At 30.7% G+C, this 142749-nt stretch overlaps 10 protein-coding genes and 1 non-coding gene across 13 annotated transcripts; 6 read left to right on the top strand and 5 right to left on the bottom strand.

Moving 5' to 3' along the window:
- The first annotated feature begins 19450 nt into the window (after positions 1–19450).
- Positions 19451–21166, top strand: LOC107605618 (alpha/beta-Hydrolases superfamily protein). The gene is made up of 2 exons (XM_016307554.3): positions 19451–19952; positions 20395–21166. The coding sequence occupies exons 1-2, from the start codon at positions 19582–19584 to the stop codon at positions 20825–20827; spliced, it is 804 nt and encodes a 267-aa protein (XP_016163040.1). The 5' UTR covers positions 19451–19581; the 3' UTR covers positions 20828–21166.
- Positions 21167–35694: 14528 nt separating this feature from the next.
- LOC107605617 (U-box domain-containing protein 4) lies at positions 35695–38511 on the top strand. Its single transcript, XM_016307553.3, has 3 exons — positions 35695–36567; positions 36803–37129; positions 38239–38511. The coding sequence occupies exons 1-3, from the start codon at positions 35908–35910 to the stop codon at positions 38314–38316; spliced, it is 1065 nt and encodes a 354-aa protein (XP_016163039.1). The 5' UTR covers positions 35695–35907; the 3' UTR covers positions 38317–38511.
- A 14233-nt stretch (positions 38512–52744) lies between these two features.
- TRNAT-AGU (transfer RNA threonine (anticodon AGU)) lies at positions 52745–52818 on the top strand. Its single transcript has one exon. It is a non-coding gene; the product is annotated as a tRNA-Thr (tRNA).
- A 26-nt stretch (positions 52819–52844) lies between these two features.
- On the top strand, positions 52845–55572 carry LOC107605616 (mitochondrial outer membrane protein porin 2). 2 transcript variants are annotated; one of them, XM_016307551.3, is made up of 6 exons: positions 52845–53025; positions 53117–53184; positions 53752–53865; positions 54130–54216; positions 54298–54506; positions 55037–55572. In XM_016307551.3, the coding sequence occupies exons 1-6, from the start codon at positions 52971–52973 to the stop codon at positions 55341–55343; spliced, it is 840 nt and encodes a 279-aa protein (XP_016163037.1). In that variant the 5' UTR covers positions 52845–52970; the 3' UTR covers positions 55344–55572. The 2 variants fall into 2 exon arrangements, with proteins under 2 accessions (XP_016163037.1, XP_016163038.1); XM_016307552.3 differs by lacking the exon at positions 53117–53184.
- A 3113-nt stretch (positions 55573–58685) lies between these two features.
- LOC107605615 (Galactose oxidase/kelch repeat superfamily protein) lies at positions 58686–60183 on the bottom strand. The gene has a single exon (XM_016307549.3). The coding sequence runs from the start codon at positions 60087–60089 to the stop codon at positions 58881–58883; it is 1209 nt and encodes a 402-aa protein (XP_016163035.1). The 5' UTR covers positions 60090–60183; the 3' UTR covers positions 58686–58880.
- Positions 60184–65233: 5050 nt separating this feature from the next.
- LOC110264190 (uncharacterized) lies at positions 65234–67684 on the bottom strand. The gene is made up of 3 exons (XM_021105850.2): positions 67360–67684; positions 66120–66557; positions 65234–65379 (listed from the first exon to the last, which is right to left on the bottom strand). Exons 1-3 carry the CDS (start codon positions 67667–67669, stop codon positions 65258–65260), a joined length of 870 nt encoding a protein of 289 aa, XP_020961509.1. The 5' UTR covers positions 67670–67684; the 3' UTR covers positions 65234–65257.
- Positions 67685–72549: 4865 nt separating this feature from the next.
- Positions 72550–82670, bottom strand: LOC107605613 (nucleic acid binding protein). Of its 2 annotated transcripts, none has more exons than XM_016307545.3 (10): positions 82209–82670; positions 78149–78891; positions 77499–77760; positions 76936–77133; positions 75707–76805; positions 74824–75047; positions 74097–74697; positions 73930–74011; positions 73228–73275; positions 72550–72982 (listed from the first exon to the last, which is right to left on the bottom strand). In XM_016307545.3, the coding sequence occupies exons 1-10, from the start codon at positions 82537–82539 to the stop codon at positions 72779–72781; spliced, it is 3792 nt and encodes a 1263-aa protein (XP_016163031.1). In that variant the 5' UTR covers positions 82540–82670; the 3' UTR covers positions 72550–72778. The 2 variants fall into 2 exon arrangements, with proteins under 2 accessions (XP_016163031.1, XP_016163034.1); XM_016307548.3 differs by having other exon boundaries at positions 74097–74664; positions 82209–82666.
- Positions 82671–85391: 2721 nt separating this feature from the next.
- On the bottom strand, positions 85392–87567 carry LOC107648570 (uncharacterized). The gene is made up of 5 exons (XM_016352384.3): positions 86911–87567; positions 86485–86730; positions 85953–86018; positions 85609–85674; positions 85392–85496 (listed from the first exon to the last, which is right to left on the bottom strand). The coding sequence occupies exons 1-5, from the start codon at positions 87565–87567 to the stop codon at positions 85392–85394; spliced, it is 1140 nt and encodes a 379-aa protein (XP_016207870.2).
- A 27291-nt stretch (positions 87568–114858) lies between these two features.
- On the top strand, positions 114859–116093 carry LOC107605612 (zinc finger protein ZAT10). Its single transcript, XM_016307544.3, has one exon. It carries the CDS (start codon positions 115056–115058, stop codon positions 115800–115802), a length of 747 nt encoding a protein of 248 aa, XP_016163030.1. The 5' UTR covers positions 114859–115055; the 3' UTR covers positions 115803–116093.
- A 13991-nt stretch (positions 116094–130084) lies between these two features.
- LOC107647749 (uncharacterized) lies at positions 130085–130967 on the top strand. The gene is made up of 3 exons (XM_088491190.1): positions 130085–130582; positions 130667–130811; positions 130861–130967. The coding sequence occupies exons 1-3, from the start codon at positions 130085–130087 to the stop codon at positions 130965–130967; spliced, it is 750 nt and encodes a 249-aa protein (XP_088347316.1).
- Positions 130968–135821: 4854 nt separating this feature from the next.
- On the bottom strand, positions 135822–141676 carry LOC107605610 (QWRF motif-containing protein 9). The gene is made up of 6 exons (XM_016307542.3): positions 139968–141676; positions 139380–139499; positions 138770–138886; positions 138576–138665; positions 136636–136743; positions 135822–136330 (listed from the first exon to the last, which is right to left on the bottom strand). Exons 1-6 carry the CDS (start codon positions 141297–141299, stop codon positions 136247–136249), a joined length of 1851 nt encoding a protein of 616 aa, XP_016163028.1. The 5' UTR covers positions 141300–141676; the 3' UTR covers positions 135822–136246.
- Positions 141677–142749: the final 1073 nt, after the last annotated feature.

Here is a 142749-nt window from a genome sequence, read left to right as displayed (position 1 = left end):
TATTTAACACGTTTTTTACGTATTTCAATACGTTCTTTGCGTGTTGGCTGGGATGTTGTTACGTGTTCAATACATTTTCAGGTGTTGATTTTTTACCTATAAAATTCAGCTATCTTTTTTTGGTAACTATAAAATTCAGCTATCTGTAATTACACAAAATAATTCTATTTCTAAAAAAAATACCAATATTTTTTCTATGTAAAAAAAATTAGCCGTGTTTGTTTTGTTTTTTTATTTTCTGTTTTTATTTTTAGTGTTTTTATTTTTTATATTTTATGAAAAAAATAAAAATAATAGGTAAAAATAAAAAATAAAATTTTATTGTTCCTTATTTTTTTTAATAAATTAAAAATAAAATTTTTTAAAAATTATAAAAAAAAAGAGTGTATATTTTATAAATAAAAGAGAAGAGAATGTCATTTTAGTATTTTTTAAAAGAAAAAGAGAGTAAATTTTTTTTAAAGTTTATTTAAGTCTTGCATATATTTTTTTCCTTTTATTTTCAGTTATCCGTAATTAAAATTTTTCGTTTTCAATCTTAAAATTATTAGACTGACTTATTTAAAATAATTTAATCTTATAATATAACTGTATATTATTAATAATTATTATAATATATCATAAAAAAAAAAAAAACACAAGTCAAAATATGCTTCACGAAAGTCACATCTATATCCTATTTCTTACGTAAGAAATTCTAACCCACAATGAAGTGGAAGCTTGGTGGCTACACGCGTGCGAAGAAAAAAGGGAAAATTATTACAAACTTTTCTTTATCTTGATTCACGTCAGAGGATCTAGATGCCTAGATACCTGGCTTGTATTATGTATAGGATGAATTTAAAGATAATGAAACATGAAAAATAGGAGTTTAGTTTAGTGGATTTTAATGATTATGTCTAAAGTCTCTCTTCAACTAATAAGTCTCTTCCACAATAATAATACATTGGATCGGAAAGATTTTCTCATCATTAATTATTTATCTTGTGGATTGATTCTTGTTAGGTATAGTTTTCGTTGACCACTATATAAATTATAAAATAGTAAAATGGTAATAAGAATAATAAGACCATAGACAGCCTTATATATTCTGCTTTTGTGGGCTAGGGATGCACATGGTCGGGTAAAGTTGGGTTTGATGTGATTCAGTTCGGCTCGAACTATATACTGGGTTTATTTATTAGACTCGAATCCGACTCTACACCTGATGAAACTAACACACTTTCGAGCCATAATTATATCGGGTGAAAATCGGGCTGTTAACATTATATTACATTGATACATTTTTGTATGCTAGCATGTAAAAATATCCAAATTTTTAAGACTCCAATCATTATTTGACATGGTAAAATTCACTTAGAAAAATATAACAAGAATCAACCATTCTTCAAAATTAAAGCATAACCACAATCAATACTAAAGCATATACTAATATTGTCTAATAACACCAAATATTTAAATCAATAAAAATAACACAATATTATGCATTAGTCTAAAGTCTTATGCATTCTAAACATAAAATATTAACTTATAGTCTTATAATGACTAATAATACAAAATATTAAGGTTTACAATACTTAAATTCCACATAAAAATAGTCATGATTCATCACTAATAACACAAAATATTAATTGTGTATGACGACCAGGTCACCGGGCCGAGTTCGAGTGATCCGAGCTATGGCCCGGACCCGACCCGAAATAATGACCAAATCTATTTTTGAGATCCTTATCCAACCCTAAACCGAATAAAATCATACCAAATTAACCCCTAAAGTGTTCAAAATCAGACCGAATCTTCGGGTAGAGCCGGGCGCACCCTATTGTGGGCTACAATTATTCACTCATTATCTTTGGGTATAGCGATCCTATTTATTGAACTTTATCAAGTTAAAACCAAAGCTTTATCCTATTGGATAAAAAATAAAAGTGTAAATGAGAAAATTCTACTTCCTTCTCCTACGAAATATTAAAATGATACTCCTCTTTTTTCTATTTTATAAATGTATATTTTTCTCTCTTCTAACTTTTGAAAAACCTCATCTTTTAATCCATTTTAAATTTTTTGTTTTAACTAATGTTAAATTTATCCATTTTTTAAGAAAAAATAAATTATTTTTTGAAAAAATCTCCATTAACAAAAATTTTATTTTTTATCATTAAATTTTGCTTACCAAAATATCTTTTAATAAATTATTCTTTTATTAATTAAATTGTATTTTTATCAAAATATTTTTTTTAAATTAATAATTAAATTATTTTTTTCTAAGATACCTACCCTTCAATAATTTTTTAATTATTAAATTATGATTTTACTAAAATTTTTGTTAACAATTATTTTTATATTTACTATTAATTTTTTGATATCAATATATATTATTTTAACATTAAATAAAAAATCTTACCACTGTTAATATGTATAACAATTAATATATATTGATATTGAAAAATAATCTTACTAAAACTTTTTATTTAATGTTAAAATAATATATATAGATATCGAAAAATTAATAGTAAAATATAAAAAAAATTGTTAACTAAAATTTTGGTAAAATTATAATTTAATAATTAAAAAATTATTGAAGGGTATTTTAGAAAAAATAATATAATTATTAAATTTTTTTAAAATATAATTTAATCAATAAAAGAATAATTTATTAAAGAATATTTTGGTAAGCAAAAAATTTAATAATAAAAAATAAAACTTTTGTTAATGGGTATTTTTTTTTATAAATTTTTTTCTTAAAAAATGGATAAAGTTAACATTAGTTAATACAAAAGTTTAAAATGGACTAAAGACGAAGTTTTTTAAAAGTTAGAAAAGAGAAAAATGTACATTTATAAAATAAAGGAGATGGAAGTGTAATTTTAGCATCTCATAAAAAAAAGTAAAATTTTCTCATATAAAGAATATGACGATTATATGCTACGTATATATTAAAATTAATTATTAAAATTAGCCATTAATATAAAATATATATTAAAATATAAAATATATATTAAAAATAAATTAAATAACATATATATTTATACATAAATATATAATAATTAATTTTAATAACTAATTTTAATATATAAATAACATTTTTAATATTACGAACTTTAGTATAAATGTTATTTGCAGTAAGTTTTATTTGATAAAAATAAATACATTTTGTCCCTAGTAAAACTTAAGTATATCAATAGACATACATACAGTCACCGATAAATAAATAAATAAATAAATAAATGATCATCAATGGATAAGATCAGTAGAAATTCAAAATTCTGAAAATTGGTTTGAATTGATTGGTCGAACTGTAAATTAGTAAAATAGCGGATTGATCAGAAAACATAATTGTTGAATTTAAAAATTGTATTTGGACCGTTGAATCGATTAGAAATTCTCTAATCGAATCAAACCGAAATTTAACCGGATTTTAAATTTTTGTCCAAATAGTAACATTATCACTGTAAATAGTCTCGCCTTGTGCCTTTATCGCACTGCCATTGTCTCACCGCACTCCAGTTCTGTTCAACTGTATTCTAGCCTTCTAGTTGCGTCAACCCTTTCGCCGTACTCTCTGTTTCCCTCGTGTTCTGTTTGCTCTTTCTAGAAGGTATTTTTTATTTTTTAAATTGTAATTGTTGATTTTTGTTTGTTAGTTAATCTGTAATTTTTTATTACTGTGATTTAGAATTGTGGATGATCTTAAATATTGATTATGATATGTTGTGATTCTATTAATTGATTGGTTTGATTCTGATATACTTGATTTGAATCTTGTTGTTGTTAATCTTTTTATTGTATATTACTGTATTTAATTATCTATGTTGAAATTACTGAGTTGTTGTAAGCCTGTAATATTGTTATTGGATTGTTGGTAATTTTAGATATGGATGAGAGTATCAACCAAAAAGCACATAGGAATAATAATGCAGAGAATAATTCGATTTCGAATCATGTTGCTTTGAATGAAGCTTATTTTTCTACTGAATCTAACGATAGTCATTCACAAACTTCTAATATTTGGGAAAAAAATTGATCCAGCTTGAAGATATGTTATTTTACCAGTAATAAATGGAAAGTCGCAATAGCAATGCTTGTCTTGTCTGGGTATTTTTGAAGGAGAAAAAATTAATAGAATGAAGAAGCATTTGGCAAAGATAGGTGGAGATATTAAAAAGTGTCTTAAAGTCCCTTATGACATAGAAAAACAAATGGAAGATTTATTGAAAGAAATTCAGAAAATATAACTAGTAAAAGAAAAGTAAGTTTTAATGAAGAGGGTGGCGATAAGATTGAGGATGCAATTGATGAAGTAATAGTGCAAGAAGAACAACAAACTCCGAATCAGTTACCATCTAAACAAGTGGTTAGAAGCGATCCAAAAAAGAAAGCAAAAGAACTTTAACCTGGTAAGAATATCTCTTTGATAGTAACTTATTTTATGTTTTCATTTTCTTAATTTGATAACTAATAGCATAGTTATGGGATTGTCACTTGTAGACGAACGGTGGAGATTGTTTGGTAGTTCTGCTCCATGTTTACAAAACATGGCAGTTTGCATTCTTAGCTAAGCATCTACTTTTTCGGAGTGTGAAAGAAATTGGAATCTTTTTTATCAGATTCATACGAAAAAAAGGAATAGAGTAGAGTATGATAGGCCCAATGATATTGTGTATGTTACATCTAATTTGAGTTTTAAATCCAGGTAATATATATTTCATACTTTCATTTTATATCTTAGATTTTGTGTAATTAATATGTTATACTATTTTTTGTATATTGTATTTAATTTATTAGGAAAGAAAGATAGAAAAAAAAAGTAAAAGGTGCAATATAATTAATTGATTATGAAAGTATCAATTTAGTTAACTTTTGAATGATAAAAGAGGTTGTTGAGAAAGAGTATGATATTTCTAGTAATGTTAAAGACTTACTTCGTGAATATTATAGTTTATTTTTTTATCATTCATTACAATAATTTTAATTTTTAATTTATTGATAATATGTTATATATTTCGTTAGATGATATTGATGTTGATAATGCATAGCCATTACTGATCTAGCTGTTAGCTAATTTTATTTGTTATTTGTCTTTGGTCATTAGATTTTTATTTTTGTTTTAAGTTTTCCATAACTCTGAATTTAGTGATGCGTGTCTTGTGTTTTTTTGTGGTTGTGTTTTGGGCTTTGAGTTGTATCTTATCTTTGGTAATTAAATTTAATTAATTCAAAGTTATATTCTGTGCAAGACATATCACTGCTAATTTCATACTAAACTTTAAATCTAAGGATGCCCGAAAAATCCTCGTGAATGCCGCATATGCGAAGACTAAATAAAAGCATCAATATTACATGAATATCCTTAGGCAAAAAGACCCAATAATGGTTGATTGGTGCAACAGGATCGGGTTAGAGTTGTGGATTCTGTATTGGGATGGCGACCGCCGATACGGGCAGATGACTATAAACATCTCTGAGTGTATTAACGTCGTGCTAGAGAGAACACATAACTTACCAGTGGGTTCACTTGATAAGTCAACATATGGGCGTTTGGCTAAGGACCCTTCTTGTTTGACGATGGCAGGTACCTACCTCACATGGGAAGATTCATAATGATAAGTATTAAACTTACAAAAAAGATTTATGAACTACTGCACAGTAAATATCATCAATGAAAAGTACTCACCTTGATGTAAGCGGGCAAAGTATGGTGTCAAAACCTCTGGGTAGGGGTGCAAAAAGGTCAGACGGCCTGCCAGGGGCCTACAACATGGCCTGTATTTGGCCTGACCTGACCTGACCTGTTATAAAATAGGCACATGTTCAGACTCTTTTAAAAGCCTAAATATGTTAATAGGTCAGGCCCAAGCTCACTAATTAGCCTTATTGGCCTGTCAGGCCTGCCAGGGCCTGTTAAAACATAATTAAATATATAAGGATAAAGTATACTTTTTGTCCCTGAAGTTTGACAAAAGTTTCAAAAATACCCCTAAGTTTTATTTTGTTTCAATTTTGTTCCAAAAATTTTTTATTTGCATCAAATATACCCCTGACAGCTAATTTTTCAAAAAGTTTAAGATCAATTCAACAACAATATCATAAGAACAACCCTCAATACAAGCAAATCAAGCATAATTTTTATGTATTATTGTTAGATTAGTTTTAAATTTTTTGAAAATTTATCCGTTTAGGGTATATTTGATACAAATCGAAAACTTTTGGGACAAAATTGAAACAAAATAAAACTTAGGAATATTTTTGAAACTCTTGCCAAACTTCAGGGACAAAAAAATACTTTACCCAATATATAAATAATTTTTTATTATTAATAAAATTATGAGATATTTTAAATTTATTATATTTTATTATAAATATTTTTGTATATTTTAAATACTTTAAAAGATTAAAAATTCTTATAAATATTAAATATCACATATTACATATAAATATTTTTATTAAAAAATAATTTTATTAAATAATATTTTTATTTTTGTAAAAAAAATTATCAGACTTCTTAACAGGCTTCAAGTCAGGCCAAGTCTAATACTTTATAAAGAGTTTATAACAGGCTGCAAGCCAAGTCATGCCAATTAATTACATAACAGGCCAGGTCTGTTATGAGTAAAGCTTGGCCTGGCCTGAACTGTTTCCACCCCTACTTAGAGGCTTAAACGTCGAAAAACGCCAAAAAAATCCAAGACTGCAGCAATGTCAGTGGCCTAACTAGGTTCTTAACATATCGGTTAGCAATTCTGCAAAGACACCTGTACAACCACGACAAAGTAGCTGAACTTCAACTATACTTGCCAAGCCCGTCGAGGTCCGCAACACACGGAAGCCACCGTAAGTGAACCCTAGCACCAGACTTGTCTCCGAATAGCGTCGGGGGCAACAACATCATAATGTAACCATGCGCATAAATCTAAATCGTTGTCTCCGATGCATTGGCAGGCAAGATTTTGAATTTGTTTTGGAACCACAAAAAGAAACTTTGAACTCATCAATACAATCACTTGATAGAAGTTTACCGAATAATTCTCCAAACCACACCCAAGCAGGCTTCTCCTCTCCATCAACTGCTCGAAGTCACTTAGACATCCATTAACTGCATGTCCATCAATAGAGAGACCAAACTGGTATGCTACATCCTGTGGAGTTATTGTTCACTTCCCAAATGGCATATGAAACATATGGGTCTTAGGACGTCATCGCTCCACAAATACATTAATCAGCGGCTCATCAAGCTTAAACCAATAATCATTCAGCCTTGCAACATATAGTAAATTGGCACGATCTAAGTAGGGCAATATCCATTCATATATTATCATCTTCTGTTGTCTACAGATGCTCTTAACACATTGAGTTGACTGATAAAACATAAATATTAACAACATAATTTACGAGAATATTATACACAAAAAAAAATATAATTCAAAGTAAAAAAGAATATGGTATGAGTGACCTAAAATAGGCCAGATTATAGGTATTCATAATAATATCACAAGTCTAATGTTACATACATAGATACATTATGAACGAAATTTGACTTTAAGTTTTTAAGTTCACCGAAGTCTAATATCCTTTATAATCATCCAACAACCTGAAAATTCACTAAACAATGAAACACTAAATTTCATCATCACCAATGTTCTAACAGTCAATCACACCAATCATCCTTTAAACTAGTCATGATCTCATTAGATATTTATATTGAAATTTAGACTAACTTCATCATCAGGATATAAATGTCATCAACAAATCAATTGCATGAATTAAATACGGATTCTGATAACTAACATCATCGATAAATCCAGCAACATGTGCAATGCCGTTCAAGCAGTACATATCTCTCTGATTGGCGGCCGCCATCCTTGCTTCAATGCTGATTCTTCCCACTCCAACGCACTAATCGCCGCTCTGTGCCACACTCCGCCGGCCGTTGCCGCAACCTCGCCGTTGTACGCCACCTGCAACCACTCACTGCCCCTTCTTCCACCACTGCGGGCTCTCTTCCTCCCTAACCTTGTCTCCGAAAGCTTTAATACGGTGAAAATGGAAGTCTCGTGTGCAACGGTAATCACTACTAGGTCTTCGGCTTCTAACTTGAGGGTAAATTGTGGTAGGGTGTTGAGGGTGTGCTAACTTGAACATAAATTGCGGTTGGGTCTTGTGGGTTAGGAGTTACACATAAATCGCGCCAGCCTCTTGTAATTTATATTAACCTTAAAACACGTAAATCCTCCTACTCTGAGACAATTTATTCCCAAATTGATAAATTTAGCCACTTTAAACGATTTACATATTATTATTCAAAAGTCATTCATGCATAAATCATAGTAGGGTGTAGTGATTAATATATTATATAAACCACAAGACCCTAAAACGATTTATATAATATTTAGAATAGGGTATTCACGTTTTGAAAATTGCTTTAGAGAAATTAAATAATTTTAAAAATAGTTTATTTTATTTAAATAAAAAAAGCCTAAGTTTAATTTTCATATGTACGATTATCAGAAAAAGTTTTACACAAACAACTATTTGTTATTTCTATATTAATAAAAGATTAATTTTTAGATTTATTATTTAAAAATTATCTAAATATATCAGCCTAATTAAACGTTCGTATAAACATTTTTATACCGTGAAAATCATATATATATATATTATCATGCAGATAAAATTAGAATCCTTTAGTTGAACGGAACTTCCACGCAAATTAAAGGGATCAGCTTTTCTTTTTGCCACGCTTGCTGTGCCCTAAAGAACCATAATTTGGTCGTATTTGAATTGGGAAAAAAATCACAAATGGAAAACATGAGATTAGATTCGAATCCAATGTAAGACCACTAATTTATAGATGAAAATTATCATGTGTATTCTTATGTTTTAAGTTGCCATATATTTTCTAATATTCAGATCAAACTTTAAATATTTAACAGAAGTTTTAATATTTTATTATAGAATTATTTATCTCAATATTTTCAGTTATTATTAAGAAAAATTATATAAAATAATATATTAACACAATTACGCATGTGTCTAGAAACTATCGGAAAAAAATCGCATATTATATGAAGTTTTTATTTTTATTTATTTATTTTTTACTATATGTTTACAGAATATAATGAAGCAATTATTTGTAATAAAAAGGAGTTAGTATTATGTTGGAGCTAAACATTTAGTTACACTATAATGATGTTGATAAAGATTTTGAATTGGATTTAAAGAAGCAACATTTTTTTTCAGCAAGTTTTTTTGTTTATAGTTTATACATTAACAAATGAATTTTACTTTTTAAGTTAGGAGGAAATTCAGGTGCAGTTGATTTCACGTGAAGTTGATATATGAGGGCCGTTAAATAATTTAACTAATTTGACTATATTTTCATCTAACGGCTCTCAAGTATCAACTTCACGTGAAGTCAACTGCACTTGAGTTTTCCTCTATTTTTTTTGACTAAAAGCTTTAGCTCCTAATTATTAGTAGATTATCTTAATATTTGTGATGTTGACATTTTTTTTCCATGGTAAATGGGGAATTAGGTTATTTTTGGGTGCTTAAATTATATTGATCTGACTTTTATATTCCGAATTCAACTAGCATGACCCTATGTATTAAGCATAAGAAATTATCTTAGAATTTTTCATGCAGGAGTGGAGTTAAATTACCTTTTAGGGAGGGGCCAAAAAATTTTTATAATTAACAAAGAATAAAATAAAAATTTATGCATAACTACTTATAGAAAAGGAAGAAGTAATTGTCCTTCTTATCTTGTATGAGGCTCTGCCTCTCCAACTATGAATATTTAGGTAGGGTTTGTTTTGAGGTATTGAGACAGAGACTGAGAGATTGAGATTTAGTATCGTGTTTGTTAGTTCAGAGACTGGTACTAAAATTTCTGTCTCTATCTCTAAAATTTCAGTATTTCAGTACCTCCAAAAAGTAAGAACACAGGGGACTAAAATTTTTAGAGATGGAGACTGAAACTTTAATAACATTTTATACCTAAAATACTTTCATTTCAATTAATTAATTCCAATTTTACCCTTTGTGCAAATTAAATTAGAGTTTCATTCTTGTTTCAATTCCTGTCTCCCATTTTGCACCAAACAGAATACTGAGATTTATTTCAATCCCTGTCTCTTAGTCTCTGTCTCTCAGTCTCAGTCTTTCCGTCTCTGTCTTTCCACCAAACGCTACCTTAAGGAATATAGAAACAACATGGTAGTTTTAGTTTCACCATTAGTTCAATGATTTTATTAATAATTATATGTTAAGATTATAAAAAAAATGACATATTTCATGGTATAAATAAAATTTTAATATATGTATTTGTTACATTAAGAATTTAAAATTCTATATATATATATATATTGTTACTATATTGTAACTTTAATAAGTATGCATGCCTAAGATACTCACTAACAAAAATAAACCTTTAATTAAATGCGGATTAGTTATACATTTCTCTCACCGTTGTAACTTTACAATTTCCACTCCCTCAAGAATATCAGAAGATGCTAAACCACAAATTAAAGCATTATTAGCTTTTTAAAGAGTGGGGGAAAAAAGTCAAGGTTTAAAGAAGAATTAGTGAATGATGAGAGGGCCATGACTCGATTCAATGTTTGAATGACTTAAAATGAAAGAAGAAATAAAGTATTTTTTTTTAAAAACAAATTTTAACTCTTATAATAAAAAGGAAAAAACTTGTTGAAGCAACTTTCCTTTAATTTTGATATACATTTGTGACTACTATATATATATATATATATATATATATATATATATATATATTCAAGTGTCTCACTAGTAGCTAGTAATTCATTTCTAATTATTTTTTATTTTGTTGAAAAAATTTTACTTCTAGACCTAATTAACGAACTAAGGATAAATAAGAGTCTAGTAGGCTTTAAATATGGATCCTGCTACTTATGCATCCAGAATTTATTTATACCCACTAAAAAAATGTGGCAACTTACAAAATTATACTAATTTTTTAAAAGAAAAATGGTAACTTAATAAAAATTTTGTAAACTTCTAAACATTGTTGATAAATATATTTTAAAAAAAAGACAAAAGAGAACAATATATAATAGAAACAAATGATGAGAAACACTTCTAAAAAAAGGTAAAGAGAAAGAATAAAAATGGAGGAAAAAAAAACAAAAGAGCACAATAATAGAAACAAATGATGAGAAGCATTTCTAAAAAAAAAAAAAGACAAAGAGAAAGAATATATTTGGAAAAGAAAAAATCTAAAAGAGAACAAAACGAGTGTAACATTTTGGTCACACAAACTTCTTTAAACATAAATATTTTAGATTAAAAAAATTAAAGTCACAACTTTCAACAATATATTAGTAGTTATAATCATAATTTTTTTAAGGGTCTTCAAAGTATAATTCGAAAATTTTTTTTATCCTCAATCTTTTTTTGTATACAAAATCATCTCTAAGGTTTAAAATTAAGTTTTAAATTCGTCCTTTTTACTTAAATCTTAAAATTTTGGACTAAATTACCTATAACAAAAAAATTATAAAATAAAAAAAGAAAAAAAATAAGAGAAGAAGAATGTTTTTGCTTCTGCAAAGGAAAAAGGGAAGAACAAGAAGAAGCTATCACGATCCACTTCTACCTCCGTTTCCGCCGCAAAAAATTTAAAACCAAGTTAAACCTTAAGGATAATTTTAAAACCAAGTTAAACCTTAGGGACTATTTTGTATACAAAAAAAATGTTGAGGACGAAAAAATTTTCGACCTATACCTTAGGAACTAGTATCGTACTTAACTCTTTTTTTAATTAACCACAAGATGCTTGACAGATGGTGATAAAAATTTAGTGACGGTTTTCAAAACCGACGCTAAATAGTGGTGTAGTTGCTAATAATTAATAACAACCACCACAACAACAATAATGTTCATGACTCAGCAGAACAAATGAGAAGGAACGAAGAAACTTTGTCCCAATCCGAATTCTTTGAATTTGTGGGTAAATTAAACCATATATATAGAACTTTTTCACAACTTTACAAGAACTTCCATTTCCCTCAGTGTAGTTGGGGTCACAATGAATGAATATGCCAGTTTTGTTGAGGGTCCCAAATAATGCATGCTCCAAAAACTTATCTACTTTTCTTTTTGGATGGTTGCTTGACTTCATATGCTCTTATCTTGGATTTGCTAACCTGAGGTGGAAATCTATTGGCTTTTTATGCACACAACCTTTTTTTAATATAACGATCTTGTACATAGCATGAACCATTTGTTTATTCCATCCATGTAATATGTTTGCTTTATTATGAAGCACGGACACTTCGCTGAGTTGCTGTGTCCACGTGTAGGACACATTTTGGACATGACACTCAACGACACTCGTCCGACATGCGTGTCTGCTGTGTCCAAACCGTGTCTTAATAAAAAATAAAAAATTCTTCATCGGATACACTTAGATATACCTAAATACCATCACGTGTCAACGTATCCAATTTTATTCTTAACATATATTTTTAAAATAAATTTAGATATAATATATATTATTATTTATTAAAACAAAAAATATTTTAAATGTTTGATATAATTAAAATAAGATATTAAAAATAATTAAAAAATTAATTTATATTTAATATCAATAAAATATCAAAAGACCATTATAACTTATCTAAAAAATACTTTATATTTTATATGTATCCGTATTTCCGTGTCTTAAAATTTGCGTGTCGAAATATCCCTTGTCGTGTCGTGTCCCCTGTCGATGTCAGTATCTATACATCATAATTACTTTATCTTACAAAATTTTACCTTTATTATTTTTGTATTAATATATTTGTGTATAAATACATATATAATTTAATTTATTTTTAATATATATTTATATTTTAATATGTATTTTATATTAATGAATAATTTTAATAATTAATTTTAGTATATATCTAACATAGTTGGTCAAAGTTATTTTACACACATATATCATCATGTGCATGAATTATGTAAAGAACAAGTGAAGCATATTATAATATAAATGCATTTTTTATTAATACTTGTAGTAATATAATTAAGGATAAGGTGCCGCCCTTTTCTAGTTAAACATGATAAATTGACAAGTTATTTCTGAATAATATTATAGAATCAATATTATAATGGTCAATTTCACAATCAATTCTATAATAAGTTGTTAAACAAATTTTGTACGAAATTAATTAAAAATAAATTTGGGTTGAGTTTAAATTTTAAATATTTTTTTAATTTAAATTTTGAATATTCTTATTCTTAAGAGTTTTAATTTTTTTTTATTCTTTGTATCGAGTATTATTAGTTGTAATATTGACGTATAATAATATTAGTTCTCAATATTTTCTTATATATATATATATATATATATATATATATATAATTAGAAGTGAGTCTCAAATCCAAAACTTTTAAGTAAAAATGAAAAGATTATATCATTTAAACTATAATTCATTGCCTCTCATAATTTTTTTAATTTATGCCTTCTAACTATAAAATAATAATTTCAAGCATCATATAGTCAAGGTAAGAGAGCAATGGTGGATATCAGAGGATGGGAAAGTAATTAAGGCACACATCTATCTTTGTCAAATTAATTAAAGATAGTGAACTACTCCGAATAAATAGACCATAACTTAGATGCGGAAAAAAGAGAAGAAAAATGGACCATGCATTAATGTATTATTTGATTCAAATATAGATAATTAAATTTAAGGCTTAGCTACCATCTATCTTAAAATCACTATTAATAAAAAAATTTAAATATCTTGTTTTAATAAATACATAATAATTACATTTAAAAAATAATTCTGCACAAATTTTTATAATAAATTTTTTAATTAGTACTTTTTGCATTTGTTTTAAAACACATGTTAACTAAATTCTTATATATATATATATATATATATATGATAAATTATATTTTTTATTCATGAAGTTTGACAAAAGTTTTAAAAATACCTCTAAGTTTTATTTTGTTTCAATTTTGTCCTAAAAGTTTTCAATTTGCATTAAATATACCCCGAACGGCTAATTTTTAAAAAAATTTAAGACCAATTCAACAACAATTTCATAAGAATAACCCTCAACACAAGCAAATCAAGCATGGTTTTCATGCATTATTGTTAGATTGGTCTTAATTTTTTTGAAAATTTAGCCGTTAAGGGTATATTTGATACAAATCGAAAACTTCTAAGACAAAATTGAAACAAAATAAAACTTAAGGATATTTTTAAAATTTTTACTAAACTTCAGGGACAAAAAATATACTTATATATATATAAGTTTAAATTAAATTAGAATATTAAAGATGAAATTAAAAACTATAAAATGTGATAGATAGAGACCTCCTTTTACTTGTGAAATTAAACCCTAGCTTAGGTATGTAGGGGTGAAGGAGAGAGTGGTGTTTGAAGGCAACTTGCATTGAATCAGATTCCACTCTCTGACCCCCCATCATCCCTGTTCTAATCTTGAAGAGAAGTGCATGCAGATTCTAATATTCTATATCTGAAATGTCCACACCCAACTACAGAAAACTTATAGAAATTTTGTGAGATATTGTTTGTTTTCTAGTTTCTAGTGCCATCAATACTTTGATTAATGCGAGGATGGCCATCATTTATAAATTATAATAAATAATAATGCCATTCAATTGGCGTTATCACCAATGTCAACATTTAATTTATTATGTGTCCATGTGTTTCAATAGTCACATTCCATGTGTTATGAAATTCATTGTATGCTTTCATATCCTATGTGGATGATTGTCTTCCTCCAATTTTTTAATTTAGATTAATTAATGACCATAGCTTTTCTAAATCCTAGACAATCATTCGCATCAATATTTTGACAAATCATTAAGTTTATTTAAAAAATTTAAATGAATTTAAATTAGGTTTTGCTATCCTAATATGTCCTAAAAAATAAGTTAAATATACTATAAAATGAAATCTTTTAATGCTATTTATTGTTTTTATACATTAAAAACATAAAAAATTTAAATAATCTTAAAATATATGATTAGCTATTATTATGCACCTCTTCATTTACAAATTAATTGTGTTTATATATACTAACTTCGCCTAGTGACTCTAATCAGATTTAGGCTATATAGCATTTTTGTATTTTATAAAATATAATATTAATGATGTTCTTTATAAATTAGTGGGTACTATATGTGTAATATTGTTGTCACCTAATAAATTGATGAGAAGGTTATTAATGTAATTTATCCTAATAAATTTCCTTAATCTTCTTAGAACAACTATAATTTTTTAAATGAATATATTACGTGCATATTAAAATCAACTATCGATATAAAATATATGTTAAAATATAAATATATATTAAAAATAAATTAAATTATATATGTATTTATATATAAATATATTGATAAATAATTTTAGTGACTAATTTTAGTGTGTAAATAATATTTTTATTTTTTAATTTAACTTCCAAAATATACATTGGAATAATTCGAATAACATTGTATTTTTATATTATTAAAATTTAAAATTAAAGATTTAGAATTCAATATTTTATCAATTCGTATTTTTTTAGATATTATATATGAAAATATGTTTGTTAGCTAAGTAGTAAGTATTAGTTTAAAATAATAAAATTTAATTTATTGACTATATAATGTCGTTCTAAATGGATTAAAATTTTTTAAAGTAAAAAAATTAATAAAATAATAAAATAAAAAATTAATCACTCTTTAATCAAAATAATAAAATATATATTCCATAAAAATTATAAAATTAATAATAATTAATTTTTTATTTTATCACTTTATCGACTTTTTTTTATTCTAGAGAATCTTTATTCACTCTTAATATATTTAACAAACCAAGTTTATCTTGCCCAACACGTAAAGATATCGATTTATATAACAAAATTAATTAAGTCAGTGGACCAAATGGACCGCCGTCGGCCTAAATCGTTTAGAGTTTTTAAATTATAAACTTAGGTATTTTTGGTAGGAAATTAGGTTTGTATAATTAATATTTATGAATGTATCATCGACAGTTAAGGTTAAATTTTTAATCTTATATATTTATCTAAATCTCTCGCCAATAAAATATTACATTTCATCAAATGTGCTTTTTTTTTTTTAGTTTTGAGTGTGTATATAATATACGTCAGATCAATTAATCTTTTATTCATAATAGATTACTAAATGAGTTTGTTCTATCAAGATACATGCAACATTATTATTAAGCAATTTTGTATCTAAAAATTTTAATGCAAATTAATTATAAAATTAAATATAATAGCATAATTAAATTAAATTTTATTACAATATAAATAAATATTCGGATAATTATATGACAAATAAACTTAGGTTTTTTAATTAAAAAAAAACTAATATTTACATTTTTGTTTAAAATCTGAGATATTTATGTTTTTTTATCATTAGGGTATCTGATTGACTATATGCAAATGTTTTCGGCATATTTCGCTGATATAAATCAACTATATATATATTTGTACAATTTTTGTTCTTCAACAATTTCTGTGCAATTACTTTAATAGATAAAAATAATACTTATTTAAATTCAAATAAAATATAAAAAAATCAAAATTAATAAGAATAAAAATATATATTTTGTGTTCTAATTGAAAACAAAAAAAAAATATATGTTTATACAAATTTATAAATTTAAAATAGAACAATTAATTATTTTTCAAAATTTATTAAAAAAAAATTTAATTCATTGCAATCTAATATATAATTACTGAAACTTTTAATGTTGAAAACTGATTCTAATTTATAGTCCTCTCTAAGATGGCATAAAAATTTAAACTCGAATCTACTTTTTAAGTTATTGATTTATTTATTCACTGTTAGTTTTAAAACATAAATATCAATAAAAGATTAAAGACTAAAAATTGTATAATTTAACTATTTTATTGGCATTGCAAAATATGATTTTCCACCTTAATTTTACAATATATGTCTATAAAATAACACTACTTGGGAAATTAATAAATGATACGCATAAACATAATTCTTATGTTTTTTTTTTTTACAATATCTCTCAACTCGACAGGTTAAAGATTAATCCGTCGCAATATTGAACTTTATTTAAGGGTTTGTAGCTGACCAATAGATTATTGTATGCACAAAGTGAGATTCGATCATTCGACACTTGTTTAAGCGAGCTAATAAACTAATTACAGACCAACCCAATTTGGTTGAAAAAAATTTTTATTTAAATAAAAATTCCTCCAAAAAATTTAGCCCAAAGTTAAGAAAAACCCTAGCTAGTAACAATATGTTGAAAGTCAAAAGAAAAAAGAATAGAATGCAAATGGTGGGTGTACAAAGTCAAAAGTAATTTTGCCGTTGAACTTGCCTGCCCGTACAGATAATTAGGTGTGTCGACGTGTCGTCATCATCGTTATTGTCATACCCCCTTCAACTTTCTCTAAAATCTAACATTGCTTTCGAGATTAGCTTAATCTTTCCGTTAATCATATGAAATTCATTAGTCCGAAGGTAAATTAAAAGGAGTTTTATGATCTAGTACTAGTATTATACTATCTAAAGTTACTTGTTAATTTTTTTATACAAACTACTTACGTATTTAATTTTCGCAATGAATGAGACCATGAATTTTTTTTTATATGTGAAACATATAGCAAGTGGAACTATTTTGAAGATATATGACATTAGAAATTATTTAATTATAATTATATTATTAATATGTATTAAAACATATTATGTAAGAGTAGATTCATGTGTAACTATAAAGTTTTATTCTTTTTAAAAGGAAAGTTAAACCAAACATATTATTTTGACTTCTTTTAACCAAGCCAATATGTCGTCATCTCTCCTACTAATTTGCCATGTGAGAGTGTTTGGCAACTCTTGAACAGGAATGGAGTCATGGAGCCATTTTTCTTTCATGTCGCTCTCTAAGATTAAATTATAGAAAAAATTCAAGTGTATCGAGAACACTGGTATTCTAGTTGTTTTAATTTCAATTAATATATATTATATATATTTTTTATAATTCAGCTCAACGGTTAAAACAACTGGAACACCGGTGTTTCCGGTACACTTGAAACCCTTCCTAAATTATATATATATATATAAAATAAAAAATTATTTATAAAATTTTAAATTTAAATAACCAGTTGAGAATCAAGAGAAAGTAGATCTGACCACAAAGTACAATTACATGGAATACATGTAAAAAAAATATTTTCTAGGATTTAACAAAGGCACCAAAGGCACTGTCATATTATTAAATAAAAAATTAATCATAACATAATAATAAAATTATAAGTAATAAAAAATTATAATTTAAAATAGTATTAAATAAAAAAATACTAAAAAAATTATAAAAAATATAGATTTTACTTTTGTAATTCTATTTTAGTTTGGTTTTATAAAATTTGTTATTATAATGTTTGTGTACGCTTCATTATTATAATTTTTTAAAATAGTACTAAAAACAAGAATAGGAAGCGTACTATAAAAAGACCTTGCAAAAAGTATTAAAAAAAATAAACAAAACTAACGTTGTTATGTATATACCTAAAAAAAGATAGGATAATACAAAAAAAAATCATTTTTACAAGCATAATATAAATGGTTAATTCTATTAGATAAAACAAATTAAATAAAAAATTAACCACAAATAATAATAATAATAAAAAAATTGTAGTATATTAAAAAAAGAATACAAAAAATATTAAAAAAATATTATATAAAAATATATTAAAAATATAAAAAATTAAACATACTTAAAAAATAGTATTATAATTTAATATTATGTCTTTGTTAATAATTATTTATCTAAATATAATTTTAACTACTATTATCTAAATAATATTCATTTTATCAAAATCAATTTATATAGAGTTAACAAATATAAATTATATTACTACAAACTTACTTTTATTTGAAATTAATTTTGTAAAACTAAATTTATTTAAATTTTAATTTAGCAAATGTCAATCCAAACCTACATCTAATTCGGTGATCTAGTAAAAAGAATAAAAAAAAAAAAAAAAATATGAATGAACATTTTCAAGTTTAAAAGAAGTGTTAAGATAAACTTATTGAAAACATTTTAAGTGCACCAAGAGTACCAATATTTCAATTATTTTAAACGTTAATTTGAATTATAAAAAATATATATAATATAAAAAATATTTTAAGTGCACCGAGAGTACCGGTGCACCAGTTGTTTTAATAGTTGATTTCAATTAATATATATTATATATATTTTTTATAATTCAGGTCAACAGTTAAAACAACTGGTGCACCGGTACTCCCGGTGCACTTAAAATATTTCCTATAATATATATTAACTAAAATAAACTATTAACTATTGGTTGATTGACTCTTTTAAACCAAAAACAGCAGAAGAAGCATAGAGATGGATCTGATGGTAACACTCATTGTGGCAGCCAGTTATAAATACTACCTAACCAGATCACAGTCTCTTTGAGAACCAAGCAAAAAGTCCAAAAGCAAGGGGTAACTAAAAATTCACTGTTCCTAATATTTAGTTCACATATAACTCCAAACCTTCAAAACCAAATCACTCTCTCTCTCTCAAGATGGGAACCTCAATCTTAGACGCGCTGAATGTGCGCGTAGAAGGTTCCGGCGACAAGTACCTTGTCTTGGCCCACGGTTTCGGCACCGACCAATCCGCCTGGCAGCGCGTCCTCCCTTACTTCACCCGCCGCTACAGCGTCATCCTCTACGACCTCGTGTGCGCCGGCAGCGTCAATCCGGACTACTTCGATTACCGCCGTTACACCTCCCTTGACGCCTACGTCGATGACCTCATCGGAATCCTTGACGCTCTCCGCGTTACTCGCTGTGCCTATGTCGGTCACTCCATCTCCGCCATGATCGGAATGCTTGCTTCCATCCGCCGCCCCGAACTCTTCTCCAAGCTCATCCTCATCGGCGCCTCCCCTCGGTAACCCTCAATCAATCTCTCAATTATATTTTAGTATCCAGCTGGCAACTGCAAGTTATAAATTCTTTTTTCTTTAATTGATTATTAGTTTCCCTCTTTCAACAAATTCATTTCTCAAAATTACTTATTTAAAAAATTTAATCATTATCAGATAATGGTACATGGTGGTTATAATAATGTTTCTAGAAGTCATCATTGAAATGTTAATGTAATTAGTTAAACTTAAATTCTTACATTATGAATTTATGCTGGGTAATTTTAATGCCATTGTACAACATTATTATGAATAGAAATAAGTTTAAGTTTTGAAAAAATAAGTTTTTGACATTTATAATCTAATAATCTGGAATGAGAGATATAATTATTGAGATGTTGTCGAACGGATTTTGATTTTCTGATAATCTATTTGACTGAATTTTATTTTATTTTATATTTTGCGAAGGTTCTTGAACGACAAGGATTACCATGGAGGATTTGAGCAAGGTGAAATTGAGCAGGTGTTTTCGGCAATGGAGGCCAACTACGAGGCGTGGGTGTGTGGTTTCGCGCCGCTGGCAGTGGGGGCGGATGTGCCGGAGGCAGTTAGGGAATTTTCTAGAACACTCTTCAACATGAGGCCGGACATAACGCTTTTCGTATCGAGGACGGTGTTCAACAGCGACCTTCGGGGTATCCTAGGTTTGGTGAAGGTCCCCTGTTGCATCATGCAGACGGCGAGGGACCACTCGGTTCCGGCGACGGTGGCCACGTACATGGAGGAGCACCTTGGTGGACCTAGCATGGTGGTTTGGCTCGACACCGAGGGGCACCTCCCTCACCTCAGTGCTCCTTCCTACCTTGCTCGACAGCTGGATATAGCTCTCAATTCTCCTTAGCGGCGGCGCGTGAAGTACAAGTACGCGCGTGAAGGTTGTTGGTTTAGTTTTGATTTAACAGTGTAGAGTGAGGAAAACGCTGATGTGGTAGTTAAAAGACGTAGGTACTAGCTAGGCAGAAAAAGAAGAAAAGACAAGAGGTTTGGGTGTGGACACGTGGCAAATAACGTATGGATCTTTGTTTGGGAGGGTCTTATTGTGGGGATTAATTAAGGGTGAAAATTACGTGTAGTTCTGTTAATATACCGTTTATAGTAGAAAATATAGTGGACTAAAAATATTATTTGACAATTTTTAATTACATGAAGATAATAAATTTAGACCATAATTGATTTTTTTGTTCTTGTGACTTTTAGTTGAAAGGATAAGAATCTAATATATGCACGTGATTGGCATGTGATGCACAGTCTCCTTTTTTTTTAGTAAAAGATTAGGATAATTTATATCAATAAATTTAGTAGAAATTAATTTCATGTAAACTGGAGAAACATTGGATCATTTTTATATCCGAGTTAAATCTCTTGATAAATCTAATCATTACTTGTATAAGATATAGATATTGAATCGAATAAGTTTAATTTAATTTACTACAGTAACAAAATATATAAAAAAAATAAAAAATAATATAAACATTTTTTTTTTAAATATATTCATTCTCTTTTTACAATAAAATATTCTTTTTTTCATAATCAAATTATGCATAATAAACGTTTGAACTCTTTTTTATTTTTTTTAAATTGCGCTTACCTGATTCGATTTGGATAAATCTATTTAAGACAAATGCGTAATCAACTTTTATTCATATTTGTATAAAATTAATCTTCAATTAATTTATTAATATAAATTACCCAAAAAATTATATATTAATACATTAATGTTTTTTTCTTTTTCGTTAAGTCAGTTATTATATCTTATTTTTTATATAAGTTTAATACATATTTTATATTTTAATATGTTTTATTTAAATAATATATATGAATATAGTTTTTTTTTTAACTTCCTCAATATTTGTGTTTGGTTCACTATGCTCCAGGGTCATGGGATTGTCTTTGTTGATGAATTTGTCTTAATTTTGTAAGAATATTGCTTAGCATAGGAAATGGATAATTTTGATCTATAAAAATTGAATTCAATTAAAAAAATAATAGTGAAATGATATTCAATTTTGCATTTGTAAATGAATTGATTTGAGATCACGTACGTTAACAATAAAATAATATGAATTAAGTCTTATATTTCATCTAAACAAATTATAAGAAGTGAGTTACTTTCATATGACATTTTATATTTGAACTCTCAGTTAAATTATTAGTATTTCTATCCCATAATAAAAAAATAAATTATATAATTTCAATACATGAATAATGAAGCCAAAATAAAAAACGAGTTAATTTAATGATAATAAGATTAATTTTAGACAAATTCTATTTATGATGTCAAAAGTTTAAATCTTGAAAAACTACTTTTAAATTTTTGTGCTTATCCTTAGTACAATTAAATTTGTCAACCCCTACTTGAATATCTATTTAAATTCTTAAATTTTATTGCTGGCTAGTTAGATGAAGGAAAATGCATCATTTTATGAGAAATTATAAATAATTAATTTTTAATTGATTAATATTAATTAATTTTAGAGTTCAAAATTTATAAATTAAAATGTAAAATTAAAAACTTATGATTTAAAATTTAAAATTTAATATAAATAAAATAACTTTCAAGAAGTTGACTAATATTAATTGAAAAGATTGGTTCTCTAACATTATTCTTATTGTATACTTTCCATAAGTCATACTAATAAAATTCCGTTATAAAACGCACAGGTTTTTATTCATTACATCTCAAATTGAAAATCTACAATTAAAAGAAAATATGATGAGCTTGAAAGGGCGAGGCAAGAAAAAGAATAGAAAGAGAAGTGGGTTTTAGTTCAATTATTTGATGGGACTGATGTACGGAATTTCCAAATGGCTTATCCACTTGGGCATCACTCATTTTGTTGCTCGGCTATTGCCACAAATAAGTATTTTGTTCTTCAATTTCTCCTCAATAGGATCTTGTAATATCATTGGCCCACATAATTATTCGTGGGCCTGGTCCACTTTTATGTCTTCAATTTTTAATTCTCACCAACATTTTTTTTTCAAGTAGAGCATTACAAAGGAATATGACTCCATTAATTGGTTCATTTGTTGGCTTCAATAAGTGTCCGGTTGGAATTTCGGTTTGTACATACAATAATTTATTATTTAGTGATAAATCGTAACAATTAATTATTAATCTGTCGAGTTAGAAAATATCGACATATTATGGACAAAAAAAAGAGTTAATTAATTAAGTTTTTATTAACCAAGTTGAGTTGGTCTAATGGTTAGCTGATTAGTCCGCTTAAATAAACATCGTCATCGAGAGTTTAAATTCTGCCTTGTGTATACAGTAATCAATTGGTCAATGGCATACCCTTAAACGAAGTTCCGATTCGCAACGGATTAGTATTTAGCTTGCCGTATTGAAGGATACGGTTAAAAAAAAAAAAAAGATTTCTATTTTCTAATAAGACTAAAATACCAAAATTTTAAATGATCTTTTATCGGTACAACTTAATTTTAAATTTTTTATAGTCAATTTTAACAACATTTAATTTTTTTATGGTTAATTTTAGTATTTTAATCTTTCTAATAATAATTAAGATATTTTTTTTATCAGATTTTATCCAGGTTGAGTTCTTGATAATCAGATTAGAATGCTAATGGTTCAATTAGCACAAAAAGAAAAGCAATTTAAAACCTAAAATATATATGAAATTAGTTCACCCTTGGTGTTAAAAAGTTGTGGAACATTAATTTAATATTTTATGTTGATTCAAATTTATTTTAAGCTAGTTTAGAAGATGAATATAAGAGCAGAATACTTTGAAATGAATTTTAGTTTTTTATATATAAAACAGCAAGTGTCGTCATAAATTCAATAAAATCAAATGTCAATATTTTTATAGCAAAATAGTTCCATAGAAGTTTCAATCACCAAATTTATGTTTCATAACTCTTTTGAAGACTTGTGTGGGACTTTTTAGAAAGTGGGAAAATGAGTGCAATTTGACTGAAAAGTTGTTAAGTTCACTGCATTATAATAATCCTTTTCTAAATATCCAAATCTATTCAATGTCACTATTCATTTGGGTTCAGCATCTTTTTTGTGGAATTATTTTTTTTTTAAGGATACATATTAAAGTTATTACTTAAATTTTTTTAAAAATATGTAAAATTTTAATTCCTAATGTATTTATTAAAATAAATTTTTTTTAAATCAGTGGGGTTGTAGTCCTAAACCAAATGATACTCTTAAATATTAAAATTCAGATGCCACAATTTGAAACTATGAAAAAGGACAATGTTTTTGACTTGTTATCTAATTTTTAATTGATTAATTTATATTTGACCTAATATCAACAACTCATTAAGTGTTGAAAATTGTTATTTGTTAGCGGGTTCCAATGGGAGTAAATATTAAACTACGAACTTGTCAACTTTCTTTAAAATCATTAATTTATCAGTTTATAAGAATCAACCTTTTTCTTGTTGGAGAAATTATAGTAGTTCTTGTTGTTCTATATTTGTCCATTAACTTTTGCCATTAATTAAAAAATGTGTTTTAGTTATAAAAGATTAATCAGACGACCAATGACTTCATAAAGAAATTAAAAAAGAAATAACCTGTTTGAAGTAATGGAGCATGGTGGATATATAAACATACATAATTTATAAAGACCGTACCTCTTATTGCAATTTGACAGAATCATGTTCTCTTTTATCTTCAAATTATGATAACCGAAATTCCATAAGCTATTTTATTTCAATAAAAGTAGTTTTTAGTTATTAGATATAATTTAAACTCCTTTTTAGGTGGGTATCGAATGCTTGCCCTAGCTACTTAAGAATCGGATATTTTATATATATTGATCTTTGAATAAATTCTAGCTCTCGGTTTTTTTTTTTTATGAAACATTTAGTAATTAAGTAATAGTATTTATTTTTTTTTGTTGCTTACGGTATTTCTCAACCCGACAGGTCAAGGACTAATCCGTCGCGGATCTGAGCTCCATTTAAGGGTCTGCCATTCGCCAATGGGTTACTGCATGCACAAGGCGAGATTCGAACCTCCGACACTTACTTAAACGGACGAGTGAGCTGACCACTCGACCAACCCAAGTATTCTTTATTTTTGTTTTTTCCAAACCAAAATTTTTGTGGGCTGGCCCATGATTCGAGCTAGGGATCGGTTCAATAGTAGTCTAAAAATAATTAGGTAAAAACATTGGCTTGGGAAAAAAAAAATATAACACTATGATTTTGGGTTGTTATTGGATACACGCAAAAAAAAAAAGGCTTCGAACTCGGTTAATGATTCCTTGTGCTTTGTTTTTTATTTTTGAGCGGAAAAAAATTATTTTATTTGTGTTTTAGTGACAAATTCTTGTTTAATTATTTCTCAGCGTTTATTCATCCAAATCTGATAAAGATGTTTTGACCTTTGCAGACTAAGATTAATATCAAAGCAAACACATACATATCATTCAAATAAATAATCAAAGTTCTATTTTTTTTTATTTTTTTTTTTTTAAATAAGAGCAGCCATATATATATATAGATTGTATAATTTATTAGAAGAATTCTAAGTGTACCAGATATATCGGATTTTAATAATTTTAATGATTGATTTTAATTATAAAAAATATATATAATATATATTAATTAAAATCAACCATTAAAATTATTGGAATATTGGTGTTTGGGTATATTTAAAAAATTTCCTAACTTATTATATACATTATTATTTCAACCACTTACCGCTTTAGCAAAAGGTTAATCGATTTGATAATGAATGAAAAAAGAAAAAGTAAAAGTGAGATAAGTCAATATATTTATGTGGAGTTTTTAATCACTACATTATTTGATGTGTATTTAGATAGTATCTACTTTAATTTTTTGAAGGCGATTGAGAAGCTAAATGGCATTTTCAAATTTCCATTTTCTGCTAGAGAGTAAACACGGTATTTGATTTGATCCATTCTTCTTTCTTTGACAAAGTTCAAAAGCTTAGGGTTACATAAACTATGTTGCACTGTTATTAGGAAAGTCAAGACAAGTCTATGTAGGTTTTCAAATTTGAATACAAACATGACAGATCCGTGTAAATTAAAATATTCTCCCGATGTTATCAAATAGGTGTATGATTTCACTTTTCTTGTGATTTAAAAAAATCGAAAATATTAAGGTTATAAGAAAATAAAAGCAATTTTATAAAATTACACTTAATATAAGTTTAATTATCTTTCTTCTCATTGGCTACTACTGTATTCTCACTACAAAAAAAACTTGGTAATTACGGCGGTTTGAACCATTATTATTATCTTGAACGGCCGCTAAAAAAAATCGCCATAATTTGAAGCGCCATTTGGTTATTACGGCGGTTTTCGAAAAACTGCCACAATTACTTAATTAAAATTGTGGTTTTTGAGTTAGGTTAAAACGGCAATTCAAATCGCCGTTATTTTTAGATAAAACGGCGCTTTTTAATTGGTTAAAACGGCAGTTTCAAACCGTCATTATTTTCAAATAAAACGGCTTTTTTTATTGGTTGGTTAAAATGTGGTTTCATGTTGTTTAAAACGGCCTTATTTATTGTTTAAAAATGGTAGTTTAAAACCTCCCTTTTTTATCGGACAAAAGTGACATTTTTTATCGTTTAAAAAGACTTTTACTATATTAAACAAACAATTTTTTGTTTAAAATTCCACAATAACAAAAAATCATAACCCATAAACAAAATATTAGGTAACTCATAAATAAAATATTAAACATAATATATAATATTTTAGTATTGAAAATCAATCTTCACAATTTACATAGTAGTATGATTCAATTTACATGGCAATTTTAACAAAAATAATGAACAAGGAAAGAAGGAAAAAGGAGTACGAAGCACCCTGACTTTTAGATAGATGTGAAAATAGATTCTTTCCAAGCGTTTGAATAATAACTTCCAAGAGTTTAATATCATTATCACGCCTTGCAATTTTTTCTTGCATTGCACGTAACTCTTTTATGTGCAGTTCAAACACTTCTGCAATAAAAATCAAATGTTACCTTTGCTCATAAGAGACAAGCAAAGTTGCATTCAATTTCTGACGCGAATCCTAAAATCTACCCCTTCTCTCCAACCAAAACAGGATTTGAAACTAGGAACCAGGTTGAAGTTTTCAGGTACAATGGCATCAACACAATTTCAAAAATTCAAGGCATGACTATAACTGAATGTGGACTTAATTACTCTCTAATGAAAATTAACAACTTAATATATTCTTCAACCAAAATCAACATGCATAGCTCATTCATATTGAAGGACAATAGAAAAAAAACGAGTTACTCCAGATTAAAACAGGCATTTGCATATTATGATTATAGTTTAAGTTTTAATGATTCATGGTGAATATACTTGTGGTGTTTTCAAGTTCTTTGATGACCTCTTGCGCATGCAATTCAGAAGCTCTCTGTGCCACTTCAGGCTGTCGCTTCTCAGAGCGAGCGCGCGGACAGTTACGGTGACTGCGACATCAAACTCTCGTTTTATTATTGTTGACGAAAACGGCCTTTTTCAAAAGAAGCTTCTAAAAAGACTCCGAATTGGATGTCATTTCCATCACATTAATCCCAAAATAAAATAAAAAATTATCCATAATGTTGATATACCGATCTAGAGCACCAAAAAATTGAGGAAAAGAAAGACCAAAGTTCTGCAAATTATTGAAAATTATATGAAGATAAATGTTATTATACAAAAAAAAAAGAAGTTTTTTTTGTCTTCAGCAAATTTTTTACCTGCTTTTTTTTTTTTTTTCATGTAGTGAATTCACCTTTCAATTTTAGTCAGAATACTACCTAGTCTGCAAAAAAATGTTCACATAATATAAATAAATAAAGAATTTTCATAACTTTCATAGTTGCACAAAGAATAACGACTACCATAATAGTTATTACTGTCAAATTCTAATAAAAAAGGTTTAAAACTTTGTAACCAATTCCTAAAGCAATTTATTGTTGTAAGGTTTTTTGTTAAATCTATTAAATTCTAAAAAAAGTTCAGAACTTTTTGTAACATTAAATTAGGCTGTTTCAAGGACTTAAAAACACAATTTTATTCGATATATGGATTTGATTAAAATTTTTTAATTATAGAGACCTAAATGAAAATTGAATAAAACTATAACAAATTGTCCATTGTGGTATAATTAAAAAAAAAAAAAACAAAAATAATAAATAAATAAATAAATTAAAAAACAACGAACATTCCTTGAGCTTTGAAATTAAGTAGGCTAAATTTGAAGGGATATAGGTTTTAAAGGTTCCATTCAATTAACTTTAATAATATAATGCCTAATTCTATTGACTTTTAATAAATATTTTAAATTTGGCTCTCATAGAAAGTAGAAATTAATAAGAAAAGTTCTTGTATGTTACTTCATAATATAAATTGACCACTATATAATTGATTAATTAGAAGAAAAATAAGTAAATATTAAAAATCATATCTGTTCATTCACATAAAAGATAACGAAATTTTTAATAAAATATAGATGACATAACTCACAATTTTATTATTTTGAAACCACACAATTCTTCAGTTAAAAATTTTGTCAAATTCTAACACAATTTTTTTTTTTAAATTCATTCACCGCTGGTAATCCGATAAAGAAGAACTATTGTCAGAAATACTACTGTAAGAAGAAAAATAAGAGTAGTACGAAGACTTTTAAAATATATATATATATATATATATATAGTATGAGCAAAAAATGAAAAAAAAAAGTAAATATCCCATCCGATCCCTAACAATTATTTCGAAAGGACAATGAGGCCCAAAAAAAAAATTCAATCCCGCTCCTGATGTTTTTTTTGGGATTAATTAGTCCCTGTACCAAAAAAAATAACATTGATTTTTTTTGGCACAAGGGCCTCATTGTCCTTTCGAGGTAATTGTCAATGGCCAGATTGGAGTTTTTTTTGTCAAGGCTCTCGTTGTTTTTCGAAGTAATTGTCAGGGGTTATTTTGGATTTTTCTCAAAAGAGAATAGTGATTGTAGTTAGCTTTTTTACTATATAGAATTTTGTGAGAGAAGTTTAAAACAATCCTCCACATATATTATAAATAAAATTGCTACAAGATTAATTTTTATTAGTATTTGATAGTCTTTTTAACAAATTAAAGTTTGCATTGTCTCAAAATTACAATATGATGAACTGTATTGTCCATTTTGTCTTGTTAAGAATCACATTTTCCTTTTTGTGAATGAATAAGAATCTAATTGTATGTTCACTCGAAAAAAACCCTTCAAAAGTTGCATCTGAAGTTAAATATGAAAAGACAAATTTTGCACTTAGAAGACGATCCCTTCTACTGTCAAATCGTGTGTGAAATGAAGTTAAAGAATCATCCAAAATTTAAGTTCTTTGGAAGCACTCAAGTGGCTTTATAGTTCACACATACACTATACCAACATATATATATTTATCTTATAAAAAAAAAACATAATGATGTTAAAAAAAAAAACAGAACTTGTCTTATTTAATATTTATTAATTATTATAATATTAATAAATAATAAATAAAATAAATTTTGATTATTTTTAATTAATTTATTTTAATTATCAAACATTTTTGTATAATTATATACGCACATTTTTCCTTTTTCTCTGAAGTTCCACGTTTTACACAAGGTGCAAATCTACATGGATCACATGTCAAAAATTAAAGACCAATTTTTCGTCACCTTTGCTCTAACTTAGAAATCAATTCATTCATAATAATAACAGGGAACAGTAATTGTTGGATTATATTAATTTATGTGCTAGTGAGTCCGCAATAAATTTCCCATTATGAAATGGTGTTTACAGACAGTAATTATTACATGTTTAAGTGACATTTTTTCCCACCTTAATTACACATGTCAAATATGTATCAATTTGGATTCTAAGTGATAATCAAGTGGTCAATTTTGGTGGCTGAGATCTTAGTTTGCTGCCCATAATTTTGGCATGGTTGTAGTTATTAGTTAAGTCTCACAAAAGGAAAATATTTTAATATAGATGGTTAAAATGTCTTTTTTAAAGATATTTGTTATTAATTAAAATTTAATAGATATAATTGATTAAATTATATTATTTTTATCAAAATTAGATCAGACAAATTGATTTGATCAAAAAATCAATAAATCAAACCTTGAACCAATTTAAATTAATATTCTTTTTTATAGAAAATGACTACAATAATTTTATTATAGAAAATGACTAAAATGTTTTTATTATATATTTTTTTAATTTTAAAAATCCTAAATTATAACCTTATAACGACATAAAAAAAAAGGGTTAGAATTTAGGAGATATATATATATATATATATATATATATATCATTTTTTATAATAGAAATATTGTAATTTTTTTATAAAAAATATTAATTTAGATCAATTTAAGGTATAGTTTATTGATTTTTTTGTTAAATTAATTTATCTGATTTAACTTTGATAAAAATAATATAGTTTAATTAATTATAGGTATTAAATTTTAATTATTTAAAAATATTTAAAAAAAAAACGTTTTAAGAGTCTTTATCTAAGTGAGTCTCCTCACAAAAAAGATAAAAATTATGTGTGAAGATCAATATATGATAGCGTGTGTTTACAACAACACATATACACACTTACATGATAATAATGATTATAATCACATTATATTATTAATTATGTTACGTATATTACGTAGATACTAAAAATAATCATTAAATTAATTATTTATATAAAATATATATTAAAATATAAAATAATAAATATTTAAATATATAATTAAATCAATACACTATTATACATAAGTTTTTAAATGTATTTAACTTTAACTTTCTAATTCCGAGTTCGTATATGTATTCAAATCATTATTATTATAAATATCATTTTTATTTTAAAATTCTCATATAATAAAATAATAAATATATTTTTTCAGCAATATTTTATTATAAAGATGTGATTTTTCTACTTTTTGGGCTCCGGCTAACAAATAGTCAACGCATGTGGTTCATGAATACAAACACTGCTGCAAATGGCTTAAACATTTATCATTAGTTGATGCGACCAAACAACTAACTTTCTATCTAATTCTCTTTCATGAGTATCTTAGCTTATTGAAAAAATTAAGTGAATGAAGCAGAAATAATAATGTAAAGCTATTTTTTGATTAAGCTAATAAGTGTGGACTTTTTGTTGCTATGTCACTATTTGTATAATATATAGGAATATTATTTATTTATGTAGTAATAGGAATAATTCTCCTGATGACATTTGATAAATTAATTAATGCAACTATTGACAATTTTTTATTTTATTTTCTTATAATATATGGGAATTTTATAATTTCCATTTTAATATTACAAAAGGTGTGTGATGTTCTCATTCTGATTTTCCTTTGTGATCACCCTTTAATTTTATTTAATATTGTACTTTGATGGCGTCTCAATACCATTTCAATATGTAAATAAGTGAGATAGTTTAGTTTGTGAGATATTTCTATAGATATGTATGATGGAATGTGAGTTTATTGCATCGTAAGAAACTAATTTAAATTAGTCGAGTGATTAAATTATTCGTCTGCTTAAATAAGTATTAAGGAGTTTAAATTCTACCATCTTGTATACACAATAATTCATTGACTAACGACAAACTTTTAAATAGAATTTAGATTCGTGAAAAAATATCTTTAATTTGCTAGACTGAGGGATTGTCGTAAAAAAAATTTTACATTCTAAAAATTTGACCTAATTTTTTATATTTTTTTAGTATTAATTTATCTATTATATTAAAAAATTGGTATAGTACACTTAAGATTTAACATATATATTCAAATAAAAATTGTATTAGAAAACATATGAATTGAGTTGCTATAACTTAACTTCAAAAGTTAAGTTGTAATAGAAGAGTTTTGTCTTAACTCTTAGCTTATCACACTTCTTCGCATTCAATTCAATTTAATAATGATATAGGTTCACATTCGAATACGAGGAAGGTTCATATAAAGATATTACATAGATGGATGAACAAGTATGGTCTCTATGAAAATAAGTGACCACAATATCTTATCAAAATCTTATCTCGAATAAGCGATTATTGAAAATGGATAACTAACGAGAGTAACTTTCTTATCCAACTTTTACGATCATGAATCAATCTTATTCCTTATTGTCCATGAGGAAAATATAAAACAATTCCTTTTCTATTCTTTTTAATTTTCAAGTGAATATATTTTGTTCTTTTGTGGCTAGCTTATAGGAAATTGTAATTAAATTACCAGCAATTCTAAATTATTGCAACATATATACATAGGTGTGTTATAGGGTTGTCATATTTTACGACAACTATCGTAATTATATTGCACTCACAAAAAAAAAATTACATGTACAGTTTTATTGTAGACATAATATATAATAAAATTTAATAATATTATTTAATTTATATAGTCAATTCTATTTAATGAAATAAAGTTTTATTATTATTGTTGATGATCCATGTTAAGTGACATTTGGCAAGAGTTAATAGATTACTGTAACCTTAATTATTATGAAAACTTTTGTACACAAAAAAACTAATTCAAAAAAAATATATTAGAAGATTAGTATAATTTATTATTTTTTATTAACAGTTAGTAAATATTATTTAAAAAATGTTTGTCTGTTATGATGTTCGACGGCTCGGGTTGGTTTGTTGGTGGAGCAGAAATTTGAAAAGATTGGGGCCTGAGCGCGAGTTATAGTGTCGGGAGAGGATGCTTGCTCGGATCTATGGAGGGACAATGTGGTGTGACCACCTGCAAGGACTTCGATGTTTAAGTTAGTATCCATACAAAATGCGGCGTTTAGGATTAAAATAGGTGACGTACCTGCGGGGAAGGGATAGGTCCCTCTCCTCTTATATATAGTCCGTACTCGGATAGGCCCTTACAGCTAGACTCACCTTTTTAAAAGTTTCTACTAGCTGTCTAAATTCTAAGTGGATGAGGAGATGAAGGCGGGTCACCTCTTAGTTCGGGTCGAACGACCCGTCGGATCGGCCGCTCATGTCCGGACTTATGAGCTAGAACAAAAATATAGGCTAAAAATATATCGTTAGATTACTAAACTAAAAAAATTAGACTAATAATTAAAGATGTTAGCAAAAAAAATAATAAATTTTTTTTTGGTGACTAAAAAAAATAAATAAATAAATAAATTATGTTATGTGTGGAGTTTTTCTCATTCAAAAATTAATGAAAAAAAATGTCATGACTACCCAAAGAACCTGATCCTCTTCTTACTCTTTATATCCTATCTTCTTCTACTTCTCCTGAAGAAACCATCTTTGGTAACCTCTTAGGCCCTAAATCAAGTTAAACAAGGAGTAAACTAGTTTTCACTTTAGAGTTTAGATTCTATTAACAAGAGAACAATACACACTTTTCGGAACAAATATTACATAAATTCAATGGTTCCACTCCACCAGTTTCAAAGTACAATAATGCAGTCATTACCTTTGGCTTGGTTAGAGTCAAAGTCATAGCTTGAACCATAACACTGAATATTACTTCCATGATTGTTCAAGGAAGGGTGTCCGTCAGTTATTTTCTTTAACTGATTAATATAAAACTATAAGATGTGAAATAATTATATATTTTACTCCGAGTTAAACTCTAAATTATTTACCATGCTCATATTAAATTTTCATTTATCAATATTTCGTTATTCTAAAGCTATTTTAGCAAAAAAAAAAAAAAGAAAAGAAAAAGACTTGGCCATGTATGTCAACTATATAAACGGGTAAGAGAAATCAATATCACTGTCACTCTATCACAGCCCTGCCATATTTTATTGTTAGGAATTAATAGAACATAAAATATTTCAAAAAATATATTCAAAGTGGTTAACTGTTACATACACAGATACACTTAGGATTTAATGGAATTTATGTATGTGCACGTGTGATGGAGAATAATTCTATATTCCTATTTTTATTTTTAACACAAAAATACATGAATAATAAATTAAAATATTTATTTATTTATGTATACGAAGTTATTGTATTTTTGTATTTTCTAAAATAGAAAATATATGTCTCTATTTATTATTTTTCATTTTTTGATTTTTGTATAAGAAAAATTCAACCATAAGAAGAATGTGGATACTTTAATGGTTGACCAATTTTGCCTTGTGAGGTGGAGGTGTTAAATGAAAATTCCTAACAAATGAGTCTATTGAAATTTGAAAAGGTGATAAATAAAAAATCTAGTTGTTGGTAAGTTAAGATAGAGAGATTCACAAGTAATAAAATAAAACTTTATCTAGTGTCATTGAACCATGAATAATGTTGAAATATATAAAATTAATTTGATTGAAATCTAAAAAATAAAATAAAAATATTTTTAAAAATGTCTTTTCTTTTTATTTGTAAAATTAAAACTCAAAGGATACAAGTATCATTTTACCATCAATTATTAACTTTTTTTTTTGTTATTCATCATTTCACTTGATAAAGACAAATTCGTTACGAATTTAACTTTATTTAAGAATTTATTGTTGACCAATAAATTATTGTATATATAAAAGGTGAAATTTAAATTTTACTGGCTACTCAACTAATTCAAGTTAGTTAGTATAATATATATAATTTAATGGAAAAAATAGAAAAAAATTAAATATACTTTTTTTATTTAATTTGATTTTTCTAATTGAATCAATAATAAAGATTAAAAAAATTGTATGAACAATAACTCAATAAGTACCAAAAATTCCGTAAAAGGAATAACAATACATTAGAGAACATTAAAAAAAAAGCTCTAAAAACATAATATCTATAATATGAAAAAAAAATTGATAAAAGTAATTAAAACTTAATAGAGAATACTAAAACTATTATATAAAAAAAATTAAAAGATCACGAAAAAAAACAAATACTAGAGTATTGAAGAGAGAAAACACACTCTATTAAAAGGATGATATTTCTTAAGACCTTTGCTTGGATTGTAATTTAATTACAGAATATTCAATTAGGCACAGGTATCTAAACACTTTTGCATTTGTGAAATTGATCTTCTCAAAAATTTTGTTCAATCAAAAAATTTAGGTGTGAGCTTTAACGTTTGATTTTTTTGATATATTTTTTTAATTTTATTTATAAAATTAACAGTGATCACATTTTATTTTTTAAAATAAAAAATTTAAGAAAATACATTTCTTGCTCTCTGGTGTGTATAGCTTTCTCTTTTAACTTTTTATATTATCAAACAAATTCAAAAAAATCTTTGAGATTTTTTTTAGTATTTTTTTTATTTAATTTAATTTTTTTAATTGAATCAATAGTTGATATTATAAAAAAAATTAATAATATTAAATAAAATACACTCTAATTCAAGAATCTACGATAAAAATTATACAACGAAAAATAAAAATTATACAAAAAAGTTTATATAAAAAAATTGTGTTAATAAAAGAGACTACAAAATTTGTATAAACAATAAATACTAAAAATTCTGTAAAAAATAATAGTACATTAGAAAACATTAAAAAAAACTCTTAAAAAATAATATTTATAATATGAACAAAAAACATATATAAAAAAATTGATAAAAAAAATAAAATGAGTATTAAAAATTATATTATAATAAAACAAAAAAATCACAAATATCAGAATACTAAAAATAGAAAACACAGCTCATAGAACAGTGATCCTTTTACGAGCACATTTAAGACCCTCCCACGTGCTTGCTTGCATTGAAATTTAGTCTCTCCCCGAATATTCAATATGCACACGTGTTATCCTCTCGCTCAAATACTTCCTTACACTTGTAAAATCTCCATACGTTGGCCTCTCATATATTTGTAGCTTTCTCTCTTGCTCTTCTTTTTATTCTATCACAAAACAAATCAATTTAAAAGAAAATTCAATAACTCTAAATCCCCTGGTCCAACCTAATCGATTATACTCATTACCCGAAAATCGGTGCATAACAGCACCATGGGAACCGAGAGCACGACAAACTACTCTTATTTGGGGCGCAGCATAAGCCATCTCACCATCAACGAGGAGTCCTCTTCCTCCGCCTTCAGTGATTGCAATAGCGATAGATCCGGTGAATTCTCTGCTGCCTCTTCCCAGACTCGCCGCCTCCTGCTTGCCTGTGCCACCGACAACTCCGACGAATTAATCCGACAGCTTGTGTCTGATCTGGGCTCTGATTCCGTCAATGAGCAAAAACAAGCCGCCATGGAGATCCGTCTCCTTGCGAAGAATAAGCCGGAAAATCGAATTAGAATCGCTGAAGCTGGAGCGATCAAACCGTTAATTTCGCTTATTTCGTCGCAAGACCTTCAACTTCAGGAGTACGGCGTCACAGCTATCCTCAACTTATCCCTATGTGACGAGAACAAAGATGCCATCGCTTCTGCCGGGGCGATTCGATCTCTGGTTCGGGTGCTGAGCTCAGGAAATTCAACAGCAAAGGAGAACGCTGCGTGCGCGCTTCTCCGACTGTCGCAGGTGGATGCTTATAAGCCGGCAATAGGAAGGGCCGGCGCGATTCCGCCGCTTGTAAAGCTTCTAGAAACCGGAAGTGTCCGCGGAAAGAAGGACGCGTCAACTGCCCTGTACTCGCTCTGTTCTACTAAAGATAACAAGGTACCATATGTGAAATTACTGGAATAATCGTCCAATTCAATTTGCAATTATTCATGTGTCTAAATTTTTAAGAAAAATGTTTAAGCGATTTCAATTTTTGAGATGGAAATAATATATAAGATCTAGCAGATATTATAACTAACTATTTCTTAACAGAATGTAACTAACTTGAATTGGAGTGTAACTAATTGGTAATGGAATGTTTAACTAACTGTAATTGTTACTATGATGGAAGGTAAGGGCAGTGAAGGCAGGGATAATGAGGGTGCTGGTGGAGTTGATGGCGGACTTGGAGGGAGACATGGTAGACAAGTCAGCTTACGTGGCGAGCGTAGTGGTGACAGTAGCGGAGGGAAGGGCTGCGTTTGTGGCAGAAGGGGGGATTCCAGTGCTGGTAGAGATAGTGGAGGTTGGGACGCAGAGGCAAAAAGAAATCGCCGTGGTTATACTTTTGCAGATTTGTGAAGAGAGTGCGGCTTACAGAAAGCTTGTGTTTGACGAAAGCGCCATCCCTCCTTTGGTTGCTTTGTCCCAATCTGGCACCAATCGCGCCAAAGAAAAGGTCAGCAAGAAAAAATTGGTCCTTTATCTCTTTTATGCAAGAAATTAGCCTTGTAAAATTTTGATATTTTATAAAAATTGTGAACTAAATTAAAATACAAAAGTCTGATTTTTTTACTAAAGATTTTTTTATTTTTTTTTTTAACAAAAAATGAGGAGGTTCAATTCTTAGGAGTACAAAGGTACTTTGAGAGTACAAAAATCGAACCATTATTTGATTTGATGGCATGATAAAGTATCATTAAATTTTGTATTATATGGGTATGATAATAAAAATACAGATAATTTTAATTTAAATTGAATTTTTTTATTGTTAGTAAGTTATAAAATTAAATGGCTAGTTATTTTTACTATTTCCAAGCTAACAAAAAAAAATCAATAAATACATTACTATTTATTAATCTACTTAATCAATTTAAAAGTATGTGCACTTTCTTTGTTTATTTTATCTTATTCTTTATAGACAATTGTTGAATTATTTTTGAAAAGTCATTATTTTAGAATTTTAATAGCTTCTATTTTTTGAGTTATTATATAATAAATATATTCATATAATATGTTATCATTTTTCTATTTTTCAATCAGAAAATTTATTACATAGATGCATTAGGGATATACCATAGAGGTTTTATTAAGCAATGTGAAGGAATGGTATGTGACTGCCACGTCAGCTTCCCTTGCAGAGTGGATATCCACCCACTAGTATCTTTCTTCTTTTGTTTCTAAGTGGCCAATTAAAATGGTTTGCTTCGCACCACCAAAATGTAGATATTGTTTGCATCGGAATGCATTACAGTGTGAACATTTCTACACAATCCTGGTTGAGTTTTTTGCTACTATAATATTTTAAGACCGCTATATATGTGGACTTTGCAATTGCATCGTGTCCTTTTCTGTATAGTGCACATAACATTTTGCCAAAAACAACCCACTGTTTTATTCCATTATTCTTTGTTTATAATAAATTATATATATATTTTTTCATTTTATATTAAGATAATCATAGTGAGAATCAAATACTTTTAATGATATCATTATATATGATTAAACAAGAATGTGAAAGCTAATGTTTGTTCGTTGGTGTGTTCCTCGTTTATGCACGTGAAACAGGCAGAGAAACTGATTGAGCTTCTAAGGCAACCAAGATCCAACAATGGCACTGCTCGTGCGTCAGAAGTGTCACTGTGAAGTGTGAACTATAAACCCCAGCTCCCCCACCATATTCGTGCGTGTTTTAATTGTAGCCACAAAGAGTTAAATCAACGAAAATGGTTAAGGGGTGATGGGTCTTACTTGTAAATATCTATGTGACAAAGAAGAAGAACCTCTTGTAAATTTTGTCATACAAAAATAATACGAGTTTAAGTTTAATTTGCCCTTTCAGTCCTACCAATTCTAATTATTCTTCTTTTATTGTTAATTATGACAATCCTAAATTAATCCTTTTGTATTTTCTTTAAAAATAAGGAAAAAAATCTAAAACGGTCTCTAACAAATATTTCAAAAGACAATGAGGCTTTTAATAAAAAAGAAATTTTAATCTGGCCTTTGATAATTACCTCAAAAAAATAATAAGGTCTCTGTGACAAAAAAAAAATTAATGTTTTTTTTTTGTACAAGACTAATCAGTCCCAAAAAATATCAGGACCAGATTGAGTGTTTTTTTTAGGGCTTCTTTATTCTTTTGAAGTAATTGTCAGAGATCGAATAAGATATTTACTCTAAAAATAATGCTATACATTTAAATCTTTTTTGTTAACTAAGTTTAATTTAATTAATTTAATATAAAAATTAATTAAAATTAATATTATTCTAAATTTTATTATTTAATTTAATTAGACTTAATTTATAAAAAAATTTGGATGGATAAATAATATTCTTTATTTGAGTCCTTTTGTCTCATATCATTTGTCTCGTATATTAAGAGAATGAAATTTTAGTTGGTTTTAAAAGTAGAAGTTAAGCAGCAGAAGTCTAAATCAAGTGGTAATGACATTGTTTTTTAATCAAGCTGCACCAATCTTAAACTCCAGCTGAGACTAGAATGAAGTTTAAAATAATCTGAAAGTGTGGATTTGTGAGTGTATGTGTGAGTAGTATAATGATAAAACAAAAAAAAAAAAAGTAGAAGCTAAGAGAAGGAAGGCTAAAAAGAAACATCCAATTTTTGGAATCACACCCATCAACCGATTAGGTCAGATGAGAGATGGTATCGACGCATTAAAATTAGTGCTAAGTTAAAATATATAATACTTTATATAGTTTTAAGATTAGAGTTGTTTATCACTTTTATAAGTACATGGATGGATTATTGGGGTTGTGAGAGAGAGCCACAACATATATAATTGCAACGTGCTGTTTCGTGCATATATAATTACTGAAGATATTTGTGGAAGATTTTTATTTCCTCTTGCTGGTGGATATTAATTTTGTAGCTTTCCCTTTCATTTTCGAACCCCAATGAATTTGAAAGATTATGAGAAGATACACCGAGAAAGAAAAACAAATAAAAAAAGTGAAGAGAAGAAGGATGGTTTGAAATGGTTGTTTCCACGTGGTTGGCTAAGAATGTTAAGTAGGGTTAGGAGCGGTGGCAGTCGTAAGCAGCTTTGTTTGTTTTTATGGCTAATAGCGTAATATTTCATCATTTTTATTTTTCTTTTCTCTTTTTGCACACAACATAATGATAATGATATCGATAATGCACAAAGATTGGGTGAAACCAAGGAGGGAATGACACGTGTTAGCATATTCCCGAAGTGATTAGCGGTAAGCGGTGAATAGGATAGTTGTTTGGGGGTGTGGGTCCATGGTTGACGGCTTGTGGACTTGCTTTTTTTAGATTTTGTTTGGATATAGAAAAAAAAATAGAAAGAAAGAAAATGAGAGGAAAGAAAATAAAAGAAAAAGTAGAATTATTTGTGTGTTGTTTGGATGAAGAGAAAATGAATGAAAAAAAAATAAAGAGAAAATTTTTTTGTTTGGATGAAAAAAAAATTAAAAAAAAAAAGAAAATCATAATGGTATAAAGTTATATTAATACCTTTATAATAAAATAAAATATAAATATTTTTAAGAGAAAAAGACAAATAGGTCCTTGACCTTTTGTCCTGCAGACATTTTTATCCCTGACCATTGAAAAATACTTTTAAGTCTCTGACCTTCACAAAACTTGGACGGATCAGTCCTTGACGGAAACATTTGGACGGATCAATCCCTGATGGAGGCATTTGGACGGAGGGACTGATATGTCCAAGTTTTGTGAAGGTCAGGGACTTGAAAGTATTTTTCAATGGTCAGGAACAAAAATGTCCGCGGGACAAAAGGTTAGGGACATATTTGTTCTTTTTTCATATTTTTATTTATTTATGTTTTATTGAATTTTATGAATATTATAAAATATTATAATTTTATAAATTATTTATCTAATACATATATAATGTTTAAATGTAAATCTTTATTGTAATAATGTATTAAAACTAAATTTATATTAATAATTATTAATAATAATAGAATTAGGGGTAGTATTGTAAATACACCAAAAGTAATATTTTCCTTCTTGTTTTTTTGCTTCTAATAGATGGAAAAAAATTTTTGTCAGACCCACACCAAAATTTTCTTTCCTTCCCATTTTCTTTGGTATCCAAACAAAGAAAAATGAAAATTTCCACTCATTTTTCTTCCACTACTTTTCTTTCCTCTTATTTTTCCTTAAACCAAACATAGTGTTAACTCTAGCTTCTCATTGGAAAGGATCCTTTACTACTTTTATAACTAGTTTTAGGTGATTTATTGAGTTTTAGCTGCACCTGATTAAATGAGGTGTATCATACACCTAGTACTTTTTAGTTTGCGGGTTTTTTTTTTTTTTTTTTTGCAAAGTTGCAATCTAGAAGCATAGAATATAAGTTATTTTATGATTGATGAACAGAATTATAGGTCTTTATTCGACATAATATTAGTCCCTCATCGACAGTTGGGAGATGAGAGACCGGGAGGTAGAGCGGGGGGGATACATCAGGGGAGGAGGAGGAAGAGGATTATATCATCGATTGAAGGATCCGAGGATTTGGACTAAGGAAGAATATCATCGATTAGAAAAGGATTCTTTTACTGTTTTTGTAGATAATTTGCCGGAGGATATCTCTAAGAGGGAATTATATCAGTTATTCTGCTGGACGGGGAGGATTAATGATATTTATCTATGCAGAAAACAGAAAAGGGCGATGGCATACTTATTCGCTTTTGTTCGTTATACGACGAAAGGTGGTGCTCTGAAGGCTATTGCAGAAATGAACCAGGTCAGGCTACGTGGAAAAATAGTTTCAGTGGGAGAAGCTAAGTTTCGAAGAAATGTGCAGGCGAAAACCCAACCGGTGCTGATAGATACTAGACCACAAATACAGAGGAGGCCGGACAGGACTCTTATGGAGCATGAGCAGGCCAAGAATCCCGAGGGAGGGGAAGTGGTGGAAGGGGACACAGTTGGTGTTAGGCCGGGTAAGGGGAGTATGAAAAGGGTTACAATACCGGTAGTGGCAGCGAATATGGAGTGGTTGACCAGGAGTTTAGTTGGCCACACCCTGAAACCTGTGGAATTTCGATCCTTAAAGAGGGTAATACACACCAATATGCCTCATGTGGAAGATGTCCGGGAGATCGGGGAGACAAAAGTGTTATTAACTTTTGATACGGTGGAGCATGCTGATGAGGCGTACACGTTTAAACTAGATACTATGCTACAAGTCTTTCATCGGATTAGGCGTTGGGAGGAGACAGAATGTGGTGGGTCTCGCAGAGTATGGTTGGAGTGCTATGGATTGCCGCTTCATGTATGGTCGTCTGAAACTTTCGAGGCGATAGGAGGCCTATGGGGAGACGTTCTCCAAAGTGCTGTTCCAACAGGAAAAGGGGCATCATTTCGGATGGGAAGAGTTCAAATTGACACATGTGAGTTTGATGAAATTCGGGAGTGGGTACGAATTGCTATTGGGGAGAAGGAGGTTGCAATTTATGTGAAAGAGACTGGATGGGAGGAAGGAGAGACTGGGAATTTGGTGGCACAGGAGCAGCTTTGTAAAGGGGGAGTTGTGGAGGGGAATTGTGAAGATAGCCGGAGAATGGGGGAGCATTGTGAAGATAGCCGGAGAAGGGGGGGAGCTGCATTGGGATCCGGCGGCAGACTTGATCACCGGAACTGGACAGGGGGGGACCAGGACAAGGGTAGCATAGTCAATTCTCAGGTTCTATTGAATGATATGAACGTTGATTTTTTGAAATTCAAAAAGATTGGAGCAGAAGCAGAATCGGATAGTGGTTCCCGAAATAATGGGAAGGAGGTTGTGCAGAGATTTGGTGGGTGTGAGGAAGGAGACTCTGACAAAACGGTTACACAGGAGTTTAGTACTGGGATAGGGAGAGATTTTGGTCCTAAAGGTTTACTAAATGGGCCTTGGCGCATGGGGAGACCAATAAAGGCTAAGTATGGACGCTGTTTAGAGGGTTGGGAGTTGGGCCATGAAAACTTAGGCCCAAACTTACCTAAACATGGATTGGGGGCATGGGAGTATGAGGATATAAATATTGGGTGGGGGGAGCCGGGTGGGCCTCTGGTGGGCTGGAAGGGAGAAAACCGGGTTGCAATGACCCGGGATTTGCTGCGTTGGGCAGAGGAACGGGGCAGTGGGAAGGGTTTGGCTGGTGAGACTGGGTGCGGCGCGACCAAATTCGGTAGTAGGAAGGGGGCCGACGGACGATCCAGGAGACCGGAACAGAGACGATCGCAGGCTGGCTTCGGGAACAACGTGACTGATGGGCAGGGGAACGTGCAGGGGAGGAGCGAAGTTGTGGAGGATAGGAGGGCTGTGTGGGTTCTTCATGATGCGTCTGGGGGCGGCGGTGTGGAGTTGGACTTGGCGACCGCGGAGGGCGACGCTGGACGGGACAGTCCGGCTGAGCAGGGACGGTTGATGGCGGAACCGGATGGAGGCGCGACTGGAGATTGTCAGGGGTTTGAACAGGGGCCTGTTGTAGAGGTGGACTTTGCAGGCGCGCCTTGCGGTGTTCATGAGAACATGGAGCAGGTGCGGGCGGCTCCAGAAGGATTTGTTGATGGAGGGAGGGCTGACCAGGATACACATAGTCAATTGGATGGGTTGGGAGGGCTGGCGACATCCTTGAGGGAGGCCCACGGAGAAGATGAGGAAGTCCAAGGATTGGGTAGGAATGATGAAACCTGTGAGGAAGGGGCTGGATCTGGAATAGGAAGCGGCGGAATCACTGAGGGAGAGGATAACCGCACCTCCATGGAAGCACAAGCCAAGGAAAATGAGGTTACATGGGCACTGGCGGTGGAATCTGGTGCTGTGTTGTATGATGAGGAAGTGGATATCATGAGTATTTTGAAAGCTCAGAATGAAAAAATAGAGAAAAAGCGAAAATTGGCAAAACAAAAAGAAAAGGCAAGAAGGAGTCGTCCAAAGAACAAGCCTAAGGTGAGTAGTACTTTGTTTAAATGATTGTAAGCTGCTGGAATATAAGGGGTTTGAGGGGGGACAGGAAGTTGGGCATGGTCAAAATGTTAAAGAGAAAGTATAATCTAAACATGGTAGGCTTGATTGAAACAAAAAGAGAGGATATTTCGAAATATGATGTTGGTAGGATTTGGGGTAACAGTTCTGTAGAGTGGGAGTTTGTGGAATCTGTTGGGGCAGCTGGGGGGCTTCTGTTGTTGTGGGATGATAATATGTTTCAGAAAAAGAATTGTTATAAAGGAGAGAGATGGTTGTGCATTGAGGGAGTATTAACAAAGAATAATTTCCAGTGTGCTTACTGTTTGGTTTATGGGGCGCATGGTAGAGAGGCTAAGCGGGTGGTATGGGAGGAGTTGAGTTATATAGCAGGTTTGTGTCAGGTTCCTTTTTGTTTGATGGGGGACTTCAATGAGATTTTGCAAGTTGAAGATCGCAAAGGATTACAGAGTTTGTCGGGTTCAGCAGAAGAATTTAAGAGTTGGGTGCAAGATATGCAGTTGGTGGACCTACCCCTTTCTGATAGAAAATTCACTTGGTTCAGAGGTCAATCTTGTAGCAGAATTGACAGGGTGCTGGTTAATGTAGAATGGGTGGAGGAGTTCCCTGATATTAGGCTGAAAGGTGGTCCAAGGGGATTATCTGATCACTACCCGTTGATTGTGGAGGATATAAGAGGGAGATGGGGGTCTAGACCATTCAAGAGTTTGGATTCTTGGTTTACCCATGAGGGTTTTCTGAGGACGGTTAGAAATGAATGGCGGACATTGGGCGAAGGACCTTTCCTTGGTAAACTGAAGGCTTTGACGCTTCCGTTGAGGCAATGGCATAAGGCACACTTTAGTGATATGGAAAACAACATCACAAAGTTTGAGGACGAGATCAGGAAGTTGGATGAGAAGGTTAGTGAGGGGATTTATGATGGTACAACGGAGGCTAGAAGAAAGGCGCTGGTGAGATTTTGTGAAAAATGGTACATTAGGAAAGAAATCCATTGGAAGCAGATGTCTCGGTCTAAACATGCGAGGGACATGGATAGAAATACTCGATACTTCCATAACATTGCATCGGCTAGAAGGCGGAATAACAGGATTGATGCTCTGATGATCCAGGGACGGCTGGTGCGGAATCAGGCAAGAATTAAGCATGCAATAAGGGGATTCTACAAGGAACTGTACCGGCAGGAGTATGTCCCAAGGATTGGTGTTCGGGATGGGTTGTTACCGCAAATTGATACAGAGGAGTCAGAAGCCTTAGAGGTGTTACCGTCTGCAGAGGAAATTAAGGAGGCAGTGTGGGATTGTGAATCATCGAAGGCCCCAGGTAGTGATGGTTATAATATGAATTTTATTAAGAAATGTTGGGAAGAGATTGGGCAGGAGTTTACAGCGGCGGTGATGGATTTCTTTCAAAGGGCAACGTTACCATCAGATGTGAATATAACATGGGTGACGCTGGCTCCAAAGTTCTTGGGTGCTAAGGAAATTAAGGACTTTAGGCCAATTAGTTTGGTGGGATGTGTGTATAAGGTGATATCGAAGGTGCTGGTGAGAAGAATGAGGTCAGTTATGCCAGGATTGATGGGTGAGACTCAGACTGCATTTGTGAAAGGTAGAAAAATCCATGATGGTGCTCTCATAGCATGTGAGACAGTTCATTGGCTCAAGGCAAGGAGAAGGAAAGCGGCAATTATCAAGCTTGATTTTCATAAAGCATATGATAGAGTCAGATGGAGCTTTGTGGATATAGTACTTCAGAAAATGGGATTTGGACAGCGTTGGAGGAATTGGGTGAAGGAGTGTGATACGTGCTTCAAATGTTCGTGATATGAAGAGTTCAAGAGTTATTTAGAAGATATTTTAGTTTACATTTTTAGAATATTTTATTTAATGTATTTTGATTTTGTTTATTTAATTACTAGATTGGGCCTTATGTTTATAGGCTTTAGGGTTTTCTTTGTTTTAACCTAATAAGAGGTTATAAATACCTCCTTAGCTATTGTAGTCGTAGAATAGAATTTTTAGAGGTTTCAAAACCCTTTTTCGGTTTCGTGATGAAACCATGGTGTACACAATTGAGGTTGAGGAGTCCCTCTCTTGTTACATCGGGGAATTGAGTAGAAGGTTGAGGAGTCCCTTCGATTCAATTTCCAAACTATGGCGTTGACAAGTTAGGTTGAGGAGTCCCTTTCTTGTTGCGTCAAGAAATTGGGTAGGAAGTAGAGTGATTCTCTTTGTACTCAATTTCAATCTATCCTTTTTATTATTATTTTTATTTCAATGTATCTTTTTATTCAGTTTGAATCCTTATTTTTTTATTTATCTTTTATTTCCGTATCATTTGGTATCAGAGCTCAGGTATTAGATTAATTCTTATTAATCTATATTTGTTCTTCTTTTATCATAAAAAAAAAGAGTCCAGTGTTTGTCGCGTCTTTCATTTTGTTCTTGTGTTCTTGTTTTCGTTTGTGTTTCATTATTTAAAAAAAAAAAAGAAGAAGAAGAATAAAGTGAAAAAAAAAAACAAAAAAAAGAAGAAAAAAACCAAAAAAAAAAAAAATTATCTTCCTTATAATTATTGTCCTTTTCATATATTATTTTTTTTCACCTACAAGATTCGAGGACGAATCTTTTTTGAAGAGGAGGAGAATGATACGTGCTTCAAATGTTCGTGATATGAAGAGTTCAAGAGTTATTTAGAAGATATTTTAGTTTACATTTTTAGAATATTTTATTTAATGTATTTTGATTTTGTTTATTTAATTACTAGATTGGGCCTTATGTTTATAGGCTTTAGGGTTTTCTTTGTTTTAACCTAATAAGAGGTTATAAATACCTCCTTAGCTATTGTAGTCGTAGAATAGAATTTTTAGAGGTTTCAAAACCCTTTTTCGGTTTCGTGATGAAACCATGGTGTACACAATTGAGGTTGAGGAGTCCCTCTCTTGTTACATCGGGGAATTGAGTAGAAGGTTGAGGAGTCCCTTCGATTCAATTTCCAAACTATGGCGTTGACAAGTTAGGTTGAGGAGTCCCTTTCTTGTTGCGTCAAGAAATTGGGTAGGAAGTAGAGTGATTCTCTTTGTACTCAATTTCAATCTATCCTTTTTATTATTATTTTTATTTCAATGTATCTTTTTATTCAGTTTGAATCCTTATTTTTTTATTTATCTTTTATTTCCGTATCAGAGTGTGTTAGCACGGCCACTATGTCTGTGCTGGTGAATGGGTCACCATCCAAGCCGTTCAACATGGAAAGAGGCCTCAGACAAGGGGATCCACTATCTCCGTTTCTGTTTGTTTTGGTGGTCGACGTGCTGAATCGGATGGTGGGAGAAGCGGTCAGGAATGGGCGTATTGAACCGCTGCTAGTAGGAGGTGAGCAGGTCGGATTGTCGCACTTACAATTTGCAGATGATACGATTCTGTTTTGCCCCCCGGTGACAGAGACAATAGTCAACTATAGGAGACTGTTGCGGTGTTTTGAGTTGATGTCGGGACTGAGCATTAATTTTGAGAAGTCAAGTTTGATATCGGTGAACTGTGAGCAGGAATGGGTAGATAGTGCCTGTGGGTTGTTGGGATGTAAGCAGGCGGTTCTACCTGTAAGGTATCTTGGGATTTCTTTGGGTGCGAATCCTCGGTTGGTGAAGACTTGGAAACCGGTTATTGATAAGGTGGAAGAGAAACTCAGCCTCTGGAAAGCAAAGGTTCTAACCAAAGCAGGTAAGCTTGTGCTTATTAGATCAGTTTTGAATAGTCTACCTATCTACTACCTTAGTTTATATAAGATGCCAAAGGCAGTTGCGGATAAGCTGATTGCATTGCAAAGAAGATTTATGTGGTGTAAGGGGGATGGTAACGACGGTATTCCGCTAGTTAAGTGGGAGTTGGTTCAGGCACCAAGAAAGGCTGGGGGTTTGGGGGTTGGAGATGCGGTGATACGGAACACAGCGCTCTTATTTAAGTGGTGGTGGAGATATTCTAAAGAGGAGTGTCCCTTATGGAAGAGGATTGTATGCTCGTGCAACAACCTGAATCCTGATGTAATGCTAGTAAGCCAGCAGCTACCAGATAAAGGAGGACCCTGGAAAGACATATGTAATCTTAATATAAAAGAGCAGAGGATAAAAGACAAGATGCTTAATGGCCTGGCGATGGAGATAGGGAATGGGAGGAGTACACTGTTTTGGGAAGATAACTGGCTGCAAGGTGGCCCCTTGAAGGGGGCTTTTCCAAGATTATATTCTGTTTCAAATCAGCAGGGATCACTGATAGGGGATTGTGGTTTTTGGGATGGGCTTGAGTGGATATGGAATTTTCAGTGGCGGAGAGAGTTGTTCCAATGGGAGCTGGAACTGGTCCATCAAATTCATGAGCGGCTAAGGCTGGTGAAGCTGGTAGATGGTAAAGATGACAATTTGTTTTGGAAGTTTGATCGTAAAGGAGTCTTTTCTACCAAGTCTGTTGTGCAGGTTCTACAATCGGAGACGCTGTCGGACGAGATAACGAGTTACAGTTACACAAGTTCAGTGTGGAGAGGGATGGTACCGCCAAGGATTGAGCTGTTTGGGTGGTTTGTACTCATTGGTAGAGTGAATACTAAGGAGAGATTGAGTAGACTAGGTGTTATTAGACTCAGTGATACTCTCTGTGTGCTATGTAAGAAGGAAATAGAGTCGGTGGAGCATTTGTTTCTCCTCTGTGAGTACACATGGCAGGTGTGGTGCAGGTGGTTGAGTTCTTTTGGGGAGGTTTGGTCTATGCCTGGGACCATAAGGGAACTATTTGAGAGGTGGACTGGTAGGCATAAGCGGAAACAAGAGCAGAAGAAGTGGTTGCCGGGGTTCTTTGCAGTTATTTGGAACGTTTGGATGGAACGTAATGCTAGGATTTTTCAGAATCAGGAAACAGGTGTGGACTTTGTAATAAGAAAGACATTTCTGAGCTACAATGAATGGACTGAGAGGGAAGCTGTTGGTGGTTGATGGTGATTCCGAAAGCTATAGGAATTTATGTTTTTACATGATGTTCTTATTGTTTATTTTGTTGCTCCACATTAGTGTGTTGAGCTTATTTTGATTCAAAAAAAAAAATAATGCAAGATTATCATATGAGTTAAATTTTAAAGTAGTCTTTAAATTTGTAATTGAACATCAAATTTGTCTTTAAACTTAAAATTGTCTCAAATTTATTCCTAAACTTAACACCGGTCGTCCCTAAAATACTTTCTATCCATCGTTTGTCACACTCACATCACTAACCACACGCCAAAGACAGAGCTTTTCTCAATCCTCCCTGTCGCTGCTTCTCGTCGGCCTCCGTTTTGGGTCGCGCTCCTCTCCCCCCTTCCCCAACCTAATCTCTCACACCCACAGCACTCAAACACGACAGAAACAGAGCACAAAACCTCAACCTTCTCTGCCGTCGCCTCTTGCCGGCCTCCATCTCGTCGCCGTGCCATCGCCGTCCCCTCTACGTCATTGTGTCGTCTTGTTTCTTGCTCTTACTGCTCGTTGATGCCTTCCTCTCACTGCCCATCACTCACTGCAACCTCCCTCTCTACTTGTTGTCTTCATTGCTCGCACATCTGCACTCTTCTCTTGTCGCCTCTCTCCTTTCTGTCTCCTTCTGCCTCCCTCTTCTCTTTTCTGACTCGGTTCTCTCCCTTTGCATGAAGCTAAAATGAGTTTTTTTCTACACTTTTTTAGTTATTTGATCATTGTCGTTTAATGTTTTGGGTGATTGTTAATACTGATTCTGTTTTAATATAGTTACAACAGTTGATTTTTTGTTATTTTTTATTCTATAATTGTTGCTATTTTTTGTGATTGTTAGTTATTTATTTTTGTGATTGTTGCTGTTTAGGTTATGTCTGTGTAAGGAACAAGATCGAGATGAATCTTATGAGCATGCGAGAATTAAAGATAATGTTGTTGTTGTTGTTGTTTCTGCAGTGATTATTGGATTTGAAAGGTGAGAGTAGTTGAAGAAGAAGAAGAAGAAGAAGTAGTGAGCGAAGAAGAGAATCCTGTGAAGATAATTTGGAGATTAGGGTCTTAAAAGGAGAAAAAAAAGACTAAATTGCAAAAAATAAAGTTTCTTCATCACGTCAGTTAGCCATCATAATTCTAGCGTGATAGGAATCAGTCCAGCTCAACTTTTTGAAGACAAGCAATGGATGAAAAGTTCTTCGGTATTAAGGTTACGAACGAATTCAAAGCTCAATTGCAAGTTGAGAGACTACTTTAAAAATTAACTCTTATCATACTTAAATATAAAGTATTTTTTTGGCATTATTTTTGGGCTTATGCTGTACTAACATAAAGGGCTTTAGTAGGGATATACGCGGATCGGATCGAATATGATATCCGCATTTTTTAGTGTCAGATCCGATCCGTACATTTGCGGATCGGATCAGATCGGATATCGGGTATATCCGCATAATTGAACATTCTCTTTTTAATCATATTTCTATGTAAAATAAATTCAATAAAAATATTTCTTTCACACTTTTAAACCTATTTATTCCTAAAATATTTTTAATCAATTTTTTTCTAAATAACAAAAATAAAATAAAATAATATATAAATAATAACTTCTAACTAAAATATACAAAAAATAGGTAGAGCTGATAACTACTTTATTATGCGGATAACTACTTTTTTTAATTATTATTGTGCGGATCTACAGATCCGCGGATGTAGAGCTGATATCCGCGATCCGATCCGTAAAGAGTGCGGATAAGATCCTATCCGATCTAATCAGACTGCAAATCATATTGTATCCGCAATTTTTGGATCGAATACGGATACGATCCGATCCATAATATATAGGTTGTTAGATAATAACAAAAATACAGAGATCAGGTCCAAAAAAAAACAAAAAACAAAATTACAGGGAGCAAAATATTATTTCAACAAATATAAAGTATATAAAAATAGAATAAAATATTTTCAATTTTAATAAATACATGTTATATTTAATACTCTCATTTAGTTTGAGTCACTTTCAGTAAATGAGATACGACAAGTTAAAAAAAATGAAATAGCTATTTTATTTAGTCATTAGTTTAAGCTTCCTTAAAAACTTCAAAAATTTTATCAATAACAATCTTCTGAAATTTTTTGGGGTCAAGCACCCTATGAAAATACCGTTATAAAACTTATATACATAATTTATGGAAATATTATTGTAATACTTAATATATTTAAAAATTAAAAAAATTTTGTTCAAATTTATATGCACATACTTATGGTTATACTTATAATAAAAATTTATAATTTTTTTAAAATATATCGGTATACTAAATTATTGATATTTTAGTATTTTTTAATCGTAATGTTAATTATATACATTTTTTATAATTAAAACCAACAGAAAAAAATCACGAAAACACCAATATACTATACTAGCACATTTTAAAGTTTTCCAAAACTAACAAAATATTTTGCTAAAAATTGTAGGATCAATACTTAATAAAATTTATATGCATTTTGCGCAGCTTTCCGTATACACTTCACGTTTTTTATTGATTCTTTTAAATTGTCATTGGTTTCATGTTATTGTTTGGCTTTAGTTTCTTACACATGTTTGGCTTGTTCAAAGCAAAATGATTTACATGACCAAAACAAAAAACACAAAATGATTCATTAATGGATTATTCCAGCATGGGGCTTTATGAAAATAATTGTTTTTAAAGCATTAACTTGTAGTAATGAGTTTATTTAAGAATTTGTTGCTAACCAATGAATTACTATATGCATAAAGCGATATTAAAACTCGACACTTATTTAAATAAACTAGTGAATTAAGTAGCTAATTATTATGTCAACCCAACTTGGTTAAACTTGCCTTTGTTACGATAAATTACATTCTCAATGAGTTATACGTTAGATAGAATTTGGATCCTCTAAAGTTTAAATTTCACTTTAGAGAGTAAAGTGTGATCTTCTATCCTTGAATAGTTTCTCTTTCATATTTATTATTGGTACTCCCACCTATGAAATCAATGGTGAGAAATTACACTTTACTCTATAAAGTGAAATTCAAACTTTAGAGGATCCAAATTCCGTTAGATAATATATCAAAGTAGTGGAAGGTAAAAATATATACAAAAATAATTTTTTTTTTATTTTGGGTCATGATACAAAAATACTTTTTAAATACAATTTTCTTCTTTTTGGACAAGGACCCGGGCCGATAACCTGAACCAAGCCCAAAAAAAAAAAGAAACTCCAAGCCCCCAACCCGACCCGGAGTTCAAACCTACGTTTCCCTCCCCCCCTTGCGCGACGCCCTCCATTGCAGCAGCTTTCTCTCAGCCAAACGACTAGATGATCGGAAGCATCCAGGCGAGGCGAAGCTCTGATCGCCGGCAGCATCTTCGAAGCTCCAAGCCCCTGCATCAATGAATTCAGTGCTCGGCATCCAGGTCTCCCTCCTCTTCTTGTCCCCCGATCGTCATCTTCATCCTCGCCGGCACGACCTCGACGCCCTCCCGTCGTTGTAGCAGTATCCAATCATTCCCATCTCTGAAGGAGGTTGCCTTTCCTGGGAGTCCAAGTTACGCCCCTATCAGGTAATTGTTCCATGCTTCTCCGATTGGACTTCTGGATTTGATTGCTTGTATTATTTTTAAACTATCTGATTAAGTAATAATTTTTTCCATGGACAAATTATTTGCAATGATTAGAGCTTGTCTGATAGCTAAAGCTTCTGCTACTGTACTTGATATTGCATGAATTAATCCTGTAAATTCTGATTAAATCTTTCGTTTGTTGTCTCTGAAAACCACTGCTATAGCTCGTATCCTTTCTGAATGAAGCATCCACATTTGCCTTAATCCAATCCGTAGGGGGTGGTCTCTTCTTCTCCTTAGTAAAATAATAAGTAGATAGTTCAGATACAACAAACTACTATTTATTCTAAAACTAACTCTTGACATAATATGCCTATATATATACACATCAGAAAAACAGACTATTATTTCTTTAATGGAAAATACTACTAAGTATAGAATATAAATTTGGTTTTATCAAAATCAATATGCATTATTATATTATATTAATCCTGCATAGCCAACAAGCTCTCATAGCTCAGTTGGTTAGAGCACCCGTTTAGTAAGCGGGAGGTCTTGAGTTCGACTCTCAACGAGAGCACTTTTTTCAAGCCCTTTTTTTTGGTCAAGTGAAGACGTCGTTTGGGGGACGCCAAAGAGAAAGGGTTTTACCTAAACCCCATTCTTCCCTCTTTTCTCTCGTTCTGCGTGTTTTTCTCTTTCTATGCAACACATCCAGCTTCAGATTCAAAAATGTCAAGCAACAAAGGACCTGGATTCTTCTCTGCTATTGGCAGCAAGGCCAGAGGTAAAAACCCTAACTCCTCCTTCTTTCTTCCTCGCACTGATTCTGGTTCTGATTCTCGTTTTCAAAAATCGCGTTTTTCCCCCTCCTGCAGATGTCCTAACGAAGGATTACAACGCTGATCACAAACTCACTATCTCTTCCTCCTCCAACACCGGTGTTGTGCGTTTTCCTTCATTTTTAGCCGATCCTTGATTTCCAAATCAAAACCAAATTTGAATTTTTTTTAATATTCATTTCGCCATGCTCCATTTTTTTGCGGTTCAAATTACATGAATCATTATTTCCGTTGTTCGTAGTTATCCATTTCAGAGATAAAACTATTGCTTTTTTTTCTATTTTACCGTACGAGCTCGTTTTTGAAGTAAAGAGTTATTATTATATTCGAATACACTGTAGGAGTTATAAGGATGCCAGTGTAGGATATAGAATCTGAAATTCTGAATTACTATCTTTTTTATGGTAGTTTTGTAGTTTGGCAATTATTATGTTTATGTCCAATGTGGCATAAAGGGGGTGGTATTTGGTTGGTTGATAATGGGAAATATTTTACATTGGTGATATATTGATATGTCAAAATTAATCTCATAGAAGTTGCTGTCAGTGTAATAGCAATTATTGGTTAGATGTTGTAATTGTATGATTTGTTTATGAGGTGTAATGGTGTATGCTGTTGAGATTTATTGGCTGCTATTGAAATTTGTTTTTTGTTGTTGATTGTAATTTCAGGATTTGAGTTCCACATTGTTGAAAAGTAGAGGACTCTCATCTGGAAATGTGGCTGCGTTGTTTAAATACAAAGACAAAACGGATGTTCATGTCAAAGTTGATACTGAATCAAGTGTATGTAGCTCTCTCTAATTTCTTTCTCAAGTGTATGTTGCTCTCCCTAATTTCTTTCTCTCTTTTTTTAAAATTTTTTTGTTTATATTCCTTATTTGATGCATTGCTCCTATATCTTTTTACCTTTTAAGAAGCTATGCACAAATCCTTAATCCTTTCTTTTTAAATGACTCTAACTAAAAGTGGTGTTATTGAAATTAATATTTTTAAAAAAGTGATCTTTTGAAATATTATGCCTTGTAGTAACTGATATCTGTTCTGTAGGTATTGACAACATTTACTATATCAGACATATTGCCTTCTGCTAAAGCCATTGCATCCATACGAGTACCTGATTACAACTCTGGCAAGGTATTGGGATTGTTTGGTATATATGATTGGAGAGAAATATATCATTTTGGGATATTAGTAAGTTGTTGTTTTTTGATGCAGTTAGAGGTTCAGTATCTTCATGATCATGTGGCTTTTACTACTGCCTTTGGTTTCAATCGTTCCCCTACAATTGATTTTTCTGCAACAATTGGGACTCCTGGCATTGCATTTGGGGCAGAAACAAGCTTTTCAACGGCTATTGGCAAGTTAACAAAGTACAATGCTGGTGTTTGCTTGAAAATGCCGACTTCCAATGCTTCAGTAATTTTGTAAGTATAGAAATACTTTTAATTGTTGAATGTTAAATTGACATAAGTAATGCATTTTTACAAAGTCAAATATAAGTTAAAAGGGGCATGCCCTCAAAGCTATGCCCCATAGCGCATGGGCGCTTAACTGGTCATGGGTTTGAGGAGTGCAAAGGATAGATGTACAGAGCAATCTCTTGGAAGCAAAGAGGCGATTCCAAGATTTGAACTGTGACTTTCACAAGCCATGCCCTCAAAGCTAAATATTAAATTCGGATGATTACTTTATTGGAATGAAATTCCTTCTTATTTTGGTGGGATGTTTTTAATCAGAGGTTCTTTTCTTGTTTCTTTATACTTAAGCGTTCAGCATGTAAGATTTTGCTGTTGCAACTCTGGTTGAATAACTGTTGGTTTACATGTATTGATTGTTTTGAGATTCATACTTTACAACTTATCAGGGTGTGAGTAATTTGCAATGTCAATGTTCAAAGAATTATGCCTCGGTATATAATTATTTCCTCCCTTTCTTTTTCTGTATACTTTTGTAGAGCTGACAAAGGAGACTCCATGAAGGTAATGTATTTGCATCAGCTGGAAAAGTTGAATGGGGGCGCCGTTGTAGGAGAGATTAGCAGAAGGTTCTCTACCAATGAGAACACATTGACAGTGGGATGTTCATACGTAGTCGATACACAGACGGTTGTGAAAGCAAAGCTGAACAACCACGGGAACCTTGGAGCTGTGTTGCAGCATGAGCTTACAGACAAGTCATTCTTGACTATCTCGGGTGCCTTTGAAACGAAGGCTTTGGAAAATAGCCCCAAGTTTGGCTTCTCCCTTTTGCTCAAGCCATAAATGAATTTATATATAGTGATAATGCTAAATCTCAACAGATAAAATATTCCATGTTTTTTCCCACATATTTCTTCAATCAGGTAGAACAGAGTAAGAAAGTTTAGGAAATCGATATAGATTGTCGATGCCTTCAATTTTGTTCTTATTATATTCAAATGATTGATTGGTTGTATTGAGATTGTATTGACATTGTCATGGGAATGAAATCTAAATTATTGATAGCATCTAATTTGAAACTAATTATCATTAATTAATTTTAAACTTCTGGGTGTTGCTTGAATTTATGAAGTTTGGTCTTTCAGTGAATTCACAGTTCCATATGTTGCAATTTGCATACGCATTCACCTTTGTTGATATCTCCCCATAGTGAACTCACCCCTCATCCTTTGAGCTGATTTGGGCTAAAGTCCACTTACTTGCAATTAGTAGCGCAAAATTGTAAACACTTTGTAAGCTTCTTTCAAGTTATGAACACGTTACCCTTTTTGAAATGTTGCATTAATTGCATGCAGAATCTGAGCAATTATTGCCCCCTTCTATTTTTTAGTGCTTAGCAGTCTTTGTAGACTTCCTGTCTTTGTTATGGTTCATATTATAATACAATAATTCATTATCAGTGTGAGATCATAATTACGGATTAATATATAGGAGAATCAATATTCATATTTTTTTGACCTGGAAAAATAATGAGTATAAATTTTTACTTGCCACTCATTGACAATTATTTGTTAGCTTCTAAACACCGACATTATTTTGTAATATAATATATTATAACTGTTTACTTAAGGCACCTAAAATATTTAGAGATAATGACCGGTTATTGTCTTTTTCTGGGACCCTGTTCAATCAGTCTAAATTGATTCTAATTTTATAATTTGGGATACTTTTATTTAAGAAGATTCTTTTTATCCCTCTTAATGTAGTCCTAAGAATTGTGCCTAAAAAGTCAGCATTCTTTTATTTAAGCTTTGAAGGTGGACTCGAGAAATAGTACACTAATACTAATACTCGTTCCCTAGCCCCAGCTACAAGAAATGTAAGTTAAAAGTGTTGTTGGTTGGTACTTGGTAGTAGCTGGCAACCTCCACAACCATGAAAGCTTTATTTGCCATTTTGAAATTTCTATTTTCGATGTGATTTTGTAAGAGAACAATTCTTTTAAAATAAAAAATTGGTAAAATTATTAACTATTATTAAATTTATAACTTTTATTATGTGACACCTATACTATCTTGATCTATCAAAATGATTATATCTTTTGTTAAGTAGAAGTCAATAACATGCAAAATTTATGAGTTTAATTTTGATTAGCATAAAATATTGTTCATTGACATTGAATTAGATTCATTGTTTTATATGACTATTCCAGTAGTAGGCATAAAAATATAATTAATTAGGCTACATAGACGGTATTTAATTAATAATTGTGTATTTTCCATAATATTTTCAAAGGAAACTTAATGACCATTGAATTTTTTGGCCTATGACACTTGACATGCAACCTGTAATTGTTTTTTAACTGTCCTTAGTATTTTTCAAATGCCAATCGGAAACTTCATTTTATTTACTGTCTTTCAATTTAGGATTGGTCTTATTATAACTACTACTAAAATTCATCAAACCAATATCAAGCATTAATTCGAAATAACGGAAGTTCTATCATGATTTACTTATAGGTAAGTAAGATCGTTTATTTTTTAGTTATTAATGAAATTTTGGTGTAATACTCAGATAATGTATTTTATAGTATTTTTTAAAATTATGGACGGAAGGCGTATTGTATTGTCCCACCCCTATAATTTTCAAAAACACTATAAAATATAATAATTAAGTATTATATTAAAGTTTTTTTATATAAAAAAATTAGATAATGTTAAATTAGTTGACTTTAATATATGAGACCGTAAATATTGTGAACTAAATTTATGAGTGAAGAAAGAAAGTGACGCTTGTTTTCAATAACCCTCTAATTAAGTGGTTAGACCATTTCCCAAGCCATGTCAAAAATAAAATGATGGAAGGCATCAAAGAGAAATTCAAAGAGAGAAGAAGTTTATAAATATGAAAGGGAGCAGCTAGCGATACAAATTGGGGCTAATTTTTTTATATTGTTTAAATATATGTTTAATATATTGTTATTGGAAGATTATGTATTTTTTTTTAATATGGTATTTTATTCAAATCGGACGGTCCGATTTGTTTGAAGAAAAAAGTAAACTACAAATCAGAGGATCCGATTTGTTTGAAAAAAAAAACTACAAATCGCATGATTTGTTTTGTATTTTGTATTTTTTTTATTTTTTAAAATAAAAAACAGACGGTCCGATTTTAACATTAAATTTTTTTTTATTTTCGAAATCACAAATCGAAAGCACCACTTTGTAGCTCCCATAACAAAGTTAAACACTTCTCTTCTCACATTATTGGAAAATACACTCTTCTTTCTCTCATACGAAAAACATAAAGTGCACAAATTGGAAGGTCAAAAGTTGTAACATGTATCGTGTTAGAATAGCTATACAAAACCACAGAGATATTCCCTTTTTTCTACAAAGAAAATGATAATAATCATTAATAACTGCTAAGATTTTACATAGTCAAATATGATTAGATTGATGTTATCGTGAAGCTATATATTCTGATTTGTATGTTGTAACATCTTACCTGATCCTGGAAATTATCTTGTGTCAGTATCGATAAAGACGTACCAATCTAAATCCAAGAGCATAAACAATGCAAATTAATGGAAGAACGGCAATTGGATTGAGTTGATAACGTCATTTTCAATAAATTTTAATTTATTTTTAGAAATTGTTTATAAAAATAATATTATGTTTGTTTTAAGTTTTAAAATTTATTGTTGAAATTTTTATATTTTTATCCTTATTTTGAAAATGATATTTGATATTTTCATGTTAAGAGAATAAAAATTACTATATAATATTATTTTTATATTTCTTAATTATTATATTTTTAAAATTCAAAACATATTTGTAACTTATTTTAAAAATATTAAAAATAAATTTCAACAATTTGTAGTATTAGAAAAGCAATTTAGTTCAGGAAATTTGTTGGATAAAAATATATTTTTAGTTATTATACCATTGAATTTGATAAAATAACCCAAAGACTAAGCATAAGACAATTTACAAGATGACAAGAAAGTGTTAATCAATATGGTTTAGGTGAAAATTGTTACCTGTAACTTTGATGGCACTATCCTAATTCCTAACATATGACTTTTGATTATTACTAATTACTACTTTGAGAAATCAATTCTAGAGCTAAACAGAACTACAGAAGTAATATCTTTTTAATACTGAATCAAACACACACAGAAGCTGCTTAAGCAATAATCCTTAGTAAATTAAGAAACTGTAAGTTCAACTAATCAAGTATCATTCTCATTCCAAAAATCATATTAAAAAAAAAAACATACCAAATCTAAGGATATCTCCAACAAACTAAAAGCAACTGAAAAATTAAAGAGAAGAAAGAAGATAAAAGACAAAAAGGGTGATACATTACATACATGTCTCAAACAGCAGCATAGAGATTAGGAACAAAAGAGAACCACTTGAATCCACAGCTACATTTGAGAGGCAAAGAAGGGCACCTTGGAAGCCAATGCCATGTCTTCCTTGAAACCAAGTAATACAAAATCTCAGGCCAAGTGTAGCAACAAATGCATATCATCCCTTCATGCCAAAAGCAATAAACATGTTCATAGTTATGGTAACAAACTGACACAAATTTCCTACACATAAGATCAGGTAAACTCTCAACTTCATTCCAATAATTCCCATAATCATTTTCTTCACAAAACTCCCACAATTTTATGCTCCTTGAGATTCCATTGCTCCCAACCCCACCAACCAAGTACATTTTTTTACCCTCTCCTCCATCCCCCACCAATCTCAAGAATGTAACTTGATTTGGTAACACCCCAATTGGTCTCTCCAATTTCCCAATCCCCAAATCAAATTTCACCACAGAAAATGGCTCTGGGGTTGCAAAATACAAACCCCCATTAAAGTAAACACCTTGATGCTGGCGAATGTTATCACCTAAATTAACCCCAAAACGCCCTTCAAATCTTGTCCAAGATAGCACCTTTGAGTCATAGACAAACACATTACTAGAACTTGAAGAAGGAGAAGAAGAAGAGTGAGAGAAAAGGACAAAAATTGTGTACCCTTTTGGGGTTGTAACAAAAGTGAGATGCTCAAGGTGAAGATTGAAACTTGGATATTCAATCTTTCTAGAAGTTTTTGCCAAGAGATTGCACACAAGCAAAGAACATGAGGTTGGATCGGAGAGACAGAACAACCCACCGGATGAAACAAGTGTGGTGAAGCATGATGATGATGGAGAAGAATGGTGAAGGGAGGAAGAATCATTGGTGGTGAGGGAGAGGGAGATGTTGCGCCACGTGGCGTGGTTGCAGTCATAGAGAGTGAAGTGGCTATGGTGGAACTGAGGGTGTGAGAGGAAGAGGAAGTTAGAGAAAGGTGAAGAAGAAGAAGAAGAAGAAGAAGAAGAGTGTTTGTTTATGAAAGGAGGAGTGAAGATGAGAGACCAGAAAGACTTGCAAGTTGACCTGAGATTGAGGAAGGTTTTGAGGGGAAGAAAAGAGAGGATGTATTCTAAGATCTCTGGAGGTAGCTTGCTCCAGATTCTTGGATCCATTGGTGTTGAAGAAGATCTTGGAGAACTCTTCATGATCATGTTGTTGTTGATTCTCATCGGAGTTACCAAGATGTTTGATTATTCATCTCTAAAGTCAGAAACAACTTGCGGGGTAACGTGGACTTCAAACTTGAGTCTTAGTTCACACTTTAAGTATAGCAAGTTAGCTACCATCTCAACAGTCATTCAACCTTTTTTTTTAAATTATTTTATCCGAACATTTAATTTCACTACAGTATCTATACTTTTTTTTAACAAAAATATATAATTATATAGGATTTCGCGAGGGAGACAATGAACTATTTGTACAATGTATACAATGGGTTATTGAGTTACAAAATGAACATCTCTCATACTATCTAGAATAACCATTCGTGTAATAGCGATAATAAACATCTTCCCAAAAGTTTAAACTGATTTTGGAGTTCACCAAAGATTGAATTCTTGATCTTTCGGATCTAACGCTCTAATACCATGTCATGGTACCACTGATCCCAAAAGCTTTAACTGATGAAAAAATGTAACACTAATGATTATATCTCTAATATTCTCTAAACCTCCATTGTACACATTGTATAAATATTCCATTAATTCTTCATACTTTCCCATATATTAAATGGCTTAACCAGTGATTTGCTTGTTGAATTAAAAAATTAGTAATCTAATCAGATTAATTATCAATTTAATTTTGACAACTATTTATGAATTAGGAGATTACTCGTGCTTTGCATAGACATTATTATGCATCAAGAAAATCAATATAAAAAAATTGTAAATGCTTTATTTCCAGGTCAAATAATTTTGAAAAATAATTAACACGAATATTTTATTGAATTAAACCTTAAGTTTATTAGTATAGTTTAAATCATTATACACTGTATACGTCGCCCCTCTTCCTCGTTCAGCCTTCGTCTCGTCTCTTGCCGTACTTCAACCTTGCAGCGCCGTAACTTGAGCCCTAGCCTTGCCGCAACCCACCCTTACCTTGCCGCGACGCGCCTGGTCGCGTTCCTCATCATCTTCGAAGAGGTGGTGATTTTGTAGGCAAAAAAAAGTCGAAACTAAAAAAATTTTTCAATCCCTACCTTAAAAAATAAAATTATACTTAACCCTAAAAAAATTAACTAAATAATTTATAATTATATATTTAGATGATAGCATAAATTTATTTTTTTAGAGTGATTCAATTCTAACAACTATAAACGAAATAGCCTAATTGAAAAGTTGCTTGATTTTGGTTGGAATTCGTATTCTCTTTATGGTTATTCGGGAAAAAAAATTCTAAAATCTCTAATTTTTTTAGAGGGAAAAAAACTTTCATTTTAAATAGTAATACTAAAAAAAATGTACAGAGAAATTTGGGCGTATTGAAGAATATATATTCCGCGTTGAACGCAATCATAAACATAAATTCAAAGTCTAAATCTTTTAATTAGTGTTTACAAAGACAAAGTCATTATAGAAAAACAATTTAATATTAACACCGCCATCATCATCATCAATTAATCATCATCTCCATTGATACATAAGTGACAAGTCAAATCCAAGTAATATCATCATAGAATTCAAAACTAATATCACCCCATATATACATAGTATCTTTTGAAACCTGCATTTAGTAATTAATGATGACTCATACAATTCATGCTTATCTATGTCCGAGTCAAATTCCAACATTTTAAGATTTTGTTTTTGGGTATTCAAGATTTTTTTTTTTAATTTTAGATCATGAAAACAAATTGATTGGATTGTATGAAATGGGCTCTTTTTGGGCTTCATAAGATTTATAGTATTTATAATTTTACATTTTGTATTGACTGACCCTTTTGGGCTATTTCTTTTGGATTTTGTTTTTTGGACAATTCTTTTCGGTAAGAGAAATTATTTATTCTTCTAAATATCTGTTTAATTTCAAGACATTAGAAATTGCCTATTTTTCCCTGACAAAAAAAAAAAAAAAAAAAGAAATTGCCTATTTTTCATTTCATTTTGTATTAGACAATGTTTAAGAACATCTCATGTCATAAAACCACTCATCCCAAAGGTTTAAAATGATTTTGGGGTTCACCAAGAATCGAACTCTTGACATTTCGAATCTAACACTCTAATACCATATCATGAAACCACTCATCCAAAAGCGTAACCTGACAGGACAATGTAACACTAATTGTCATATCTCTAATATTTTCTAAATCTCCATTGCATTGTACACTTAGACCATTAACTCCCTATACTTTCTCTATGCATCAACTTTGTGTAATTTGAATGGAATATATATCGAACTTAAATTTTGATTTAAAGTGGTAGGTTTTTTGAGCTTTCGGTAGAACCTACACACGAATTCATCAGCAGAACACCGACTCAAATCTTGTCAAGCATAAAACTTGATTCCTTATTAGTATTAATAATTCATAGTTGCCACAATATTCTCTACACTCTTTCTCAGTTAGTTGGGGCATCTTTTGTTATTAGTCCATTGAATTAGAATGAAATATTGGCCTAAAAGACCAACCACGTGGTACTAATATTAATAGATTCTCCCAAGTCTTTTTTGCTTTATTCCTTATTATATATTTAACCATTTTTCATTATGAGTATCCAAGCAAAAATCATATAGCAATAATATTAATATAGAGATTGCTATTATTATGGAGAGAGGATCAAGTGACATAGTTACTAAGAAGACATGGTTATTCAAGAAGCTAAGGAAGAAATCATGGAGTTGGAAGTTTTTAATGTCTTCATTGAAGTGGAAGAAGCTTTGTTGGCCACTTTCTTTCATAGATGATATGATTTTCAAAATTGTGTCAATTTTTGAAGCTATTGCATTGGTCTCAATGCTCTCTTTTTTCTATCTTTGTTGTGGCTGTAGTTTCTAATTAGTTGATATTGCATTGCACAGTTTTTTTTTTTTTTTTTTTAATTTAGAGTAAAGTATTGTTTTTGTCCCGACATTTGAGATAAATCCTATTTGTGTCTCTAACGTTTAAATTGTCCTATTTGTATCCCTAACGTTTGTAAAAGTGATTCAATGTTATCCTGCCGTCAATTACACATCATGAACGCTTTAGTTTGAGTTTTAAAAATCTCTTCTTGAAATTAGAATACAAATGTCTAGGATAGAATCGATGATCCACTCCAAAAAATAGCTCATCAAAAGTTGAAACTAATTCCTACAACATTTACATAATTCACTTTTTTAGGAACATAATTGAATCTAAACACAAATAGTGGGTATAATATTAAAATCGAGCACATCCAAGGGAGACCTAATTGAGAATGAATACATCCAAGTGAGAATAATTGAAAAATATAATCTGATTTGTTAGTGTAATTGATAGTAGGATAACATTGAATCACGTTTATAAACGTTAGGAATATAAATAGGACGATTTAAACGTTAGAAACACAAATAAAACTTACCCCAAACGTTGGGGACAAAAACGATACTTTACTCTTTAATTTATAATGAACAATAACCTTGTTATTAGGAACACTATATATTATTCATCTATAAGATTTTGTTTTTTGTTTTTTGCTGTTATAGCTTGATATCTTTTAATATACATTGAAAATAAATTTGTGAGCAACCCTAAGGAAAACATTATTTTGGAAATTAAAGATTTAACTAACAAGTATCCAATTCATTTACTATCATATAAGAAATTTATAGATTTTTTTTTCAAAATAAATAATATTAAGTGGTGCTCGTAAAATATTTATTAACAAAACTTAGACTAAAAGCTTGTTGAACCTCCACCCAATTGCACCCAATTGCAAGTCACAATCATGGAGGTTTAATTTATTATGAGTTGACAAAAGTCAACCACAAAAATTCAACATTTTCAAGATTTATTTTGTAAAATTAAAACATTTTCTCTCCTCCCTATAAAAACACTATATCTTAATAAAATGTATCAACCAAGTTGCTTCAAAATATGATGAATTCTGCTATTCTCACTGATTGTAGCAGATGATGAACTCTTAAAGGGGAAGGAACAATGGAGTTGCTTCAAGGACAAGTTACCACTCTCAAGAAGGGGATTATGAAGGGATCATAAACACTGGAATCTTTAACTTTTTGTGGCAGTGAATGAAGAAGTTGAACACTTTATATGGCAACAGGTTAACAAGGAATTCAATGTAATTGGGATCACACACATCATTTTAACCCTAATGTTAGTAAGTTCTAATTTTTAAATCCTTGTTTTGAGTACAATACTCCATCATTTTTTTTTAGTTTTATGCATTGAGGATATTTATATAACGAGGAGTGCTAGGTAAATAATGACCATTTTGAACAACATGAACAACAATCACCAATCAAATAAAAATACACTACATCCTAATTTAATGCTACTAATTAAATTTAAGATTAATTTACTCTTTTAACCCTATTATTCATATTGTTCACACATTGTTCAAAAATATTGTTGGTTACCTATACTTTTCCTTATATAATTTGTATTAGGTGCTACTGTTTTTACCGAAAATATTAGCGCTCCACCACCATTTTTACGCAATATTCCACTAGAAGTATTGGCCTTCCACTATTTTATTTTTATGTATCTCTTCATGTACGAAATGTTTTTTTTTTTTATGTTCTTTTTAACACATTCATGAAAGTGGCAAGTTCGTAAGAAAATTTTAAACTGATTAAAATGAACAAAATACTATTATATTCATGAAAATATGTAAAAAGAGATAATGACTGAATATAGATCTAAAACACATTTTAACAAAACTAGTTGAGCAAATTTAAAAACAAAATTTTTAAAAGACACTGATTTAAATTATGAGTATAAATAATTTAAAAATAAGTGAAATTAGGTAATGTAAAATTAATATTCAATATTAAAGGGTATTTATTATCATCGTTATTTTAACGTGTAAAAAAATTATATTTTTTGAATCATTTATTCAAAAACTATAATTTTAAAATAAATACTTCTATAACAAAAAATTTAAACACAAAATAATTTATTCATAAATTACTATTAATAAAAACCCTTATATTTTAAAGGGAACTTATTTAAAAAGTTTACACCTAAGTCAAATTTGTTTGCCTCATACTCTCATGAATATACTAAAGATTTTCCTAACCAAAGTAAAGTGGTATCAAATGTAAAGAGAGTAAATCATTTCTTATTTTTTGAAATAAACTATGCTTATAACTAAAAAGAAAAAAAACATAACTGGGATTTTGTATAAAAATAATGCGAGCTTTAGCTTCCAACATTGTCTTGTTCTTCAACCATGTTTGTGTTTGTCTTCTCAGCTTGTTGAGTTGGATTCATATCTTGAATATTATTATCCACATGCTCTGCCTCTACACCTTCTTTGCATGCTTATTGTTGACATCAAATATGTTAGCATATCAGTCAAAATAAATAAATAAATAAACTCATTTGGATTAAGCAACTTATGAGGATCCATCATCCACCTAAAATTTCAATCTTACCAACATCGATATGTTTTGAATAATGGAAATACAAACTATTTTACCAAGCTGCTGTAAAACATATTTTTTTTTAAAAAAAAGAAAAAAGAAAAAAGTATCCGTCGGATCAGTAAATGCTAAGTAATAAAACTTTTGATGAGCAGAAAAGATTAGTCACTAAATTAGACTCATATATTTATACATATTGTTTGACATATTATTTTAACAAAGTTTTGGATCTCTAGAAATAATAAAAAATGTAACAGTAAAATAATCAAATCTTTTCTAACAGTATAAACAAAATTTTCCATAATTATTAGTTACGTATCTTATATAATGACTTATTTTTAGCATATAATATGAAAAAATTCTTAAATATTTTCTGTGCACTGAAGTAATAATTAAATGACAAGTCAAGTATTTATAATAAAACGACTATATCACGTATATACTAAAATTAGTTACTAAAATAAATTTTTAGTGTATATTTTTTAAAAATATATATTAAAATATAAATATACATTAAAAATAAATTAAATTACACATATATGTATATAAATTTATATATAAATATATTAAAAATAGCATTTTTGATAAGCAAGTTAGCATATGTATTATGTAACATAGATTGATAAGAGAGAATAAACCTTTTTGTTTACATGGTTGGTTATCTTGAAGAAGACAATGGTCCAGCCCCGCGAGAAGAAGTTCCATACCGCCGGCAAGGGTGGCAAAGGCAGCAGCGGCAGGGAGGCCACGGCGGGCTGAGAGCAGCCCTATGGCAGCAGCATCAGCAACAATGGTAGTTTTCCATGAGTCATCATAATTCCGTTTAAGAGCAACGGACGATGCATATATTAAGGTGTCGCTGAGTAGGGACCAGGCACCAAACTTGCCGGCGACACCCAGCGTGTTGAGGCGCACTGCGCGGAACGCACAACCGAGGCGGGGGGAGCCACCGCCGTCCAATGCTCTGAGAAAGTGGTAGGCGGAGCCCCCAATAAGCCCGAAATGGAAATTCAAGCCAGTTGCATAGGCAGTTTCACAAAACCGCCCTTTCGGGGATTGATCCTTCGTTAAAACAACTGTACATACAGAAGCAATTTTTCAAATAACAAACACAGAACATAACAATTACAGACAATTTGGATTCTAAATTTACGAGAGGAAATGTTAAAAATTATCAAAATTTATTATTTTTTATTATAATTTAGTTATTAAATCAATTTTTTTAATTTAATTTAATAATTTAATAATACATTTTAAACTCATACTTCTAATATTAATATTTTATCTTATACTCTTAAATTAATTTTAATTTAACTCTTTAATTTTTTTTATTTATAATTTTAAATGACTCTACAAATTTTATAAAATTTTTATTAAATCTCAACTTTAAGATTTAAATCTCGTGAAGATTTCATATTTATTTTATAAGGTAAATATTATAGTGCCTAAAAAGTGGTGTTTATTTACTAAAAAATGTTAAAAGATAATATTTAATTTAAAAGATATAACAATAAATAATTTTTAAAAAATTAAAATTTGGTGAAAAGTCAGGTGACTTCACGTGAAGTTGATATCTGCTAGTCATTGAATGAAAGTTTAGTTAAATCAGTCAAATCATTTAACGGCTCTCAGGTATCAACTTCATGTGAAGTCGACTGCATCTGAGTTTTCATCTTAAAATTTATTATAAAAGATAAATTAGACAAAATTTAAACACCAATTCATAGACACCATGAAATTAGCCTTTTATAGTAATACTTGCATGAGTGCACTTTCTTGTTTTTTTTTTTTTACCAGAAAAAATAAATTTTATATTGAGAAAAGTAGCAAGAAAAACACTTGATCAAGAACTTGCAATGGAAGCACGTACACGTGTACCTTTTTGTGTATCTTGAATATCCTGGATTGGGCGTAGCCATTTGTCGTGGGCCTTGTGAAGAGCACAAGCACTGCCAACAACGGCGGCGAGGATGCTTGCATAGGGTCGGAGACGCACGTTCTGGCACGCGCTTCCAAGGCGGTGGAAGGTACTAACACCTTTGGGAGAAGCATGTAAGCCTTTAAGAAACTGGAATGCAGTGTCCCCAGCTACACCAATCTGGAATCCAAGGCCTGTTGCGGTCACAACATTGTAATAGCGACTCAGATCCGGTTCGGTTTTGGTTTTGGGATTGGAGGTCTCAGCCATCTTGACTATGGGAGAATGCTGATGCTAAGGGTATGTTTCAAATTGATTAAAACAGAGATTACTCCAACCTTTTAAATGAAGTACGATTCTATCAATTTTGGAACAAAATCTTTATAATAATTGTAGAAATTTGAATCCATTCTTCTTTGACAAGAAATGTTTTTTTTAAAGTGAAAAAGATCTTTTTTTTTGTTCAGTTATCTTTTTTTAAAAGATCTTATGGAGAAGTAAAAGTAATTTTATGTTTGGGTATCTCATGCAAAAAGATCTTTTTATCTATCAATTATATTTGGGTATAATGTTATAAAAGTACTTTTTTGTTTATTTATTAGATTAAAAAGCATCTTTTTTTAAGAGAAAAATATCTTTTAAAAAAAGATATAAATTACAACTTTTCAAAAAAGATTTTTTTTTCTAGTGCTTTTACTTTTACTACTAGAAATTTACCAAACACGCTAAAAAATAAAAAAAGATCTTTTTCATTGAAAAAATATCTTTTTTAATCAAAATAATGGCGCCCAAACAATCACATAGCATATTTGGAAACCTCTTTACAGTGTTTTAAACCAAAAAAAAATTAAATTAATTTAAATGAAATTCAATTCAATTTTAATATTTTCTCAAAAAATTACTTCTTACTCAATCGTATTTAATTTAAAATTCTATCTATTTTTAATATATAAAAGTTTATAAATAAGTTTACCCACATTACTTTTAAGACATTTTTTTTCTCCTATTGATGTCATTTCAGCAATATCACTTACTTGACAAAATTTTAGAATTAACCACTCAATTTTTACCAAATCAACTATTATTTTCAAATCAACAATATATATATATATATATATATATGCAAAAGAATATATAAGTAATAGAAATATATACAAATTATGGTGCAAAATTACTAATGACAATAATTATAAATTAATAATATCTAACCAAATTTGTAACTTACACGGACATTGAATTCATATCCCTATATTTATTATATCTTATCGTTATAAATAATACAATAAATTTATAACCTCATAATTAATTTATTAATTTCTATAAATAACTCATTAAACGTAATAAAATTCATATTACAAATGTCATAATAATATTATTAATCATAATAAATTTAACGTTACAAATATTCAAAATCCATACTATTTGAACTATTTATACGTCTCTTATCACTGTTCCTTTTCCAAATTACAAACATCTCAAACTTATTCAATGAAGCATCATTCTTTGGATAATATCACCAAATAAATCGACAATTTGTTTATCAAAATTCTTGTGGTTTGTCTATGGAAAACATTAACACCCACAAATGAAAAGGAGCCTCTTTACTTAGAAATGATTATATTAAATGACAAGATACAAAAACAAACATATTTATTGTATTTTTAAATTGAATTTACGAACAAAATACTTTAATTATTTTTTCTTTTTATACTTTTTATATTATTTTATAATACTTTATATATAATTATAATTTAATATCGTTAAAATTATACTTCTTTCAATATGCTATTCATTGTTTCTTTTCTAATAACTTAAAAAAATGTAATCAATTGTTTAACTAATTATTAACTATGATTTACTAACACTGCAGGGACACCTCTTCATGTAATTGTGAAAAAAAAATGATGAAAAAATTTCAAACATTTTTACAAGAAGGAAAAGTTTATACTATAAAAAATTTGAAAATAGAAGATGCAAATGGTTTGTATAGACCAATTAAAGGTATAATGAAAGCAAACCTTTTACTCACAACTGTTGTGAACGAAATTAAAGATCCAATTTTAAACATTCTCCAACACTATTTTGAATTTGCATTACTTGAAACATTATCTGAAGAGTGGGTCAAAGAAAAATATTAACGGGTAATTTTATTTTATATTATTTCAATTATTCTTATTAAAAATAACTTATTTACAAAAAATTCTACACATTTTTGTTCTTTTTATTGTAGATATCATTCGAAAACTGCATGCACATCAAGAGATTAAGGAGAAAGAAAATCATATAAATTCAAAACACATATTCGGAAGAAAGAAGAAAGCAACAACTCAAACAACAACCAATATAAAAAAGGAGGATGAGCGCCACATAAAAAAAGACTAAGTCCATAAACTAAAACAAATACAAAAATCAAACCACCAAATAAAAATGTTACTTTGTACAACTCCAACATCCAAATCTTTTGTACTACAAATTATTTTAAATAAAACAACTTTCAAATTTAACTTTAGTTTACACATATTTAATTTAATTATACAAAACATAACAATTTTTAATAGTTATTATATACTATCATTAATTTATCACCTCGCGCATCGCGCGGGTCTTATTCTAGTTCTATTATAATTTCACTTAAAATATAAAATATCTAAAATATTTATCAATTCAACTAGGTATCCTTTAAAAATTGTACAATATTCAATTTTTTATTACAATAATTAAAAAAAATAAAACAAATACATTTAAATAAATTTGGCGTCTTTTTAAAATTGAATACACATCTAAAATACAAACTAAATAAAACTAAAATTAAAATTTAAAATTTATATTTCAGTTTTATTATTTTTAATTATTAACAGATTATCATTTAAATACACTTCCAAAAATATAAATTCAGTAAAATTAAAGATTTTAATTCGTCTGTGTGATTATTTGTCCGTGCTGCCATCCTCCTCGGCGCCGACGCGTCATCCCCAGTGCCGTTCATCCGCTTCGCCGTTCTTCTGCAACGCCGTCGTCCACCTCGCTCATCTTTGGCATCGCCTTCCTCTTCGCTGCTCAGTTCGCAGCCTCGCTTCGTCCTACTCCTTGTCGTGTTAGTCTTCATCAGCGTCGCTAATCCTTCTGCATCGGAAGTGGACCATAAGTATTTTGGATGTCCTAATTTGCATTGGAGAATGATTTAGATAGAAAAACAACTTAAAAATCACAATCTTCAAATTGTCAATACTGTTATATATGTAATTACGGCCACCAAAAGTGTTTAAATTTTTTATTTATGATTTTGAATGTATTTTAAAAATATTTTATGTATCACTTAACAGAATTTAATTCAATTCTATATTATTAAAAGTTTTTAAACAGGTTAATAATATTTCAATAACTTTTTTTTTCTATGTTTCAATAACATATAGTAAAGGCTAACATTATTTGGAAATTATTAATTTTTGTATTTGGATAATTTAAAGTCTTTTTAGTAAACTTAATCTTACACCTTACTAAGGTGGAACTGTGGAAGTAGCCTCGATTACTCGATAGAGCTTGTGGCTCAACTTGTTTTAGGATTAATTAGACTCAGGTAATTTTATTAAACAGATTAGATTTAGTTATTTTATAAAGCCTATTTGTTAAAAGACTAGACCATAGACTTAAAAAAACTATAAAACTCATTAGTTGGCTCGTCAAAATTATTTTTATAAAAATAATTTTTTTTAATTTAAATTTTTAACTATTTATTTATATTAAATAAAAAAAATCTAAAAAAAATCAATAGGCAAGATGGTTAAAATTATAGTTTTTTTTTTTAATTTTGTATAAATTCTAAATATGATTATGAAATGTGACTAAAGATTGATATATAAATAAATTATTCTTTATAAAATATAAATTATAAAATTTAGAATAAATTTAATGTCATTTAGATTTTTTAAGTTTATTATTTTAGTTTTTAATTCACAAAACAAACTTTTTAAATAGATTTGTGGACTTGTCGGAGTTTAAACAGATCAACTTCGAGCTTAAAGAAAAATTCTATAAAAAATAATAGACGTAGGCATGGGCCATCTATTACAACATGAATCAGGTTTGTATTCTGCCTATTTCCACCTGCATGAGCATAGACCTTAAAAATTAAAATCAAACTCTTGCCAATTAATGCAATAATGTTCAGAGAAAATAGAAAGTGATATAAAATATTTGGGAAGTAATTTTCAACAATCAGAGTGGCGCAGCGGAAGCGTGGTGGGCCCATAACCCACAGGTCCCTGGATCGAAACCAGGCTCTGATAAATTAGAGAACTTTTTTTTTTTCCATTTTTGGCAACTGGCATCCATATCAACCATCTAATGGCTAGTCCTAGTAACAATGGACATTAAAAACATGGTTATATGTGCCAAACAAGACCACAAATCCGGCAAGCAACAATGGAAGTGTTATTTTCCGGATTTGCACTAGACATTGATTTACTATTTGGCATGCCATTGATCATAACTTCTTCGGATTTGGTCGCAGTGCAGTTGCATTAACATCATCTGTGACGGAGAAAAGAAATGTTGAGTTGTTGACAATTATACAACCACTATTGAGAACAGAGACCAGCCAAAAACATAAAGCATACGAAATAACTAATCATGTGTGGTTAATACAACATGCTCAGAGTTTGAAATTAAAGGACGTCCCAAAAAAATAATAAAATGTAAAACGCTTAAACTCAGTGCTTTAGATCAATTATTTTTAAATTTTATAGTCCCCAAATTTATATTTGTTATAAATTTATTGTTTTTTCACTTAATTTTACATGTTAAATAACAAAAATTCTATGTATACACTAAAAATAAATCACCAAATTCATTTTAAATATATTTTATATTTTTATGATTAATTCAGTCATTGATTTTTTGCATGCACGTATTCTAGTCGATTAAATAATAGTGACATCTCATAATACGTTTGGGATAACGTTGACACAAACACACAACATCAATTAATAAAATGAAAAATTAAAAATAAATTATCTTGGAAACGGAAATTTTGGTTTAGATTGCTAACTGAAGATATTGGCGTAAATGAATAGATTCTAATATGGTTATAGATTTGGATGGCGGCGGAGATTAAGAGAAGAGTGGGATAGCGGTAGTGACAATTGACATGCTGACTGCAAAGGAGGAGTTATAAATATATTACAGGTAAAATTAGTATTTCATAAACTAATATTTTGACTTCTAAGGAGGAGTTATATATATATATTACAGGTAAATTAGTATTTCATAAACTAATATTTTGACTTCTCCTCATAACTTTATTTTCACACTACATTTTATTCAAATTTCATTCATTACATAATTACAAATCCTATTTCATCCACAACAACTATCATAGTATCATGCCCACTCAAAGTTCATTTCTTTTGGAAGAACCAAAGCGATGAGGCAATCAGATGGATGTGGTGCAATAGAAAGCAAAGTGCATGTTTCAGGCGAGTATGGGAGTATGAACAGCAGCCTTGCCCACATGGATTTTGCGGCTGGGATTTTAATGACTCCGGCACAATCCCTCTGCTTTAAGTATGTTATGAAATCCTGAAACTGGTGAACAAATATAGGAGGATCAATGACATGAATGAGGCTCGGTTAACCACAAAATACATTTCCCAATTCACTGTTAAATGGTTAATAGCATATAGACTAAGATTTTTTTTTTCTTTTTGGGTGCACATATTTAGAGTAAGATTTAAAAACAATAGAGGACCGCAAAAGGGGATGGATCTCATGTTGTAAATAAGTATATTAATTAATTTTTCTTTAAAGAAAGAAGTATATTTCATACATACCCGTTTGTGTTCACTTGGGGAAGATGGGATTAAACGGCACACTTCCCTCTGCATAGAAGCCAATGCCATGAAAGCATAGTTAGTTTCAAAAAATGGATGGCAAATGCAGACGCAACTCCTAACATTTCATGGCTGCCGAGAAGAAAAAGACTACCAAAGTAATTCTAGCAAATAAAACACAAACTTCACAAAGGATTTTTTTTTTTTTTTTGTTATTTCAGAAATTTTAGATATATTAGCTATTGAGGATTTTAATAAGTGAAAGACTAATCTAACCAAAGAGATATAAAGAAACATTAAATGGAAGATCAAAACACGATGTTGAAATGCAAGGAGAGTAGGCTAAATGAATGCTGTTCATACTTAATTTTGGATATAATTCACATGCATACATTGGCTTAAGCAATCTCAAAGATAGATATTCAATTCCTAATGTTCGATAATCAAACAATAGCAAAAATCCTCAAATAATTCAACTACTAAGGCAAGCAAACCAGATCTAAGAATTAAAAATAAACTAGGATAGCTATTCCAAGTAGGGCTAGGTGTAGGAGTCTAAACAACTGAAATAGAAAATTTCAAAATTATTGATAATAATAATAACTAGACTGATAATAATAGCTAGATCCTAACTCCCCATGAAACAGTGAGCATGAGATGGTTGGGAAGGGAAGATCAGCCAAAGGATATTTGAAAACTTACCCTATTAGGTGGTGTAGCTGCAAATGTTGATTTCACATGTCGAATATCAGTGCGTTTAGTCATGTCTAGTTTTGTGGGCCACCTGCAACAGAGGAACATCTATTTAAACTGGCCTAAATTAAAGAAAACGAGATTTTGAACGTTAAGGAAACAAAGATGATTCATACTCAGAAGGTTCAGGTGTGGCATTTGTGTATTTGCAAACATTTGAATCTGCTCGGCATGCATAAATTGTGCAGTAGTTAACCCCGCTTTTACAAAGAGCCCCCTGCCACTGATACTGCAGAGACTGCCCTGAACATTCCATACTAACTGCTTCCTGAGCAGGCAATGGTGGAGGAGGAGGTGGAGGAGAACCAGGTGGTGGAGGAACCATGGGTGGCTGAGTTTGGGGCAAGGGTGGTGGAGAAGGCAGACGTGCAGGTGGAGGTGGAGGTGGAGGTGGAGGTGGAATTTCAAGCTGAGGATGTGGTAAGGAAGCCAAAGGTGGTGCCATTACTGGTGGGGGCATCAGCTGGCCATAAGGATGCATTGGGGTTCCCTGGATGTGAGCAAGTGGAGTTACTGAAGCAGGTATAAATGGTAAATGATTATTAGGCATCACTCCAGGCGTGAAGTGATTGGCAGGTAAAGGATTGTTTATTCCACGTGGATCCCACGGACCATTTGGAGGGGCATAAACAGGGCGAACGAAGGGAGCTGACTGAATTTGTTGTGGTGGCGGAATGGAAGGTCCTTGAGTTCCAGAGTACATATGTTGAATGTTAGCTGGTATATAAATAACCCAATTTTCAAAATTGAACACAATTCAGAATACAGTATTTGCACTTATATGTGTAAAATATCTCCAGAAAAAGCAAAACCAGAACGATTTAGCCAGCATAAAAATATTACCTCCTTGATGAGTGTCTAGTGATACATTATCATAACCATCAGTTTTCCTTGCTCCAACTTCTGGCATGTTACTGGAACCAGGAAAATGCCAGTTCGACTGGGGTGGAGGTGCACGGTGTATTCCACTACTGTGATTCTGGGAATTTGTTCTGGGGGATACAAGTTCCATGGAGTTGCCCTCTGGTTTGGCTGAAGAAGGTCCGGCAGTCTGATTTCCAGATTTACTTCATAAAAACGAGAGAACAATAACCACATAAGTTAGTAAGTACATAACCATCCCGAGGGCTTATTTTAAACAAACTGAAAGCTGTCAAAGAAATGACAACCCTTGGTCACTAATGGAAACAGAGTTCATGATCAAGCAACTTCTGTAAAACAATTATTTCACATCACCGAATAACACTTTTTTGGGAATGCATATAATAGAAGAATTAATGTTGGAATGTATATTCTATTTTATTTATATGTCAAGGTTCTTTGAAGAGCAAAAACTGTTATGCGAAGCCTCATTATGGGTTTCACCATAACAGAGCCATACTCTGGTGAAATTCAATATTTAACTTAGATGTAGAAGAATCAAAGGTGGCAAGGATTACACTCCTACATCCTATCTAACTAATGGTAATGAAGGTTTGAGCGTGGTTTTTAATATTGAATCAAACCTCCTGCAAACTTAAACCACATGAATGGTTTCATATCTTAAAACACCCTTCTCTGTACTTGTAGACTATTAACAAATCAACTTTCTCATTCACGAATTTGTTGTTTTGTGTTTGGAGGGAAAAGGAGGGGGGAGGGGAATGAAAAACATGAACTAACCACGTAAATCATTAAATATACTTGTGTTTGTGTGTGGACTAAAATTAAAGAAATCTTGTCTCACCTGAATTCTACTTGGAAGAACAACCCTGGACAACTACGAAGATTCTTTAGAACAGAAACTGCACCATCAGTATTACTGCATTCAACAAACCAACCACACGGCATCTGCATGTTTGCCTGTGTCAACCGCAAAATGGAGCCAGAGCCTCCAATAGCAAGATTGCAGATAGTCATTAGTTCATCGTCTGTGAGGAATGGAGAGCTACTCCATGGAATAGTTATCCACAAAGTACTGGATGGTGCTGTATCTTCATCACGCATCGAAGGAGCATAACTGTTACCAGTTCCAGTCATATAGTGATCATGGAGACCTATGTTTTGATTAATATTGTATTTTGTACACAATGAAGCTAGCAACGAAGACAAGTGAGACATCCTTGTGCGAGAACTGTCAGCAGGGCTCACAGGTAAGGTTCGAGCATGAGGTGATCCAGAAATACCATGTGACATGTTTGTTGGGATGCTAACTTTAAGGTCAGGATGGGAAGGGGCAGATGCAGACCTTGAACCGTCCATATACGGGTGCCCAATTCCAGCATTAACTGTTCCTGGGACAAAATGCAAGTTATAGTTGCTTCTTTCTCTTCGAAACTGTCTCAGATGCAACATGACAGAGGTAGCTTCTTCAGGAGTTTCAAATTCCATAAGTAATGCACACTCACAGCTGAGATCAATAAGTGCAGGAGGACCTTTATGGATTACTTTTCTTGATTCATGTAGGATCTCATCCTTGGCCCATTGAGAAGAAATATTTCCAACATAGATATGAGAACTAGAGCCAACTGCAACACCATTCATTGCACCCCTAGTTCCAAATCCTGTATCGATGAATTTTACACGACACGGGAAGTTTCCCGGTAGATAGTGTCTAGCTTTGATTGCATCAATGATTCTTCTGTACTCAACAAAGGCAAAACCTTTCATGGGGAAGAAAACAAACCGTTCAATTTGACCATATCTTTCTGATTGAAACCTAATATGGCTTTCAGGCACGTCAGGTGGTATAAAACCAACCCAGAGCCTTGTTGAAGCAGAGACAATATCCATGGCAGCAGGATCCCCATCAAAGCACCAGACAGTTTGACTTTTTGTTGAAGCAGCTGATGACATAAAATGGTGATTAGGAGATATCATAATGCTTCTAACACTCCACTAGAACATCTCAATGGAGGTGAATTGAACTAAAATTTAGAACATGGTTTTTCTCAACATTTGGTAAATCATTTATACCTTCAAATGAATTACTCCTAGAGCCAAATGGTGTCTTCATTGAAGATGAGGTTATTTGATGGGTTGCTGAATCCCTAGGTGTGGAACATCTAGCATGGGACATACTCCCTCCCTCCCCCATCTCAATGCCCATGGGCCTTGAAGCTCCATTGTCGAAATGTGAACCTACTTTTGATACAGGGTTGGTGCCAAGAGAAACTGCAAAGCAATTAGCTATCAGATACTAACTCTGGTCTCAAATAAGTGTCCATTTTAATTACGCACATGGATTACGGAAAAATTGAGAACTTCTTGATTTTAGATGATATTAAATTGATTGTACTAAACCACCCTTATAAACTACTCTTGTCTTATACTTGCTATCTCTTCCCGCTTATTCTCTCTCCTTCATTTAATAGGGTTATTACAGGAAAAATTAATTGATACTGTCTAACTTCTCTAATTGACACTTATTTGAGACCAAATAAAATTTTAATAATAAGCATTTAAGCATTTAGGTGGGACCGATATAGTATTTAAAAACAATCATTAGAAGACCCAAACATTAACTCTTAATTTGCTACCTCTTCCAGATGTTTCACCAATACTGTCACGTTCCTCTGAAATCCTAGGTACCGCATAGTTCCTATTTGTGTAAATCGAAGAATCAGATCTATCTTCATCACTATCTAGTTGGTAGTCTTCCAAATCAGTTTGTGGAACAAACTTTCCAAGAATTCCTAGAAGTACTGCTGTAATTTCCATTGAAGCAGTAGTAGGCAAGTCCAATAACTTCTTACATTTGCGTGACATCCATTTCTGTAGTGAGGGATCTTTGTCAAGGACCTGTATGGAGAAAGGCAATGAAAAGGCATCACAAGTAACAAGCAATCAGAACTAGAAACTTACAGTTAAATGGATTCAAGCAAAAGTTCTTAAACAGACATCCTTCAATATCACCAGCAATGACGATGCTAGTAAGTTCTAAAAAATAGAAAAAACAGTGCAAGCAAAAAGATCAATAACAACTCATACAAAGTATAGATCAATTAATTGTTTTCCTTGAAGAAAACAAGGAACTAAGGAGAATCATTTTTTATGCTGCTTAAATATAATCACTTTACTCACATCTAGAACAGAGGGGTAGAAATCATCACTCGCTAAATTATTATAACACGCATGAAATTGCATTTAAAATTTATTAGGGGCCTTGCATTTTAATATGAAATATTACCAGTGTGAGCAAGCAACTCTTTGGAATAGACGAATCAACACCGGCAACTCGGTTGACATCTGTCATTATTTCCTCATCAACCTCGTTTTCGCGGATAGCTGAATCTGTTGAACCTGTACCTGGCTTAGATCCGCCATTAACATTATCCAAAAGGCAAACTGCTTCATCAACCAAAACATTTCTAGTCACCAGGCTCAGAAAACATTGTCCTTGTTCAGAGGCACCCTCCTTTGTGGCAGAGCCTAAGAGCTCCAAACAAGCTGCAAGCATGTCTTTTGGGCAAGAGAAGAATATCCAAAATAAACATACTGCATGGAGTTTTGACAATTTAGTCAATGAGGACTCATCTTCATCTAAAACTTTTTGCTTCAACTTAGAAAATTCATCAGGGGAATCTTGCATTTTCAGGAAACTCTTATCGAACACCTGTAAGGCGTCCTTTCCCTCAAGTAAAGATATGAAAAAGAATAGCACATTCTGAAAAACTGCAGAGCAAATTCCTCTGATTACAGCAGATTTTGGTGCCACTGAAGAAGCAGCACAGCAAATATCAGCTAAGCCAAAAATACAAGCTCTAGCAGTTTCAAATGCAACACCATCAGCATCTTCTCCTCTACTGATTAGTGTGGAACTCCAGTTATACATATTGATAACCACTTTAGCAGCAGCTTCTAAAGCTGTTGGACAGCGGAATGCATATCGAGGAATAACATCAGCCGCGATTCTTTGTGCACTCAAACAACCTGTCACAATGTAAAAGTTTCATTATTGGCTAGAGAATTTCAACCAGGAAAATTTTCTATCCTTTACTCAATTGTTGGAAATAGAGCATTGATTATTTGCAGTTTAAGTACTCAATCAGGAGCAAATCAGAAAACAGCAAATAGTTGTTTTCTCCATTTCCAATGGGCAAAGGTAGAAAACACAACAGCAACTATGTAAATGTAATATTGTAATTATTGCAAAAACTGTATCAACCAAAATCATTGTCTAATATTTGAAAAGACTTAATAATTTTCTATAAATGGAAATGGAAAAATAAAAATAGAGATATGTTTCCCAATGAAAAGTACAAATAAATAGATCTCATATGTGTGCCACATGTCCAATATCAGCACTTGCTTGGTTACACATGGGTATTTACCCAATACTTAATTTTAAAACCTTGCTATTCAATAACCCTGGTACATGTTAATCATTATAAAAAGCACATATTTACAGCTAAATCAATTTATAAAGGTGCATTCTTGAAAATATTGAAATAACAAATTAAGGAAATTCTATTTGTCTTATGATTAACATTGCTATACCCCTCCCTTACCCATACTCTAGTTTTTAGAAATTTTTCCATATTATCCAATACCTATATCTGTGCCAGTATCAGCAGGAATACTAATACCTGTATACATGCAACAATCCCAAACCAAAAGAATTGCAGCTCTCAAACAAGTATTAATACTTAAACTAATGTATGAGAAAACATTAACATCTTGTGATTTGTAGCACATAACTACATATCAGTAAAGATGACATTTAAGCATTTCCATTCAACAAAACATTCATTTAAGCATTTAAGAATATCCTACAACTGTATATTTGACACTGTTCTTTGTAAAATACATCATAGAGACTTGGCAAAATTTAAAATAATTGAAATAATTAAAACTTAACGGCTCAACAGAGCATCCGAAATGAAATGATCTACAAATCCCACCAAAAGCAGCAAGGATAAGATTTCTTAATGCAAAATTCATTCTTAATAATATATCTTTCAAGAAAGAAAAGAAATTTTTTCATCTAAATATGTTAAACACGAGGTTAAATCTCGCACAGCAGAAGACAGTCACAAAATAACATTTTTTTTTGGGCTAGACCAGTGAATTCAAGTCAAAATCTTCTCAAATAAAGGTTCCCTAATGAATTTGTGGCAACGTTCCCCTTCCCTAAAATTAATGACAATTCCATAATTTCATCACAATCAAATCCAACACAAGATCGCAATCAACATAGTAAATCAAATTCGACGAAAATCATTCATGTTGATCAAATTCATAAGCCATAACCGCAATAGTTACCTTTGGCAGCAGATATCAGAGCAAGATAGCTCTGTTCAAGGTCAGACATGAATGAACCCTCTTTATTCAACAAGCATAATTTCATTTGCTTATAGCATTCAAACATGTCTCTAATCTCACCCTGGTTCCGGCACTTCGCAAGATTCTCCTCTAAAGGAAATAGTGGGATCACCGACGGAGGTAGGGTTGGTTTAGAGTGTTGTGATAGGGTTGCTTCAGGCGTTACTGACAAAGGCGGGGGCGATTCTAGATGAATCACATAGGGCCTTCGCTTCTTTGGAGGTTTTGGAATTGGATCCATGATTAGAACTAATTAGCAACTCAGACACAGTGAGTACTCGGTGTTTTTGTTTCATACTCTATTGAGTACAAGGAAGAGTGTATGGCGGTTACTAGCCTGCGAACCTGTTTGCTCTATTGAATACTTGGAAAGAGGTTTTTATACAGCAATGCAAAAACATTACTGATGTAATTTTTACAAAACCAGATGAAATTTTAGGACAAAGAAACCAATAGTTTTATTCTCCTTAATGCACATCGGCATTAAATATAAACATAAAGTTCGCTTGACCAGAGGAGCTCATTTCATTGGAAGTACCTTGAAATGAACTTTCACATTTGCAACAGGCATCAAACAAGCGTTTAGTATTGGTCAAAGATACCCTCTTCCCCTATCTCCGGAAAATCCTCAAGAAGCGATTTCTTTTTCTTTTTTCATTTCTGGTAGGAACTCAAATAGAGGTTTTGAAATTAAGTTTTATCAGCCAATTGGACCATTCCCCCAATTTTTTAATATAAAACGGATAAATTCTTTCAAGCTTCACTCGTATTATACAGGTCAAACGTTAAAAGGTAAGTCTAATAAATGATCTAGGAGGCACTGCCTACCCAGACATTTCTCCTTTTTTTATAAATTCCGAATATGAATATAGAATTCCAACTATTGGTATTAAAGCAAATATATCCTGATTGTGGTTCTATAAAATTGGATATTGTTTGAGTCTGAGTTTTCATTGTTGTGGTTTCATCATCTTACATCATCTGGAAGGGGAACAAAGGGATTTTCCAAGGATTCTAATCAAGAACAGATCCAATACTTTTTATCTGTAAAAAGAATAAACCCAACAGTATTGAACATTAACCAAAAACCATATACAGAGTCATAACTCATATTGCCTAACAATTTTGAATTATTCATGCAATTTATCTATTGCTTTTCTAGAAATCATTCCTATGAATCTATAGACATGTGAATCCCACAGACCATTCTAAGTAGAAGGAGAAATTTCCGAAAGAATATCTCATAGATAACGTTAACAAAACTGCAAAGCGTTAGTTAACGGCACGATAACGTCAACATTATGTCACCAATAGCACATATCTATCCTTATTTTCATTCATCAAAACGCTGTCAACGGGGAACGTAAATGTTACCTCAAACAAACCAACAAAAAAAATTAAAAACAAAATGGCCTATAATTGCAAACTCCTACTTGATACTTTTGTATGCCATATACATCAAAGGTTTGTCAAAACTGAACAGATCTTTGAAATAGATATATCTCCACAATCCAAAAGAGCATTTGAAATGAAATGATTCCCGAATCCCGCCAAAAGCAGCAACAAGAAGATTTCTAAATCACAGGAGATATCTCCACAACAAAAATGGAATCGAACCGAATCCAATCTTAATTAATTACCATTCCAAGCATGAAAAAGAAACAAAATCACCCCTCTTAAAACAACACTCTCTCCAAAGACAGTTTTAAGTTAGCACAATATAGGCAGTTACAGAGACAACATCTTAGGGCAAATGCAAACAACAACAAAGCAGACAAATTCTATCCACAAGCCAAAATTGCGTCACAATCAATCACATTACAACATCGCATTCAACAAACTCAAATTCATTAACCTTGATTTCAAATTTATACACTCCAAACAGATAGAGAATGAACTACGAAGTGTTGTTTAGTAGTGTTTACCTCTGGAAGCATTGATGAGAGCGAAGAAGCTCTGTTCAAGGTCATGGATGAAAGCACCTTCCTTCTTTGACAAGAAGAGCTTGATGCGACGGTAGCACTCAAACACGGTTCGAACCTCATCTTTGTTCCTCCGCTTGGTGACGACCTCATCCTGTGACAGAGGCGGAGGAGGAGGAGTAGGCGGACGAAGTAGGGTTTGAGGAGATTGTGGCGGCGAAGGCGGTGGTGGAACTTCTTCGGATGGTGCCAGCGGCGGTGGTGGCGGCGGTGGGGATTCCGGGAGAGTGTCGTAATGCTTTCGCTTCTTCAGTGGCTGCTCGGCGGACGCCATTGGTGAGTGGTTAGTGCCGCTGAATGAGCGATCGGTGCTGTCGTTTTATAAAATAGTAAATACACTCAACACTCGAGACTTGACACTTGAGATTTGAGAAATGAGAAGGGTTACCCTACTCGGCAGTTCTTCTTTCGTTTTTTTTTTTTTTTTTCTTTTCCTTCTTATTTTAGCCAATAATTACCCTTTTTTCATGTTTATTTTTTCTTTAAAAAAAACCCTCCAAAATTTCGTTTTTTTTTGTTTGTTTACACTAGATTAAAAGAAGAAAAAAAAAACTACTAGAAACAGAAAAAATAACTTTTAAGAGCTAAAGATATAGTTTCGGACTTTTGGTGTAATCGGACAAACTCTTTTCAAAATTTCTCTCACCCTAACTGATAAATGTTACTAGATAATTCAAATTTTGTCAAAACATTAGTAACATAGTTAGCATCTCTTTGAATAAAATTAATTTCAACTCTCTAATTTCAACTCAAGACTTCAATGACTTTAGACACCAAATTATAATCAGTTCTTTAAATTCTGTTATTTTATTCATTGATAAGAATAAAAGTCTTCAACCAATTCATCTTAAAGATAACATTTCTAAAACTATCTTTTCACGTAAAAAACAAATCTTTCCATATTACAAACAATTTGTTTCGAAGAATAGACACAAAAGATAAAAAGCCAACACAATCATGCAACCAACAGCCCATAAAATCACGTAAAACACACCAAAATCAGCGGCTTCACCAAATAAACTAGCATCACAATTTACTTTAATCGAAAAAAGAAAAGAAGAATATCAAGAAAACAACATAAAAGAAGTAGAAACATAATACGTAAAAAAGATCATGTGAAAATCAGATTAAGAGGCCTAAATAAGAGTTATAACTTTATTAATGTTCTACGAATCAATCGGATTGAAAACATCATTATTACGATCTCTCCAAATCCATCAAATAGTCGCAAAAAAAAGAGAAAATCATTAGAGTTCATACCCTTTTGTAGCCATGTCTTAAAATTCTGCCCATTTATCTCCAAATTCAGCTTTCGCTAGATAGCCTTGGCTCTAGGACACTCATGCAGACAATGAAAAACATAATGCGACACCGGGGCACAAACCACAACCTCCCATGCTTTTATGATAAAGAAATGCAGTTGTGGGGATTGCATCATACATACATAGCAAAAAAAAAAGTTCATATTTTTCTGGGACTTGAGCCTTCTATAACCAAAGCCAATTCCGGTACTCTTTCCAATCAAACTTATGCTTACACAATTATAAATAATCGTTTTTTGAATAATAGATATTGAAAAAAGCTGTCATTCACCTCCAACTAGCCCACTCTCCTACTTAAACATTCGGATTATAGATCATAATTTTTTGCTTTACCGAATTAGTAATGGGAGTGCAACATCTCTCTAACCTCCACTGTCCATCCACCTATAAATCGTTAATATTGATATCACAATCAGATATACGCACGTGCAGTAATTTGTTGGCCAGACCTTCCATTCTCCAACTTTCAAACCAAAAAAATTGGATACAAAAAATCGTTCCGCAAGAGATTAAATATCTTGTAAATACTCCTGCAAATATTAGAGGTATTTTTGGAAGATGCAAGAAGATTAAGATCATTCTTTTTAATATACTTATTAGAAATGAGTTGCATCCAAAATTTATTCGAGCAATTAAAAAGTTGTCAAATAAACTTTTTTAACAAAGTAATATTAGCACAAGTTGGATCTCTAATGTCTAGACCATTAAGTTTTTTAGGGGTTAGTCAGACTTAAATTTTTTATGTCAACTTTTCCTTTTCACAAAAATTATCGCATTATGGAAGTAATCTTATCAGACAAAAAAAAAAAAGAAGCATGCGATAAATTTTGTTTAAGTAACCATTTTTTGTATTCCTTATTTTGTTTAAGTTCCACTAAAGTAATTTATGAGATAATTGCATACACTAAAATAATTTTTAATATTTCAATTGCACTATATGGAGATATATTCTTTATTCTTATTATTTTTAGCTTATAACGATGGATATGCATATCGACAGTAATACACTGTAATCGTTGTGTGTGAAGGCTCTACATTCAAGCTTAGTAGTAAGTTGACCTTCATATTTTCATGCTACGCTTGCATGGTGCCCTAATAAAACATGGCTAGAATAATAGAATTTCATGGAAATCATTAGAATTAGAATAATATTGTTGGATTTTTGGGATCCTTTTTATGTGAAAAAAAAGTTAAAGTTGGTATTTAAGTTTATGATTTCTCTTTGCCGAGAGTAAAATGGCTAAAATAGGGTTAAGATTAAGAGAGAGAGATCTTGTTTGAAACAAAACAGCAAACATGAAAAAAAAAAAGGAGAAAATTATTTTCGCATATACACAAAATTATTTCTATAAATTAGTCAGTGCATATATTCATTTAACCGTTAAATCGAGTTTAAATTTAGATAATGTGTTTATATTTAAATTGGTTTTTAATATATTTATTAAATTTAAAAATGAAAAAAAAATAAAAGTTTGTAGAGACCATGTATGTAAGTCAATCGCTATCTATATTAAATATGCGACCTTAATTACCTACTTAACAAGTTATCATGTATGAAGACTCTAACTTGATAGATAATTTTCCGAAGTAATTTAGAATTTGATTTCATTAATTATGCTTTTTGCAACAACGTGATGGCACGAGATTAATGAAAATGCAATGACACTCTTTGAGCATCAAAATTGCTATTTTATTCAAATTAAAGTAGTTAACAATAACAAATTAAATTTGTAACACATACATACATATATATATATATTGCTCAATTTTTCTATATAGTTTTCTATGCAATTATTTTTTAATATCATGGTGATGGTGAAAAATTCTTGAGGTTATTGAGTTTGAGTCCAATGTCAAGTCCATTATAAGCAAGAGGAGCATACATCCATAGATCATCAGAGCTTAAAAGCTGCAAAACAATCACGCAAGTTCTTTTTTCAGATATATATTGTGTTTCATTTGATTATGTAAACATAATTACTTGATCTATGTTTTATTATATATGTATCTTTATTTAGTACCTTGATTTGGAGCTGCAAAAATTTTACGTAATTAACTGCCTCTTCAAGCATTGTACTTATATCAACCTGCGTAAAAAAAATTACCATAAACTTATGTTAGTGAAATTATTATGATGTCAAAAATATTATCATTAATCGTACTAACAGTGTAAAGCGTTTTACATTATCCTGTAATCATATCCATTTTTTTATATGACTATTCATACAGAAAGATTGTTATTTTTACTAATATAACATTACATAATTAGACGTACGAAAGTGCATTAAAATTTAAATTCTATCTTATTACCCGATAAAAAGTCTTTTTTTTTTTTCAAACAACAATTGTCCTTCACAAAATTTACCTTTGTTCCATTTGGAACAAGACTCTGCAAAATTCTTAATCGCGCATTTATCCTTTCTCTTCTTTTCTGCAATATTTCATCAAAAAGAGGGTTAACTACTGTATATAAATTATAGAGAGAATATTCCATCGGATTCCTGACAATTACTTCGAAAGGACAACGAGGCCCTCAAGAAAAAAAAAACACACAATCCGGCCCCTGATATTTTTTTTGGAACGGATTAGTTCCTGTGCAAAAAAAAAAAAACAATATTGACTTTTTTTTGGCACAGGGGCCTCGTTGTCCTTTCGAGATAATTGTCAAGGACCGGGTTGAGTTCTTTTTGTCAAGGACCTCGTTGTCTTTCGAAATAATTGTCAGTACTGTTTTGAGTTTTTCTCTAAATTTATATTATAGAATTGTAATAACCAAAATTGAATAAAAAAAATTAATAATAATAGCAAGTAACAAATAAAAGATATGAAAGAGAATAAATTATTAATATAAAATTAATTAATGTGCATTTCAATTTAGAAATAATTATTTAAATTACCCTTGCATAGAGACTCTGGGGATCTGCTGCTGTTCCTCTAATGGTTCTTGTTTTCCCATTTGAGTGAGATACCGAAGTTACCCCTCCATTGTTTTCTTCAGAAGCATTGTCATCCTCACATATGTTAATGTTACTACTTGAGCTCTGTCCATCTAACCCTACATTATTATTTCTCTCTTCTCCTTCATTCCCATTTCTAACAACTTTTCTCTTCCTAGACTTTTCATTTTTCATGCAATCTTGCTCCTGAATGCGAAATAAAATATTACAAACTTTTTTGAATTATCACGAATTATTCTACCGTCTACTGATAATTGTCAATTTGACTGAATAATACATATTCAGTCAAATCAACAGATGCCAGCAGACGAAAATTATTTATTTGTATTTTTGTAAGACGAAAAAGACTAAATAAATAAAACTTACATCTTTCGCGACGAAAATTTTTTTCTTTTGATTCTTATATCCGTTACTTGTATTGTTTTCATCAGCAGACACATCCAATTCTGGTACTTCAACAATCTTCCTCTTGAGCTGCACAACATCAACATTTTCCATTTGATGACATTGATAATGATCATAATTCTCCAATAATCCATGATCATCATTGTCTTCCATTGATGGAGCAAAACATGCAAGATTCTTCTCCTCCATACATAACTCCATGGATATAGAAACATCATTTGCTAGCACATGATCATCATGGTAATTACTAGAATAGTAGTAGTTTGTTGTAAGATCCATGTTGGCATTGAAGAAATTAGTGTCACCACCACTCAAATTGCTGCTATTGTAACTACTCTCTTCTTGTGACTTATAATGCAACATTTTTGTGTTGGGATTAGCATCTAAAGAATGAAACAAATAATGCTCATTTTCATCACTAATAAGATTGGAGGAAATTGTGGATTGTACTAATCCAAAGTTCAATTCATCATCTTCTCCTACAAGAAGTGATGAACGTTGATCTAGAAATAATTGTGAAGTAGTAGTAGTGTAAGTGAAATCATGCTCTTTTTCAGTTGAAAACATTTTGAAGCAATCCAATTCTATATTATTAGAGAATGCTCCTAGAAATTCCATATTCTATTATTCTATATAATAGGGAGGGATTTTTTGGGTTAAAAATTGGTCTAATGGCACTGAAAATTGATGAGAAGTTATGAACCATAAGCACATTTTATACCCAAATCTCAAGAAATATGTTATTGATAGCATTGACTTTATTTGTTTAAATAATAAAAATATCTATTAATATTTAAATAGTAATTATTGTCCTTGGTATATATATATATAAGTCCGAGTTCTCTGTAACTGAACTCAGGGGAGTCTACTGAGGGGCCAAGAAAATGTAAACGTGACAACTAATATATGGGACCATATTTCATGGTCATGATAATTTAGAATAATACTAATAATATAAACCATTAATGATCTTTTAGACTTGTATTAAACTTGTAACGAGAAAGGGTCTAAGTCTAATCATTGATTGGTACTAAGTGTGATTAATTTAGGGTCTATTAATTAATGGTGATAGTGATGTGTAGGTAGGAGTTGGAAAATATAAATCATTGAGAGGGGCTTAGGCATGCGCGTTTTTTCATAGTGAACAAAGAACGTGGGGTTCTCCAAGAACTTATAATAATAAAAAAAAATTGTACCTTTAATATATATTTCGTATTTTAATATGAAGACGAATGTAGTAGTTAATTTTTTTTTTTATATATCTCACATGGTTGTTGTTTAATTAATTTGTGTGTATCTCTTTAATTTTCTAAATAAACTCATGTATGTTAGTATTTTGGTACTTCTACTTAAAAGCATCTTCAATGGCCAAAATATAAATCTAGAAAAAAAAGAATTTCTGCGTGATTTTTAAGAGAATGGAGTTCTTCTAAGCAGGGACTTTCATCATCCAATAATAACTTATCACGTGGCAAATTATTATAAAAATAAATAATTATATTTTTATTTAATTTAATTTATATTAATTATCTAATAAAATCATTTAAATAATAATTAATTAAATAATTACATTAAATAATTACATTATATTTAATTTATTAATAATTATAATAATTAATTATATTAAATATTTATATATTTATTCAATTAATAATTTATATTAATTATCTCAATTAGGAGATAAAAATTTTGTACTATACCATTAATTTAAAAAAAATATTCAATTTATTTTTGAATTTATAAATTTTAATAATATTATTACAAAAATAGTAACTATATTAATTTTAATTAATTAATTAAGTAGAGTCACAATAAGGACTAAAGTTAGTTCCTTAAGAAAGATATACTTTGAGTTCTTATTTACTGTTTATGACACAAAAGCTGATGTGAAGTTACTTTTTATGACAAGTGGACCATAAATAAAAATTAAAATGAGTTCCCTATTAGAAATGGTCTAAAAACTTAAACGTGCTATTAAAAAAACCAGTTCATATATCACAAGAATGCTTATATGATTAAATTTGTAGTTGTATATTTTCAAAAGTACTAAAAGAATTAAGAAGTTATTTATTAAAAATATATTATTAATATTTTTTTAATTTAAATTTTTAAAATGAATAATTTCATAATACTATTGATAAATAATATCATATTAATATTTTAAAAAAATAAAATAAAATTTATTTTTCATACAATAATATAAAAATTAAATCGAATTCTAATAACTATTTTTGCCAACCATATATATAAAATCTAAGACTATATACTATAAATGTTATTTTTAAAAGATTCAAATATTGCCAAATAAAAAAATACATAAATGATTTTATATCAAATGAAATAATTAAAGAAAGAAGACTGTGTAGGGGAATAAAAAATGACATTTATACTATTTTTATATACACTTCTTTGTATATATTTTTATGATATAAAAAATATTTGTTTTATCTTTTCTTTTTTATTATCAATTTTTTAATGTAAAAAATAAAAATAACATATATTTTAAGGTAGAAATTCAGGTGCGGTCGACTTCATATAAAATTGATAGCTGAAAGTTATTAGATAAATTTAGTTAAATTAGTCAAATTATCTAACAGCTTTTAACTATCAACTTCACGTGAAGTCAACTGTACTCGAATTTTCATCATATTTTAAATATAAATTGAGGGCGGCCACATCCATTGTGGGATGTGTGTGACATTCTTTAGAAGTACTTGATGAACTGACATAGCAAGCGTGGAGGTTGGTCATTATCTCTTCTTTTATATTAAATCTAAAATTGAGAGAGTGAAATTTAATATTGTTCTTAATAATTAAAAAATAAAATTAAAATTTTAATTTTAAAATATAAAATTATAATTTTTTTGGTTCTTCAAAAAAATAAGACCAAAAAAATAAAATTTTTAGAATTTAAATTTAAAATTTTAATAATATTTTTTTTAAAAAAAATATTTAATTTTTTAATTTTTTAATTTATTTTTTAATTTTTATATTTATTTTAAATTAAATATGATATTTAATATAATTTAATTTAATATATTTTATATTAAATATAATATAAATATTTAATTTAGTTTTAATTTCTTAATTTTTTATCTTCTAATTTTTATTTCTCAGTTTCAGTCTATTTTTTAAAAATAGCATAAGAAAATAGTTTAAATTATACTAAACTAGAGTAATGGTATTTGTTTGGTATAGGATCAATGTACAATGACATATACAATCCTTTCAATAATGCGCTTCGAAATTAATGTTGCACGTGTTCACAACATTTTCTGAATTTCTGTATTATGTGTGTTCCATCATGATGGCTTATTTTTCATTTATTTCTTTTATTTCAAGTTAGGTATGATATTTTTAAGGTAGAAATTCAGGTGCAGTCGATTTTCACGTAAAATTAATAGTTGAGAGCCGTTACATAAAAATTTAATCAAATCAGTCAAATTATCTAATGACTTTCAGTTATCAACTTTACGTAAAATCGACTGCACTTGAATTTCTACCTATATTCAATCTATAAATCATGATAACAAAATTCATGTGCAATTAATAAGCTATTGTCTGCTGACATGTTAATTTGCCATCGCAAATCTCTCCCTTTGATCTATCTTTATCTTAGGTCATTATTATATGTAGATTTATATAGCGCTCTTTTCTATGAGAATCATTTGGAACAGAAAACTAATTTTCTTCAGACGACATAAAAGTTCTTCTAAAGTGAAAACAAATGTAAGCACTGCTTAAAGTAAAAATGATAGAAATGTGAGTGGTGATGGTAATAATATGGTATATAACTCTTATGTATATTGACTTTAAGTTATTAAATTCTTCATATTTTTACTAATCAAATAACTTCCCTTATTTTCTAACGTGTGTAAATTTCATATATGTACTTAATTACAAGCTAAGAAAAATATCATGGAAAATAATTCTCTGGTGTTTAAAGTATTTATTGTGAATTTATTTAAAAGATATATAAAAGATAAAAATTGAAATTTAATTTTTATAATTGTATCAGACAGATAAACTGTAGACATGGTAAAAAAAAATCGGAATATTATATCCACTGTGTATGTGTATATTTTTATTCTTTTGGTTAGTAATAAGGACGGAGAGCAAATAAAAATTCTTTTTATCTTATAAAAATATAATATTTGAAAGAGAAATAAAAATGAGTGTACACAAAAAATGGTATAAATATTATTTTTCCAATAATAATATCGTTCTGCTTCTTAAATCATAATCATACATGTGTGGTGTTTTAAGATCAGATTTGTTATGCATTTAAATATTTTTGTCATCTAAGTTCAAAGTTCAATTAAGTAAACCCAACACTAATAAAAATTATTTTTATTAAAAAAAAAGTGTGATTAATAATTATACACTCACGTCATTCTTTCGACCAAGTCATTTACATTTACACGCAGAACTTTACGTTATTATCTCATCGTCTTCTTCTTCTTCTTCAAGTTCCTCTTTCTCTTCCTCCTCTTCCTTCTCCTTTTTTTTTTCTTCTTTACGTATTTTTTTCTCATCATCATTTTTTTGTTGCTACTATTGTTGCTGTATTTTTTTTTTCTCCTCCTCTTCTTAGTGATTTTTGCAGTATTATGTATTTTTCTTCTTCTTTGTTTTATTTTTCTCTCTTTTTCTTATTTTTATTCCTCTCAAAAGAGTGAAACAAGAAAAATTATAACAAAATAAAATAAGAAGAAGATAAAAAAGGAAAAAATGAAAAAGAAGAAAAAGAAGAAGCAGTAGAAAGTGAGGAGGAAGAGTTTTGAATTATGCATAATAACAAGTCCAAATACACATTAATTCACTCAGAAATAAACTGAAATTATACAATGATTGTAACATATAAACTCAATTCAAAAACATAATTATCAGAAGTGCACCTTATTTACATCCAAAATGAGCCGAAAATTAAATTTCGAATGAACCAAAATTACTTAATGATGACGCTATGCAAACAAACTCGTTTCAAAACAAGTGCACCTTATTTGAATCCAGAATGAACCGAAATTACTTAATGATTGCGTTCGAAATCAAGCACACAGACAAAATTGAATCATGAATAAAAACACATCCAAATCCATTAAGTAAATTTGCAGCATTATTAGTTTCTTTTTCTTTGTTTAATTTTTTCATGTTTTTATTATTGTTAAGAGGGTAAAATAAGAAGAATTATGAGAAGAAAAAATAAGAAGGAGAAGATGAACAAGACAAGAAGAATAAAGAAGAAGAACATGATGAGGAGTTTTGAGGAGTTTTTTATTCTTGTTTCTTTTTTTTTTCTTCTATTTTTTTTTTGGTTTTATTCCTTTCAAAAGAGGAAGGAGGTGAGGAGGAAAAGTTTTGAATTGTGCAGAATAACGAGACCAAACACACATTAATTCACTAAAAAATGAACCGAAATTATATAATGACTGTGAGACATATAAACTTAGTTCGAAAACATAATCATCAGAAGTGCACCTTATTTACATAAAAAATGAACCGAAAATTAAATCCCAAATGAATCGGAATTACTTAATAATAACGATACACAAACAAATTCGTTTCAAAACAAACACAGATCAAGTGCACTTTATTTAAATCCAGAATGAATTGAAATTAGTTAATGATTGCATTCAAAAACAAGCACACAAATAAAATTGAATGTTCAGAAGTACACCTTATTTACATTCAGAATGAACCGAAAATTAAATTTCAAATTAATCGAAATTATTTAATGATGACGATACACAAACAAATTCGTTTCAAAACAAGTACAAACCAAGTCAATTTTGAACAAGAACATTATCAAATCAATTTTGGATCAGACAATGTCATTAAATATGGCGAAAATTCGACGATAACGATAATAATAATGACGATAATGATAACGACGATATGTATTAGAAGAAAACGACAATAATGATAACGATGATGATCATGCATGATGATGATGATAATGGAGGAGAATGATGAAAAGGAAGGAGGAGAATAAATTCTAATGAGAAAAGAAGGAGAAAGAGGGGGAGAAGGAGGTGGTGTTGGTGATGATGGTAACAAAAAAAACAATAAAAAAGAAAAAGAAGAAGAAAACGTAGTATCAATAATAAAGAAGAATGTGCCTGCGTAAATTTAAAGAAGAAGAAGTACGTGAATTTAAAAAATTTAATTGTATTTGATTGATTAAATCACTTGAATATAAAATGTTATTATTTTAAGATATCATTAGATTTGATATTGACCTTTAAAGAGATATTTATTCTCATATAGAGTAGTTGTTATTGTATTCATCAATTACTAATGATCATATAACTTTCAAAGAATATAATGAAAATATATAAATTTATTATTTAACAATAATAAAAAATTTTGTATTTTTGAATGATAAAATTTCAAAATTATTGCATGAGACGATGCAAATCATCAAAAAGGGTTTTGTAAAAATTTCATAAGAAAATTAATAATAATCATAATTTATTAAATATGTAGATACATGCACTCATCAACACATCAATGGATTAATATATATGAATGGTAATTTACATACAACTTTAGGCCACATTTGCAAAATTCATAATGTGCCACTAATGGAGATTCAGGTATTATTCCATGGTTTTATACAAATGTCAAAAAATGACTTTGTCAACACACACACATATATAGATGTTTTATCTGCTAGCTTCTACTACACCAGAAGAAGACCCTTATCCTAATTTACTAATCAGAGTTTCTTGATATGCAAAGAGAACATTTTGTATCTACATACCCATAGATACTAGACTAGTAGACTTAATGGTGAACACGCCTCGCAAGTACAAGTAAAGTCCACCCTCAACTTTATAAATATACATATATATTTATAATTATAAGTTAAAGCATGACAATGACCTTAATTATAAGTTTATAACTAGTAACGTAACGGGACTATAAATAACAACTTCCATGGGTCAGCTACATAAATTAAATAATATGTTCTATTATATATTTTTTTGTTATCGATAGATCAATGACTAATTTATCGTTATATTTAAGAGTTTAGTGTTGAACAATGAATTACTGCATACACAAAATAAAATTCGATCAACTCAAAGTAATTGTGTGTCCTATTATATATAGCATTGTACAATTACTATACTAATTAATTATATGACTAATTATGTAATGCAATGTGACGGTATGAATTAATTATTAGTTAATTCGATCCCTTAAACATCTAATCAAGATTTTGGTTTCTAAAAGTGTACATGATGGAGAAAGTTGTATATCTTTTATTTTAACTAAATTATCATTATTGATCATGAAGAATTTAAGTATTGAGCTTCAAACTATAAAAGTTATAAAGTAACTTAATACATATAAAATATTAGGTTAATTTAGGGTAGGTTTATTTGTATATTGACGTGAAATAGTAGTATTCCTCAAACTAGCTCATGCATGCTAGCTAGAACATTTTGTATTTTGTATTTTTTTTTGGATATGTTGCACTATTTTGTTTTTTGACTACTGAAAATGAATGTTCTAAAATATAATAATACTAGAATAATAGAATTCAATTTGTTTTTATTTTTTTGGTACATATACGTCTAAAGTTTAGTTCCAAGTTCCAAGTTCCAACTCAATGACAGCAACTAAGTACACCTCCATACGAAACGTTTTTCACGTTGCAACCCCAAAAAAGTCAAAGTTAATATTCGTGTATAGGGAAAAAATTAAAAAAAAAAACGATTTTTTTTTCTTCTCTTCCAGCTGGGAATAAAACATTGAGATAAGATAATAACTAACAGAGCACAAAATATTCTTAAATCCAAAACACTGTCTCTTTCTGCCGATTTTGTATATATCAATGTGTACTATTCAAACTCCGGCACTAAGATTCTTTTATATATATATAAAGTTTCCTTAGCCATATATCTTCAACTAATATTAATTATGTGAATTTCTTCAGGTCGAGAAGGGGGAATTTATCTCCATCCCATTGATAACCATTAAAAATTCATTCTATGTTATATTAATCCATTAATTTCATAGCAAAGTGATACATATGTCATATGAATTACTTTTGGCACAAATATAATTATTTTTTATGATAATTTAAGAGTGAATACCATATCCCACCCCTGACAATTATCTCGAAAGGATAACGAGGTTTTTTTTATAAAAAAAAAAAAAAAACCAAATCTGGCCCCTAATTTTTTTTGGGACTGATTAGTCCCTGTGCCAAAAAAATTAACTTTTTTTGGCACAGGGACCTCGTTGTCCTTTCGAGGTAATTGTCAGGAATCAAGTTGAGTTTTTTTTTTTTTGTCAAAGATCTCGTTGTCTTTCGAAATAATTGTCAGGGATTGTTTTGAGTTTTTCTCATAATTTAATATCTTCTATTAATGCAAATGTAATGCAATTAACTAACTGTATGAAACTATATTCAAATAAAATTATAAAACATAAGTATATATCACTACAACAAAACATTTTTTTGACGCTTATTTTTACAGCTTAATGATTGGTTTAGCGGTGACTAGATTTTTTGCAACGGTTATAAAACCGTTGGTAAAACTATTGTTAACTTGTTGTAAACTTGTTAGGATGTTTTTGCTGCTATATTTAGCGAAGATTTAAATTTGTCACTGAATTATTAGTTTTTAATATAATTTTTACTATATTTAATAACATTTATAAATAAACCGATATATACTGTTGATTTGTGTTTGTGACATAATTTTGGGGTAAATTACACTCTAATCCCCCTTTTATGCGATAATATAAGATAAAAACTCAGGTACAATCGACTTCACGTGAAGTCGACTTCACCTGAGTTTTTACCATAATATAAAGCTTCACTTGTAAAGGTAAACCTGTACACCTACATGTATTCCTTCGCTTGTAATCAATTTTAGAGACCCAATTACATTGCATTTATTTTATAAAGGTATAATTACTAGTGAACTATAAAAATAAAATTATGTGGGTTGTAAATGTTCAGTTTTTTTTTTTTTTAATTTTATAATATCCCTAACACAATTGTTTATAAAATTTGACATTAATGTCTTTTGCAAATATGAGATTTATACTGCGAATTTTAGTAGGCTATACAAAAAATAAAAAAATACAGTACTTTCTGAAAACTAACTTATTATTAAAAATAAAAAACTTAAAAATAAAATATTCTAAATTCTAAATTTTATATATATTTTAAATTTTAAATTTTAAATTTAAATTTACATTTAAATTATTAATATAAAATATAATAAAAAAATTAAATTTTATTTAATTAAAAAAAATACAATATTTTTTACTCAATAAAAAATATTTAATGATGGGCCCATGCATGAAAGTCAACAAGATGTTAATATTACCAACCTAATAAATCAAGGAATTTTACGTAATAATGCTACATATTTAACTTCAATATACATTAAAGAGAATAATATACCTCAAGTAACTTTTTCAAGTACTTATAATAAAATTGGTGAATTCTATCCAATTTTTTTTAAATAATATATAATTTATTTTTTATAATATATTAATTTTTAATTAGATATTATTTTAATTTAATAATTAATTATATTTATAACTTGAATTACTTTAATTTAATAAAAAATAATATTTTAATTATAATAAAATTATTTTGTAATTAAATTATTATTTAAAATAGATAATTATATAATTTTTTAAAATGTTAATAATTAATTTTTTTTCCTCAAAATTTTTTTTAAATAACACTTCTGAATTTCCGGCATTTGAAGCACTTATTTATTGTCACTTAACAAAAAAATATATTAAACATATGCAATATTTCTTATCTATCTATAAAATGTGTATTTTGTGAAACTAAAATTATTTTTTTAATATATTTTTACCAAATTATAAACCGTGTGAACTTTCAAATAAAAGAAATTTAGTTATTAATATTTTAAAAAACATATAATTATTCATTTCAAATAATAATTTAAATTATAAAATAATTTTATTATAATTAAGATATTAATTCTCATTAAATTAAAATAACTAAAATTACAAATATAGTTAATTATCATATTAAAATAACATCGAATTAAAAATTGATACATCATACAAGATACATATTATTTTAAAGAGAGTTTGTTAAAATTTACCAATAGAATTATTTATCTTAAAAAATTAAGTTGAATATTTTTTTTTTCATAAAAAGATTTTGATATTATATCATAGCATCGGTTATAAATTATTTCAAAATTTATAAACAAATAATTATATAAATTTAATTTTGATATACTGATAATGTAAAATATTTTATATTATTTATAATTATATCTATTTTTTAAATAATTATTTACATAATTAATATAAAATATTAAAAGATATTTATTTTGAAAAAAGATTCTCTAAAATAATAATGTTAGCAAAGTGATAAAGTAATGCTTTAATCACCTTTTAATTTATAATATTTATTATCTGTGAGTCTCACTATCTTAATTCAATAGTGATTAATAATATATTTTTTTTAAAGTAACAATACAACTTTAAAAAATTCGAATCTATTTATTTTTATTGATATAAAATTATATAATTAAATATATATTTAAAATTATTTTATATTGACGGTACATTAAAATTAAATATAATAATTTTAATAAATTAATGTTATGATCCCATTCTCATGGAACTTATAATTGATAAGATAAATTAATGGAAATCCTCAAAGTTCGGAGTAATCCAACGCATTAACGGAACAAAAAGTCACCAATTAATCACATTTTTAGAAGTTAGAACACAGTCCTTAGATTCCGCCGACTCTCTCGCTCATTCATCCACGCGTCAAGATTTGGCTGCTTTTTCCAATTTCATTTATTTAAATATAATTATATTATATTATATTTTTTCCTTTGAAGGAGGTAGGGTGTGGTCTTTGTTGTTTTTTGGAATTTGGATCACGCCATTACACGACCTTTGGAGATCTTAAAAAGAAACCCTCGATCAAAGAAGTTCCCGAATTCGAACGTTTGATGAATTGAAAAGGCCAAGGAATTAAATCCACAAGTTTAATACGACAAGAAGATCATTCATGGAGCATATAACTCTAAAAATCTGATTTTATTCCATTCCGAATTCCTTCTAGTGAAGATATATATTAATCAGAAATTATATACATATATTATTGTATTATAAAAATTTATTTTTCAAATATCATATTTCTGATTTGGATAAGATGGTTGTTATTAGAGTGAGAAAATTCTATAACAAGAGTTTTTAAAAATATTTACTCATTTTAAACTAATTATTTAAAAATATATTTTTTAAGTAAAGTGGCAATTAGATTTCTAAATATTTTGAATTTGAATTAATTAACGTTTAAAGAATACAAAAATATCAACTAGACTTTCAAAAAAAAGTAAATGATATAAATACATTATATCCTTTTGTCAAGTGAAAGTGCAAAACGAAACGAAATTGCTTAAGTGTTTTATTATTTATAGTAAAAATATTTTATTTTTGTCACGTTAGTATGCGGTGATGATTCTATTGCTTGATGCCTCCTTCATGTTTTGAGTTTTCATATAATTATCATGAACCTCTTTTATTTGAAACAAAAATTTTGCATGCTAATGTGACAGAAATGAAATATATCACTGTAGATAACAGGATATCTAGACAATTTTATTGTGTTTTGTAATTTTAATTGATGAAAAGTATAACTTATACAATGTTTTCTATCATTGAGGATCTAATTAGTAGTTTTTATTCTTTTAGATAGTGTTTGTTTTCAAAGACTGAAATTGGAGATCAAGAACTAAGACTCGGTATTATATTTGATAGCCAAATAATAAACTAAAATTTTAGTCTTAAAATACAAAATTTCAATTCCTTTAATACTTCCAAAAAATGGAAACACATACTACAACAAAAGCGGCATTTAGCGGCAATTGCTGGAGCCGTTTAGCGGCGGTTTTGAACCGCAAAACATTTCGCGGCGATTTAATAAAACGCCGGAAGATGGGGCGCGGCTAAACGGATAGCGGCGGTTTTAGTTAACCGCTAGAATAACCGCCGTTAAACGTCTATCAATTTTGCAGCGGTTTGCAACGCCGCTAAATAACAAATAAACGAAAACAACATTTGTTTTGCGGCGGTTTAAAGCCAAATTTTAGTATTTTCGTTCATAGTTATTAGAATCGGACCGGACCGTCCGGTGATCCAACCGACTCAATCGTTAAGCCTGCGCTTCCACCACCCACGATCACTGTAGAATATCAACTATGTAAAGCCTTCCACAAACGAAGAAGGCAGGGCTCGAACTTGGAACCTCGAAGAAGGAAAAGCTTTAACAATGTCATGATACCACCAAGCAAAATGTCTCTTCGATGTATTTAGCGCTAATAATTATATATATCACATGAACACATTTGATTGCCACACAGATTTTTGTTGTATAATTTATATATTGGGTAAAATGCACAATTAAATCAAATGGAGGACTAAATTACACAATTCTACGAAATTGAAAAACATTACCAGGATCTCCCAAAAGCACATTCATATGTAATTCGAATCAGTCTCATTCGAATTAGACAAACCAACACTAATTCGAATTAGTCCTATTCGAATTAGTAGTAATGCTTGTAATTCGAATTTGTCTAATTTGAATTATGCTTGCATGTAGTTTTAGGGTAGTTCGAATCAGGGTGATTCAAATTATGCACACTAGGACGTCCGTAGTAATTCGAATGGATCTGCTTCGAATTAATTTTGGACCATAGTAGATCGAATTAATTTATATCTATTTATATATGATCCAAGCGTATATAAAGAATACAATAAAGAGTACATTTAATAATATCCATAATGAATTCAATAAAGACTATATTCAATCATAAATAAAAAAATAATTATAAATATTTTTTATAAATTATTAAACATCAAATATTTATTAAGATTTAGAATTTAGTCTTTAATATTTAAAATTAGTGAAATATTTGCCAAAAACATTATATTTGTTGGTCAGTTAGCATTATTGAATCTATTAACTACGATAATATACAGATAATTGATTGGTTTTCATATAAAAATATTTTTTATTCTATTTAGTATTTAATTTTGATAAAACATTAATTAATTTTGAATTTAGTTATTATGAATTCTTATATCTAAGAATACAAGTTAAGATTGTTATTAAAAAAAATGTAAATTTTTTATTTTAATAAATGCTCAACAAATCATTAAAATAAAAAAATATAATTTAAAATTATAACGTTTTGAATTTTTAATGACTTGTAGAAAATATTTTTAATTATTATTTTTAATATTTTATAGAAAATATTTATAATTATTATTTTTAGAAAATGTTTGATTTTTAATGAGTCCAGAGTATGATTTTATTTTCTTCTTTTACATCCATATTTGAATGCAAATTTAAATGCAAATAAAGTAAACAAGAAAATCTTATTGGTTAATTTATTCACATGAGTTAACATATATAGGTTATTTAACTTGTGAATTTTTTTTACGTAAAACGAATGTAGAAAAAATGTTACGAGTTTAAGTAACAATGATTTAAACATATGTAGCTTAAGATAGTAGTGTTTACTTAACTAGATTATACCCAGATGGTTATTACTAAAGAAAACATTGCAATATGTGGTAATACGTATTTTGCGGCGGTTTAAACAAAACCACCGCAAAATGTAAAACAATAACTCACTCGACAGTACATATAGTGGCGGTTTTCGAAAAGACGCCGCTAAGTGCAAGTCTGATTGAAATATAGTGGCGGTTCGTGAAAATCGCCGCTAAATGTGGTTCTGATTGCATCCCCAACCAATAACCGCCACTATATGTGCCGTATATTGCCGTTTTGTAGTAGTTTTATAAAACCGTCGCAAAATTTTTGCCGCTATCTGCTGGAATTGTTATAGTATATAGGATTAAAATTTCTAGAAACAAAAACTAAAACGGCAATAAGATGTATTTTTAGAATAAAAATCCGGAGTTCTCTTTAAATTTAGTTATTAGTTCTATTAAATCTAAAAAGTCCAAACAAAATAGAATAATTTAGTTTTATTCTCATTAAAGTCTAACTCGGTAAAAAATTTGGACTTATTTTTTATTATTTAACAGAATAATAAAATCAGACTACCGTATATAAATCAAATATAAAATAGTTAATTTACTTATACTTATTTAAATATATGTTTAAAACCTACAAAATAAAAAATTCCAACAAATGAAATTTAAATTCGAATCCAAGAGAGGAGTGATTACATTATATAGCAACCCTTATATATGTTTGTTAAACAATTCATCAGTAGATGAAGCAAATTAAAATATACTCACGGAATATATGTTTTCTTTAATAAAACAAATCAAAAAGTGAAGCGCACGTTTAACTAACTTTACATATTATATATTTGTGTAAAGTTTGAAAGAATGACATTTATGTCTATTCATTTTATATTCTGCAGTCTAACACAGACAATAAGTAAAATAAGATTTAGATTTTACTAATTCTATATGTACATTGAAATTTTTTTTAAAATTTAATCTTATTTACATTTTAAAGTTCTCAATTTTATTTTATTCGATCCTACTCGTAGAAAAATCAACTTCTTTCAAGCAAATATAGAATACAAGCAATTATTCTATATTTTATACATATTAATAAAATAGAAAATAAAAAACTAAGTTTAAATTAAAATTAAAAATAATAAAATTTTAAAAAAATTTAATATAAAACTACAAATAATATAATCATTAAATTTTTAATAAAATTAAAATAACATAAACATAAATATCTTATCACTCTTATTATATAATAAATATACTAAATTAGTAATTTAAATTATTAGCTTAAGAAATCGTGTGTTCAATATCTACTTTATAATTATATAAAATTTTTAAATATATATTATATAATATATTAGAAGTACAGATAAAGTAGGATAAGATATATCTTAAATCTGTATCTAATCCTACTCAAAACTAAATTTGCATCACATTTTATTTTATCTGCAACGAATTATATAGACAATTCTATTCCATCAAATAGAGTATATGTTATCATCTCTATTTGCATGCATGATAGTTTTCACATTTCTCTTCAATTATTTTTTAAGTTATCGCCGTCAACTTTCACTAAGTTATCAACTATAAATTTTTTAAGTTCTCAATCAAATCTAAAAACTTGCTCTTGCAAATTGTCACCATGAAATCAAACTTCAATAGTTTTCACATTTCTCTTCAATGATTTTACTTAACTCATTTCGTCCAATACTATTAGTGAATGTTGTAATTAACTAGGATTCTATTTTATTTTTATAATACAAAATATATTTAGAAAAGCATACCAAAACAGCTCAAAAGGAAGTAAAACATATTATGAAGAAATCCACAATTCAATGAGAGACCTAAAGTTAGGGGAAATTAGAGAAAATCCATATTATAGAAACTAATATAATCATGCATGATTAACCCTTTTCAAAAATTCTATACATATAGTTCGTCCATTAGAGCATATACAATGGTGAGTTCCTCTTTCACTTTTTTCTGACACATAGGAACTCTAACCATTGGAGGAGAGAAGGAATGAGTTCCCGTACGGGTCTCAAGGTGAGGAAGTCCCTCTAAACAGGGACTCAAGTTAACCAATAATAACTTGCCATTTGGCAAATTATTTTAAAAAAATAATAATATAAAATCTGAAATAATTAAATAATTATATTAAATAATGAAATAATAATTAAATTAGTAATAATTATAATAAAAATTATATTAAATAATTATATTTTTATTTAATTAATAATTTATATTAATTATTTATATCATAATTAATATTGAATATTATTTATATTATTATATTAAATTATAATTAATTAAATTTACTTACATTAAAAAATAAATTTAATTTTTACACCTTACAAAATAATTCTTAGTTGAGTTAGTTATTTTTATTTTTAAAATTTAAAATGCTAATGATATTATTAAAATTAACAATTGTAAACACAAAACTATAAATTAGTGTAATCCCGAATTATATATTGTGTATTATTATTATATATGAATTTATTTAATATTAATATCTTTTAATAGTGAATTATTTTTAAATTTATAAATTTAAATAATATTATTAAAAAATCAATTACATTAATTTTAAATATTTTAATTAATTAATTAAATGGGACCACAACAGGGACTAAAGTTAGTTCCTCCTAATGGAGAAGAGAGAGATGCTTTGAGTTCCTATTTTCCGTTTATGATGCAAAAATTGATGTGAAGTTACTTTTTATGACATGTGGGCCATAAATAGGGACTGAGATGAGTTCCTTACTGGAGATGGTCTTATGAACTAATTTAATTTCCATATCACAAAACATCATTTCCCTATTTTTTGTGTTTTCTTTTTTTTGGTTAATCCAATATTTTGTTTTTGTTTAATGAAAACCCAGCATTGGAGTTCACGTAGCCCATAGTAGTATTTGGGCTATTATGATGAAAGACTTAAAAACATAATAGATGAGCTTCTTTGAACATTTGGATCCATTATCCTTTTTTTTTTGGTAAAATAAGGGGCTTACAGCCCAGAGCTAAAGAACGGAAATAACATTTGGATCCTCTTCGGTGTGGGTCGGGTTGCCCGGTTCTCACCATGTCCAAAAAAAAAAACACAGGGTAGACTTACTATTTTTTTTTTTCGGTCTTGAACTTACTCCTTTACTGCAGCTGAGACCTTAGTTTAGATGATAATCCATGTGCCAATGAGCCTTGGCTCTAATGGCATTTCTTCCCCCTCCCCACCTCAAGGTCTAGGGTTCAAACCCTAGAGAATGCAATTAAAGAAAAATGTGATAAAATATGTAAGAAGTGTGTGGGTGTGTTGTGTACCTAGGATTGGGGATTGTCCAATCCATTGGAGTACCTATGATTGGGGGTTGTTTAATCTACCGACCAAAAAAAAAAAGATGATAATCTATGTGACTTTTAATATGTTGTATTCGAATTCAAATCTTAGTGAATGCACTAAGTATTGAATCAGCCATCAAAATTAATTATCAGTATAAAATATATGTTGAAATATAAATACGCATTAAAAATAAATTAAACTAAATATGTATTTATACACAAATACATTGATGACTAATTTTAGTGTACAAATGATATTTCTAATTTTTACAAATTAAGGTATAATTTATATCCACTATATTTATACATGCATTAAGAAAAGTAGTCAAATGAATCATTGACAACTAATGAGAAGAATTACTATAACTTTAAGCAGATTTGGTATCAATTATTGCATCAAAATTAAGGCATAGCCCCAAAGTTTTTTTTATGTGTTTTGTTATTCTTTGAATGTATTGAATTGTTTGAAATTCTATTTTTTCGGTGAAAATTGAACTCTTAGTAAATTTATTTTATATTTTTATAAACCTTAACAAGTGTTTTAATACCAAAACATACTAAAAATAAACCCTTTTTTATGTTCATCCAAAAAAGGAAACTCTTTATTTCTATAGAATTTTATGATCAAAGAAAAACCTTATGAAGTTATGAGAGTGAAACGTAGTATGTTATGCATTTAACATAATTGAAATGTTCGAAATCTTTAAAATGCTTGTTGATAACAAAATCTTTTTTATAAATCATCATCATCAAACCTCATTGTCTGCTAGCTACACTATACTATTAGTCTATTACTAATGACATAAATGTGGCCGGTTGATGATGTCATGTCTTTTTTTTAGGTCACAATGATGTTTTTTTTTAAATGACAAATAGATCTTTTATTTTTTGGGTTGTGAATATTTAAGTTTTCGAAAATTTAAAAATATATTTAAATTTTTTTTTTTGAAAATTGGACATATCGATTTCTCATATTTACTTAGGTCTGTCAGACAAAAAAAAATCAAACGTAATTTTTGTTGTACTGATTTAGTTGATGTGAATGCACAAATAAAAAATTTTTAAAAATAGAACAAATTAGATTTAAGAATCGATATATCCAAATTTTAAAAAAATTAAAAACTTAAATATATTTTTAAATTTTAAAAAATTTAAATATCACACCAAAAAATCAGATATCGATTTGTCTTTTTTTTTTTTTCCTGTCAAATAAAATGGCAATTGGGAAATGAACCAATAGTTATTATGGCCTTATGGGCACTTACCACTTAGTAGGCCTAGCTCCTCAAACCTCACCCAAGTGGATAATATTCTGAAACGCACTAACACTTATTATTTTTTAATCTAGTGGCATTTAATATTAATATCGGTTGGATTATCTATCTAAATCAAATTATTAAGAAGATAAAAATTAGTGAATGTTCGATTTTTTATAAGTTTTTGTTAGGGCTAGTAGTAAGTTTGAGTTAAACTGAGTCACAAGTTAAGCTAAAAAAATTGAATTTATTTCGTACCTCAATTTACTTACGATTTAGTGTATTTGTAAAATTTAAATTTGACTTAAAAAATTTACAAGTTAATTCGAATTTACAAAGTTGCTCAAACAACATAACATAATTTATAATTTTATACTAATATTTATATAATTGATATTTTCTATGAAAATTATATAAAATAAATATATGTAAATCAATCAATTGATTTTATAAAATTAGTTACTTATCTTAAACACATGTGGTTAAGTTAACTTAGTTTAAATATAATATATTATTTTTGGCATGTTTTATTTTCCAATTTAATAGCGAAATAGATATATATATATATATATATATATATATATATATATATATATATATTTTAATATGAAAAATATATGCTTTCACTAAGGCTTTTGCATTAGGCTAGCTTTTTTAGAAATAGACCAACATAAAATATTATCTATTGTTGTGGGTAGGTTGAATATATGATTTTTTTAAATATGAAGATGGAAAATTTGAAGGTCAGATTTTATTATGGAATTTTATGAATATATAAATTGGAGATTTAAATTTATAATTTTAAAATGATAAAAAAAATTTAAACACAAATTTAACCTTTAAATTTTCGTATCCAAATTCAATTCTTAGATTTCTTTTAATTGTCTTTCACAATTTTATAATACATCTCTCATTCTCATAATACAACAAAATACCACTGTTCTCCAATATTAAAAATAAAAAGGCATCTTCATTAAAATTAGATGACGAACTCATTAGACTATCGCAAAATTAACATAAAAAATAATTTATATTAAATATTTTAAAGTTAATTTCCGATGAGAAAATAATTACTTTTTCAAATATGCCCGCTCGAAAGCTTATGCAAATAATCAGATAAGTGTACAAAAAATAAATAATTTTAGAAAGATATTGCACATTTCCAATTTAATAATATAGTAAATAATTTGAAGGTCGAGCATTGAAGTATAAAATTTATAATTATATAAAGGTTGGAAATTAAAGCAAAGCAGAGGAGACAGCATATGCCACCTTTTTCCATTCCACTGATAAAACTTGCTTACCCTTCAACTTGCGTGTGAATTTTAATGCAACACAACATCACCGATCAAAAAACACTTTTTCTTCCTTCTAATTATTACTATATATAATAACATATAGTATCAGATACTCTCGAATTAAATGTCAATCATATATATATATGATTTTCCTACACCCTTCAAAAAGATATTATTTAAAAAAATATTAAAAATATAATCATTTATGTTGTCTCCATTCTTCTCCTATCATGACAATTAGAAAAACCAAAAACTAAAATATCATGAATTTGATTTTATAGAATAAAAAAAAACTACAATTTTAAACGTGTTTTAATTACCAAGTTTAAACTTTGAACTGAAGTCCACCTTCAATATGAAAGACTACAAAAAATAAATAAATAAAGCGGACCACATGTTTTCATTTATTTTATAAGTTGACGTGAATGTGATTGTTTTAAATATTTTGGATTATTACAGTTAATATGTTATTATTTGTTTTTGTTGGTGCGCGGAAACTGATGACAATAATGTGTGAGAATAATTAATAATTACTAGAAGCTACTAGCTGAGATTTCGATAAAAGAATTGATAATAAATTTTTTAATGTCTTCATTCATATCTTGCTTAGGGGTTGGCTATGGGGCCTTAAACTAAACAACCAGCAACACGATATAGTTAAGCAATGACTTAATCCTTTTTCACTAGGGGTGTAAGTTATCGAACCAGACCAAAATTTACTACAAAATTAAATCGAAATTTACAACAACTGAATAGAAAACCGAAAAAACCGATTTTTTTCGTTTTTTCGAATTAAACCGATCGGTTCGGTTCGGTTCGGTAAAAACCGAACCAAACCAAACCGAACCGAAATATTAGTTCTGAAATGCAAACTTTTTACACATTTGCCCTTTAACTTAATATGCAAACCTCTAACCTCCCAATCCCTACTCAACACAGCCACAAGTCACAACCCCACAACACAATGCATCAGTAAACTGATGTCCATCTTTCTCTCCTCTATGGCTGATTGCCTGATGAGAGAATGAGAGCTTGAGAGAGCCAGAGAGCCAGAAAGCTGAGAGTGCCGTCGTCGAGTCACCGTGAAGGACGTCGTCGATCTCTATCACCGGCGTTGCAGAGAGCTGTCTTCACGCCATCGTCTCGCCGTTGTCGATCTCTGTCTGAGCCGTTCTTCCCCGTCGCCGAACAGCAGTCCTCGTCGCCGTCCAGCAGTCTCCGTCGCCGAGCAGTCCCTCTTTGTTGGCGAGAAAATTCTTGGTCCGAGCCTTCTCCTGCAACTCACAATGTCGTCTTCTGAGATTGGTTACTCGATTTTTTCACAATTTGTTGCAAGTTATTACTTATTAGATGTTCTTGTTGCAAGTTATTTACTTTACACACTTACTCAGTCTTGGTGGCTTGACCCTGTTATTGAAGATGATTGTAGTTTATTAATAAGGTATAGGACTAGAAAAAGCCAAAAAGAAAAGTAGGAAAGTATTTCAAAAGTGCACATTTAATTAAAAACGGAGAAAGTAGCTTGTGAGTGATTGAAATCCCATGAAATACTGAAATCTTGCTTTAGAATATGATTGAGATGGGTTAAGGTTAGCATCTTTGTGGGGTCTGATTTGTGGGTTTTGAGTAACGTCACAATTGATAATTAATTGATTGCTGATGAGTGAGTTTACCACATTAGCTGTCTTTGTTTGAGTTGGAGGTTAACTAGTATTTTACTGGGTACAATCTATAGTATATTGCAAATACCATATTTTACTTGTAATTCTCAAGGTAAATGTTGGTAGTTTGCAGGTTCCTAGCAAGCTTACTAAATGTTTATGTTGAAGATGTATAGTGAATAGTAACAAGGATGCAAATAACAACATCCTACTGTCTTTGCATTGATCTTGGCAGTTAACACCAGTTTTATGTAATAATTCTTGAATGTTCCTTTATACCATCCGAATATACTAGTTAGGAAGCATAGCTTGCTTGTCAAATTTAATTGTTTGTAACTATGTCTAACTCAAGTAGCACGGGCTTAGGTGGAATTTATATAGATTTAGGAATTTCACACAATGCCAGAGCCAATATAGCAAATGAGCCAAGATAATATAATATAATATGACCAAATCAGTACTCAAAAGATTCAAACGCTGACATTTTAATACTTCACTATTGTTATTGACAAAATGGTCCTTAAAAGATTTTAAAATTTGACAAGCGTACCCATGAGTTCGCCGGAGCACATCTCCGGCAAGCACAGTGCTGACATGGCCACTACATTTTTTATGACATGGCAAAAACTCTCCCCCACCCTAATTTTTCCTTTCTTCCTTTCCAACGCTACTCTTTTTCCTTCCCCCTCCCCAACGCACTCCCCCCTTCCCCTTCCTAACTGCACTCTCCCCCTCCCCAACCCTAATCCTTCCCTCCCCCTCCCTAACCCTAATCCCCATACCCAACGCACTTCCCCCCTCCTCAATCCAAAATTCCCCTTTGTGAACCCTAATCTCCTTCCCTTGCCCCTTTGAATTCTAATCCCCTTCCCAACATAGTGTCTCACACTCTCAACTCACTCTTCCCCAAATCAACCTTCTTAGTCTTATAGAACCAGTGTTATCGACACCGCACTGTCGCAATCTCATCGTCGGGTCTTCTGCATCCGTTAGTGTCGTCTGTCTCCTTCGTAGCATTGCGTTGTCTGTGCGCCTTCACCACTGTCGCCTTCACTGCTTGTATCTGCTTGCTGTTAGCCCCAGTCGCTGCCATGCCTCCTCTGTCTGGGTTCCATTTTGGCTCCATCGTGTCGTGCCCCCTCTGTGTCTGGTGTTCTTCTTCTATTCTTGCTTTGGTGGTGTCTGTATTAAGTTTTATTTTATTTTATTTTATTTTATTTTATTTTAATTATTGTATATGAATTTGTTTGTTTTCTCTGAGTTTTATTGTTATTAATCTTTTTGAATGATAATTTAACCTAAAAATTTGGGACAATTCATGATTTGGGACAACTCTGTTGATGTTGAGGTTGTTGTTGCTGTGAATGGTGGTGTTGAGGGAGGGAGAGGGGAGTGTGCGTTGGGGAAGGGGGAGTGGTGGAGATTATTGTTGCTGTTGATATTAAGGCTATTGTTATTGCGAGTGGTGGGGTTGAGGGAGGAAGAAGTAGTGTGTGTTGGAGAGGGAGACTGATGGAAGTTGTTGTTGCTCTTGATGTTAAAGTTGTTGTTGCTGTGAATGGTGGTGTTGAGGGAAGAAGGGGAAGTATACGTTGGGGAGGGGGTTGTGATGCGGCGAGGACTGCGATGGGGGAGAAGTGTGCGTTGGGGATGGGGGCTGCGACAGGGAGGGAGAGGGAAGGGGAGGGAGTGTGCGTTGGGAGGGAACTTTGGGAGTGGTTTGCCAAGTCACCAAAACACGGTGGCCACATCAGCATTGTGCTTACCGGAAATTTGCTCCGGCGAGCTCGGGGACACGCTTGTCAAATTTTAAAATCTTTTAAGGACCACTTTGTCAATAACAATAGTGAGGTACCAAAATGTCAGCGTTTGAATTTTTCGGGTACTGATTTTATATATATATATATATGCTTATGGTTGATTTTATATGTCTGCATATATATGGCTGCATATAATTAATATGTTTCACAAGTTTAAATGCTAAATTTGTTGCTGAAAACAATACTTTTGATACTGTTGATGAGTTAAAATGCTAATTTTTTATTGTTATGTTTATATAAAATGCTATTGAGGAGCTTATTGAAGAGTTTGAGAAACTTGAATTAGGTATGAAAAAAAATTATTGTTCCTTTCATGGTTTATGTTTATAATTTATAATCTATATTGATTTTTTTGTTTTATTTTTGTAGAAATTGCACCAACCGAAAAAGATAATGATGAGTCTGGTGTGGATTCAGATTAAGTATGGTGGCTGTTTGGTTTTTATTTGTTTTAAAGTGACTGTTTCGGTTTAAAGTGTGTTTATTTTTGTTGTTTTGCTAGACATTTTTAGTTGTCTTTGTTTTATGTTTAATTAAGTTGAATTTGTATTGAATTTGGATGTGATATACTTTTATTATTCTAGTTTATTGAAGGTTTTAAACTTCATTTTATGATAATTTAAATTTTTATTAGGTGAAAAAAAAACTAAAAAACCGATCGAACCAAACCGCTGTTGATTCGGTTTAATTTAGTTGTTCAAACAACAGCCAACTGAATGGTTGGCATCATTGTAGAACTAATAAAATCGGTTCGGTTGGTTATATTTAAAAAAAAATGATACTTAATTATAAAATATAATTATCAAAATATATTTTATTAGTTAATCTGTACTTTTGATTTAGACTTGTGTAAAAAGGTAAAAAAAAAATATAAAAAAAATAATAATAACACCAACAATAAAAATTTACAGAATTATGAAAACAAAAAACAAAACGAATTACACTTTTCTTGTGAAAATAAAATAAAATAAAATTTAAAAAATAGCTCAAATGAAGAAATTTTTTATTTTCTTTTTTTACTAAAAAAATCAAAATTTCAATAATTGTATTTTAAGTTTTTTTTCTTATAAAAGCTTAATAAATTAATAAGAGAAAATAATATTAATGGTTATATTTCTAACTCTTTTTCTCAAATAAGAGCATCTTTTGAATTTGTTTGATTTTTGTATAAGCCTTTTTTTTTTCTTTTATTTATCTTATGTTATTTTTTTTATTTTTGAAATTTATTAAAGATCGAATTCTTGACTTTTCGAACACAAAGTTTGATACTATATCATTAGGGGTGGCAAGCGGGGAAGCCCGCCCCGCCCCGCCTAGTGAGGCGGTCCCAGAATCCTAGCCCGCCCTGCCTAACGACGGGCTGGCGGGCCGGCGGGCTAAGCCCGCCAAATATCTTTTTTTTTTTTTTTACTTTTAACTATTAAATCTCTCATATTTTCTACTTTTAACTATTATAATTTTTAAAAGTATAAACAAATTATAATTTTTATATTCACAAACATTAAAGTCTTTGTAATTATAAATATCTAATAAATATAATTATAAACCAAGTTTATCCAAAACATAATTATAAATATGGTTCCCAAAGCAAAATAAACATAATCCAAAACAAAATTATAAATATTGTCTCTAAAACAAAATAAATATAATCCAAAATACTCAATTTTCATCTTCATTCTCTTGTAAGTTGGGTTGTGGGAAGTTGGGTTTTGACAAAAAAATTGTAAAAATATCCCTTGCTAAAAAAATACTAAATCCGGCGATGAAGCCCGCCCCGCCCCGCCAAAGCCCGCCAAAGACCGCGGTTTAAGCGGTGCGGGTTAGGCGGGCTTTTACTATTTGGCGGTCCCAATTTTCTAGTCCAGCCCGCCTTTTTTGGCGGGTTATGCGGGCCGGCCCGGCGAGTTTAGGCCCGTTTGCCACCCCTATATATCATGAAACCGCTTGTCCTAAAAATTTAATGTTATATCACTAATAGAGATATTATAATACTAATTTCTCCTAAAAAAACTGATTTTAATCTTTTCGGTTATATAACTGATTTTAATCTTTAAGTTATAAACTCATAATCATACTGCTTTTCCAAACACATAAAAAACTTGGTTCCCATTATAGCTTTGGAAGTAATAAAGTGATGACAGTAATGAATGGTCTATTAGGGCAAAAATTGGCTATGCTATGATGATTTTCATGTACAAAAAGCATGGAGAACTTTGATTTGAAAATAAAAACGTGTAAATTACCATTTATAGTTGCTCTCTCAAGCACTCCAAAATAATTAATAGTTTCTACTTTCTACTTTCCTTCACGACCCGGGACCCAACCCTTTTTCACAATGACCATGAGAAGAAAGTTATAATTTATATTTTAGACTCGTGGTTTTTTTTTTTTTTTTTAAGTTGGGAATGAGATTTGAATTCGCGATTTTTAGGTGAGTATGGAGAGAATATGTCATTTGAGCTATAGTTCATTGGTAGACTCGTGGTTAAATAATACATTAAATTTTCAGAAAATCATTATTAGTTTCTAATGTTATATATTAACATTACTTAAAAAAATGTAATTAAGAATAGTGGTAATGTAGTAGCTAGCCCACTAGCAGTTGAGCAAGTTGCTGTCACTAGATATAGTAGATTCTAAATCCAACAAGTAGAAAACTATATTACATGTGATCTGCCTTCGATCTTGTTTTTGTTCCTTCTTTTCCACTAAAATCATATATTATAATTATACCTACCTTGCTAAATCCCAAACCATAGCCTCATGGTGCCTCTTTTATCATCTGTATTTCAATTTGTAGTAAGCATCTCGTGAATATAAGTTTGTATATATATATCATTAGTTTAAAAGCAATATTTTATAGTATTTTGACTTTTAGATATTAAAGTATCTTTTTTAAACTAAAATAAAAAATTCCTTATTTTACTTAATTATTTTATGCATTAATATTTGAAACTTAATAGAAATGGAAAAATATATTATTATTCAAAAATAGTTATCACAAATTTTGTGAGCAAGAGTAATATATTAAACACATGTATCCAAAGAGGAAAATGTATTACTTTTTTTAATATTGACTCTTGTATGAATGACTACATCATTTTATTTTATTCAACTAACTTTCATTTTTCTAGGTTCAATACTTTTATACTAATTATGTGATTATTATTTACCATATACTTTAATTTTATGTCATGTGATTATTAATTATATTATATTTAATATTTCCATTCCTACCTTCTTATTTCAAATAAGTGTTTAATTTCTAAAACTTTATACTTCCACAAAATATGTGTCCGCCACTTAACAAATTAATACAAAACATAACCCTTTTTTTTTTATCTAAAATACATAAATTAATAAAATAATAAAAGAAAATAACTATTATTATAAAATTAATTTTGCAATTTGTTTTTTGTTTTTTATGACTCTAGCTAGCCCTTCTAATTGAATAGATGAAGTATCTATTTTATAGTCTTAATTATATGTTGACTTTTTTTGACACGTTAATTATATTGACTTGACTTCATCATCAAAATATCATTATTGTTAGAGAAAATGATAAATAGGTCCCTGATTTTTTGTTCTTCGGACATTTTCGTTTCTGACCATTGAAAAATACTTTTAAGTCTCTGACCTTCACAAAATTTGGACAGATCAGTCCCTGACGGGGGCATTTGGATGGAGGGACTGATCCGTTCAAGTTTTGTGAAGGTCAGGGACTTAAAAATATTTTTCAATGGTTAAGAACGAAAATGTTCGCAGAACAAAAAATTAGGGACTTATTTGTCCTTTTCTCTTATTGTTATTATAAATATATCCATCACACCTAATTAATGTACCGGAAATAATTAAACCTCCCGGCCCATGCATGTACATTCTTGAAAAACCTCATAAAACTAATTAAGGCATGTATTTGCTGAGTGCTGACCATTCAATCTGTATGATAAACCTTGTTATTAATTATTTCTATAATTTTAGAATACTCTGAATTCTAGAACTAGGAAGATTCATCAAACCTTGATCAATTTCCAAATTGCAAGAAGAATACATGGATTGGTTTTTATAAGAGTCGGCGGTGGCCACTAATAAAAGATGTTGAAATTGAAAATTGAAAACTCAAATTCATTCATAGTTGGTTTGCTTTGTTTGATTTATACCAAATTAAAGTGTGCCGGCTGCTATGTATACTGTTGACCATTCTCTAATAATAATTTTGGACCGCGTTCACTTCTTCTCACTTATTAATAGAAATTGATAAATCAAAGAATTTGAGAATAAGAACCTTTCTTCTTTTGTACAGTACTATATAGTTTAGTGGATTTTGACTTTGAACTTGGACCTAGTCTTTCTTATAGACTCCACTTCATCTTTCAATTCTATCTTTGCTTATACTTCTCTCACTATCATGCATCCTCTCACTATTCACTCCCTTCAAATATACTTTTTTTATTTATTAATTGGCTAGTGGACTCTTTCTGTTAAGTAATTACGTCACACGCATATATATAATTATATTAACATATAATTAAATATTTTGAAAACAAATGAACCTGATATAAGAAAAATAATGATATTTGTTGAAAAAAGAAGTTTAACAGCAATCCCAATATAAATACAATGAAACCAAACTCAGAAATGACGTACCATTTGACCAAACTGAGTGTCATTCTTGGCTACCAAGAAACTCCCCTCATAACTAAGAAACGTGCTTCCACTTCACTCCACCTGTATCCTTACTGTTAATAATTTTCCTCCTCAATATAAATAAATATTTTATTACTTTAAATAATAAAATATAATATTAAAATTAGGAAGCTAGCAATAGTTGTTTTTAATGTTTAATATTATTAAAAAAATTTCAAGTGTAAACCAATTATTTTAATCGTTAATTTTAATTAATATATATTATATATATTTTTAATAATTTAAATTAACCGTTAAAACAACTAAAATACCGGTGTCCCAATGCACTTGAAACTCTTTCAATATTATTAAGCTTTACTTTCTCACCACTTGTCAAGCAACTTCCCGTCCATTCTGAAATGCTGGGCCTCCTTTATAAACCCCCACTCCACACTCTCACTCCCTCCATTACTTCACAACTTGAACAACATTTCACCAAAACTACATACAACACATACAAACACTTTTTTTTTACATATTTTTTTCCTTTAATTCGTATCGGAATCTTATTGTTATCAGATGGCTCTGGAAGCTCTGAATTCGCCTACGGCGAACTCTTTCGAAAACAGCCACAACCACGGCCACAGCCAGTTTGAATCTTGGACTAAAAGAAAGCGCTCAAGGCGAGGATCTTCTCAACCTCGCTTTGACCACCACAATCCGCCGTGCACGGAGGAAGAGTATCTCGCTCTATGCCTCATCATGCTTGCTCGCGGACACGCTGGACCTGGAACCGACGCCGTTCTTCCTCCGCCGCAACTTACCGCCGGAGATTCTTCAACCGCCGTAAAACTCAGCTACAAATGCTCCGTCTGCAACAAGGCTTTTCCGTCTTACCAAGCTCTCGGCGGACACAAGGCGAGTCACCGGAAAAACACTGCCGCCGCCGGCGGAGGAGATGATAACTCTACGTCTTCAGCAGCCACCACTAGCTCCGCCACAGCTGGCGTCGCCGTGTCCGGCGGCGGTTCGGGAAAGGCGCACGAGTGCTCAATTTGTCACAAGACTTTCCCGACGGGACAGGCGTTAGGCGGACACAAGAGGTGCCACTACGACGGCGGCGCGGCGGGGAGTGCAGGCGGTGTTACGACGGAGGAAGGTGTGGGATCTACTCACACCGCCTTTAGCCACCGCGACTTCGACCTTAACGTTCCGGCGTACGGTGAATTCTCGAGGGACGAAGAAGTAGAGAGCCCTCACCCTGTGATGAAGAAGAAGCCACGTGTTTTCATGGTGCAGAAGATCGAAATCCCTCAAATCCGTTAGAAAATTTGGTGAATTAGATTGCAAAACTTGTTTAATTTCAAGTTTAGATTTGATTTAATTTGGATTTTATTAGATTAGGGATGAAGAAAACACTGAGATAGATCCAGATTCATATATGAGTTATATTTTTTTTAAAAGATTTTTATTATTTGGAGAATTTTTAGATTGATTTGTTTCTGTAAATACTGTACTTTTGGGTTCTCTTTTCAGAACCAACTCTTATGATTTGGAATTGTACTTTTTGACGGTGGCATGAAAAATTCAATTTATTTATTTATTTTCTTTGTGAAAATGAATTCAGTTTTGATTTTGACCTATCCAATCCATGCATGGAATGATTGATCTGATCTATAGAGTGGGGTACTATGGTAAAAAGCTCCTTCAAATTTGTTAGCTTATTCTTCCTGTTAGATTCGATTTTGGAAATTTTTTTCTCAAAATAAAATAAAGCTACCATAGTTTTATGGTCATGGTAAGAAAATCATCATACAATGAAACTCTTAAAACGTCTAGTTAGTTATAAGTTCCATTCTTGATTGTAACTCTTAGAACGAAAATTTATTTTCCAAGAAAATTGTTTGGGAAAAAATAGCCATTTAAGGGACTATATGAGAAAAGATATTGGTAAAATGAAAAAAAAAAAAAGTGAATTAATAATTGATGATATTTTATTGAGTGGAATGATGGTGATGATTGGGTAGCAGAGGCAATGCCGCAATGGTGTGAGTTGAGTTAGAAACAAGTTGGCACGCATGTTTCTATGTTGGCGGTTTTTACTGTTTTCCCTTTCACGCATGTAACTAACCACATGTTAATGTTACCTCTTTTTCTCCCACTTTTTTCGGTCAATAAAGGAGTAAAGTTGTACACTTACCATATTTTATACTATTTTAACCAAGAGAAATGTTATTCTTTCTTTAAAATGTTATCTTTTAAATTTAATTATTTAATTATAATAATTTTATACTATAGACAACCATATTTTATATTATACCATATTAACATATAAGCTTATACAATCGTACTAGGTAAAAAATTAGTTACTAAATTAATTATTTTATAAATATATGTTAAAAAAAATTAAACAATAATATATATATTTATACATTTAATTAATATAACATTTTCGAATATTATAGCACATTTTAATAATGATCCGAATTTGGAGTGGAAGCAGAGAGCACAAGTGATGAGGCTGTTTCATGTGTGAGATTCTTATTATGTGTTTTGATTTTTGATAGCAAATAAATATTCTTGCTTTGTATTGTTTGTTTTTGTCAGCTTAATGTTAGTTTTTATTTTTGGATTAGCATTTAAGATTTAAAATTTAGAATTTTATATTATTATTTTTAAATTAAAATTAAAAATAATAATAAATTTATAATACTTATATTAAGAATAATTAATTAATCAGAACAAAAATACTATCTTACTCTCAGAGCATATAAGAATTTCTCTGGTGGGGGAAATTAAACAACACATGCAATTTACTTAAGCTCATTTTTTTTAAGAAGGTAACAAAAAGTTGAATACAAGACATTTTTGGGTTAAACATAACAAACAAAAGATATTTAGTAGATTTTATGTGAAGTCAATTTTGACAGATGCAATTTATTTCAAGATCAATTAATATACAACAACTATTAGACTATAAATTCAGTCATAACATGTGCAATTTATTCACCATGCTGGCCTTAATTTTCTTCTTTAGCAAGATTGTTTTTAAGACACAAATCTTCAATACGTTAACTTAAAAGTACTATAAGTAGACAAATTTATCTGCTACGTAGTACCTTTGCATTATTTATTATTTCCTCCAAATTTTTATTAGTCATTTTTTGTCAAATAATAAATTTTGCATAGAACAACAAAAACTAACAGATCTTGTTTCTACTAAAAAAAATTACTACTCACATAAACTTATCTTTATATAAAAATAAAAATAAAAAATTATTAAATAATTTAATATATTTAATTAAATTATCTAATACAACATATGATAATATCTTAAGTATCATATTTAGATAAAACTAGGTTTATGTAAGTAACTAAGTAGCTTATAATTTTCCTATATATATGGTAGATGTCAATATATAATATCAACGTTGACTCTGGTAAGTTTTACTTCGCATTTTCAATGTGTGGGAGTATTAATATTCTTGCACCGCGTTCTTGAATAGTTGAATGCTAAGACGGTCCACCCTCTAATAAAACATTTACTAAAGGCCAAAAATCACATAAAATTAAAAGGAAGGTTCAGTTAGACATAAGAATGGTACATCTTTACTTGCGTATGTACTTACGTATATATGAGTTAATAAGAAGTAGAAATTTAAACCTCCTTTCAGATTAAACTATAATGTACTTATGTACAGATTACTTATCATGGATTTCCTAAGCAATTTGCATTGAGTTATGTATACTTAGATATATACATTAAGGTTTTTTTTTTTTAATTTTTTCTTAAACATTACTTTAGATTACTATGACTATTATATAACAATATAATGCCAATTTAGGTATGTTATCACAATGCAATAAAAATTATTTTTAATACGGAGATAAAGATAATAATTTGGTTGTATTGATATTTAAAGTATATTATAGTATTGTGAATGTATAGAAAATAATAAGCAAAAAATATATTACTACAATTTGACACGTATTCAATACACACCTTGCGTATTGGCCAAAATATTAACACGTGTATAGTACGTATTTTGTGTGTTGTCAAAATATGGACACGTACATGTTAATTAATTCTCTATTTGTAAAATTTATTCATCTTTAATTATACTAAATAATTCTATTTTTAACGAAAATATTTTTTTTATATAAAAAAAATCGACCACAATGTAAGCGTATATTATATATTATTGTAACGGTGGAATGAACTCAAATGTAAATTATAAATAAAAAATAACATAAATATAATGGTTTTTATTGTATAGTTAAGTCACATGCTACATTTAACATCATCATAAGAAAGACAAAGAGGAACCGTCTGTTGTTGCTAAAGTAGGTGCCCAATTTTTAGGCCAAGTTTCCTTTGCGTGTTAAAGAGCAAAGTAGACCAAGATGCCAAATTGTGTTCATACTATAAATATAATGGTTTTTATTTGTTTATTTATTTACGATAATATTAAAAAGATAATATATATAATTTATTTATATACTATAATATCTATAATTTTATACACATAATATTTATAATAGTTACATCTTTATTACATTTAAAATTATATAATTATTTAACAATAATTAATAAATATTAAATAAAATATTTTTAAATTATTTAAATTGAATTTTTATTGACTCTTAAATATTATTATTTATTTATTAAATTTATCTTTGGTAAATAACTGGTGAATTTGGTATCTAACCCCCCATTGCACAACGCGTGGACTTTTTTGTGCGTCTTGTTTGGGTGCACACGTTTTCCATTTCTAGTTTACACGGTAAAGGAGAATTTTCCAAATTCCAATTCTCACTTCTACATAAAAGACAATTAATAAATTACATGCAACCTATGATACACTGACACAACACTATACGACGGACACACAAATTTTAAAATTTTACATAACATGGGACATGTATACATATAAAATATAAAATATTTTTTAGTTAAATTATAATAATATTTTGATATTTTATTGATATTAAAATATAAATTAAAATTTTTAATTATTTTTAATATCTTATTTTAATTATATCAAGTATTTAAAATTTTTTATTTTAATAAATAATAATATATACTATATCTAAATTTATTTTAAGAATATATGTTAAGAATAATATTAGACACGCGAATATATTTAGGTGTGTTCACATGTATCCGGAGAATAATTTTTTATTTTTTATTAAAACATGGTTGGACACAGCAAACATACGTGTCGGACGAATATCGGTAAGTGTTGTGTCCAAAATGTGTCCGACACAGAGAGACGACAACTCATTGAAGTGTCCGTGCTTTATAACATGCAACCATATCATTATTTATTAATTTATTATTTTTGTGTTATAATACACTAACTCCCATTAACATTAACGCGTTAGTTTTTTATTCCATCATGAAATAATTTATTTATTTCTTTTTTCCGCACAGGTATTATTCCTAACTCTGAGCAAACTTAGCTCAAGAAGGTCTTTTATAAATATGAAAAAAAGGACATAATAATGCATGCACTTCCCATTAGTCCATTACTTTCTGCTCCAATTGAGTAATGTCCATGACAAGGGAGTGTTCGTTTTTCTTTAATTGTTGCTTTGATTTTAAGTTATTGCAAAATTTTAGAAAGATATATACCTTCATTTTTCACAATATATTATTGCTTTGCAGTTGCACTCACACTTTATAAAAGTTATTATTTTTTTAAAGTTGATGAATACCCAAAAAAATTAGACTATTCTAAATTTATAATAATATTTTAAGGATTTTGTTGCGGATAGATAAATAAATAGCAAAAAATAGAAACATTTAATTATTTATTTATCACATTAATAAAAATATTTAAGTTATTCATCTATAATTTTAAAAATCTTAAATGGTTGAATGGATGACTATGTATGTATAGTAATTGAACTCATATTTTATATGGATATATAGATCACGCAAAAAGGGATGAGTTATATTTTATTATTATTTTTTAACAATAGAAAAAAAGTATGCAACATAAGTAGCTGGATTCCTGGATCTATCTAATCCAATTGGGCACCTCTCCAAATCAATTGTTAATATATACTAGCTAGGTAATGCTAGACATGTGAAAATTGCATACCTTATATTATTTAATAATAAAAAAAAAAAAAAAAACAAAAACAAAACCTTTCTCAACTGCTACCATTTTGAATGTATGTATATAGTCAGAACAATTAAATTAATATAAGATTAAGACATTATATTGCTCACTAATTTAATCTTAAATTTAAATAAATGAACATCAACGATGTACATATGCCACGCTACAAAGTAAAATAATCCATTGAAATCTTCAGTTCATAAGACATTATTATATATTCGTAAGTAAATATGGACTTAACTGTGACATGTATAATTATAAGTCCAACTAATTGTATGAATTAATAAAAATTTTAGTTTATTCAACCAACTTGGGTTAATTTGATAGTTAGTTGACTAGCTGGCTTAAGTAAATATTGGAGTTTGAATCCTGCATTGTCAGGGGTGGCAAGCGGAAAAGTCCGCCCCGTTCCGCCTAATGAGGCGATCCCAAAATCCCAACCCGCCCCACCTAACGGCGAGCTGGCGGGCCGGCGGGTTAAGTCCACTAAATATATTTTTTTTTTAACTATTAAATAATATATATCAAGACATAAAAAAAATCTCTCATGTTTTTTACTTTTAACTATTATAATTTCTAAAAGTATAAACAAATTATAATTTTTATATTCACAAACATTAAAGTCTTTGTAATTATAAATATCTAATAAACATAATTATAAACCAAGTTTTCATCCAAAACATAATTATAAATATTGTTCCCAAAGCAAAATAAATATAATCCAAAACATAATTATAAATATTGTCTCTAAAATAAAATAAACATAATCCAAACACTCAATTTTCATCTTTATTCTCTTGTAAGTTGGGTTGAGGGAAGTTGAGTTTTGGCAAAAAAATTGTAAAACTACCTCTTGCAAAAAAAAAAACTAAGCCCAGCGGGGAAGCCCGCCCCGCCCCGCAAAAACCTGTGGTTTAGGCGGTGCGGTTTAGGCGGGCTTTTGCTATTTGACGGTCCCAATTTTTCAGCCCAACCCGCCTTTTTTGCCGGGTTACGCAGGTCGACCCGGCGAGTTTAGGCCCGTTTGCCACCCCATTTGTACATATAGTAATTCATTGGCCAACGAAAAATAAGATTTGAAAATACCGTGAAAAAAAAATTATTCTTAAAATGTAAATAATTTGTTAATTATTTTGTATTTGTCACTTGAAAAAATTGATAAATTTTTAAGTTAAATTTAATTTTAATACACTGATAATTTTATATTGATAATATATAAAAATTAAATTCTTCTAAATTTATATATCTAAATATAAATGTACTGATATGAAATTGTATAACAATGTCAATAAGTCTCTTGAAAATACTTATTAAAAGTATGGATGCATAAAATTGCTTAAGAAAACATAACCAATCATGCTATGCACATAAAAAAATAATTATTAAATCATTTATTTATATATAATATATATTAAAATATAAAATATACATTAAAAATATATAAAATAATACTAAGACTATATATATATATATATATATATAACCAATTTAATTGATAATCGATTTTTAATAAACCCATAATATTTAAGAAACATATAAAAAAAAGAATATAACGCACCAAAATATTTACATGTCTTTAAGCATGAGAATGAATTATTTGGGCAAAAACATGAGTGTGTAGTAGAGTATTTAGTAGTCATCAAAAGCATGCAGCAAGCTTAGAGAGTGGATCTATCTAGAAATGAGTGAATGGTCCTCAGAGTTATAACCATAACCAAAGGAGGTTGCAATTCTCAACAACTTTTTCAACTGCCGCAAGTGTCTTTGTTTCTAGAATCTTGACGAAAGAGTCCAAATTCTTGGAAGCATGTAATTTCTGATTTCTAATTTGGAATTGCTCAAGGCGGCGTTCTCTTTTGGTTGACACTAAAAAATTACAAAAAAAAAAAAAAAAAAATCACATCCCAATTACAGTGTTTAATCATTCCATTAGCAGTATGACTTTTTATAGATTTACATTATTATAGTGTAAATTATTAACACCAAGATAAGCATTGAGTCATTAATATGATATTAATTGTAACACACATGTTTAATATATAAATAATAGATGTATATTCACTATTTTTTTCTTTCAATATACAAAATATTGGAGGTAAAAGAAAATTGAGTGAGATTGGAGAGGTTATTGAAATATGATTCTTTAGTGTTAGAGACAAAACATCTAAAATTGTGAAGGCAAAAATCTAACTTGATGGAAAAAAAAAATTGAGATAGTATGCGGTTTGTTGGACCAAAAAAAAAGGTAATGGAGATTAGTGTTAGATATAAGCGTTTGGGTAAAGTCTGCACCTGTTGTGCATATCTAGGGCAAGATGCAAAACACTATAACAGGTTGATCATAGATTTGATGGCACATCGGAACACACAGGATAGCATTGGAGAGTGGGTTAAAGCTGATCAAGTCGGCAAAAGAGTGGATACAGAGAGTGGAGATGACATAGGAGGGGGTAAAACTTCTAATTTAAGACCTGCACAACTAAAGAAGAAACCACCTCCCACATGACTAATAGAAGGCTTTGCTGGTATGAATATGAAGGATAATAGAGACACGGAAAAAAGGGCACCGGAATCTCTCGACAAGTGGAATAAAGTAGCATCGAATCAGATACCAAAGAAAGAAGGGCAGTCTATGGAGGAAAATGGATCTCTGATCCTGTTGGATGATGCTAATCCAATGGCATATTCTTTGGAAGTACAACTGGAAAAGGATGATACGAATAAAGAGGAGTCAAGAAAGAAGAAGATCAAACAGATTACTAGGCAAGAGGAAAAAACTACCAGCACGTAAGTGACAACAAAAGAAGGCCAGCGGATATGGAGAATGAAACAAAACAAAAAAAGGTATGTTTGGAGGAAGGGAATGCGGATAAGGAGAAGGCGGAGGGTGCCATCCGTCAAATGGCACCCCAAATACCATGAGGATTCTTACGTGGAATTGTCGGAGTTCGGGGAGACCCTTGACAATCCATAACCTCAAAGGGATATCTCAATCCCACTCCCCCGAGTTGATTTTTATTTGTGAAACCAAAAACCAAACTCGAAAGGTGGAAGCGAAGTTGACGTCGTGTGGTTTTAGTAATTGGCATATTGTTAATCCAAATAGCATTGCCGAAGGCCTGACCATGGCGTGGAAAGAAGGGTGCAATATTAAAGTTACCAGCAGCTCCAGTTTCTATATACAAGCTATAGTGAAAGATGTAGCAAACAATGAGGAATGAAGTATAATTGGAGTTCATCTCAGTTGCAGTGAACTAGTAAGAACAGGCCAATTTCAAGAGATCTCGGTGACGATGGGGCAGAATCAGGGAGGAATAACTATCTTGGGGGTGGCGACACGTCTTTATCATCTATGACAGCCTTCAATCTCTTCATTGGTGACAATGATTTGGTGGATCTAGGTATGATCGAAAGACACTACACTTGGAGCTATAGGAGGGCAGGGAATAAATTGATCCAGGAACTTTGGACAGAGTACTAGTAAATGGGGAGCTATTGCAATCTTATTGTCATCCAACCGTCCTCAAACTTGCCGAAAATGGCTCAGATCATGCCCCTTTACTGTTGGACACTAATCCTCGGATCGAAAAATGAAAAAAAATATTTAAGTTCCAAGAGAGGTGGTGTGGTGGAGGAGATAAGGAATATTGTTAAGGAAGCCTGGGCTTCTTCATTTGAAGGTTCTTCGATGTATATCGTCACTCAAAAATTAAAATTGTGCCGCCACAAGCTTGTGCAGTGGCAACAAAGTAATCGGTCAAATTCAAAGAAGGAGATTGAGACACTTAAGGCCCGATTGGAAGAAATAAGGACAGTAGGGATGTGCGGTGGAACCGATATCCACGAGGTTGAATCGAAGCTTGAAAAGGCATACCTAAATGAAGAATTGTATTGGAAGGAGAAGTCCCGGGTCAAGTGGCTTAGAGAAGGGGACAGGAACACCGCCTTCTTTCACAAAAAGTTCAAAGTGCGTACAATGGGGAATAAAATCTGGCGACTAGTGGGAGGAAATGGGGAAGTAGTATCCTCTCAAGCTGACATATTGCAAGAGTGGCTGAGAAATATTTTACAGGCATTTTTTCATCTACCAATAAGGCAGATCAGAGCCTTTTCTCGCTGATTTTGAGCCTAAGGTTATAACTTTCATGAACCGAAGGCTACAAAAACCAGTATCAGACGAGGAAATTAAGAGGGTTACCTTTAGTGTTCATCCTCAAAGCGCCCCAAGAGACGACGGAATGACAGCGAAATTCTTTCAATTCTATTGGGACATTGTAAAGGAAGATGTAACACGAGCCATTAAAAGTTTCTTTGGAGGCGCGAACTATTAAAACGCTTTAATCACACAAATATTTGCCTAATTCCGAAAGTTCCTGACGCTAGCAACATGTCCCAAGTTAGACCTATTAGCTTATCTATGACAATATACAAAATTATCTCTAAAGTTTTGGTGTATAGATTACAAAGCTGTATGAATAAGATAATAGGCCTTAATCAGAGCGCTTTTCTGAAGGGACGGCTGATCTCTGATAATATCTTAATTGCCCATGAGTGCATGCACTATCTTAAAACTAAGAAACGGGGGCTGGAGCATGAAAAGGCTATTAAGCTTGATATGAGTAAAGCGTATGATAGAAGCGAATGGAAATTTCTTTGGTACATAATGGAAAAACTGGGATTTGGCATGCGATAGATTAGCTGGATCCGAGAGTTAGTTACCACAGTTTCTTATTCTGTTCTGGTGGAATGCCAACCTTTTGGTTTTTTCAAACCAAATAGAGGGATCCGACAAGGAGATCCTCTAACACCATATCTTTTTCTTTTTTGTACGGAAGATTTATCCTTCCTGCTACACAAGGCAGAGCAAAACGGTTTGATTTACGGTATTCAGGTAACACGAAGGTGCCCTACAGTTAGTCACTTGTTATTTGCTGGCGACTCTATTTTATTTTGCAAGGCCTCTGAGAAAAGTTGTGATAGAATCCTAGAGCTTTTGGAGTCATATGAAAGTTTTAGCGAACAAAAGTTTAACCTATATAAGTCAGCAATTTTCTTTAGTAACAATACTCCAGATGCTACTCAAAAAATCCTAGAAACAAGGAAGAACATTACTCGTGTTGGAGCACAAGACAAGTACTTGGGGCTCCCTTCAGTAATCAATAGATCAAAAAGAACCACCTTCAATTCCATTAAAGACAGGATATTCAAGAAGGTGCAAGGCTAGAAAAAGAGTTTCTTGTTAAATGGAGGTCGTTAGATGTTGATCCGGGCAGTTGGAAAAGCAGTACATATCTATACCTTATCTTGTTTCAGGCTCCCAGATACTTTGCTGAAGGACATTCATAGTATTTTGACTCAATTTTGGTAGGGACGGCACGGAGAGGAAAGACGCATGATCTAGATTAGTTGGGATAAGATAACAAGGCCAAAAAGCGAGGGAGGACTGGGTGTGAAAGACCTGCGAGCACATAATCTAGCTTTGCTGGGCAAGCAATGCTGGAGACTCATAATCCAACCTAATTCTCTCCTAGCTAGAATTTTAAAGGGCAAGTATTACAGGTATGAAGATTTACTAAGTGCAGATAAAGGAGTATTACCTTCCTAGGGGTGGCAGAGTCTTCTCCAAGGATGAAGTGTGGCAGAAAAAGGCACAATCTGAAAAGTGGGGGATGGCGAGTCCATTCGGATCTTCAGAGACCCCCTGGCTTCCTTCAACCTTCCCATATAAAGTTTCCTGCGACATCAATTCCAGCCAAACATCAAATCGAATAACGTTCGTCAAAGACCTTTTCTCTGAAAATGAACAATAGAACCAACGGCTTGTCTCAGAGGTGTTTCCCATTGAGGTAGCACAGCAAATTCTAACAATAACCCCGAAAAAAAGATCAGACAAGGTTCAGTGGCTACTTAATAACTTCAAATGCTATGACGTTGCATCCGGGTACCGAATTTCTTACCTGTTCCATCATGAACCAATTGATCTATGCCCAGTGTATATACAACAAAGAGGAATTTGGTGCCATCTATGGAAACTACTCACACCCCAGAAGATTACAATTTTTCTTTGAAAATATCTCTACGGAAGAATTCCAGTCATGCAACTCATCCATCAGAGATTCTTCAATACGCCACCAACATGTCCACTGTGTCAAGAAGAGAGTGAAACAATAACTCACTGCCTATTTCTATGTCAAAATGCAAAATTAACGTGGAGGAAGACAGAAATGAAAGCATGTGTACCTTTTTCTAATTCAACCACCTTCTTCGACTGGTGGAGCTCAACAACGAGTCTCTTGGATAAGCAACCAAATGGAAGTAACAAGGTTTTTCTTGCGGCAATTTTACTGTGGCATTTATGGAAAGACCGGAATCGTCGAGTGTTTGAGTAAGGTGCTGGTACTACCCCTTCGGAGGAAATTGCTGCTAGTGTCATTAGAGCTCACCAAAAAATTTTTGTCCGCCCCCTACGCCTTCAAGAATAGATTAGTTTTTTTCCCTTACTTTCCCTTTTCAATTTTGTGATTCAATGTTGATTTACTCACCTACGACGTGTGAAGTGACGCCTTTGGAAGAACCCCTTTCTTTTGCTTTTACCGTTATGTCCTTCAATTTAGACAATATCTTTCTTTTCTTTTATTGGTGAATAAAAATAATTGATTGTCTTTGAAAAAAATATATATACAACTTCTACCCATTTAAATATCCATAAAAAATAATTCTTCAATCAAAATACATATATTAAATTCCAATCAAATTAAATTTTTTATATAATTTTCTTTTACCATGTTTAGCAAAAAAAACCTAAATTAAGTCAAAGCTCGTATTATAAAAAATTAGCACTTTCATTATTTCAGTTTTGTTAATACTTTTTTTTCTATTACTTTAAGAATCCTAAGTCATTATAGATGTTATAAAATGTTACTTAAATTATTTTTTATTAACAATAATGTAGGTTCAATTATAATTAATTTTATAATAAAAGTACATAAAGAATATATAAGGTATAACAAATATTTTTTAGGTTTTCATTTTGAAAATCTTTTAAAATATGTTTGTTAAATAATTAAATTTTTTGTACTTTTTATGTACTCTTATGATAAAATTAAATATAATTAAATCTATATTATTACTAATAAAAAACTATCTAAATAACAAATATATACAAAATTAAACATAATTGAATTCGAATTGCTATTAAAAATTAATTAACTAGTTATTTGATGCGTGATTTATTAACTTATTTAATATCAAACAACTCTATAGTTATACTCATATCTGTACAGCCAGATGCAAAAGCAGATTTGGCTGCAGAGATTGAGCCAAATGCTCTGAGGAGTGCATCTATAAAAAGTTAAAAACAGCTGCGATAACGCTGACATTGTTCCGGATAGAGGATTGTAGGTGCAAAAGGCACATACAAAGACATGTGCACTAACAACTGTGCTTGAAGACATTTGAGGAAGATTTTGATATGTGATTCTACGTAAATTAAACACGTATGAGACAGAATTTAGTGTGTAAAGGGTAAATTGGCAAACAAATTTTATACTTTGGAGTATAAACATTGGAATACAATGTGTATTCAATTATAATTAATTTTGTAATAAGAGTACTTCAAGAGTACATAAGATAATTAATCTAAAAAAATATTTGTTAAGTGATTATATCTTATATATACTCTTATTATAAAATTAATTATCATTAAACCTGCATTATTACTAATGAAAAATTATCTAAATAACAAGAGAATTTGGTAATGAAAGAGAAAAAGAGAGCGTTTCTGAAAGGCGTCAACCTATTCTTTTTAATTCTTTTACTCATAAGTACAAGACGATATAAATTTTTGTGTATCTAAGTAGAATCAATAAAATGAATATATATATATATATATATATATATATATATATATATATATATACTCTTATAAATAAAAAGTAAGTTAATACCGATGACTTATTCAATGATTATTAACAAAATTTTATTGTATTATCATGATTAACACTAACCATCCATTGAATTTAAAATGTTATTAAAAATTAATTAACTAATTTTTTGATGTGTGGCCTATGAGCTTATCTAATGTCAAATGGATATAAATTTAAGATTCGTCAATGGTGGTGGGGTTGGTTTCGCAATCACTAAACAAAAATAAACGTGAATGCATGCAAAGTAACGAGAAAGACTATAGATTCATTTAAAATGTATTTAAGAAATTATTGTGTAGTATTGTCATATATGACCAACAAAAATTACTGAAAAGAATTGAGACTTTAAAAATTTTTTGTAATTTATAAAAATAGTTTTACAAGGATAGAATGATTTGATTTTTAAAATTCAAATTAATAGATAGTTAGTGTTTATTATGGTAACAATTGAATTCTTCTAATATCCATTAAATAAATTTATCTTTTTATTTGTAAAAAGATTAATTAAAAATTTTATATATATATATTAAAAATTTACGTATACTCAACTTCACGTAAATTTAAAATAAATTATAAATGATTTATGTAATTGTCGGTTTTTTTTACTAATATATATGTAATGAATTGCCAATATTATAGTTTATATGAGTATTAAATTTTTTGTTTGACCAATTGGTCAGTGGTCAAGATCAAGAAAATACGTTTCTTTATTTAACTTTATTGTATTTTTGTGTTTCTTTTCATACTTTTAACTAATTGATGTATGATCGAGTAGAATAACGAATGATTATTGTCACTCTTGTACATGCATTTTTCTATTGAATTTTTATATAAATATGTTTAATTAAAATGAAAATGATATGAGTATTCACTCCTAATAAAAAATGAATTCTAATAATATATTTAAGCTAAAAGGAGATATATTTTAACAATTAGATAATTGACCCAATACTTCAATAAAATTAAATCATAAAAAGGATAATTCACGTTATTAAATCAAGCTCCATCTAATATTATGTATATCACTCAAAAATATATAACGTTACGTGAATCATTCAGGTGGCAATTTCTATATAAATCAAAACGAAAATATTAGATTTAGTCATGAACGGTAAATCAAAACAGAGTAGTTCGATCTATATAGTATCCTAGTAAATCTAATGGATCCATTTTGATTTATACATGCATGCAACGTTATCTAGTAAATCTAATTAGACCGTTTCGATTTATACACATTAAAAGGTCATAGTAATTCAAAACACCCTATTTCGATTTACACTAGTACATAAATCGAATGAGCCTGATTAGATTTACTGTGCGACCAACCCCTATATATATATATGATATAAACGTTCAATTCAGGGGGAGAGAAACAACACAATGGCGAGTAAAGAGAGTTTGCTAGTACTAGTGCACTATAGATGGTCGATTAAGAAAAAAACACACTCTGGAATTAAGTTTACTGATAAGGATCCTCTTAGTATTTTTTTTGAAACCTTCAACGAATTTTGCTGAGTTCCTGAATTCCATAATACAAAAACTGGGTTTGCAAGGCATGAAACGAGTTGAGAAATTATTCTATAGAATTCTTATCTCAGTTTTGCGTGATGACGTGAAGTACGATTCATTCGTGATAGGGAGTGATGAAGATTTGAAAGTTCTATTCCATTGTTGTAGGCAGTTTCCCGAGGTGAGGACCCCTGAGTTGTTGGCCAAGCTCGTATATGTGGTCTCCAGCTCAGGTGGTTCGAACCGAAATCCACAAGGTCCAGCGACGGCAGCATGTTCTAGTTCGAGGCCTGGCTGTGCCTCCTCATCCGTACCTGTGATTGCACCTAAGGCACTGTATGTTGCCTCTCCGTCCTTTACAGCTAATTTACACCACAGTGGTGACAGAGTTGTAGGTGTTACTGATACGGCACCGGTTTCATTACATGGTAGAGCACCGGATGGTATAGACGATATTCTACATGATGATGATGAGGATGAGAATGTGGAGTCGGACACCATTGCCGATGATAGTGGTAGTGACATAGCAAGGAGTAATCCAGTTGTGGGTGGTGGAGCATTCAGTTCGGGGACTCAACAGTGTCCCCCACACTTTTCAAATTTGGACTTGGATGCAATGACATAGCAGGGGAATCCCGGTGCAGGGGTCGGTTTCGGAGCCAGAGACACACAGGATGCTGGAGGACCAGGGGAGTTTCAGGTTGGTCAGCAGTTTCAGGAACGACGCGGAGTTCAGTACAAAGTGGTGGAGTATGATTATCGCAAGTACTATGGTAAGTGTAAGGAATTTGGCAACGGGTGCGCATGGTTGATTCGGATCAGTCTCCGGCAGCGCCGAGGTATTTGGAGTGTGCAGCGGTACAATGAACCTCATACTTGTCTGGAGACATCGATATCGAGTGATCATAGGAGTCTTGATTACCATGTGATATCCACATTCATATTGCCAATGGTTAGAGCTGATGCTGCGGTGTGTATCAAGGTACTCCTGAATGCGACAGAGGCACATTTTGGCTTTAGACCGACTTATAGGAGGGTTTGGTTGGCTAAGCAGAAGGCCGTGGCATAGATTTATGGTGATTGGGATGAGAGCTACAACGAGTTGCCACGATGGGTGCTAAGTGTTCAGATGATGATGCCGGGTAGTGTTGCAGTGTTGAGGACGAGTCCTGTGCGAGTGGGTGGGGTAGTGGATCAGTCGCATGCCTATTTCCATCGTCTATTTTGGACATTCCCACCATGTATTGAGACATTCTGACATTGCAAGCCGTTGGTGAGCATTGACGGGATCCACTTGTACGGCAAATACTAGGGGACGTTGCTTGTTGCGATTGCTCAGGACGGGAATGCTAACATCCTGCCTGTTGCATTTGCACTTGTGGAGGGTGAGAATGCTGAGTCGTGGTCGTTTTTCTTATCCCACCTCCGCCAGCACGTGACTCCACCTATCCCCACCTCTACCATCCTTCGCCATCAAGAAGTCAATGTTCAGTGCGGGACGGGGTAGAGGCTGTACTCCACCGAACTGGGGTAGATCCCAATCTACCTGGTGTCACTCTATGACAGCAAAATATATCAATGCTGTCACACTCCTCCATAAGGTCGTATGCCGATACTCAAGTATCTCTGGGTGCACCACCTGGACTACGTCGTGAGAGCTATACGACATCCATGTGAACTGTGCACAGAAATATTTTTGCAACGTCTTCGCTATATTTACAGTGTTGCCAAGCTGAGATTAGATATTAATTGTTTAGATTTGATAAAATACTCACATCCCTAGCCTGAAGGAGATCTATCTGGAGCCTCCAATGAGCAACTCGAGGTCCCTTTTCGCTCGTGATTGGGTTGTAACCTGACCACCTGACACCCAACCACACGTTATCACTAAATAAAAATAAATCCACAGAGTAAAAGAGAAACATAGCACTTGAATATAATCTCACCTCGAGGCCAACGGCAAGCGACAGGTATTGTATCCAGCGGGCCTGAACCCAGAAAACTGCCAGAAGATCCATGACTGAAGCAGCTGCGATGGACTGGCTAACTTGACATTTCTGTTCGCCATGCGGCAGATGCACCGGTATAACCATGACAGAGCAGCTGATCCCAAACTGTACCTCCCATGTCCTCAAGCCTGGTTACGTATGGCAGCCATCAAATGTGCAGGCGAGTCCCAGATTTGTCCCCAAATAGCTGAGTCCCCAAAAGCATCATGATATAGGCCCGGGCATACCTCATAATAGTGGCCTCGTCGGCGCCATCAGGTATCTCTCCAAATGTGTCCTGCATCCAACTGCATTTCACTGTAAACTTGTTGATGCAGTTCGCAAGAGGCAACACACCCAACAGTTCCTGAAACCACACCCAAGCTGGGCGACTACCCTGGATGTATTGCTCAAACTCCGTCAGACATCCACTGACATACTGACCATCTATCGGCAACCCTAACTGGTACGCCACGTCCTGCAGTGTAATCGTGCACTCTCTAAACGATATATGAAATGTGTGCATCTCCGGACGCCATCTCCCCACGAACGCACTCACCAGCGGCTCATCCAATCTAAATCAAGTATCGTTCAGCCTCGCAAGATGGTATAAACTAGCCATCTGCAAGTACGGAACGATCCTCTCATCCAGTCGTATATCCACTTGACGTGTCATGCTACTGATACATCGGTGAGGCTGCATAAAGAATATAACAAACTGTCTCTTACAACCACATGAAAACATATCTACATAACAATATCAAATAATGCATATTTCAATCCTAATAATGCCATAAACGCATCCAAATAATGTAAGGATCACGAACACAAAATAAATTTATTTATTCATTAAATTGGCCCTTATAAAATTAGGTTTAATAATATTAAAATATTCTGCTTAAATGCCCAATTAGGTTTAAGTCTCACTACACATTATCTTCGTTACTCACATTTTTTTATTTATTTGTAACTAGTATCCAGATTAGAATTTGTTCGGTTCGACCTCTATAAATTATTAAATCACTAATCTAACCACTCTATCTAGTGTAAAAAATGTAATAAACGACCTTCATTATAATAAATCAGAAAACATTTACATAAAATATTTAATACTTTTTTTGAAAGAATAAATACACTAACCTCTTCATTGATGACACCGACAATATGGGCAACTCCATCCAAACGATAGAGATGGTCCGGATTATCTCCCATCACGTTATCTTTTAACTATTTGGAGTGTTTGGGTAGAGGGAGGTGGTGGGGTAGCGTTTAGTATGTGGTTCGAATGCCTCCAATTAAAACTCTATTTATAGGAATCCTGCTATTAAATCTAACTAGCCTCATTCGAATTACTATGGGCTCTAGACTTGTATAATTCGAAACGGTGGGTGTAGATTTACTATATATACGTTGCATGTATAAATCAAAACAGCTAAATTAGATTTACTAAGACACATATAATTCAATCAAACCTGTTTTGATTTATGAAGAAATGTAAATCTAATCTTTCCGTTTTGATTTATATAAAAATAGCCACATGGGTGATTCACGTATTTTGGATGATATGTGTAATATTGGATGGAGTTTGGTTTAATAATGTGAATTATCCTCGTAAAAATGATAGAATATGTCAAAAAGAAAAAAAAAAAGGCACAACAAAAAGAATATAGGATTAATAAATATTAATAAAGCAATGGCAAGTAGTTAACATAAGTCAACTTTTTAAAAATTATTTTATTTATTTTAAATTTTAAACGTTAAATTATAAATTCTAAAACAAATTTGTTAATTTTGATTAATTAAAAATTTAGTTATCTATATTTTTATATTAATAATATCCAAGTTTTAATTTTTATATAAAATTAATGTAAAAATTATTTAGATAGATATTTAATATCAAATCGCTTCGTGTAATGACTTAATTATCTACTACTTCAAAACTCATTAGACGTTCACTGGGAAAGAGGAAAATTAAATTCTAATGTATACAACTGTACTAATACCAATATCTTGTTGGAAAAAAGAATTCTTTTAATTATTTTGAAGATAAATGTTAATAGTAGTAGAGAGTAGGCAATATGGATTACACACCCTCCATAGATAGTAAGTTATTTTTGTTTTCTTAATGTTATGTTGAGTCATATAGTGATAAAATGGATATCAATATAAAGAATAAAAATAATTTCCTTAATAATTAGGCAAAATGATTTGTGTTGATGTTAGCTAGTGGGTGTGATGTTGCTGTTGTCCACAGAGTGTTAATGGCATCTTTTCTCAGTTGCATTACATGTGGCTTCTTCAGGAACCACTAAACTTGCATGAAAACTTGCAAACTGATGAACACACTTTAATTTCTTTCTTTTAATTTGTTTAGACCTCACACGTTCTATGTGTAAGCTTCTGTATCCAAATTTCGGTGCCATGCCATATATATTCTGCTACTATCTTTGTCTTCACACCACACGCACGTTTCTTAACCCAGCTAGCTGCCTACCTCATCATTTTGATTGGTTTTAGGTTAACAAAATCTAAAAGTGATCTACCTTTGTCTCCTATTAATCTACTCGCTTAAATATTAACATGACAAATTAAATATTGTTGTAGCAAACTAAATCATGTCGTTTTTTTCTCAAAAGAAAAACACGTGCTTTTTTATATGTAAAGAAAACAACTATAGTCGAATTTTACAATTGTTTATTTTAGTTATTTTATTCCCAAGAATTAAATTTAATTTTTTTTTATTTTGTCCTCTATTTGAAATTCAGGTTATATTATTTATTTATATTTTATCAACAGTAGAGAAAATTCACTTGAAATAAACTTTATATTATATTATATTATATTGTATTATAGTGTGCACTTTTAAAGTGTTATAACATTAAAATATTTTTAAATCGTGCGACAACATTTTTTTTTTTTTGGGGTCTGGGTGCGACCACATTTAACTTATTGATGACAGACACTATACTAAAGCATTATACTAAAGGGCAAAGGAAAAGAAAAACTTAGTACAATCTGGACCCTCATAGGTGAGTAGGTGGACTTCGTTTTGGTTTTGGGACAGACATACGTGGAATGATGGGCTCATCATGAAGAGCCCACCGGTTACACCACTTTCTTTTTGGCGCAAATGATCACCACTAGGCATCTATATTGAAAGAAATTTTTTTTCTGTTTTCGGACGTAGGAAGAAAAACACCAAAAATAATAAGAGATTAAAGAAATAGAAAAGTTGGCCTTCTTATGAAACTGGCAAACACACAGAGAAACTGATATAGATTTTGGATATGGACTTACGAGAACAAACCTAGCCCATAAACTTCGACCCAAAGCAGATAATTCTATATTCTCAGGCCCTAAAATGGTCTAGATTGTTGCATCTACTAACAGACGGAAAAATAAATTCTACAGTTACTACTACCTCGCTAAAGTTTAGGCAAGCTAGAATAATTGTCGGGACCAATTTTTTCTTTTTTTTTTAATATAAAATCTAGAATAATTCTAAATATTGTTAATACAGAACCTTATTTAAGTTTTATACGTCTGATACAAATTTATCTAAAAACTTTATAAATATAGCTTTTCTTAGTCCAACGACTTTTCTAAAGTACAAATTCATCTTGTACTTTGTACACACCGAGGCTAATAAAACCGTAATATTATATAACCAAGTTATTTTGATAATCAACTTCAACTAGATTGATCCAATAATTTTAGTACAATAAAAACTAATTGAAGAAGAAAGAAGAGACACATAAGAATAAGAAAAAGAAAAAAAATTAGTTTAACTTGTTATAAAAATAACTTATTCTTTCAGCATTTTTCATTTTAAAAGGCAATTGACATAATGGTATAAAGGATTACGTAATAGTAATACTATAAACACTAAATACATAATAATAACGGTAAAACAGAGGGGGAATTCTTCAAAACCTTCACCAGCTTTTAATAGGCTAATACATACCAAAAAAAAAAAAAGGGAAAGGAAAAGAGAAAAACAAAAAGCTACACACTTTATATACATCCTTCGGCACTAAAGATTTAAAAAATTAAAACAAAATAAGGCCGTATACAAATTAGCTCGCATTTTAGACAACTTCCAATCCTCACTCTTTGCACAAGATTGATCAGGTATTTTTGAATATTGAATTCAAGGCCAAAATAACGCCTTATCTGTTATGATGTTAGCACTGAAATTTGGCAGGGTAAGAGATATGTTGTTATTTGCTTGTTAATTTTGTTGTTGGTCTCCAGGGTAAGCGTTTCAGTTGTGAAATGTGTGATCTCAGGCTACACTCTCTTACCTGTTCATAAAGAGGTATTTTTTCATAGTGAGTTTCTAGTTAATACCCTCCCATTATGTTTGAACAATTATCAAATGAAGAATCAAGAGAACTTTAGGCCTCAAAGCCCCCTTTCTATTAGAGATGTGTAATTTATACTCATTTTTGTCTCGTACACCAAGCCGACACACATTATAATGGATTAATGGATGAAGTGTGAGATTCACGGGATAGGTCTCACGCCCAATCAAATAGTAAAATGGTGAGTAATGGCTCAATGTAAGAAACAAAATGAGTGCACATCTTTTCTGATATACAAAATTTACCTGCATGGTTGTTAACATTGACAAAAGGTCTTTGCACTCTTCAAGCAAAACCATCTCCTTTGCACTTAAGTTGGCAACTTCAACCACAAGTGAATTCACGTGCCCAACCTATCAAATTGCAAATGCTTTTAAGGCCAAATTGACATGTCATGTCAAAGTTCAAAGGCTAAATCAAGTTTATAACTCAAGCATTTAACTATTGCTGGAAATTCGTACATGTGTAAATTTGTGAAGGCTCAAGGCCCCGGGAACAAATTAAAAAGAAAGAAATAAAGCAAACTGGATGGGTCATGCCGTCTGCACTTCTATTAAACTGGTAGTGGAGAGAAATACATGTTAGCAGCGCCGTATAACAAATTAGTGTTTCCATAAATACAACATATATCAGTCTTACATATTTTGCTAGCACAAAGCAGGGATAACCATAGGAAAACAACGGAAGATACTTATTTAAAACATAATTAACGGTTGTGTAGGGAAGGCCAGTGGTCAACTTGCTGGACAAGAAATACAGGCCGACTTGTGAAATTAAGGGAAAATGGAGAGAAATGAGCAAGAACACTTTTTTTCCTAATGGTTATGGTTACAAGGAATATGGGTTTTAATCTTCATTTTTGTCTCTCTAAAGCTAAAATACCAAGTCCAACTACAGATCAAAATGAAGGGAAAAAATACATGGTCATCAATAAAATATATTTGTTTTTAGAACTAAAATTCTCAGAGGGATTTGGAAAATACATATTGGATTTTCAAAAGAAATGTAGTAATGTCTGTTGGAAAATACATACTGTAGGATTTACTTAAAAACAAAGGCAGAATTTACTACATCAAACTAAAACAAAACTCTTTACAGATGCTAATGTTTGTTGGAATACCACTAAAATGCAGTTGTGTTAAGTGTTAACAAAAAGGCATCCTGTATTCTGCTTCTAATCAAATACCTCACTGAAAGTAGTTATGAGTTGGGCAATAAGAGCACAAAAATTAAGGAGTAGGCATATAACAGTGGAGGGTGGACAAATATATATCTAACATGCATATAATTGTATAATATTAAGCCTTCGAATGCAACAAAAAGTATGCCTTTTTACACTTAGGTTGAAGGGCCAACAGCAAGGTGGTATAGTCGTAAAAGGTTTGGAATTCATTCAGATCTCAAACTATAAATATTACACCATGAAAAGGCATCGAGCAACAATATGGTTTCTAAAAGCGTAGAATTTAATCATTGTTAAATATGATCTATATAAAGAGGTTAGATTATCATTGAACGGAAGATGATTAGATGAAATTCTGAGCACGATGCAAATTGGTAACTGTTCATTTGTCAATGATATGGGCCCCATCAGTAAATGTCCACAATAACACTGATGTACCGAAAACAACCATGCTCGTAGCATACCAAGCGGAAATAGGAAGTTATATAAAATTATTGGGTTTAACTACAAAGTACAAAAGCAACGCAATGTGAAGTGTAGAACCATAAGTAGTTCAACACTATAGCTAGCTGGAAGTTCAAAAATCAAGTCCAACACAACTTTCTTGAAAATGCAAACTAAACCTTCTGGAGAGATTATTGCATGAGCAGAAGACTATGATCTCACATTAAGCGCACACCCCAATAGAAGTGAGTTCTGCCAAATTTGGTTAAGATATGATCACTTGTTTAAGTTTTCAACCAACTTTATTATAAGTTTGCCAAAACATGTCTTACAATTGTCCTTATCTAAGAAATTTTCAACCTTATGTGCTTTTATCTCCTGGTCACCTAGCAAGACTAGACTTATGGTGTATAACACCCTTTTTCCACCATAATCATAATCTACACCAGGATATACCAATGTCACTTAACAGTTATTAGAAAATCAATCGACATTTACATGCTCAAACAATAAGTGAGACCAAGATCAGTAGATGTGGCATATTGAAGAAACACGTACCTTTGGTAACAGCAGGCATATCGACGATGCCATTGCCTGCATCACATCCATTGCTGAACAAATAGCGTCCTTCACGTTAAGCACATCTGCCTGAAGGTAAAATACAGAGGGCTCCACATTAATGTCAAATATGTAAATGAGTAATCACTTTCGAGAGGAAGAGAAAAATAAGCTTTGGGGGTAAAGTAAAATACCTTGGCGCCACTAACAACAGGAAGTCGGAGCGTGCTACCCTTTAATGCTTCAATAGCTCCTGAAAGGGAGCTAGAGTACATCCGATCCAAACCTGGCCAGTCTTCCAAATACATCATCTGCACAGGATGATTCCCATCAAGAATTTAACATCAAACTTTAATTTATGTCTAGTATAGCATGCATGCAGGAAAATAGATCTCTGTGAATCAAAAATGGAAGAAGTTTTTAGTTTTTTTCTGCACACAATTTTGGTGTGATTTCGATTTTCCTGCAACTACTTTTCCTTTTGGTGTATCCTCCATGGTTCCATTGATAAAAACAAAAACCCAAGAATGAACAGAATCCAGTTTATCCAGAAGGAATTGCTTGAGGGATTCCCATGAACCAATATGTACTTATGATAAGGATAATAAAAAAATGTATATTATAGTTGTCAACCTAACTGGATGAGATTAAGATTGCAGGGGATGAGAGTTGTGCTACAAAGGACCACGTGACTTGACGATCAGACTAATGGATGAAACTTTAAAGAAGGAAATGCAACTATAAACCAAATCAAGCTCAAAAAGCACAATCAAATTTCAGCAGAAAGGAAGATGAAGATCTTACTTGGCCCTTGAGGATGGACATAAGCTTCAATTGTTGCTTCAGCAATTGTAACTCTGTTCTTTTGGCTCTAACAGATTCTCGTAGTTTTGAGGTTGCTAACCATGCATCGTAGAGGCTTTTCTGAGACAATGAAGAATATTAGAGGTCAAAAGCAACAAAATAAACCAAACATGCAATGCAAAAGAAGTGCCGAAAGCAAAACAAATACCAGCAATTGTAGTATAACAAGCATAAAAAACCTATCTCTACACCCGCTTTTCCTTACACAAGAGCACCCTAAAATTGCAAAAATGAGGCTGGTCTTCGTGATATGACGCTGATTAGGAAGAATAATTCACACAAAACACAGATTCAGAACCTTTACTCTGCATAACATGAGATTACACTTCCAACAGTGTCTCTTTCCTCATAAGTTTGGTGACGGTCATGGTTTTTATTGCCGACAGACAAGCATATTATGGCTAATTACATCAAAATCATATTGCAGCAGAAACTGTAGTGTTTAGCTAAACTTTCCATCAATATAATGCAAACACCATAACTTCATTAGAAACATATATTCAAAATTTAAATATTTCAAAAACATACCTCTGCATTCAATGTCTGCGCAGAGAGGGAAGCATCTGCCCTGGCGTTAACAAAACGCCATTGCAGGTGCCTGTTATACACAAGCCTCAATAAATGCGCATCCACAATTCGATTTTCCCCAACCTTTCCTCTCGGAACATCAACAGCGAAGCTCAGAACAGAAGGCTCATTCCCGAAGAACCTGTTGTTCAAACTACCAGCAACTCCGTTTCTAACCTTTGCAGGACTCACCCCTCTTGATGACGGTGACCAGACCGCCGGAGACGGCGTAGCGGAGAGCTTCATTGGGGAAGCAGGTCTAACCGCAGAGCGAATTGGAGAAGAAGCTTGTCCCCTGCTGTTCGCCACTCCTCGCGGGGACGGTCCAGGACTATCGAACGATGTTCTCTTCGGCGCCAGAAGTTTCTGTGGAACCGTCACTGCTCTATTTCCACCGTTTTTGTTGCTAGCCTCTTGCCAGAACCTCGCCGGAACAATGAGTGAACGCGAACCTCGCTGTCCTCCGGCGCCGGAAAATTCCTGTGCTCCGGAGGAACTACCGGAAGTCACGCTCTCACTATCGGAACTAACGAGCTCGTGCAGCGACTCAGATCCACCATAATCTCTATTTCTCTCCGATCTAGTTATGGCTCCGTCGTGTGAAGAAACCCGTGCGTCCATCGAATTCTGCAGCGACCGGACCACGCTCGCCGGCGCGCCGAGTTTCCTCGTCAAAGAATCGCCGCAATCCAAGCTCCTGTTCATGCAATTTGCCGCCGGAATAAGTTTCCCCGGCCATCGGTGTTGATCCGAATTTCCGTTCCCCCTCGGCGTTGGCGTAGGAGTCGCCTTCCTCCTCTCCGGCGTGCTCTTCCTTAAACTTGCCGGCGTCGGTGACGGCGCCGGCTTGCTGACCTGGATCGGGAACGACTCCCCCTGGAACGAAACAGACAAGCTCCTGGTCGCCGTGAAGAGCATCCTCTGCGCCGCAGGCGCCTCGGCTCCGCCTCCGTTCGCCGTACTCGGCCGCGGAGTCCCCTGCCTCCGCCGCTCCACAGACTGCGACCTCTTTGCAGAAGCAGAAGAATTCACCGTCCTGTTCACCATCGGAGAATTGCACCTTCTAGGAGTAGACGACACTGAAGATGACGAAAACGACGTCGTTGAGGACGAACATGACGAAGTAGAAGTAGGAGTGGACGAAGACAAGTAGCGAGAAGTGACTTCTCGAGCCTTGGGCCTTCGTGGTGGAGCGATCGCATTGTCCGATTCGGAAGGTAAGAGAGGTGGTCGTGCTGGCCTTGGCGTTGGGGTGCGTTTGGTGTTAACCGGAGCAGAAATTGCAGCTACCATTGCAAACTCTGAGATTCTTCGTTTTCATCAATTAGTACATTCCAAAATCCAAACACGTCCTTGGGAAATAGAAAACACAAGGTAAGAAGTGAGAACCCTAAATTAGAAAAGAAGAGCGCTGAACGGAGAGAGAGAGAGAGGGGGGGGCTGAATTTGGAGAAAAGAGATAAGTGAGAGTGTTATATAACGGTTTTGGCGGCGAAAATGTGAAGGTGAATGTGACCGTTACGCTTCGCCGGCGATGAAGTATGAAGGAGTGAGAGAGTGTAACTGTCACACGCTGCGCGATTGGTGTTGGATTTGGGAAAAATCAACGCCAGAAATGTGAGGGAGGGACGAAGGTAAGTAAATGACACTGTTACACACGTACGCGCCATGTGGAAGGGAATAAATGCACTCGCCAAGTTTAGAGGTGCAGTTCTGGAAGAGGATAATTTGGTAAAAGAGAATGTTTTATATACTATTTTGAATTATACACTATTTTTTGGCTCACGTCTTTTAATGTATTTTAAAATCAGATTAAATGCGTGTAATGCAATATAATGGTAGAAATATTTTATATGAAAGAAAAAAAGAAATATTTCATAAAGACAATAAGTTATTTGAGAGTTGAATTTCTTATATGCAATTCACAATCTTATAATTTTTATGTAGTTTCCTTCCCTCGTTATTTGTGGCCTTGTGGCTGTTGGATTTGTGCTCTGGGAGGGCATTTTTGTAAATGGATACGAGAGTTCACGTCACTTTCTCTGTGGTGACGGGCAATTCTTAATATTTCATGAAAAAATGGCAAACAGAAGAAAACGACGTAGAAAGAAGGGAGAACTATATATAAACGAGGAACTTGGAAGCGAGAATGAGTCTTGGGAGAGACGTTACGCAAACGACAACAATATTGCCACACTTTTACATGAAACGACAAATTCTGGGGGCATCCTGGTTAATAGTAAACGGCGACAATAAAATATATATTAAAATATAAATATATATTAAAAATAAATTAAAGGTTTAATTACTCTACTCTCCTTATAGTTTCGCAAAATTTTCAATTAAATCCCTATACTTTTTTTTCTTTTAATTGAGTCTTTGCACCAAATTTTTTTTAATTGGGTCCCTACACTTATTTTTCTTTTTATTTAGGTCCCTACCAATTTTTTTTTAGTTGAGTCCCAATAAAATTAAGCCAATTACTACTAAGAGGGACTTAATTGAAAAAAATTTAGTGTAGGAACCCAATTAAAAAAATATAAGAACCTAATTGAAAATTTCACAAAACTATAGAGACTAATAAATAATTAAACTTAAATTAAATTACATATATATTTATATACAAATATATTAATAATTAATTTTAATGTACAAATAATATTTTTTGATATACATATATACTAAAAATTTGTTACTATAAAAAGTAAAAATTTTGACTAAATTTATATGAAATATATATATA

The sequence above is a fragment of the Arachis ipaensis genome, chromosome B6, assembly GCF_059453495.1.
Source record: "Arachis ipaensis isolate K30076 ecotype BB chromosome B6, ASM5945349v1, whole genome shotgun sequence".
Lineage (NCBI taxonomy): Eukaryota > Viridiplantae > Streptophyta > Magnoliopsida > Fabales > Fabaceae > Arachis > Arachis ipaensis.
The sequence above is the reverse complement of the archived record's forward strand: the minus strand, read 5'-3'. Positions and strand labels throughout refer to the sequence as shown.

Excerpts from the sequence above, each read along its gene's own strand:
- LOC107605618 (XM_016307554.3), top strand. The coding sequence starts at position 19,582 with ATGGGAACCTCAATCTTAGACGCGCTGAATGTGCGCGTAGAAGGTTCC. Across the intron at positions 19,953-20,394 it reads CTCATCGGCGCCTCCCCTCG|GTTCTTGAACGACAAGGATT; the intron begins GTAACCCTCAAT and ends TATTTTGCGAAG.
- LOC107605617 (XM_016307553.3), top strand. The coding sequence starts at position 35,908 with ATGGGAACCGAGAGCACGACAAACTACTCTTATTTGGGGCGCAGCATA. Across the intron at positions 36,568-36,802 it reads GTTCTACTAAAGATAACAAG|GTAAGGGCAGTGAAGGCAGG; the intron begins GTACCATATGTG and ends CTATGATGGAAG. Across the intron at positions 37,130-38,238 it reads CCAATCGCGCCAAAGAAAAG|GCAGAGAAACTGATTGAGCT; the intron begins GTCAGCAAGAAA and ends CACGTGAAACAG.
- LOC107605616 (XM_016307551.3), top strand. The coding sequence starts at position 52,971 with ATGTCAAGCAACAAAGGACCTGGATTCTTCTCTGCTATTGGCAGCAAG. Across the intron at positions 53,185-53,751 it reads CCTCCTCCAACACCGGTGTT|GATTTGAGTTCCACATTGTT; the intron begins GTGCGTTTTCCT and ends TTGTAATTTCAG. Across the intron at positions 54,507-55,036 it reads TCCAATGCTTCAGTAATTTT|AGCTGACAAAGGAGACTCCA; the intron begins GTAAGTATAGAA and ends ATACTTTTGTAG.
- LOC107605615 (XM_016307549.3), bottom strand. The coding sequence starts at position 60,089 with ATGAGAATCAACAACAACATGATCATGAAGAGTTCTCCAAGATCTTCT.
- LOC110264190 (XM_021105850.2), bottom strand. The coding sequence starts at position 67,669 with ATGGCTGAGACCTCCAATCCCAAAACCAAAACCGAACCGGATCTGAGT. Across the intron at positions 66,558-67,359 it reads TATTCAAGATACACAAAAAG|TTGTTTTAACGAAGGATCAA; the intron begins GTACACGTGTAC and ends CTGTATGTACAG. Across the intron at positions 65,380-66,119 it reads CCAACCATGTAAACAAAAAG|CATGCAAAGAAGGTGTAGAG; the intron begins GTTTATTCTCTC and ends GTCAACAATAAG.
- LOC107605613 (XM_016307545.3), bottom strand. The coding sequence starts at position 82,539 with ATGGCGTCCGCCGAGCAGCCACTGAAGAAGCGAAAGCATTACGACACT. Across the intron at positions 75,048-75,706 it reads TTCTTCCAAGTAGAATTCAG|TAAATCTGGAAATCAGACTG; the intron begins GTGAGACAAGAT and ends GTTTTTATGAAG. Across the intron at positions 74,698-74,823 it reads ACTAGACACTCATCAAGGAG|CTAACATTCAACATATGTAC; the intron begins GTAATATTTTTA and ends TTTATATACCAG.
- LOC107648570 (XM_016352384.3), bottom strand. The coding sequence starts at position 87,567 with ATGGAATTTCTAGGAGCATTCTCTAATAATATAGAATTGGATTGCTTC. Across the intron at positions 86,019-86,484 it reads CCCAGAGTCTCTATGCAAGG|AAAAGAAGAGAAAGGATAAA; the intron begins GTAATTTAAATA and ends GAAATATTGCAG. Across the intron at positions 85,497-85,608 it reads TTTTGCAGCTCCAAATCAAG|CTTTTAAGCTCTGATGATCT; the intron begins GTACTAAATAAA and ends ATTGTTTTGCAG.
- LOC107605612 (XM_016307544.3), top strand. The coding sequence starts at position 115,056 with ATGGCTCTGGAAGCTCTGAATTCGCCTACGGCGAACTCTTTCGAAAAC.
- LOC107647749 (XM_088491190.1), top strand. The coding sequence starts at position 130,085 with ATGAAACGAGTTGAGAAATTATTCTATAGAATTCTTATCTCAGTTTTG. Across the intron at positions 130,583-130,666 it reads TAGCAAGGAGTAATCCAGTT|GGGAATCCCGGTGCAGGGGT; the intron begins GTGGGTGGTGGA and ends ATGACATAGCAG. Across the intron at positions 130,812-130,860 it reads TGATTATCGCAAGTACTATG|TCTCCGGCAGCGCCGAGGTA; the intron begins GTAAGTGTAAGG and ends GATTCGGATCAG.
- LOC107605610 (XM_016307542.3), bottom strand. The coding sequence starts at position 141,299 with ATGGTAGCTGCAATTTCTGCTCCGGTTAACACCAAACGCACCCCAACG. Across the intron at positions 139,500-139,967 it reads CGCAGACATTGAATGCAGAG|AAAAGCCTCTACGATGCATG; the intron begins GTATGTTTTTGA and ends TCATTGTCTCAG. Across the intron at positions 138,666-138,769 it reads CTGTTGTTAGTGGCGCCAAG|GCAGATGTGCTTAACGTGAA; the intron begins GTATTTTACTTT and ends TTTTACCTTCAG.